The sequence below is a fragment of the Tursiops truncatus genome, chromosome 20, assembly GCF_011762595.2.
Source record: "Tursiops truncatus isolate mTurTru1 chromosome 20, mTurTru1.mat.Y, whole genome shotgun sequence".
Lineage (NCBI taxonomy): Eukaryota > Metazoa > Chordata > Mammalia > Artiodactyla > Delphinidae > Tursiops > Tursiops truncatus.
Genome location: NC_047053.1, coordinates 20193577 through 20336496, shown reverse-complemented (window position 1 = coordinate 20336496; position 142920 = coordinate 20193577). Strand labels below are relative to the sequence as shown.

The 142920-nt window shown below is 49.3% G+C and overlaps 1 protein-coding gene and 1 long non-coding RNA gene across 2 annotated transcripts; one reads left to right on the top strand and one right to left on the bottom strand.

Moving 5' to 3' along the window:
• Nucleotides 1-10420: 10420 nt before the first annotated feature.
• Nucleotides 10421-11354, bottom strand: LOC101328460 (elongation factor 1-delta-like). Its single transcript, XM_019945278.3, is given in 1 exon segment — nucleotides 10421-11354. A coding segment is annotated over 1 exon segment (846 nt). The 5' UTR covers nucleotides 11322-11354; the 3' UTR covers nucleotides 10421-10475.
• A 29689-nt stretch (nucleotides 11355-41043) lies between these two features.
• Nucleotides 41044-136097, top strand: LOC141277392 (uncharacterized). The gene is made up of 3 exons (XR_012328723.1): nucleotides 41044-41117; nucleotides 58346-58463; nucleotides 134260-136097. It is a non-coding gene; the product is annotated as an uncharacterized lncRNA (long non-coding RNA).
• The last annotated feature ends 6823 nt before the right edge of the window (nucleotides 136098-142920 follow it).

The window sequence follows — 142920 nt, the reverse complement described above, 5'->3', positions numbered from 1 at the left end:
TACAGGAAGAAAGGAGGAGCTGATGGGGAAGGGGATAACAGGGTGAGATAGGGATGGCATGAAGGTGGGAGAGAGGGTGGCATGTTCAGGGGGCTGCAAAGCAGTGGACAGAAGGATGAATGCAGGGAGAGCTGTAAGGGCTGCAGATGGGGGAGAGTGGGCACACACCCCACACCCCAGGTCCTGGGCAGGAGTCTCCCTGCTGCAAGCCCACCCCATGCCCAGTACCCGTCCTGAGGGTGCTGGCTGCCTTGGTGAGGGGCAGACATTCAGCTAATACTTCTGTTTTTATCACCACCTCTCCATGAAGCCACCAGCCATCCTGCCAGCTGTGTGCAGAGCCTACCTCTCGGAACGGTGCTGGATCAGTAATAAAGAGCCCTGGACTCTTAGAGGCAGCTCAGGACTGCTGGGAGGGCTTGGAGGTCTCAGGGGGTGGATGGCCATTGCCTGTTAGAGACCCTGGAACTTGGGGAAACCCTTGGAGGGGGCCGATGACCCACCATGGCAGCCCAGAGCCCAGGGCTACTGGGAAGTGGAGGGCATGGCCCCTGGAGAGGGGAGGAGGGAAAGGGCTCACTGACTGACTTATGTCCTGGTTCAGGCAGGTGTTTTCATGTGGCAGTGGCCCTGTGCATACTGGGCACTCTGTGAAGCCCTGTCTTTGATCAGGTTCTATCTCACAGACTCCTGGCACTAGCCCTGAAATTCCAGTGCCTTGAGGTCAGACAGATGTGAGTTCTGACCCCAGGGCTGCCGCACATCTGCTGCTCTCTGACCAAGGGCAAGGGACCTCTCTCTTTGAGGCCTCTGCTGCTTTATTGGTAAAGTGAGGTTTGAGGTCCTAATCTTGCAGGGTTTTTGGATTGAGACTTTGCGCACACGTGTGTGTGTGTGTGTGTGTGTGTGTGTGTGTGTGTGTAAAATGCTCGGCACACAGTACAAGCTCAAATGCTTCCTCTCACTTATTTTCCCTGTTCCAATCTGGCTTTCCCCAAACATTGATCCCAGATATTAAATAGCTCTGGGTTTTCACAGCTGTGCCTTCTGAAATGAGATATCAGGTGGCTCTGGATCCTGTCCTTTCTCCTTTCTCAGGGTAGGGCTGTGGGCCCCCTCCTGGGCCCTGATCCTGACCATCTCAGACTGGTTTCCCCTCCCCGCCACATGGAACACCCAGATATTTGTGCCCCACCCTTAGCACCTTGCCATCGATGTCCCTTCCTACAGTTCTCCTGGCCCTGGGAGGTGGGCCTGGAGGACATGTGAGGTGTGGATTTACAGGTGAGGGCAGTTCATACCTGGAGGAAGAGTGAGGGGAAGTTGTGGAGGGCATTGCTGAGCAGAAGACTCTCAGCGATTTAGGAAGGATTCTGAAGAGATGCTTGTTGCTAGGTGACCAGCAGGGGCTGGGGGAGAGGCAAGGAGGACTGCCTCTCCCCTGTCCCTTTTACTGTTACCTTCTGGGTGAATCCCTGCCGCCTCTCAGGTCCTGTCCTCCTGCCTCCTCTTCTCCTTCTCCCCTGTCTCTCCCTATCTAGTGCCATTAAAAGCAAATGTGTGCAGGGATGGGACAAAGTCCCTGTTAGTTGGCTTGAGGTTTTTCTTTTCTTCCCTTTTATCCAGTATTAATATTTGTAGTATATGCTGTGTGTATATATGTTTGAGTGGGCATATTTGTGCATCTGGGGTGTACATGCACATGTGTATGTGTGACAGACAATAAGAAGGCAGTTTACAGAGGGGTGGCCGTGGCAACTGCTTCCCCATATTGTATTCTCATCATGTACTAGGCACCTGCTACATCCCTGTACCGAACTCATCTCCCTGAATCCTCATAGCCATCCTGGGAAGTAAGCAATTATGACCTCATTTTATAGATAAAAAACAGAGGCTCAGAGATCTTAAGTGGGTTTGTTCCCACCAGAAAGTAGAAGAGCCAGGATTTGAATTCAGATCTCCGTGTGCACTCCAGCACTGAGTGACATTCCATAGCGACAGGGCTCCCCAGCTCAGTGAAGCCATTCCTAGTCTCAGGAGAAAGGCCGGTGCAGGGGCAGTACCCTGGCCCAGGACTTAGCAGGCCTGAGGTCTTCTCTCAAGTTTGTCACTGATGACTCATTGTCCTAACCTGTGAGTGGCCCTGTCGAGTTGGTGCCCATGGCTCTCTCCTTGGAAGTGGTCAGGTCCCCAGCCATGACCTGACTCCTGTAGGTCTGGGGGCTCTGAAGGATCCCCTTAGTCCAAGAGCAGGCCAGCTCTGTGGGATTCCTAGGACAGACCCCTGAACAGAGCCAGACAGAAGCTCGCCCCTCCTGTCCTCCTGGTGGTTCCTGGGCTGAAACAGACAGATGTAGAGTACAGTTGATGCAAGGGGTCTCAGAGCTGGAGCTTGGGATGAGCCCAGCACTGTGCGAGCGGTCTGAGATGCAGCCAGGGAGCTGACTTGTCCACATGACACTGGGGGATCCAGTGGTAACCATCACCAGTCCACAGGCATAGCTTGCTTCTTCCCTGATGAGGCATCAGGGGTTCTGACCCTGGAATCCAGGGCCCTGAAACATGATGAATGTGACTGTTTGGATGAGGGAAACTCAAAATTGGAGGGACCATCAGGAAACCCCTCATCTGGCTTCAGAATTCCCTCTGAAGTGTCAGGCAGGGTTCCCTGCTCTGGTGAAAGATTGGTTGATGGCATCTGGTAACCAATAATCCTGACTCAGCACAGGCCTACTATGTGCCAGGGGCTCTTACACATGCTGCCTTATTTAAGTGTAATTGCAGCCTTGTGGTGGGTATTGTTAATCCCTGCTCTTACAGATGAGGAGTGTGAGGCACAGAGAGCGTTAAGTAATTTACCCAAGAATCATTGGATTAGCTGGCAGAGATGGTTTGGAACCCAGTCGGGCCATCCCTAGAAGAACTTGCTCTTGAATGTGAGTGGAGCACTGAGCATGTCCCCGGCTTTGCATTGAAACCTTCAGAAGCGATACCACATTGAAATCCTTTCAGACACCAAATAAGGCAAGAATTATTCCTCCTCCTTAACAGATGAAGAAACTGTGACTCAGAGGAAGTGGCAGATCTGGGATTGGGACCAGGCCATGCCAGGAAGAAGCAGCTGCGTTAAGGCCCTGTCCTGGCCAGTGGAGTGGGCACAGGCTAGCCACTGCTCACACCAGCTTTTATGGGCTGCTTAGCGGTAGTTCCTGTTGGCGTGGGCAGGTGCTCCCTGCCAATTAGGCAAAAGAGCAGTAAGGATAATTTCTTTATGCAAATAGAGCTTTGAGCTGAAGGCAGTGGAGACGTTTGTCTTAAGGAGATGCTCTGCTTTCTGCTTTGCTGCCCTTGGTCTGAAGATTTCCCCTGGGGCTCCCCCCCCACCACTGGCTCCCTTCTAAAACTTGCTATGCCCCCTTTTCCACTCCAGGCAGCCCTGAGGGTGTGATGCTGTGACCACTCACTCATCTCCCCTACCCTGACCAATCAGGACCAGAGCATTTGGACCTGGGCTTCAGTTGTAGCAGGAGGGATTCTGGTTAGATCCCAGGAAGCACTCAGACAATTAGGGGTTGTGGCATGGTGCATGTAGGACGGGAGCTTTTAAGACCTAGAGTCAGCAGTACGGACAGTGAAAGGGATGGGGGTAAGGGGTGACCCATGACCTCTGACCCTGTGCTGGGGGTCGGGCTCTGACTCAGGGGTTGTATGCTGGACTTGGAACCCCTCTGCCCACATCCCCGCTCTGAACCTGCTCCTAATATCCTTTAAATGGATTCGTCCCAGCTTCAGGGTTTAGGGGTGAGTTTCAAGATCCCAGAGACAATCCCACCGAGAGATTCTGACACCTCCCCGCCCTACCCACTTGCTTACAAAGAGATTTCAGGTTTTCTGAGCAAAGCAACCTCCTTCCCTGGCTGCCTGTGGGGGGCAGCCTTACCCCACGCACCCTCTGCAGAGCCCTGTGGAGCCTAGCTGCTCTAAGGGTGAGGTGAGGGCTCCTGGAGGAAGAGGCAGAAGAGCTGGGCTCCTTCTTCCTGTTCCTGTGGACGGGAGAGGAGGGAAAATCATGGCCTGAGAGTAGCCAGGGTACAGCTGGATATGTGGGTGGGGCACCTGGGGATCCTGGGGGCCAGGCTGGTTCAGGGGGGCAGGTCCTCACCTACATTCCAAAGCTCTCCAGGGCCAGGCTGTGGCCATGCTAGACCCCACTCTGCAGGACCCTAATGGGTGCCCTGGATAGGCAGTTTGGATATGGCGATGGGGAGAGGAGGTGGGAGTCGGGCAAGCTGGTCATGGGCAGGGAGAGATGGGGGCCCTGTGGCAGGGCGTGTAAGGCAGGGTGTGGCCTGTGTCCAGCCTCTGGTCACCTCACTGCCCATCCCCCAGGGTGTTCAGTCCCTGGAACCCAGAAATGCAGGGGGTGGCAGAGACTTTGGGCTCAGGAAGACAAGGCTGGTATGGGCTGGAAGTAACAGGGAAGGGAAATGAAAAGACACTGTTCAAGACACTGTTCAAGTCCCTACCAACCAAGAGACCTTGGGCTTTCTGGCCCTCAGTCTCCTGGTGCGCCGATGGGGCCGAGGATGCCGGCCCCCCACTCCTATCCCCTGCCGCCCGGGCTGCTGAATTAAGTGAGAGGTGAGGAAAGTGCTTGACACATAGCAGGTGCTCCCCCAGGGGCAGCTCCCTCTGGCCATCTTGTTCAGAGAGGCCGACTCCCCGACCTCCTTTTTTCTACCCCTCAAACCACAGCTCTAGAGAGGCAGTGTGGCCTCATGGTTAGAGCAGGGTCTAGTGCCCGACTGTCCTGCTTCACAAACCCGCACAGGCACACACTAGCTAGGGGTCCTCGGATAACTTATTTAACTTCCCTGGGTCTCACTTTTCTCATCTGTAAAATGGGATAATCGTTCCCACTTCAGAGGGTTGCTCTGAGGATAAAATGAGTTAATATGCCTAAGGCACTTAGAATAGGGCCTGCCCCAAGTCAGCCCTCTCTAAGGGTGTGTACCATTTTCACTATTAACTGTTACAGTCCCATACATCTGCATGACCCTCAGGTTCTTGCAAAGCTTTCCCCCAAATGTGCTGCTTGAATTCCCCACAGCAGCCTCTGAGACAGGCCTGCCGGGAGTCCCACCCATTTTATAGGTGAGCACACAGAGGCTCAGAAGATGAAGTGACTTTCTCATGATCCCACACCATCCCCTTCTTTTAGAAGTGACTCTTAAGCTCTTTTTAGTGTGTGTGTGGCCCTGAGTACCCTCCAGCTCACCTGCAGCCTGGGACCCCCGGCCACGCAGGCCTCAAGTCCTGGGACAGTGAGGATGGCTCCTCTTCCTCTGGGTTGCCCAGGGCCATCAATGCCTGTGGGTTTGGTGCAACAGGCAGGCAGGTTCAAGGCTCCTGGTTCAGGATTGGGACCGGGGTTTAGGTGGCTGGAGCCGAGGGAAGGCAGGGCGAGGTGCACCTGTGGGGCCCGGTTAGGGATTTCAGCTGCCTCTGAGGCCTGGGCTTCCCTTGAATTATCATTTGCAGGTGGCTAGGTGCCCGGGGTAAGATTTTCATCTGACAGGTGAGGCTTATCTCCCAGAGCTGGAGAATTGACTCTACAATTGACCAGGATGTTTTACCTTTGATGGTGTCCCCTGGCAGTCTGAGTCCCGGCTCAGGGGGCAGGGGTGGCATTGTTGCTCCCAGCCAAGCCTCTGGTCCTTTTAGTCATGAACTCACATGGAGCCTCAAACCCAAACAACAAGGGGAACACTGTGCAGTGGGGCTGGGGAGCAGGCGACTCCAGAGTCAGACCTGATTTGAGTATCGACTCTGCCACTGAGCAGCTGTGTCTCCCTGGCCAGCTTAATTAACCCCTCTGATCTTCCATTTCCCCATCTGAAAATGGGCCTAATGGTATCCATGTGACATAGTTATTGTGAAGAGTAAATAGGATAATGGGTGTAAAGTGCTTAGCGCAGCACCCAGCACCCTTGTAAGTGCCCAGTTAAATGCTGTCTTTACTCATAGTCTATGAATGTGATGCTCTGAGTGCCTACGCACTGCCTGGCATCAGGAGGATTCTGCCCTTGTCCCTGTTGCTGTGCTAGATCTACAAAGGCTTGAGGACCACACTTCCTGAGGGCTCCCACCCCAGGGAAAGGGCAAACTGCTCTGCCACCCAACCTTTACTGAGCTCCTACTAGGTGCTGGCACTGTGCGTGCCAGTAAGACCCTGCCCTGCTGCCAAGGAACTCAGGTTCCTGGGTCCGTGGTTATGTCACAGGTTGATGGGGATGGTAAAAGGGGGTGCGTTGCAGAGGGCACTGAGTGGGGGAAAATGAACTTCGGGGTGATTGTGGGTGGCTTCACAGACAGGTGAAACCATCCTCATTTGTACTGTGCATTAAAGCACAAGAAAGATTTGGGGGCAGGGTGGGTGGTAGTTTTCCCGAAGACAAAATAGTGTTCACAAAGGCCTGGAGGTAGAGAGTTTAGGCAGCTCCTCCACTTTTCCACGAACACTCAGAACAGCTCCAACTCCAGCAGAGGGACACATTTCAGGCTGGGGGACACAGAGCTGGGCAAGCTGTTCAGAGAAGGCCCCTTCTCTCGAAAGAGGCAGTGGGAGACCAGGTTTGACAAGACTGGCCACAGGATCAGGGAGCTCGGGAGGTGGCCCTTCTGCCTGGCAGAAGGAGGCTTATTTAAACAAAACAAAAATAGGAGGGTGAGGGTAGAGGAGGAAAGCAAGACCAGTCTGTGCTCTCGCTCTCCTGTGCTGGGTCAGAGGGTGAGGGTTAAGGGGGTGTACCTGGTCCCTCACTTCTGGTAGGGGCAGCAGCCCTGGGATGAGGGTGCACGACGCTGAAGAGACACACTCAGCCCACGTGGCAGAGGGGCCCAGGAGCCCAGTGTTGAGAGGAGTAAAGGACCTGCTCTTCGAGCTTGGAGGGCTTCTTAATCAGTTTTACAAGAGGCCTCCATCTCCACATGTCTCTCCTCATCAAGATTCCCTGGGGAGGGAAGAGGAGAGGGGTGCCGCCGTCCAGAGAGTTTCCCCAGATCCTCATGCCTGTGGCGTTTGCCTGGGCCCTGCTTGCCTCTTGTCTTCCCAGAACCGGAGCTGTGGAAGGGGTGGGGTGCCTGCCTGCCAACTGTGGATGCTGGATATCTGTGTAGTGGGGGTGCTGGGTGGCAAGAAGCATGAGGAAGGGTTGCCATACACTTCCTAGTTTTTCCACTTACTAGCTGGGTGGTAAAGCATGTCCTTTAAGCCTCCAAGCCTCATTATTGGTATCTACAAAATGGGGCAGTAATGCTCACCATCTGTAGTCATTCTGACGATGAAATAAGATCTAGAGGAGAAATCTAGCACAGGCCTGGCAGGTCCAGTCTTCAGCTTTGACACACACTGGCCTAGATGATGTCTCAGAGAAGTGTCAGGTGAGGGGTCGGCCTTGGTGAGGTCTGTTAGCAGGTGGGTGGGTTACTAGATGAGGCCATCCATCAACCTTTGGGGATGATCTCATCATGCCTCTGCTTATAAATCCATAAAATGGGGTTAATAATAGTACTTACCTCACAAGGTTATGTGAAGATTAAATGAATTATAAGTAACTGTGTTTGACTCTGTTAATAAATAGTGCTTAATAAATATTAGTCATTATTACTGCTTTTGTTATTCAGTTAGTTAGCTATTGAGGCAAAGTCTCAAGCCCAAGGATTTGGTTGCAGATATCAAAACAGGGGTCTAGAATGGGACTTGGCCTCAAGAGGGAGGCAGAAGACCACAGAAACCAGGGTCTAGGTGAAAGTTGGAACCTCTAGGTCATGCCAAGGCCTGGATAGGTTATCAAGTCTGGGTTGTGTGTGTAGGGGACTGCTCTGTGGCTCGTTGTAACCTGCTCCCACCCCTTCAGAACTCTCCCAACACATTTCCTGCTCGCCTTGGGTTCCATCCAGAAGGGCCAGATTAAGGTGGCGTGCTGGGGACACCTGCATCCCAGGCACCTCCCCACTGGGCTCCCACATGGTCAGGCTCAGAAAGGAGCAAGCCCAGCCCTGCGGGGAGAGGTGATGTCAGAGAAGTGGAACTTCCGTTCACCTACGGCTTCAGTGGCTCGAAGCTCCTCCCTTTCTCAAGAGGGGCTGTGCTGGGAGAGGCCTTGGGGGCTTCCAGCCAGGACTGGGGCGGGAGACAGCAGCCTCCAGGCTGGCTGAGGCTCTCATCTAGCTGGCATGTGTGGTAATGACCCTTCTTACCGCAAGCATCTGTTTGCATCCATTGATGCATGGAAGAATAAGACTTCGTTGGGTCGGGGAGACCCAGACCTTTAACTCTGTCCACAATTGGGGTTATATATTCAGAGTTGTGTCTGTTGGACCAGTGGAAGGGGCAGTAGAAGCCAGGATGCTGGGGGACAGAAGGGTCCCTGAGAGAGAATTCATCACAAAGGGCTGAAGAGGTCTGGTCTTGAGGTCTGGCTGCTGTAGCATGCCTGAGGGCTGGAGGGGTAGGGGTTCTGAGAACAGGTGTGTGGCTGGTCACCAAACCCCTTGGGGGAATTCCCTGGTGGTCCAGTGGTTAGGACTCCTTGCTTTCACTACCAAGGGCCCGGGTTCAATCCCTGGTCGGGGAATTAAGATCCCACAAGCCACGGAGTGTGGCCAAAGGAAAAAAAATGTACATGTTTAAAAAAAGAAAAAACTCTTGGAACCCAGTGACATTGGTAGCCTGAGTGTCCCCGGAGGGAAAAAAAGTTTGTGTGTGTTGACTGAAAGGGTCATTTCATTTAGTCCCTAACCCTTTGGGAACAAAGCAACACTGCTGTGGAACCCCTCCTGCCTGCATCTGAACCTAACGCTGATTGAGCGAAAGTTCTTCCCACCCTGCAGGAGAATGCTGAGTACTTAGCACAGTGCCTGCTTCAAAGTAGGTGCTCCAAAATACTTGGGTAAAGTAATAATAAGATTAAAAAAGAAAAAAAACCCACCTCATTTAGTGGAGGGTTTTGTCATAGCAAATTTGCAGAGCAGTCAAGAGAGTGAAAACGCAGATCTATTCATGGGTGAGCTACTTCCTGGGGCTCTCAGATGCCGGGAGAGAGTTTGCAAAGGATTGAATCCCCCAGTTGGCAGATATTCCAGTCTGATATTGCTAGGAGCTTGGAGCTAGCGATATTTGGGTGTTGTTAGTGCCATTCACACCCACAGGCTGGTGAAGAAAGGGCTCTCTCAGTGTTTTCTGATGAAGGAAGGGTGGTTTGCCAACTGGAGAGATAGATGGAATCTAAGCAGGGGAAATGGAAGTCATTTGGCTGCACTGCTAAAGCATCACACGTTCACTGCTCACGGGGTTATTCACTTTTCCTTTCTCTTTCCTGCTAAGCTTACTGATGCACTGGCCCAAACCTGTTCATGTGGCTCTTGCTGTCTGGTCGCCCAGTGAGGAAGGATCAGCGGGCCTGCCAGCATCCAGACTATGGGAATTGTCTCTGAGGAGACTTGACAGTCCAGATAGGACACAAGGGGTTATTTCCTCTCCTCCTTTCCCATCTCCTGGTTCCCAATGCCCTCATGGTCTTCTCTCTCGCCTTCTCCTCAGCAATATAAGATCAAAGACTGTAAATTATTCATTCACAGTTGAATGGAGCACATTTCAAAGTCAGGGCTGCTGGGCATCTTGGTCTCAGAGTTGCCAAGGGTGAAGGCCCACATGTTTGGGTCCAGCAGCTCTGTCAAGTCCCGGCCCTGACATCTGGAGCCAGCCCTGCCTGATCCCTGCCCTTCCCACCTGTCTGATTTCCTCCCTGACTTTTCCCTGTCCAGAGTTCCCTGCCCCACCTTACCCCAGAGGAAACCCAGTATCAGTGTTACTGCCTCCTGCCGTGCGGGTGTGTCTGTGGCCTCCAGGGCTACTGTTCCCCGGGACTCCCAGGCTGTCCCTTCAGATGGGAGCAGGGAGCCTGCATGTTTGAGAGGAGTGCTAAGATGAGCCAAGCACCGGGCCAGTAGTCGTGCTAACAACCACTACAGCAAACATTTGATGCGTGTGCCACGCGTGTCAGGCACTCCTTTTAGCACTTTTTAATGTAACATCCCTATCTCACCCATAACAACCCTAGGCGGTAGATACTGTTTCTAGCCTGGTGTAACAGACAAGGAGACTGAAGCTCACAGAGGTCAAATGACTTGCCCAAGGTCACACAACCTGCAAGTAGCCAAGCTGAGATATGAATCCAAGCATCTGATACCAAAGTCCAACGATGTACCACTCTGCTAAAGCATATGCTAGTTCATTTATCCTTACACTGACCTCATGTACAGATGGGGAAACTAAGGTCTTAAGAAGATAAGTGACTCATTCTAGGTCATGTAGCTAGTGAGTGGCTGAGCCAAGATTTGTTTTCTTGTTTTTTTGGAATCTCAGTCTTTATTGGCTGCAAGGCTTCACACGCTCAGGCCAATGCCAGGGCTCAGATCTTGTTGAAAGCAGCAGTGTCAACGCTCTGCACATGCTCCTCGAACTTGGTGATCTCCTCTTCCAGCAGGTCCGTGCCCACCTTGTCGTCCTCCACCACACACTGGATCTGCAGCTTGTGGGTGCCGTAGCCCACGGGCCCCAGCTTGGAGGCCCCCCCACCCCAGGTCAGCCCATCCAGCTGGATGGAGCACATGCAGGCCTCCAGCTGGGCCATGTCCGTCTCGTCATCCCAAGGCTTGATGTCCAGGAGAATGGAGGACTTGGCCACCAGGGCAGGCTTCTTGACCTTCTTCTCAGCGTACTGCTGCTGCCTTTCCTCCCGCAGCCAGGCAGCCTCCTGGTCCTCCTCCTCATCGCTGCCGAGCAGGTCAATGTCATCGTCCTCGTCCTCTGTGACGGTGACCGCCTTCCGGGTGGGGCGCTCCACTTGGCGCACGGGAGACACATGCTGGGTCTGCGGAGCTGTGGCCGGGTGGGTGGGCGAGCTTTTCTCTAGTGCACTCAGCCAGGCCTCCAGCTTGCAGACAGCCTGCTACAGATCCTGCATCACCCCTCGCAGGCTCTGGTTCTCCACTTCCAGGCTGGCGATCCGGATGACAAGCTCACTGTGGTCTCCACCGGGCCCACTGGAGGCCGCAGGGCCTGAGCTTCCAGCCAGGGACTTATGGATGTTTTCTCTGGCTCTTGTGACGTCACGGAGGATCACGCTGGCGCCATTCTCCTGGTGTGAGGAGCCAGCCATGGACCCGTTCATCTGCTCATAGAATTTCCTTTCTGCATCATCATATTTGAACTTGTCAAACCAGATCTTCTCGTGCACTAGAAAGTTTGTGGCCATTTTCACACCAGCCAAGGACACAGCGACCAATGAGGAGGGCTCGGCGTACGCAACGGCAGAGGAAAGAGCCTGAGCCAAGATTTGAATCCAAGACATTCTAATTCAGAATCGATGTCCTTTGTACCACCTTCCCTGAGACTGATGGGTGAGCTGACATTCTAGACACCCTTATGAAGGGAGGGATGAAAGAGACCCACTTGCAGACCCAAGGAGACTCAACCTGTGTGCTGGGTGGGGTGGGGGCCCCAGGGAGCCCTGGATGATGATGGATCCAGGGTCTGGAATTTCTTGAGCATGAATGTCAGCATATGTGTCCGTGATATGGATTCAATCTAATGCCACCCTCATTCAGAGATTCAGAAGAACTGACAAAGGAGAGAAACAGAAGCACTTCCTCTCTGAGCTGTTGCTTACCAATGAGCTTTTATCTCCAAGTAGCAGAATAATCATAACCCATAGCTCCTGCGTGTGGCTGATTAGCTTTGCTGCAAGTTTCATTTGATTACAACACGAAAGTCTGTCCCTGACTTTGGTTGCAGCTATATGGCTGCTTGCTTACAACTGAAAAAGAGAGGTAGAGGCACCAGTAGGACCCAGGAGCATCAGATAATGAGGTTGGTGCTTTAAGAGCATGTTCATCAACAAAGACCATTTGTGTGGCCCCATCCAGTGTGCAGAGCCACTCTGTATGTCATCTTAATGGGTCATCACAGCAACCTGGGGCTTTCTTCCCATGGGGTAGTGGCCAATAGTTTCAGCCATTCACAAGGGTGGGGAGGAAGGGGAATAGGATGGAGACAGTGTTTGGTTTATATAAAAACTGCGAATGTGTGGATTGCAGGGTGTGTATTTCATTTTTAAGACAAATTAAAAACCTAATCTTGTCTTGTGCTTGAACCTGAATAGTACTAATCTTATTTATGTTATTTTTGAGTGCTTGCTATGTGCTGGGCACCATGCCATGTGTTTACTCAACAGAGCAACTTTATCCAGTGGGGAAAAATACTAACCTCATTTTACCGGTGAGGAAAGGGAGGCTGGGACAGGTGGAGTGAACTGCCCCGGAGGTACAGCTGGTAAGGGAAGGAGCTAGGATGTGAAGTCAGGGAGTGTGATTCCAGAGCCTGTACCTTTCTTGCTGGGCTGTTCTGCAGGAGAGTGTCTCTCAGGGACCCTGACTTCCCACAAAGAGCCCGGTGGGCAGTGGGAATGCAGGGTCCTCTGGCAGGAGGGTCCTCTGACCCTCTAACCTGCACCTTCCTCATCTCTAAAGGAACGTTTCGTGATCCATCTCACAGGTGATTGTGGGGTAACTCCTTGCTAGCTATGAAGCACTGTTTACCTGTTCGTGGATAGGAGGCAGTGGTGAGCAGGGCAGAGGGAAATCCTTCCAAGAAGAGACAGATTTGGACAAGAGGGTACAGGTGGCCTGAGACCTGTGGCCCAGGTTTGGGACCTTAGCATATGCTTTTCCCTCTGCTGGGAATGCCCTCCCCTCCCCCCTCTTCTCATGACTGGGTTTTTAAAACTTTCAGCTGTCAGCTTAAATGTCCTCTTTTCAGAGAGACGTTCTCCCTTCCCACCCCTGGTAGACTGGCCTGAGTCCCTACCTCGGCCAGCCCTGGGAGCTTTCCCTGACTCCTCCACTTCATCCCAAACCTCCCTACAATATCCAGCCCTACCTGTGTATGAATTATTCAGGGAGAAGCTGAGGACTCATTATGGGGACAAATATTCCAGCAAAAGCCATCTGGCTGGAGAAGAGAGAGAGTGGGGTGGCATTTATTGTCAGGAAGCAATTTCTCATGGTAATTAAATTCTCACACGTGTGTGTGTGTGTGTGTGTGTGTGTGTGTGTGTTTTGTGTGTGTGTGTGTGTGTGTGTGTGTGTGTGTGTGTTGGGGAGATGTGTTTAATCACTGTCCCCCTCCCAGGGTCTAATCTAGCCTGTGTCATACCAAAGTCCTGGGTCTAAATAGCACCACCCTTCCCCTGACTTGGGGGAGGAGGGGTGGTGTCGGTTCATGTTTTTGATTAAAGAAAAAAAAAAAGAATCAGAGCCTCAGTGAGGTTTCATGAGAAATGGTGGGAGCAGCAGGGTTGAGGGGAGCTGATTATGTAGATGTGTTTAAGCTCTCACCCAGGGATGGATGGCTTCCATAATCCCACCGGGGGCTGAGACCCCGGCCGTGTTTGCTGGCTCAGATGCAGCTGGGGCCATTTCTCAAGTTCATGGAGGAAGGGGATGAGCAGGTGCACAGGAGGAGGGGCTGCCTGTCAGGTGAGGGTCCTGAGGGGTGGGGAAGAGTTGTGGAGGAGCCCTTTCTCTTCTGCAGCACGTACTCAGCCTCTGTCCCCACAGGTGTGTCTGCCTCTGGGCGACACTTTGTTGCACAAATGCTAACCCGGCCTCTGCTACAGACGTGCTGTGTAGCCCTGAGCTAGTCCTCTGGTCTTTCTGCTCTTGTGTTTTCAGTCTGTAAAATCGGGTGAAGCTTTGGAGATAGATGGTGGTGATAGTTGTACAGTAATGCAAATGTATGTTATGTATATTTTAACACACACACACAAATTCTAAAAGAAAAATCAGGTGAATCTGTAGTTTCCTTCTGGTCTTAATGTTCTCTGGATTGATGATCCTGGATTCAAAGAAATGTCAAAGGGCTTATCATTATTCCAAGAACAGGCTGTGTGACCTCAGCTAAGTCTGTTTCCCTCTCTGATTCCACTTCCTTTGGTGGTGGCAGAATCGCTTCTCCAGACCTGGCCAGTTGCTTCCCCTCACTCCTTAAGTTTCCTGCCATGTCTCTGAAGTTTGCCCCCTCTCCAGAGCCTGGACACCCCCTGTCTTTGGATCTCCCAGCATCACTCGTCTCAGCCTCTGGTGGCTTTTTGTAGAGGCTGAGGGGGACCTCTGCTTGGCTATTGAATGAGCCATTGAGAATTTCATGGATAATTCAGGAACACAAGTCAAACAGGAGGCTGGAAGCTCTGGATTTATGAAGAAAAATGAGTCAAACTTGGCAATTTATGAGCAGCTCAGAATAGCAGCATGGTGGTGGGTGGGGAAGGCTGGAGGACTGCTCTGAAGGGTTGGGGGCACAGTTGGGGGAGGCAGATGTGCTAGTGGGGCTGGAGAGAGCATAGGGAGCCTGGGCCTTAGCACCCAGACCACTAGCTTTGTGGGAAGTTGTCTGTGCCCTGGACAAATGGACAAGTGTTGTCCAGTGAGGGGGCAGGGACTCCTCAGGCATCAGAGGGAGGGTCCAGGCCACAAATCCTAATTTGGTCTCCCTGTGGCCTGGCCTTGGCTGGGTACCCAAGAGAAGAGAGGTGAAGGCAGAGAGGGGGCACATTCTCCAGCCTTGGGAGGTACACGGCCAGAATGGAGAGGCTTAGCTGGCCTTCAAGGGGGAGAGAGAGGGAGAGAGAGAGAGAGAGAGAGACCCTCACTTGTCCAAGAGGCTTCTTTTTGAGGTTTTTCCAGTCTTCCAGGTGGGGCCCACAGTCTGAAGGTGGTGAGATACTTCACATAAATCCAATCCTAGCAGCCCAGAGGGTCATCCCAAAGGCCACCCCAAGGTCAAAGCCCCTGAAATTTTATGGGTCCCAGTAGAGGTGGGGTGGGGTGGGAATCTGACTGGTTTTGCTCCCATGGCTGACAAGTAATGTCTTGTCCCTGTCACCTCCCCAGCATGGTTCCTCCTGGATAGTTCCACCTTCTATCCAGTTTCCTCCACTTGGGATGGACTCCAAGCATTGCATTCACAGGTACAAGGTCTAATAAAAATGGCTTATGTCTGAGGATCAGGGATGGAGAGAGTAGGGATGAGCCCCAAGTAGACACGGCTTGTCTCGGTGTCATGGAAAAAGTTCACATCACCCGTTAGGGCTCAATTGCGTCATCTGAAAAATGGGAATGGCTTTCCCTTCCATCAACCCCTCTCATATACTTACTCATACAGCTCATAAACTGTGATATGACTGAAATAAAATTATGAATGAATATGTGTTTGTAATCCTCTAAGGTGTTGTATTGAGGTGGTAGATTCTTTTATTAATTTCCCATGGGAATCAACCTCAATCACCTCTCCTTCTTGGGCTTTCGATTCCCCATGTCTGAAATGAAGAGATTAGACCAAGTCAACTCTCAGTCTCTTCCAACTTGAACAACATCTAATCCTATAACTATCTTGGTATCTCAGTTCCTGATCAACACATTCCTAGTTGAGGGTGGGGATTTAGGGTCCAGAGCTTGGAGGAGGCAGGGTTTTGTTCAAACAACCACTTAATAAAATGATTTCTAGGTAGGGGGCCTTACTGCTTTCTCTTAATCTCTTCCAAGGCCCTACTGAAGATATGACTAGATGTGTGCATTCTTCTGACTTAGATGGGTGGGACTGTCCCTTAGAATGTATTAGAAAAATTTCCCCAAAACTCAGGTTATACAATGTGGAACATTCCCATTTTAAGAACCAAAGGACGTGGAATGTCAAGGGGCTTAAAGGCTCCTGAGGTAAGGGTGAAGATGCACCGTTGACTTGGGAATCATTATTTAGGGTCAACAAATAGTTATTGAGCTCATACTGTGTACCAAATGCCGTTCCAGGTGCTTTCATATTCATTTTTCTATTTGGTTCCATAATAATCATGGGAGGAAGGCAGTGTTATTGTCTTTTGGTAGATGAGGAAGCTGAAGCTCAGAGAAGTAGAGGAGCTGTCCAAGGTCACAGAGCTGGGAGTGGTGGAGCTGGGACACAAGTCCAGGTCTATCTGATCTCAGAGTCAGAGCTTCCCCTGGAAAGTGACTTCTTATTCCAGGGTCACTTTTATGTCCATTAAAGCCACAATGTCATCTCACCATTGGTCTGTACTGATTTCTCTTTGATTATGGTGATATTTTCCTGTTTCTTCATATGTCTAGTACTTTTGGATTATATCCTAGACATTGTGAATGATATATTGGAGAGACTTTGGATTCTACTATATTCCTCTAAAGAGTGCTGATTTTTTGTTTTTAATTTGGCTGAACTCACACTTCCAACTTTTATCTCCTCTCTGGTGGGCAGCAGCTGAAATCTCACTTCAGTTCTGGTAATCTTAGCTGGGCTGTTTGGAGTCTTCCCTGTGCATATATGTTGAAGGATCAGCCAGAGATTTGGGTAGAGTTTATATATAGATGTTAGAGCTTAATCTCTGTGGCTCTCTCCTTTCTGGAATTTCTGCCATCACTTTCAGCTGCTGTGTTCATCCACACTTTCTCTCTGATTCTTCAAGCCACTAAGGCTGCAGGTTTCCTAAAAATTGAACTATCCTGTAGGACACTGACTGTGGTCTTCCCTCAGGAGGAATCCTTTAAAAACATGAAATACACCCATTGTCCTTCTTCCAAGTGTCAATTACTCTCTGCTTTCTTCCTGCTTTTTGTTTTACCAGTGTCTTTAGGTAGTTTTAAAATATTTTATCCAGAGTTTATAGGTATTTTAAAAAAAATATTTATTTACTTGGATGCACTGGGTCTTAGTTGCAGCAGGTGGGCTCCTTAGTCGTGGCATGCAAACTCTCAGCTGCAGCACCAGGGAAGTCCTCTGAGTTTATAGTTGTTATGTGTGGGAGGACAGGTCTGACAGGAGCCACTTGACCATCACTGGAAGTTTTGTTCTCCTTTTGAGCACGAGGTTCCTCTTACGGCTCTTACTAGACAGGGTCTGTTCTTAAAGCTGTGCCAGGCCTAGTAGTTTCTAGGAATCTGGTATTTAACTCACAGTAGTAAGTATTTATGTGTTGTCACTGGCTTTTGGAAATGTGCAGCTGTGTTCATGACAGACTTCTGGGTGGCTTTGCATCACGTGCGTGTTCCCTTCAATATCACCTCTCTTGGGAAGGATCACTTCTAGACTGCAAAGGGCATCCAACCTCAGGTCTCCCTTCCAGGTGCCATCATGCAGGGAGGTGGAGGGGCAGGCTTTGTCCTTCTCAGAAGCACCCTTTTGGCAGTCTCCACTGGGAGGACAAGAGGGGTCAGGAGGGAGAAGGAGACAGACTCTCCAACTCACCAATGTCATCCAAGTATGTATCTCTTTAAACTCTGCCTTAGGGAGTTTGTCAGATGGCCACCACCTGTCCAGGCTCCTCCAGACACCTTCTGGAGCTGCAGGTGTGTGCCAAGGGCTGGAGAAAATTGGCTCTTTCCCTAAGTTCCTTTTCTCTTTTGTTGGCGATATCAGAAAGGCCAGAGCATCATGGCAAAATCCATGTTTTTTTAAATTTTTATTTATTTATTTGTTTTTGGCTGTGTTAGGTCTTCGTATCTGTGTGTGGGCTTTCTCTAGTTGCGGCGAGCAGGGGCCACTCACTATCGCGGCCTCTCTTGTTGCGGAGCACAGGCTCCAGACGTGCAGGCTCAGTAGTTGTGGCTCACGGGCCTCGTTGCTCTGCGGCATGTGGGATCTTCCCAGACCAGGGCTCGAGCCCGTGTTCCCTGCATTGGCAGGCAGATTCTCAACCACTGAGCCACCAGGGAAGCCCCCCATGTGTTTTAAAAAATGTTCCTTCTTTGTAGAGGGGTTGTTTTTCTCTCCCTTTTCATCTTAAAAAAATCTTGTGTGTTAGAGAGGTGAAGCCAGAAAGAGAATGTCCCTCTGATGGCTGAGAATTATTGTTTTAAAGGCTTTATTTAAGCCGCTCTTAACAAAACTCAAACATCTGGCTTGTGGTGCCTGAGTGCCAACTTTCAGCTTGAACGGAATGCATGAAGATGGCAGGCACCCAGGATGGAGGGAAGGAGGGCAAAGCCCGCTGTGGCGTTCTTGGCTGTCGTTGTTGTCATGGCCATCATGGCCACTGTCTGTGCTGTGCCTTCTCCCTGGGGCAGGGACAGGGGCAGGGGCAACAAACCACTTTCTCGAGTATGTCTTTATGCTAGAGACATTTTGCTAAGGGGAATGTATCCATGTCCAGCTTTCAGGGCTTAAAATCTAAAAAAGAATAAGGCCTTAAGCCTAAGAGAAGCAGGGCTGGCGGGAAAGGGAAGGAAGGTTGTATTATATTTATCCAACACATGTTCTGTGCCAGGTATTTCATATCCATTGTCACGTTCAGTTCTTGTAACAACTCCATGAGGTAGGTGTTGATGGCCTTTCATTCCAGGTAAGAAAACTGAGGTCATAACTCGCTGAAGTTTACTCCATTGGCAAGTGGCAGAGTCAGGAGTCAATCTCAAGGCTGGTGCCTCTAGAGTCTAGGTTTCTTCCATCATCTCCAAACTTCATCAGGTCCAGCTTTCACATTTTACAAGCAGGGAGACTGAGGCCAGAGCAGGAAAGGGCCTTGGCCAAGGTTCCTTAGGTAAGAGGCAGAGCTGGCACTTGGCCTCTGTGCTTCAGCTGGGTGGTGGAGGATGAGTGTAGAATGGCACAGCCTGAGGGCACCAGGGCTGTAGCCCCTTGGAAACTGCACAGCTCCCGGGACCTGGTGGCCCTTACCCGAAGCGTAGGGGTGGGATGATAAAGAATGCTGGAGTGGTTCCTGCTGATGCACCGCTGATCTGTCTGTCAGCATCTGTTCGCCTGCTCTCTGATCACTGTGTGGGCGGAATCTTCCCATTAGTATTTCACTCCCAGGGTCTCAGAACAGCCAGGCAGTTAGGATGCCCAAGATTGGAATCTCTTGCAGCTGCCTCTAAATGTAGTCAGGAAAGCTTTCTTCTCTATTCTTGAGCCTCAGTGTTTCCAGCTGTAAGATGGAGGCAAGGGACCTGCCTTGGAGGATAGGAGCGATGGAGAAATTCCTAAATGATGTTTTGGAGGCCCTAGAAGTTAAATCAGATGAATATAGGACATCCCTATCATGAGTTGGTCATTTGATCTTTTTCTCCCTACTCTCCTTGCTCTTCCCTTCCCTCCTTTCTTCCTTTTTCCTTTCATGACATTTGTTGAGCATCTGAATGGCCAGGAATAGTGGCAGAAGGAAGGACTGGGAGGTGGGACTGGGCAATGGAATTATGTAGGAAAGGGTGAGTATGTTTGGAGAACTTCTTGAGACTCTCAGGAACTGGGGGAGGCATAGGAAAGAAGGAAAAGAAACTTCAGTAAAGGTAAAGGTGGCCATCAGACCAGAGACAAGCCCCAGGAGAGGCCAGAGGAGGCGAATTTAGGGGGATATCGGGCCTTCACGTATTGAGAACCAGGCTAAGCCTGAAGAGACCCCAGCCAGGGTGGGGAATTCTGTGTCCTTTTCTATCAAAACCACACCTCGGAGTTCTTTTGTCCAAGATTACCCCAAGGAACTCAAGGAACCAGGCAGGGGCTGCTGTAGGTCCTGCTGGCTGGGATCCTCTCTGGAAGTTGCAGGGTCTGTGTCCCGAGTCTGGGGGAGGGGACCTGTTCTGTTGACATTTGGCAGGAGGTCTTTTTGTGGTCTAGATTCTAAGACAGTATGTCCTAGTGCGGCTGCCCATGGGATCCTCCAGTGCTTGGTCCATTCTGCCCTTGGCACTCTGTTCCCACCAGTGAATTGGATGGGGGAGCTGTTTCTCTTTGAGGATTGCAGTGTCTCAGAGACAGGGACTCTGTCATGTTCACCTGGGTATCCCCAGCCCCTAGCCTACCTGTGGCTGATCAAAGTCAAGGCTGAGGCAGTATGGAAGAGCAGAAAGAATAGGGATGTTCAGGTTGATCAAGTCTGAGTTAGCATTCAAGTTCTGCCACCTTTGAGCTGTGTGACCATCAAAGGTCAGATTCCCCTAGTAACATATTCAGTGACCTAAATTTGTGTGTGGGAGGTTTATAGGGGTGTGTGCTCGAGAAGAATACCTATACAGGGGCGAGAGAAGCAGGATGGGGCAGAGGGAGAAGTCGCGTCGTGGTGCGGTTGCAACAGAGGCCTCAGCTGATGCCATGGGGAGTCCTGGGGCTGGAGTGGTCCTTGAGAGTTGTCCAAGATTGAGACAAAGGAGCCAGACCTTTGTACCCCCATTGTCCAGTCATTGCATGTGGGCTCCCAGGGAAGGGGTGGCAGCTTTGACAAGGCAGCTTTCAGCTGAGGGCAAATGCCTGAAGCAGGACTCAGCTGTGAACCTCAGTAGTTAACAGTGCTGGCAGCTGGGGTAGTGAGGGCCTCAGCCCTGGAGGGATAGCATCCATCACAGGGATTTTGAGTAAGCTGCTTAGCTTGACTGAGCCTCAGTTTCCACAATTGTGAAAGGGAGACGATTTATTTGTTCAGCACCTCTTTCAGGTGCTGGGAAACATGGCAGCAAACAAGACAGACAAAGTCCCCACCCTCAGGGAGCTTACATTCTAGGTGGAAAGAGAGATGACTAGAGTTAGAGGGTGCTAAGTTCCGGGGAGAAACCTAAGACAGAAAGGAGACAGACTGCTGAGTTGGGTAGTTCTCTATTTTATATATGGAAGGCAGAGCAGCAACCTGAAGGAAATGAGGGAGGGTGCCATGACACCATCTAGGTCAAGGTTTCTCAACGTCGGCACTGCTGACATTTTGGATGGGATAATTCTTTGTTGTGGGGTTCTGTCCTGTGCATTGTTTGATGTTTAGCAGCATCCCTGGCCTCTACCCACTAGATGCCAGTAGTTCCCTCTCTCCTATTGTAACAGCCAAAAATGTCTCCAGATATTGTCCCCTGGGAAGTGGAATTGTCCCCTGGTTGAGGACTTCTGGTCTAGAGGAAGAGAATCCCAGGCAGAGGGAACAAGAGCAAAGGCCGAGAGGTGAGCGTGCTTGGTACGTCCATGGAACAGCGAGGAGACCGGTGTGGCTGGAACGGAGTGACCTGGGGAGAGTGGGGGCAGAGGGGATGGAGAGATGGCGGGTCATGAAGGACCTTGTAGGTCATTGTCAGGATTTTGGCTTTGACTCTACATGAGAAGGAAGTCCTTGGAGAGTTTTGCACAGAGAAATGATAATGATCTGGCTTATATTTAAAATGAATTCCTCTGACTGCTCCTTCACAGTGGTGATGGAAGATTAAACATGAGGTTTCTGACACACAACAGGGGCTCAATAAATGTGCCTGTCATCCTTAAGAACAGGTGGAGTGCACCCTTGGTTTGCATTTGAGGTCATTGTGCAACTTGGCTACCATCCCATCCTAGGAATATATACTTAGTTTTTGTGACTCAGGCCTAAATGAGGACCCAAGAATTTTAAGAGCTGGAAGGGGCTTTCAGGTGAGCGGAGCCTAAACCACTTATTTGAGAGAAAAATACTGAGCCTAGGGAGGTGAAGTAACCTGAGCAAAGTCTCCCCCTGCATCAGTGGCAGTGCTAGGGTTAATCTCTGTAGGACTACTCTTTGTGAAGGGAAGTCTTTGATGGTGACCTAGTTTGTGCTGCTGCCTTATGTGTGTGGGTTTTTTTTTTTAATTAAAAAGAGAGATAAAATTCAAAGACAAGAAGAAAGTGCCCAAGGCTGGATGGGCTTTTGCACAAATAAAGGATTTGACTGGAAAATTAGTCGTAAAATAATAATCATCAAAAGATGGAAGCTGGGAAGCCAGATTGCCAAGTCAGCACCATAGTAGATCCTTTCTGAAGTAGTGGAGCTACCATGTTGTTTCTGCAGAAGGGGCAGAAGGAATGGTTGCTGTGAGACCCACTTACAGCCGGCTTTGTGTTCTTGGGTTTGAGTGATATTTTTCTAATGGGTGAGTCCCATTCTTAGATGGGAAACGAAGGCAGAGATAACCTTGAATTTGACCCCACTGACTGATGATGTTCATTGTGGTGTAGACAGAGCCTGGATGTAGGGCCCCGGGATCTGGGCTTTATTGGGTCACCACTGTCTGGTTTTGTCACCTTGGTCAAGTTATGAAAAGTTCCGATACTTCCACTTCTTCACTTCTAGACCAGGGTCAGTAGTTCCTCCATTTTCCCAGGGTGATCCAAAGAGAAAAACACTTTATCTCCCAGTTTCTTGGCTCAGTGCTTTGCATTGAATAGGTGCCTGATGTACATTTGTTGAAGGAATGAATATTTATAGAGAAAAATGAGGTGACGTATGGGAAACATTAAAGTAGAGCATGAAGGATTTTGTAAGAATCTCTGAATATTGGTGGGTGAACTCCTGGTCTCTGGTGTGTTGGTGGGTCCTAGATTGAGAGGTTCCTTTTGTCCATCCACCTGCCACAGGCCACACTGTATGGAAACTTTCCAAGTGGGAGAGTTTCTCTTCTATGCCTTGTGAGACTTGCAGAGGGGTAGTTCAGGTATCCGCATCTGGGGCACATTTCATTGCCAGGGCCTGATACTGGGGCCTTTCCTGACTCCCATGGGCAGGGGTAGGAGTAAGCATTCTCCCAGGGCTTGGGGACCTGCCCCAGTTCAGGCAGGACCACAGAAGACACAGTCCCTGCTCAGGGTGACTTCTCAGGCCCTCAAAGGAAGCTTTGAAGTCTGTAGACCTGGGATTGAATCTTGGCTCTGTCAGTTGCTATTATGTGTTCTCGGGCAAGTTGCTAAAAACCTGCCTCAGTTTTTTTCATATGTAAAGTGGGATTATTATAAGCAACAAAATAAAAAATAGATAAATTGAACTTCATAAAAATTAAAAACTTTTGTGGATACTATCAAGAAAGTGAAAAGACAGCCTACAGAATGGGAGAAAATATTTTCAAATCATGTATCTGATAAAGAACTTGTATTTAGAATACATAAAGAACTCTTACAACTCAATAATAAAAAGGCAAGTAACCCAATTAAAAATGTGCAAAGGATCTGAATAGGCATTTCTCCAAAGAAGATGTACAAATGGCCAATAAGTACATGAAAAGATGCTTAACATCATTAACTATTAGGGCAGTGCCAAGCAAAACCACAATGATATACCATGTTATAATGGTAGGATGACCATAATCGAAAAAGACAAGTGTTGGTGAGGATGTGGAGAAATTGGAACCCTCATACACAGATATTGAGAATGCAAAATTGTGCAGCCACTTTGGAAAAACAGTTTGGCAGTTCCTTAAAAAGTTAAACATGAGTTACCATATGATTCTGCAATTCCACTCTTATGTATACACAAGAGAAATGAAAACGTGTCCACACAAAATCTTATACACAGATGTTCATAGCAGCATTATTCTTTCTTTCTTTCTTTATTTGCGGTACGCGGGCCTCTCACTGTTGTGGCTTCTCCTGTTGCGGAGCACAGGTTCCGGACACGCAGGCTCAGTGGCCATGGCTCACGGGCCTAGCCGCTCCGTGGCATGTGGGATCTTCCCACACCGGGGCACGAACCCGCGTCCCCTGCATCGGCAGGCAGACTTTCAACCACTGCACCACCAGGGAAGCCCCACAGCATTATTCTTAATAGCCAAAAGGTGGAAACAAACCAAATGGCCATCAACTGATGACTGGATAAACAAAATGTGGTATGTTTATGCAATGAAGTATTATTCAGCAATAAAATGAATGAAGTACTGATACATGCTGTAGCATGGTGAACCTTGAAAACATCATGCTAGGTTAAAGAAGCTAGTCACAAAAGATCACATATTGTATGCGTCCATTTATATGAAACATCCAGAATAGGCAAATGTATAGAGATAGGAAGTAGATAAGTGGTTGTCTCCAGGGGAATGGAAGGGTGGGTGGAGTGAAAACTAAAAGGTGTGGGGTTTTTTGGGAGAGGTAATGAAAACATTCTAAAATTGGTAGTGGTGACGGTTGCACAACTCTGAGAATACACTAAAAACCATTGAATTGTGTACTTTAACGGGTCAGTCGTAAAGTATGTGAATTGTATCTCAACAAAGCTGTTAACCAAAGAAAAATGGAGTTATTAATAGGTCTACCTCTCAGTTTCCTTGTGAGGGTCAGTGAGATAATGCACAGCATCTGGTATGTAATGAGCTCCCAGAATATGCTAATTATTTTATTATTAACATTATATAGGAGGGAATTCCCTGGCGGTTCAGTGGTTAGGGCTCTGCACTTTCACTGCAGGGGGCACGGGTTCGACCCCTGGTCGGGGAACTAAGATCCCACAAGCCACACGGCTCAGCCAAGAAAAGAAAAATTATATAGGAGATAAGGGACAAAGTAGCTAGCACAGTTCTTGACAAAGAGCTGGTGGCTGCAGTGTTAGCGCCCATCCTGTTCTTTGTACAGGCAAATCTGAGAGGTGCAGAGAGACTCCCACTGAATCCAGGTCTCTGGTCAGCACATGCCTTTAGATCTTTACACCTCCAGTTTGGAGACCTCTCGTGTTAAGCAGCCAGGGGAAAGATTGGTTTGGGCCCCATTACAGGGTTATTAAAACCACAGACCTTTACGTTTCTCTGGAGAAACTCAAAGGGGCATTTGTGGGCTAGGGACCAGTCTGTCAACCTGTCCCTGTTTCACCTCCTCTTGTCCCCGTTCCTCATTCAGTCAGGGACTCAGCAATTTCTTTTCTTTTTCTGGGATTACTCAGTAAGGAGCTGAATTATTGTTTTTATTAATGGGATTCCCTGAGCATTTTCAATTTGAATCCTTCCCTGTAGCCTAAGTCTCCCCCCCCCCCCAATTTCTCTTTGTAATACGGATTAGCTACTTGGAAGGATATTTTACATTATTTTGCTCCCAGGAGGGGTGGAGAAGACAGGGCTGATATGGGGGTTGTGTGGGAGGCTTGTACAAAGGTGCTAGTTTTAGTGATTTTAATTCTATCCCCCACCTCTGGTCCAGGACAGAGCCGTCATTCGCCCTCCTTCTCCTCCAGCCTCACTCCCCTCTGTCCCACACACCCCATGTTGGTGTGGTAAGAGGGAGTTATGGGGCTGAGGGGGAAATGCACCATGTGGATTCCTTTATTTCCCCACTGTAAGGTCTAGTACACACAGGGAGTTTCAGGGTCCCGGTTTCACATGGGACATGTGTGAAGGAGAGGGAGAGAGATTGAGTCTAGTGGATGCTGGTTGTTCTCTGGGGTAGCTTCAGCCACAAATGAGCTGCCTCACCCACAGCCTTACCCCTCCCAGGGGTGGTCTGCATCCAACGACTGCTCACTGTTGGGAGGGAGGTATAAGGGCTCGGCCCCTTCCTCAGAGTGGGACAAATCTGAAGGGCCATCTTAGCTCCATCACTCGCTGTGGGATCTGCTGAGGCCTTTGCTATGACTATATCATAGTTCAATTCCTCCCTCCACCCAATCCTGCTTCCCTCACTCCTGAGATAGACACAAGCAGCCTCTGACATCCAGGAGCTGGCCTTACACTTAACCTAGGCCCGTTAGACATAAACCCTCTTACAGAACACTGGATGAGGCCAGTCAGTGACCATGATCAAAGGAGGCACAAAACAAGACCACTCTGTAATCTCGTCTAAGCAAAGACAAAAGCATGATCACTGTGCAAACCACAAAAATAACAAACATCCTCCTTTACTGACTAATGTGAGTGATGCTGCTTCTTTTCCCAACTACGGCTTTAGCCTCACTTTGGTCTCTCTCCTTCTAGATTAGATTTATTAAGCCATCTGAACATCGAATATAATCACAGATGCGTATGAAGCATAGAAGAACCCTTGTTTCCTAATAGCAGCCAATTCAGAGCAAAATTGAACCATCTCCTAAATCACCTAAAATGAGTCCAAATCCTTTAGGTCCTTTTTAACATCCCCTTACTGAGATGTCCTACAAGTCCTCATGATGTTCCTCACTCCAGCAAGCAGTAACGCCAACTTGCTCACCTGTGGAGGTGTTCCTTGGGGTCTTTGGCTGGAGGCATTGATGCTCTTCCATGGGTGTCGACCCCCAGGAAACTCCTAGGAAACTTTCTGAACATGAACCTCTGTCTACCTAAATCCACCTGAGAAAGTTAGTGCCAGGAGTGGCCCAAGAGGCAGCACCTAAAATGATCTTGGAACTGAAGGGCAGAAAAATCTGAATATCAAGGCCAGTTTGCTTCTCCAAGATCATAACCATGACTGGGAAGGAGTGGGATCCCCAAACTTGCGATGGGAACATCTGGGTCAGTGCACCTGAATATCATCAATCTTCAGATCCCTCTGGTCCTTTGGGCCTGCAGATGGCCTGATCTTCCCTATTAAAGGCCACTCACCTCCTCTGCTCTGCCCTTGCTGGAGGATGATGCAGAGGCCTTGGACAACATACACTGCCCTTAGACTCCAGCCCCACCTCTCCTCTGGTCGTCAGACAATTACTGGGGTAAAGTCAACACATAACTTGGCTGGAGGAAGTGCTGGGTCTACTATAAAAGGGAAGGGACTTTATACCCTAGTTGTTGCAGGACCCAGACAGTGTGTTCCAGCAGGAGTGAGTGAATATGTACAGGATCCCTTACAGTGCAAGAGGGATAGGAGGCACTCATTCTCCCAGCTGCTGGGAGTGTTGGCAGCTGATAGCTCTCAGCTGAGTCCTCCAACAGTTTCCCTCAGCTGGAGAGAGCTACTAAGACCAAGATTACACCTCCTTCCCAACATAGGCTTCATTCAACAACTGACAATGGTCTGGGGAGGATAAAATTCCGGCCCTCTCTCCTCAAAGTGGGATGACTGGAGGGCCATTCCAACTCCAGAGCTGTCTTTGGGAATCAGATGAAGCCTTTGTTGCAACTGCATTGCAATTCGTCTCCTCTGCCCATTTCTTCACCCTCTCCTCAGGGTTGATCCTGGAGGCACTCCCATAAATTTCCGGTGTGTAAATTTCTGTTTTATTTCCCCAGATAACCCAATCTTAGACAATGAGAAAGAGAATGAGAAGAAAGAAGATGTGAAAAGAAGGAATAATGGAGGAAAGGGGATGAACCCTCTGAAGATATGGGTCCCTCTCTGGAACTCCAACTGTGGCTAGATGTTTCAGCCCTCATTTCAGTGCAGAAGGCTCTGCAGGGGGTGAGAATGGCCCATTAAAGTGACATAAAAGGGCAGTTCTCCATTAACAACTAGAAGTGGGGTGGAGCTGTGGAACAAGAACAATGGGAAAACAAGATAGGTTAGTTGGACATGAAAAATAGTACTGTTGAGATAAAACTCAATATAAGGTTTGAAAGGTAAAGTTGAAGAAAATTCTCAGAAAGTAAAAAAAGAAAAGGACAAGAAAAATAAGAGAAAAAAAGAAGAGACCAAGAGGAGCAATCCAGGAGGTCTAACATCTAAGTGATGGGTGCTGCAAAGCAGACAGAGGGCTGAAAATTATCAAGAAATAATGCAAGATAATATCCTAAAGCTGGAAGACCTGAATCTACATATTGAAAGGACCTGTGAATACTAGACCAGTTGGATAGCCATATGAAAAAGAAATGAACATTAATCCTGGTCACATACCATATACAAAAATTAATTCAGGATGGATCATAGACCTAAATGTGAAAGATAAAACAGTATAGTTTCTAGAAAACAAAAAAACCCCAGAAGAATAGCTTCATGTCTTTGGGATGGGCAAAGATTTCTTAAATAGAATACAAAAACCACTAATTATAAAAGAAAAATCACTAAATTTAGGCCCTATTAAAATTAAGAACTTCTCTTCAGTAGAGATGACATTAAGAGAGTGAAAATACAAGCCAAAGACTTGGAGAAGTATTTGTAATACATAAACCCAGCACAGAATGTATATCTAGACTGTATATAGAAATCCCACAAACTCATAAAGAAACTGTAAAAATGAGCAAAAGATTTACAAAATAAGTCAATAAAATAAAATGTCAATAAAGAAGTACAAAATGGTCAATAAACACACTCAAAGATGCGCAATATTACTGTCATCAGGAAATGCTAATTAAAACCACAATAAAATACCACTATACTCCTACTTGAATGGCAAAAATAAAAGGTCTGAAAGTACTGATGAGAATGTGGAGCAACTGGAACTCTCAGACATAGCTGCTGGTAGTTTAAATTTGTACAACCACCTTGAAAAACTGTTTGGCAGCATCTACAAAAGCTAAATTATATGCCTACCCTGTGATCCAACAATTCTACTTCTAAATGTAGACTCAAGGGATGTGAATACTTATTTCCACTAAAAAAACATACACAAGAATGTTACAGAAACATTGTTCATAGTAGCTTAAAACTGGGGACGGTTCCAAAGGTCCATTGCCATTTGTATAAATAAATTGTGGTATACGCAAATGGAATATTATGCAGCAGTGAAAAAGAACCAATAAACTCTACATGGAACAACATGGGTGAATGTCAAAGACATAATGTTAAGCAAAATAAGCTAGGCACAGAAGGATACATACTGTAAAAGTTCATTCATATGAAGCTGGTGAAACTAGTCCATGGTGATAGAGGAGAGAATAGGGGCTACTTTTGGAAAGCTGTCAAGCAGGAGGAGGCATGAATGAATTCATTAGATACTGGAAATGTTTGTATCTTGATATATATTTCTGTAGTTTACAATATATAAGTTACAAAACTACATGTAAATTCCAACTTAAATAAGAAACGGCCCACTGAGTGCCCAACACAATAAATGAAAAAAGTCCACACCAATTTTGCACATCATTGTGAGTCAGAAGAACGACAGGAGAAAGGAATATTCTAAAGATTGCCAAGAGGGAAATCAGGTCACTTACAAAGCAGCAAGAATCAGACTGGCTTCAAACTCTCATCAGCAACATCGGATACTTTATAATTCTGAAAGAAATGATTTTCAATCCAGGATTTCTGTATCCAGCCAACCCATCACGCAAGTTGCAAGGACTCATAAAATTTATCTCCTGTAAATCCTTTTTAAGAAAGCGACTTGAGGATGTATTACAATAAATGAGGGAGTAATCCAGGAAAAGGGGAAAATTGGGAAGACAAGAAGCTGTAGTAGATAGAATTCAGAAGAGCAGGGATGAGTTCCAGGGTAAGAGCTGTGCACAGGCCTGGAGAGCAACAATTCCAGATTGAAGCAAGAGGACCAAAGGTTCCAGCAGGCAGGGGTGGCGGTAATGGTGGTAGTCCCTAATGAAAAGGGGCACTAGATAGAATACGCTTTATTAAGACTTCTAGGACAAAAGAATAAAGAAAGACAACTTGAAACTTATAAGCGCGCACACACACACACACAGAGCTATATCTGAAAGAGAACTGTAATTATAGTACACTACTTGGCTCTGCAATGAGTAGTCTTTACCTATGCACAATAATGTGCCTAGTGATTTTTTAGCAATTTTCATTTCTTAGAATTAATCCAAAAGGCTTATTATGGTTATAGAATAAATGTAAATATTATCAACTTTACCAACATAAAAGTATAAGTATGGATGACAGAAGTTAGGAGGAAGAAGTGGGAGAAGTGAGGTGAAGGGAAGGATAGGAGTATTAATACCCTCTTTTTACAAAGTGCAGATTCTCTTTTTGCAAAGTGCAACCCTAGAGGGTAGAAGATCACAGAGGTAACCAATGGAAGAACTAAAAATAGAGATATGGCAGGAGGGGGTGGAGGTGGTGCAAGAGAGGTAAATCCTTGTCTGTTACAGTAGTAAGTCAACAGATTGTGTCTAAAACTGATGCATGAAGAAATATCAGGAGAAGCATATTATTTAGAAAGATGAAGGTAAATGTAAGAAGAGACGTTTTAAAAAGTTAGACGTGGCTGCCTAGGGGGAACAGATCTGGGAGTAGGAAGTAGTTTAGCAGGATACTGTATTTAACCTTGTGCATATATTATTTTGAATAAAACAGTTTTTTGGCGTTTTTTTTCTTTTTTGTTTTGTGTTGAGGAAGATAGACATGGATCAGATCAAAGAGGAGATTATAAAAGCCTTTCTCTTTTTCTAAGGATCATCATAGTACCAAGGAACCCTGTGACAGACCCCACCTGGGAAAGGACTTGAAGTCATGCTTTGACATCTGGGGACTGGACTCATTCAGTTTTTATAGGGGCAGGGATTTGAGGACATTGAAATGTCACTAATTTTCTTGCCAAGGCTTCTCTGTGATAAACTTCATCCCCCTCTTCTTCTCCCTCAAAAATACAATTTTCAATAAATAGGAAGCTCATAAATAATACGGGGCACCGCAGGTCCTAATGAAACAGTGACAAATGTTATATCTTCATGGGATCAGGAGAAATAACAAAGGGGAGCATGGGGAGGGGCCTGGAGCCCCCTGAGCTTGTGAGATTTTATTAAAAATCCTTTAAGTTTCATGCAACCCATTGAAGCAGTTTTTTTGAAAGATAATTAAACATCATTCAGAGATGTCACTGCATTATTAGGACGCAGAGTCTAAGCTTCTGCAGGTGAAGGGTGGGCTTTGAATCTGGCCAAGAGAAAACGGGCTGGCCTGGGTCCTCATCTTGGTCCCCTGCTGGATAACTGTATGGCCTGGGGGAGTTCCTGTTACCACCTGGGCCTCAGTCTCTTTATCTGTAAAATGGGAGAGTCGGACTGGGTCTGTGTTCCTAATCTGTTTGGGATGGTAGACAGATTTTTCTGCCTCCACAAAATGCACAGCCACACATACAATTTTGTAAATAATTTCAGAGGGCTCATGGCTCCCTGATGCCCATCTGTGATCCTCTAAAGTCATTTCAGCGTGGGTACTCCAGGATTCTATTCTTTTTCTTCTCTATGGGTTACAGCCTAGAGCAACTGGCTATGGTTTTCATCAGACAGTTGTTTTAACAGCGTGAAGCAGAGCTCTTCAAGAAAGTCCTTGCTCTCCATAGGTACCACCTTTCACTAAGCACTGGCTGATGTTACGTGCAAGCTCCCCTGACTTGCAAACATCTGATTTGGGAAGGTCCTATATGATCAGCCAGCTGGCCAGTGCTGTACTCAGTACTGGTTCCCTTCAGATCCTCTTAGAGGAGACCAGCTCCTTGGGACTCCAAATCCCAGAGGTTCTAGCCTGCCTCCTGAAGCCATGATGTGAAGGGGAGCTCTGTGTGGCTCACTCTCAAGGTTCCTAGTTCAACATCTGCAGGTTGCCCCAAACTCTCCCTGTTACACTGCTGCTGGAAGCCAATTTAGCAAATGATTTCCTCTACTTCGCAAGCAAATCTTCCCTCCCCCGCCCAGACTGGGAAGGCCCATGTACCTTGTCTGCTGTCCCTGCCTGGTGTCCAGGTCCACCTATTTTCCTGTGTGTGCCTGGCGGCTCATCAGCCTGACATGCCTCTCCTGGCCCCCCAGTCTATCAATAGCAATTAGAAGAGTAATAACTACCATTTCTCGAGCACCTTCTATGTGCTTGATGCCAAGCGTAGTATCCCCAGAGGAGAAAACTGACACTCAGAGAGGTTAAGGAATGTGGCCAAGGACACACAGCTAGCAATGGCTATGGTAGGCAGACTTATAAGATGGCCTTCAGTGATCTTTACTTCCTGGTATTCACACCCTTGTGTAATCTTCTCCCCTTTAGTGTGGGCTGGAACAAGTGACTTGAGTCTAATAAAGAGAATGTGGCAAAGGTAATAGGATGTCACTTTTATGATTAGGTTACCAAAGTTTGTGACTTCCTTCTTGCTAGCAGACTCCATTTATTGCCCTCTGGCTTGTATGCTTTGGTGAAGCAAGATGCCAGGTGGGAGAAGCCGATGAAGCAAGGAACTTAGGCCCTCATTGCAATAGGCTGCAAGAAACTCAGTCCTACCACGTGAGTGAGCTTGGAAGTGAATTCTTCCCCAATCAAACCATCAGATGAAACTGCAGGCCCTCCTGGACTGACACCTTGATTGTAGCCTTGTGAGAAACCATGGTTTGCAGAGGACCCAGCTAATCTGTACTCAGACTCCTGACTTGCAGAAGACGTGAGACAATGAATAAGCGCTGTTTTAAGCTGCTAAGTTTTAGGGTAATTGTTGCACAGCAATAGATAACTAACATGATGATCAAGCTAGGATTTGAAGCCAGGTCTGTTTGTTAACATTCTGGGTTGATTCTGCTGCACCAGGCTGCCTTTCTCTACCTCTGCCCTCTAGCCCCGGTGTGGAGGAGCTACTGGCAATTTGTGGGCCCTGTAGCACCTCAGCGTCCAGCTCCAGGGCTCACATATGCAGTGGGGGTTGCAGGGGACAGCTACATAGCTCAGCCTGGAGGCTGGTGAGAGAGCATTGGACCAGGAGACAGGCTATCCATTTCTCACCTGAGCTTTAGCCTAATGAGGCTTATGACTCTTCAGGCCTCCATTTCTCTGTGTCAGCAAGGTTGTTGGATGAGAACATCATTAAGGTTCATTCCCACTGGCTCTTCTGAGTTAAAGTTGGATCCTCAGGCTACAGGAGGCCCTTCTAGGCAGGCCCAGCTCCAGGATGAGTGTGACATCGCCTGGAGGGGCTTGAGATTTGGACAGAGGTTGTGGGAAGCTGCCCTGCTTGTTTCTGGGGAGGGCAGTTGTGCTTGAGCCCCTGGTGGGGTCCTGCCTTGGTCCCTGAAATTCCTATCTAACCACCATTTCCTGGAGGTCTTTCAGTGACCTTTGGGTTGGGGGAAGCCCACCAGAGTGGAGGCTTTGTTCCCAGAGCAAAGGGCAGGGGCAGTGGGACTGTGAGTGTGTGTTGAGAAGGGTGCTAACTCACTGGGCTTCAATAGGGAGCATTTATTATGTGCAGGGGGATGTGATAAATGGGGGCCCATCCTCCCTCTGTCTTAGTTCATTTCCCTGGCCCTGGGGTGATTTATGCAGTTGCATTTATTGTCCTGCGAGGCTAAAACAGAAAAGTTATCCAACTTCTTTCTTCCTCTTCTTCCCTTGCCCTTTTCCGTTTCTAGGCAGGGGCAGGGGTGAGAGGAGGTTTTTACCCTCTTCTATAAATTATAGCTGTGGACATGAAAAGATGCTCAACATCACTAATTATTAGAGAAATGTAAATCAAAACTACAACGAGGGGCTTCCCTGGTGGTGCGGTGGTTGAGAGTCCGCCTGCCGATGCAGGGGACGCGGGTTCGTGCCCCGGTCCGGGAAGATCCCACATGCCGCGGAGCGGCTGGGCCCGTGAGCTATGGCCGCTGAGCCTGCACGTCCGGAGCCTGTGATCCGCAACGGGAGAGGCCGCAGCAGTGAGAGGCCTGCGTACCGCAAAAAAAAAAAAAACCAAAAAAAAAAAAACAAACTACAATGAGGTATCATCTCACACCGGTCAGAATGGCCATTATCCAAAAATCTAGAAACAATAAATGCTGGAAAGCATGTGGTGAAAAGGGAACCCTCCTGCACTGTTGGTGGGAAAGTAGATTGATACAACCACTATGGAAAACAGTATGGAGGTTCCTTAAAAAACTAAAAATAGGACTACCATATGACCCAGCAATCCCACTACTGGGCATATACCCTGAGAAAACCATAATTCAAAAAGAGTCATGTACCACAATGTTCACTGCAGCACTATTTACAATAGCCAGGACATGGAAGCAACCTAAATGCCCATTGACAGATGAATGGATAAAGAAGATATGGCACATATATACAATGGAATATTACTCAGCCGTAAAAACAAATGAAATTGAGTTATTTGTAGTGAGGTAGATGGACCTAGAGTCTGTCATACAGAGTGAAGTAAGTCAGAAAGAGAAAAACAAATGCCGTATGCTAACGCATATATATGGAATCTAAAAAAAAATTGGTACTGATGAATCTAGTTGCAGGGCAGGAATAAAGAGGTAGACATAGAAAATGGACTTGAGGACATGGGGTGGGAGGGCGAAGCTGGGATGAAGTGAGAGTGGCATCGACATATATACACTACTGAATGTAAAATAGTTGGCTGGTGGGAAGCAGCAGCATAGCACAGGGAGATCAGCTCGGTGCTTAGCGATGACCTAGAGGGGTGGGATAGGGAGGGTGGGAGGGAGGCTCAAGAAGGAGGGGATATGGGGACACGTGTATGCATATGGCTGATTCGCTTTGTTGTGCAACAGAAACTAACACAGTATTATGAAGCAATTATATTCCAATAAAGATCCATTAAAAACAAAAATTATAGCTGTGGATACTCACACAGTCTTCTCTGCTTTCTTTGAACTGCATAGAGTCCCTGGGGTTCAGAGAGACCTCCTTTAATGCTCCAAGGAGGCAGAAAAGCAGAGGGCTTAAGAATGTAGGCTTGGAGGCAGACCACTGTGTTTGAATCCTGGCTCCACCACTTACTAGCTGTGTGACCTCAGGGAAATTCCTTAACCTCTCTGAACCTCAGTTCTGTAGAATGAGGACAATAGTACCTTATCTCACAGAGTCGTTGTTAGTACTGAATGTGACAGAGTATGTAAAGGGCTCAGCATAGTGCTGGCACATAGTAGGCAGGCAGTAAATGCTAGTGATGATGTCTATTCACAGTCCTGAGATGTCACTAGCCTTAAGTCTGCTGACCTTGAACTCTGATTCTTCAAGGAGCTGTCAGTTGCCTGTCTGTCAAGTTCTGTTACTCTTTTTTTTTTTTTTTTTTTTTTTTTTTTTTAACATCTTTATTGGAGTATAATTGCTTTACAATGGTATGTTAGTTTCAGCTTCACAACAAAATGAATCAGTTATATATATACATATATTCCCATATCTCTTCCCGCTTGCGTCTCCCTCCCTCCCACCCTCCCTATCCCACCCCTCCAGGCGGTCACAAAGCACCGAGCTGATCTCCCTGTGCCATGCGGCTGCTTCCCACTAGCTATCTACCTTACGTTTGGTAGTGTATATATGTCCATGCCTCTTTATCGCTTTGTCACCATTTACACTTCCCCCTCCCCATAGCCTCAAGTCCATTCTCTAGTAAGTCTGTGTCTTTATTCCTGTTTCACCCCTAGGTTTTTCATGACATTTTTTTTTTTTTTAAATTCCATATATATGTGTTAGCATACGGTATTTGTCTCTCTCTTTCTGGCTTACTTCACTCTGTATGACAGACTCTAGGTCTATCCACCTCATTACAAATAGCTCAATTTCGTCTCTTTTTATGGCTGAGTAATATTCCATTGTATATATGTGCCACATCTTCTTTATCCATTCATCCAATGATGGACACTTAGGTTGTTTCCATCTCTGGGCTATTGTAAATAGAGCTGCAATGAACATTTTGGTACATGACTCTTTTTGAATTATGGTTTTCTCAGGGTATATGCCCAGTAGTGGGATTGCTGGGTCATATGGTAGTTCTATTTGTAGCTTTTTAAGGAACCTCCATACTGTTCTCCACAGTGGCTGTATCAATTTACATTCCCACCAACAGTGTAAGAGGGTTCCCTTTTCTCCACACCCTCTCCAGCATTTATTGTTTCTAGATTTTTTGATGATGGCCATTCTGACTGGTGTGAGATGATATCTCATTGTAGTTTTGATTTGCATTTCTCTCATGATTAGTGATGTTGAGCATTCTTTCATGTGTTTGTTGGCACTCTGTATATCTTCTTTGGAGAAATGTCTATTTAGGTCTTCTGCCCATTTTTGGATTGGGTTGTTTGTTTTTTTGTTATTAAGCTGCATGAGCTGCTTATAAATTTTGGAGATCAATCCTTTGTCAGTTGCTTCATTTGCAAATATTTTCTCCCATTCTGAGGGTTGTCTTTTGGTCTTCTTTATGGTTTCCTTTGCTGCGCAAAAGCTTTTAAGTTTCATTAGGTCCCATTTGTTTACTCTTGTTTTTATTTCCATTACTCTAGGAGGTGGGTCAGAAAGAATCTTGCTGTGATTTATGTCATAGAGTGTTCTGCCTATGTTTTCCTCTAAGAGTTTGATAGTTTCTGGCCTTACATTTAGGTCTTTAATCCATTTTGAGCTTATTTTTGTGTATGGTGTTAGGGAGTGATCTAACTTCATACTTTTACATGTAGCTGTCCAGTTTTCCCAGCACCACTTATTGAATAGGCTGTCCTTTCTCCACGGTACATTTCTGCCTCCTTTGTCAAAGATAAGTTGACCATATGTGCGTGGGTTTATCTCTGGGCTTTCTATCCTGTTCCAATGATCTATCTTTCTGTTTTTGTGCCAGTACCATACCGTTTTGATAACTGTAGCTTTGTAGTATAGTCTGAAGTCTGGGAGCCTGATTCCTCCAGTTCCTTCTTTCGTTCTCAAGATTGCTTTGGCTATTCGGGGTCTTTTGTGTTTCCATACAAATTGCAAAATTTTTTGTTCTAGTTCTGTGAAAAATGCCAGTGGTAGTTTGATAGGGATTGCATTGAATCTATAGATTGCTTTCGGTAGTAGAGTCATTTTCACAATGTTGATTCTTCCAATCCAAGAACATGGTATATGTCTCCATCTATTTGTATCATCTTTAATTTCTTTCATCAGTGTCTTATAATTTTCTGCATACAGATCTTTTGTCTCCTTAGGTAGGTTTATTCCTAGATATTTTATTCTTTTTGTTGCAATGGTAAATGGGAGTGTTTTCTTGATTTCACTTTCAGATTTTTCGTCATTAGTATATAGGAATGCCAGAGATTTCTGTGCATTAATTTTGTATCCTGCCACTTTACCAAATTCATTGATTAGCTCTAGTAGTTTTCTGGTAGCATCTTTAGGGTTCTCTATGTATAGGATCATGTCATCTGCAAACAGTGACAGCTTTACTTCTTCTTTTCCGATTTGGATTCCTTTTATTTCCTTTTCTTCTCTGATTGCTGTGGCTAAAACTTCCAAAACTATGTTGAATAAGAGTGGTGAGAGTGGGCAACCTTGTCTTGTTCCTGATCTTAGTGGAAATGCTTTCAGTTTTTCACCATTGAGGATGATGTTTGCTGTGGGCTTGTCATATATGGCCTTTATTATGTTGAGGAAAGTTCCCTCTATGCCTACTTTCTGCAGGGTTTTTATCATAAATGGGTGTTGAATTTTGTCAAAAGCTTTCTCTGCATCTATTGAGATGATCATATGGTTTTTCTCCTTCAGTTTGTTAATATGGTTTATCACATTGATAGATTTGCGTATATTGAAGAATCCTTGCATTCCTGGAATAAACCCCACTTGATCATGGTGTATGATCCTTTTAATGTGCTGTTGGATTCTGTTTGCTAGTATTTTGTTGAGGATTTTTGCATCTATGTTCATCAGTGATATTGGCCTGTAGTTTTCTTTCTTTGTGACATCCTTGTCTGGTTTTGGTATCAAGGTGATGGTGGCCTCGTAGAAGGAGTTTGGGAGTGTTCCTCCCTCTGCTATATTTTGGAAGAGTTTGAGAAGGATAGGTGTTAGCTCTTCTCTAAATGTTTGATAGAATTCGCCTGTGAAGCCATCTGGTCCTGGGCTTTTCTTTGTTGGAAGATTTTTAATCACAGTTTCAATTTCAGTGCTTGTGATTGGTCTGTTCATATTTTCTATTTCTTCCTGATTCAGTCTTGGCAGGTTGTGCATTTCTAAGAATTTGTCCATTTCTTCCAGATTGTCCATTTTATTGGCATAGAGTTGCTTGTAGTAATCTCTCATGATCTCTTTTATTTCTGCAGTGTCAGTTGTTACCTCTCCTTTTTCATTTCTAATTCTATTGATTTGAGTCTTCTCCCTTTTTTTCTTAATGAGTCTGGCTAGTGGTTTATCTATTTTGTTTATCTTCTCAAAGAACCAGCTTTTAGTTTTATTGATCTTTGCTATTGTTTCCTTCATTTCTTTTTCATTTATTTCTGATCTGATTTTTATGATTTCTTTCCTTCTGCTAGCTTTGGGGTTTTTTTGTTCTTCTTTCTCTAATTGCTTGAGGTGCAAGGTTAGGTTGTTTATTCGAGATGTTTCCTGCTTCTTAAGGTGGGCTTGTATTGCTATAAACTTCCCCCTTAGAACTGCTTTTGCTGCATCCCACAGGTTTTGGGTCGTTGTGTCTCCATTGTCATTTGTTTCTAGGTATTTTTTGATTTCCTCTTTGATTTCTTCAGTGATCACTTCATTATTAAGTAGTGTATTGTTTAGCCTCCATGTGTTTGTATTTTTTACAGATCTTTTCCTGTAATTGATATCTAGTCTCATGGCGTTGTGGTCAGAAAAGATACTTGATACAATTTCAATTTTCTTAAATTTACCAAGGCTTGATTTGTGACCCAAGATATGATCTATCCTGGAGAATGTTCCATGAGCACTTGAGAAAAATGTGTATTCTGTTGTTTTTGGATGGAATGTCCTATAAATATCAATTAACTCCATCTCGTTTAATGTATCATTTAAAGCTTGTGTTTCCTTATTTATTTTCATTTTGGATGATCTGTCCATTGGTGAAAGTGGGGTGTTAAAGTCCCCTACTATGAATGTGTTACTGTCGATTTCCCCTTTTATGGTTGTCAGTATTTGCCTTATGTATTGAGGTGCACCTATGTTGGGTGCATAAATATTTACAATTGTTATATCTTCCTCTTGGATCGATCCCTTGATCATTATGTAGTGTCCTTCTTTGTCTCTTCTAATAGTCTTTGTTTTAAAGTCTATTTTGTCTGATATGAGAATTGCTACTCCAGCTTTCTTTTGGTTTCCATTTGCATGAAATACCTTTTTCCATCCCCTTACTTTCAGTCTGTATGTGTCTCTAGGTCTGAAGTGGGTCTCTTGTAGACAGCAAATATATGGGTCTTGTTTTTGTATCCATTCAGCCAATCTGTGTCTTTTGGTGGGAGCATTTAGTCCATTTACATTTAAGGTAATTATTGATATGTGTGTTCCTATTCCCATTTTCTTAATTGTTTTGGGTTCGTTATTGTAGGTCCTTTCCTTCTTTTGTGTTTCTTGCCTAGAGAAGTTCCTTTAGCAGTTGTTGTAGAGCTGGTTTGGTGGTGCTGAACTCTCTCAGCTTTTGCTTGTCTGTAAAGGTTTTAATTTCTCCATCAAATCTGAATGAGATCCTTGCTGGGTAGAGTAATCTTGGTTGCAGGTTTTTCTCCTTCAACACTTTCAATATGTCCTGCCACTCCCTTCTGGCTTGCAGAGTTTCTGCTGAAAGATCAGCTGTTAACCTTATGGGGATTCCCTTGTGTGTTATTTGTTGTTTTTCCCTTGCTGCTTTTAATATGTTTTCTTTGTATTTAATTTTTGACAATTTGATTAATATGTGTCTTGGCGTATTTCTCCTTGGATTTATCCTGTATGGGACTCTCTGTGCTTCCTGGACTTGATTAACGATTTCTTTTCCCATATTAGGGAAGTTTTCAACTATAATCTCTTCAAATATTTTCTCAGTCCCTTTCTTTTTCTCTTCTTCTTCTGGAACCCCTATAATTCGAATGTTGGTGCGTTTAATGTTGTCCCAGAGGTCTCTGAGGCTGTCCTCAGTTCTTTTCATTCTTTTTTCTTTATTCTGCTCTGCAGTAGTTATTTCCACTATTTTATCTTCCAGGTCACTTATCCGTTCTTCTGCCTCAGTTATTCTGCTATTGATCCCATCTAGAGTACTTTTAATTTCATTTATTGTGTTGTTCATCATTGCTTGCTTCATCTTTAGTTCTTCTAGGTCCTTGTTAACTGATTCTTGCAATTTGTCCATTCTATTGTCCATTCTATCTCCAAGATTTCGGATCAACCTTACTATCATTATTCTGAATTCTTTTTCAGGTAGACTGCCTATTTCCTCTTCATTTGTTAGGTCTGGTGGGTTTTTATCTTGCTCCTTCATCTGCTGTGTGTTTTTCTGTCTTTTCATTTTGCTTATCTTACTGTGTTTGGGGTCTCCTTTTTTGCAGGCTGAAGGTTCGTAGTTCCTGTTGTTTTTGGTGTCTGTCCCCAGTGGCTAAGGTTGGTTCAGTGGGTTGTGTCGGCTTCCTGGTGGAGGGTACTAGTGCCTGTGTTCTGGTGGATGAGGCTGGATCTTGTCTTTCTGGTGGGCAGGTCCACGTCTGGTGGTGTGTTTTGGGGTGTCTGTAGACTTACTATGATTTTGGGCAGCCTCTCTGCTAATGGGTGGGGTTGTGTTCCTGTCTTGCTAGTTGTTTGGCATAGGATGTCCAGCACTGTAGCTTGCTGGTCGTTGAGTGAAGCTGGGTGCTGGCGTTGAGATGGAGATCTCTCGGAGATTTTTGCTGTTTGATATTATGTGCAGCTGGGAGGCCTCTTGTGGACCAGTGTCCTGAAGTTGGCTCTCCCACCTCAGAGGCACAGCACTGAGTCCTGGCTGCAGCACCAAGAGCCTTTCATCCACAGGGCTCCTTAATTTGGGATGATTCGTTGTCTATTCAGGTATTCCACAGATGCAGGGTATATCAAGTTGATTGTGGAGCTTTAATCCGCTGCTTCTGAGGCTGCTGGGAGAGATTTCCCTTTCTCTTCTTTGTTCTGACAGTTCCCAGGGGCTCAGCTTTGGATTTGGACCCGCCTGTGCGTGTAGGTCGCCGGAGGGCGTCTGTTATTTGCTCAGACAGGACGAGGTTAAAGGAGCCGCTGATTCGGAGGCTCTGGCTCACCCAGGCCGGGGGGTAGGGAGGGTCACGGAGTGCGGGGCGGGCCTGCAGCGGCAGAGGCCGGCGTGACGCTGCAGCCTGAGGCGCGCCGTGCGCTCTCCCGGGGAGCCGTCCCTGGATCCCGGGACCCTGGCAGTGGCGGGCTGCACAGGCTCCCCGGAAGGGCGTGTGGCCAGTGACCCGTGTTCGCACACAGGCCTCCTGGCGGCGGCAGCAGCGGCCTTAGCGTCCCATGTCCGTCTCTGGGCTCTGCACTCTTAGCCGCGGCTCGCGCCCGTCCCTGGAGCTCTCTCAAGCAGCGTTCTTAATCCCCTCTCCTCGTGCACCAGGAAACAAAGAGGGACGTAAAAGTCTCTTGCCTCTTCGGCAGGTCCAGACCCCTCCCCGGACTCTCTCCCGGCCAGCCGCGGCGCACCAACGCCCTGCAGGCTGTGTTCACGCCGCCAACCTCAGTCCTCTCCCGGCGCTCCGACAAAAGCCGGAGCCTCAGCTCCCAGTCCCGCCCGCCCCGGCGGGCGAGCAGACAAGCCTCTCGGCTGGTGAGTGCCGGTCGGCCCGATCCTCTGCGCTGGAATCTGTCCGCTTTGCCCTCCGCACCCCTGTTGCTGTGCTCTCCTCCGCGGCTCCCAAGCTCCCCCACTCCGCCTCCCGAAGTCTCCACCCGCGAAGGGGCTTCCTAGTGTGTGGACACTTTTCCTCCTTCACAGCTCTCTCCCGCTGGTGCAGGACCCGTCCCTATCCTTTTGTCTCTGTTTAGTTTTTTCTTTTGCCCTAACCAGGTACGTGGGGGGTTCCTTGCCTTTTGGGAGGTCTGAGGTCTTCTGCCAGCGTTCAGTAGGTGTTTTGTAGGAGTTGCTCCACGCGTAGATGTATTTCTGGTGTATCTGTGGAGAGGAAGGTGATCTCCGCGTCTTACTCTTCTGCCATCTTCCCGGAAGTCTCTCTGTTACTCTTTTGAAGGTGGTACTTTGGTTCTAATTTAACCTTGTTTTCCTTCTGCTTCTTGAATGGGTCCTTCAGTCTTGTCTTGGAGGCAGCAGAGGTGGGAGGCTGAGGAGGAGGGGGAGAGAGAAGAGAGTATGATGCTGGAACCCAGAGGCAGGAGGCCTGGCTTCTGAAGCCCATCTTTGCATATCTCTTTATAATTCACCAATAGTTTTCACTTTCTTCACCTCCTTTTTTCCCCCATCTATAGAATGGAGGTTATCAACATGTGTGAAGTTTTATTTTCACTTTACAGAAGAGAAAAAGTATGACTTAGAGAGGTAAAGTTGGTTGCTCAGAGTGACACAGCTAGAAAGAAGTAGAGCTGAATTCTAATCCTGATGTGTAGGCCCCTATTTAGGGCCTTTACCATTTTCCCAGGGCTGCTGGTGACCCTGGGTGAGTTCTCCTCTCTGGCCCTCAGTTCTCTTGCCTGGAAATGAGGTGCTGACCCTAGACCATCCCTGAAGCCCCTTCAAGCCTGGGTTTCTTGTCCCCAGGTGGAGCCCAGGTCTTTCTGGTCCTCAGATGGGAGGAGGAAACCTCTCAAAGTCTCTGGCTCAGTTGTTGATGGAAGACTTCTGCCTCAGCTTCACTGTGCCTTTGGAGTCTTGGGCCCTGGAAGCTGAGTGTCGTACTTAATTATTCAGAAACCCGTATATCCTCTGTAAGCAAGAAATCTACTTCGACAGGCAAGAAATGCCACAAATTGTTTCTTGCTCTTTGCTTCAATTCTGGAGTGGGAAGCAGGGGTTGGGAGTCGTCTCTGGCTGCCCGAGGTAAGTTCATGTTCACTTTTGGGTATGAACACTCCTATCTTATCCAGCTGTGTTAGGGCCAGGGTGGCCTATGGGTCAGGGGCAGGGGAGGCAGTCCCATGACCCAGGTCCCCATTCTCCCCATAGATCTGCTGAGGAGCTTTTGGAGATCAGTTATCCTCTTCGAGCTTCAGCTTTCTCATCTGAAAAATGGGTTCACATACACTCTGCCCTGTAAGGACAGTGAGGTTGTGAAGATCACGCAGGACCTGAGAGAATTCCTGAATTCGAGGAGTTAAAGAATGTTAGTGATGGGATTCATCTGGTCCCTCTTCTGACCTGGGGCTTGGCAGGGTGGGAGGGAGGAAAGCTGCAGGAGAATGGACAGAGATGCTCTTGTTTCAGAAGTTTTCAGAGAAGCAGGATGCTCAGCCACCCCTCCTATCATTCCTGAGATTTCTTCTTGCATGGGCTCTTGGGGAGATTCTACATCATCTTAGCATGGGGTCTTTGGGTCAAGATGGTAGGCAGTTGCTTTTGACTCACCAGGCCAGACAGAAAGTGAGGAGAAAACCAAGTGCTTACTATGTGTTGGTCACTGGGCTGTGGACTTTCCTGAGTTCTTTATTCTCTTTCAGCCACTTTGTGTGGCACGGATTATTTTGCCCATTTTACAGATGAAAAGACTGAGGCTTAGCAAAATTGTCACTTGCATTAGGTCACATAGTGGCAAATAGCAGAGCAAGGATTTGATCTGAGGTACATGTGTCCCCTAGCTCCCTTTCCTGTCAAATTGTGGAGCATTGTCAGGAAAGTCGGCTTTCCAGGTGGAAAATAACTTGAATGGCATCCCAGAGCCCTGGCTCTCTGCACTGATGCAGCTCAGTCAGAGTCAGCTGTTGGTCCTTGGTCAGTCATCCTTGTCTTGGTTCCTTGTCTCTATGGTTGGACATGGGCCAGGTCATTGGTCTTGGAGTCGGAACTCTAAGAGGAGGGAAGAGCGCCCCTGGTGGTGGTAGTGTGTGGGCACCATGCAGCCTCTCACCATCATGGATACCTCTACTATACCCCTGCCTCTCCTTTCACCAGGCCAGTGGACTCCTGGCCACATGAGGCTGCTGGTCCAAAGAATTTCTCAAGCTGGGGTCATGGCACCACTCACTAACCAATTATTAATTCAGTCACTTAGGCATACGTTTGACCAGCAGGTAGTAAGCCTAAGTCAGGCTCTAGGCTCAGCTCTGGGCTGTGTGTGTGTGTTTGTACATGCATACACTAAGATGTGCCAGAGACTCAGTCTCCCAGGGAGGCAGCCTTGCTCTAGGGGCTGGGGTAGCAGCCTGAACTGGACAGAGCAAGGAAGGCATGATTAGTTCTTCAGTAGGAGTGGTGCAGAGGGGTTATCAGAGAAGCCAGCCCTCCCCTCACTGCAAAGCCTGCCTGGGGGGGATTTATTTAAAATGCAGTAGGTCTACCTACTGTAGACCACGCCCTGCCTTAGGCACTGAGTGAGGATTCAAAGATAATTCAGACCCTGTGGTCTCTACATTTGGGTGGTCAGGCCCCCTCCCGCTGAGACATCAGCAAGGTATCCTTCCTGTTGGAGGAGATACTTTCCAACCCATCCTTTGCTATGTGGACTAAGGTGGAATGTGCTTACTGTCTGGGGCTGGGGGATATTTCAGATGGGGCAAGACCAAGACAGGGAGAGCAGTTAGGTGACTACTGTGTTTGTCCAGGCAAGCAGTGACAGGGGTCCAGAGAGGCAGGTGCTGCCGGTGCTCTGCCCGTGCCCCTGGCACTCAGCATTTCAATGTACGGGGATCCAATGGCTGTCAACTCCAGCTTGCAACCTGGGACTCTGCCCCAGGGCTTTCTCTGGCTCCTGGAACTGCTCAGCCATCTCAGCAGGGCCAGAGAACACTCTCTACTAATCACTCAGAGTGAACTCACTCACTGGGCGGGATTACCCTGAGGTGTGCTCTACATTGTCTCCAGACACCCGTCCCCACCCCTAGTTGTCCTCTGTGGTAACCTGCTCATAACACATTCTGTATTGGCTTCCTTCCTCCCCTGTTTCCCAGCCCCACACTCCTACTGATGCTCCTAAATAAACATCTTGCCCTCAAATCCTTGTCCCAAGATCTGCTTCAGCGGAGCCTGACCTAAGACACATGGCCATGGAGACAGTGGGACTTGTAGTCAGACAGATCACAATGTGACCTTGGGCAAGATGCTCAGCCCTCTGAGCATCAGTGCCCCCCCCGAGAGCTGGGGGTGGTGATAATGCCATGAGGGGTTTTGAGAATTCAATGATCGAGTGCTCCTGACCCACGGAAGATGCAGAATAAATGGGAGCTATTATGATTGTTATCTAATTGTGAAAAATTGGAAAACAATCTAGATGTCCAGTTATTAGCACAGTGTCAGTTGGGCTGGAAAGGGGGTGGTGGAAGGTGAGGTGGGTGGGAAGCTCTTGAGACAAGTCAGGTCCAGATGTGAGAGTGGAGGAGGAGGAGAGCTGCCTGGGCTGTTGGTTTCACATTGGTTTCAGGCCCCACAGGTCTCTGGGGGGAGTTTGGCTCCAGGAGGGATGTTCCTGATTTTTCAGAAGTGGTGATGAGGCTGGTGGGGGACCTGTGGTGCCGCACTGGCTGATAGTCCCTGAGGAATTTCCCTTTACGTCGTGAGCATCCCTAGTTTCAGAGTTCTGGTTCCCTGAGTCCACCTGCCACGGACCTGAACCCCAACACCCAGTCATGGAGCCTCATCTGATTGTCTTTCAACCCACCCGCTTTTGTGCCCAACCTTCACTGGGAAGTATTTATTACATATCAGTGTGATAAATGAAAAGTCATATTTTACTGTGAATTATCCCCAGCCCATGCGAAGCACAGATCTATAGCCTGGAGAATTATTAAGTGCTTACTACAGGAATGCTATAAAATCCTCATCATTTTCCCCACCAGCCTCTCCCACGAGGGAATGGGGAGAAAAGGGGACTGAGGAGAGAAGGGGCAGCTGCTTCAGTGGTGGGGAGGGGGATAGGGAAGCATGCCTGGGCGGACCAGTTGGATTGCTCTGCTCAGAGAAGCCACCCTGGGGTGGGATCCTGGGGTTCCTGGCTTCCTGTGTTTGGCTGTGACCTTGGGTAAGGTTCTGGGAGGCCTCAGTTTCTCTATCTATAGACAGCAGCCATGGGCAGCAATGGTTTTGGAAGCTGTAAGCCACAAGCTATATCTGATAATGGCTGATAACATAAAGTTTAGTACTGTAATGAAATAAAGCCTACGACAAAGTGAATCTGACTCACATTTCACGGAGCTGCTGAATTAATTGTACGGTGTCGAGAGCCCATACAGTTTAGTTTTTTCTCTGATTGGGAGCCCCCATTATCAACCAGGATTGCAGCAGGAAACAGATGGCACCCTCTCATTAGGATAATTCCAGGAAGGTATTAATAAAGGCACAATTTACAAAGGTGTGGGCAGGGTGTAGGGAAGCCACAAGGGATAGAGCAGTGCCTCAGGGCTAGGAACAGCTATTCCCTGGCTATACCCCTCCCTTGGGCTGCGAGAACGGGGAGAACGGAGCAGAAATCAGAAGCGAGAGGTAGCCGGGTGTGTGGTGCAGGTTGCTCCAGGGGGAGCTGTGACCTTCTGTCTGGAGGTCCTCAGGCCCAAGGTGGCCTTGCAGGGAGGCAGTGTGGGAAACAAATACTTGTCCCCTCTCCTATGTCCTGCCAGGGCTCCCACTGGCCAGACCCAACCAGGAGGCAGAGAGAGTCAGGCGGTGATGGGGTCCATGCTGGGATGAGGGCAGGGTGAGGATGGAGAGTGGATCTGAGCGGGGAGCGGAAGGGACCCAGCCAGCCCTCCATCGCAGCCAGCTGCTGCTTGAATATTTCTTTCAGGACAGGGAGCTCACGGCCTCCCTGAGGTCCGGCTGTTGGGCTGCCCTAATTACTGGGGAGTTCTTCCTTCCAGCAAACTCAAGTTGGCCTCCCTATCAGTCCTCCCCATTTAACAATGAATGCCAATAGTTACTTGGCTTTGTGTGAGAGGTAAATGGTAAACAGTGTGACTACACTAGTATCAGTTTGCTTTGCATGACCTACCACATTTTTACAGCATTTTATCTTTGCTGATTCTCCTGTATCTATAACCAACAATGATGCTGATGCTTCCACTAATTCTATGCACTACCAAAGGCTCTTGGAGGTCTGTGCTGTCACCTCAGTGCACTGGCTGAAAGACTAATAATTAGAATGAGGCTGATGTTTCAATTTGCAAAGTTCCCTGTGACCTTGTGTGAACTCCTGCTTCCCTTTATACCAGGCATGTTTTCTCCTTCTGGCCCTGAACCTGAATAGCACTTGCACAAGGTAGACCAGACATCCATCTCGACTGAAGCAGGGAAGGGGGACCATGCATGCAGACAGATCGTCCCTCAGACCGTGTGAGGTCCTTGAGATTTGTGAGGACAAGGGAGGGGCAGGGTGTGTGCCTTCACAGTTTCTTTTTCCTGGCACCTTCTTCCGGGCCACTGCTGCCTAAAACCCCACTTTCACTGACTCAGAGGATCTCAGGAATGAGAGGGACCTCAGAGGTCTGGCTGTTTTTCTGATGCAAAACCCTTGAGAGCAGGCCAGGAAGGTGGCCCAGTTTCTATTTGAATACCTCCAGGCACAGGAAGCTCACTATCTTACAAGTTAGCCTAAGGATGTTTTAGAAGCTCTGATTATTATGCAATCAAGGAGAGTCCTGGCTGTTTTTAGGGTTTTACTGCTAATGACAGGGGAAATAGAAGAGGGCAAAGAGAGTAACAAACACTTGACCCAGGCCGGTTACTACTGTGGCTTCTGCTCAGTCTTTCTTATCTTTTTCTCGGAGAAGGGCCAGGAAGGCCAGTTCACCTTCCACTCCCTCCTCAGCCTGGAGCTCAGGCTTCCCATCAGATCAAGAGCTCCACGGGGCTCCCCTCCCGAGAGCTCTGCACTTGGTGGTGACCTGGATTAACCCTCCAGGCTGCTTCTCCCGTCACCCTGGCCCCTGCTCCGTGCCAGGCCCACTTCTCTCTCTGAGGCCTGGCTTCCTCTCAAACCTCCCTAGCTTAGTCCTCCAAATTCGCATCTCTTCTGGGACCCCCAGCTGCTCCACCCCCTCTGCTCTGTGCTCCATCAGAAAGCCATGGGCTTCCAGACCAGACCCTTCACTTCTGGGGGCTGGAAAGACCTCTGGGCTCTGAGGAGACTGGGGGGCAGAAGATGCAGGAGGCTGGGCCCCATGAGCTAGTCTTTTTAATAAGTCCTTTGTCCTGTCAAGGAAGCATGGTCTTCCTCCCCATCCCACCCCACCCCCATCCTGGTGGAGCCCTGCCACCCTCCATCCTCTGCCACCACTGCACCCAGGTTGCTGGCCCATCTCTTCTTCTGCCCACACCACCCTGCCAAAATCCTTGATGTGTTTACTGCATTTAAAAAAAAAAAAAAAAAGAAACTTTAAAAATTACACAGATAATACCTGTTATTGTAGAAGAATTAGAAAATATAGGTAAGTGTAAAGAAGATAAAAGTCATCCACAATCTACTGCCCAGAGATAACCACTGTTGAAATTTTGGGTGCATATCCTTCCAGACTTATATAAAGATATTTTTCTCCTTCCAAGAATGGCATCATACCATACATGTTATTTTGCAACCTGCCTTTTCACTTGAAACATTTTCCCACGGCAATAAATATCCTCCCCAGCACTGTGGTTTATGTCTGCACAGTGTTCCGAGTGTGCGTGGCTCACCACTGGGGTTTTAATCCTTAGGGTGCTGGGGAGACTGCCCTCCCCTCCTCCATGTGTGGAGTGCACCCTCCTCCCTGGTCTGTTGAAAACTGCCCTGCTGCCCTCTGGCTTTCCCTCTTGCCCCATTTCTAGGAGCTCAGACAGGACTTGGTTTGGGAAGTGTTCTTATTCTCCCCACCTCCTCCCTCCCCATTTGCCACTCATCCTTCTTGCATTCATCCTCTATCAGTGCTGCTGTGCAGAGGTTGGCCTGGGTTCTGCTGCTCTCCTGGGACCGTGGTTGGTGTTTTGGCAGAGACTGGGGGCCAAGTGCTATTGGAATTTTCAGCTAATAGAATTTCTTACTCCCCCTTCCCTAAATGTTTGCCAGTCCAAATTGCCCCCATCTTTCAAAGGCTCAGGTCAGAAGCCACCTCCTCCAGGAAACCTTCCCTCTCCTGAATACCCACAGTATTTTGTCTTTACTCTTATCCTGGCTCTGCTACTTACTAGCTATGTGACCTTGGGCAAATTAGTGAACCTCTCTGTCCCTCAGTTTCTTCATCTGTGAAACGGGGTTAATACTAGCATCTATCTCATAGGGTTTTGCCTGGTAAGCAGTAGGTGCTCCATCACTGTTAGCTGTTAGTATTATTATAAATCTTAGCTTCTCTCCTAGACTGCAGTCTCCCTGAGAGCAGAGCCTGTGTCTTTCTCAGTCATCTCTTGGTCTCACCTGTTCTTTCCATCCCCAGGACCTAATTCAGGGCCTGGAACCTACTTAGCATGAATCATTTGTTGCATACATGAGTTCAAACCCAAATCCTGATTTTCAGACAAGGAAACTGAGGCTCGTAGAGGGGTCATGGCTTACCAGGGTCACAGAGCAAGTTGGTGGGGAAGCCAGGGGTCCTTTCTTTTGGGCCACTGCCCTTCCCACTGAATCTTCTCTGCCTGGCTGGCCTCCGCACTGACAGATCCTATCTTCTTTTAATAGCGGTTAGCTGTGTACGGAGCTATTTAAGAATATTCTTTCTGAAGGTTCTGGTGGCTGGAGAGCTCCTTCTAAGAGCCTGACTCTGTGGTCCCAGGAGGCTAGGCACCCCTCCCACCCCAGCATCCCCCCATTTCCATGATCCCCTCCCCTGAGTCCTCTGCAGGTATGGGAATGGGATGGAGCCCTTGCCCCTTACCCCGGCTCCAGCTCCAGGCCCTCCCCTCCGTCTCTGCACCTGTCTCCTGGCGGCTGAGGGCTATCATTAGGGGACACAATTAGACTGCACACTTCACTACACACAGTGGTCATGAGCCAGGCAGCTGGGGGCCGGGAGCCCAGCCGGGCTGTGGGCACATCATGGCATGGCAGAGCTGGGGTGGCAGGGAGAAACTGTGCTGCCTAGCCCAGGGGTGACTGAACTTCCTGGAGGAGGCTTGAGGTGTCCCATTGCTGGCCTTCCAGGTGTCCAGCTCAGAGCTGAGGGGACCAAGGGGTGGCTGGGCTCTGAGAGCCTCCTGGGAGCAGGGCAGGTGGTGTGTAGTGGGAGAGGGGCAGTGACCTGTCACAGCACCTTGGGCAGTGACTGCTCATCTAGTTCCTTGAAGGAGAGCCCTAGCCAGCCTGTATCCTGCGTCTCTGAGCCTGATGCCAGAGATCCCTGTCAGTGGAGTAATCCCATGGAAAGAACGTGTGCTTTGGAGTTTGTGTCTTGGTCCTGTCATTTCCTTGCTGTGTTATCTTGGGTAGGTTATTTGACCTCTCTGTACCCCAGTTTTCTCATCTGTACAATGGGGGTAACAATAGTATGACTTCATAGGTCTGTGGGGATTAAATGCAGTTATTCGTGTACCTAGCAAAACCTCAGCAAACCTTGCTTTTCTCTCATATCCTTTTTGCTTTTTGGTACTTCCCTTCCTTCTCAACAGAGTAAGAGCCCTTAGGGCCCAAAGGAAATCATAACTGCCAAGTTCTCAGGGCCCTGTCTACAACCTGCCTTGCCACCCTCTCCCCTGAGCCAGACCATGGTCCGAGAGTTCAAGCCCCTTTGCTTCTACTCTCTGCTGGCACTTCCCCCAGGGGCCGGGCTGCTGTCTTCCTGTTCATTCTCCCACGAAATTAAAGATTCCTCCCTAAGGCAAATGCCCAGTTTGGGGAGTGTTGGCTGGCATTGGGGGGCCATGGGAAGACCAGACTAGCATGCTGAGGTGGAGAAAAGGCTCCGAGATGAGTCTTCCTAGCCAGCCCCTCTCTGTGGTGTAGATCCCCAACCAAGACACACAGATGTGGTCAGCACTCAGGTGGCCAAACCCCTCCCTTTATAGGTGGAGGTAGTGGAGGCTGGAGGATGCAGTGACTTGCCCAGGGTTGAATAGCACAGTGGTGGCTGAGCTGTGACCTGGAACTAGTTTTCCCGACTCCCAGTCTGGAGCCCCTGCTGCTTCTTCATCCAGCATCCTCTGTGTGTCTCCTGTTGATCTCAAAACCCTGGGAGGATTGGGAAGTGGGGTCTCAGCCTTAACCTTGACCCCTTGCTTTGGGGGACTTGACTTCCAGGGCTGCGCTTAGGGTGTGGCTGGTGAGGCTGTGTACTGAAGTGGACTTGGGTTGCATGAGGCCCACCAGATTCAAGGCTGATGGCTTTTCAAAGGTGGTGGGGGATTTCTTGGGAGTTCTTAAATCCCTCATCTCCTGGAGACTGTCAGGGGTGTAGGGAGGGGCGGGTGTTTAGGCAGGAGGGTGCTCAGTGGTTCCTAAGTCCTGTGAAGCCCGGCTGATACTGCAGAGTTTCATCTTCCGTGTCTCATTCCAGTTCAGAAAACATGAAGATGGCCCCCACCTCCTTTGCCCCTGCCCAAGCTGGGGAAGCAGAGGTTCCCAGGGGAGAGACTTAGCCAGATTCGGCACCTCCCTGACTGCGTCAGGGGCTGGGAGGGGCATGTTCTATTTCACCACCTCCATCCTGGGAGCCACTGGCCTTAACCTTTGCTATGTAGCAGCCCTAGTGCAGGGATCACCCTCTAAGGAGACTTAGCAAGAAATAGAACGTTTAGCTCTGATGAACTTGTGCGTTGCGGAAGCTTTGTGTTTCAGAGTTCAGTGCTGTTTTAATTTTGAATCACATATGGTGGGTAAGGGTAGGGCACCAGTATCACAATCCATTCAGTGCTTGGTGCTTCCAAAGCTCTCACTCTGACTCTGAACAGATCCATTTGAGGATCACTTGACAGCTATGGATCCTCTTTCCAGAAAATTACAAGTATGTACAAACATTTGGCAGGTACTTTCAGACTTCACAATGTCCCCTTGTTTAGAACCTTTGAGTTAGAAGGTATTGCTTCCCCTGCTTTCTAAAACAGGGTGATTGACCTGCCAAAGGGATAGAGTTGGGGAAGCATGCTTTCTGTCCTTAGGAGTGCCTGGATTGATGGGGGAGACATGTCCTGTCCTGGGGGAGATCCTTGTCTGATGGGGGAGACAATTAGCACTCTCTACGAGTTCCTGGGCTGTTCATTGGATGAAGAGAAGTAAATGATTATGAAATGACCTAAACACATTGGGGGCTGAGAAAGGGCCCAAGTTGTAGGGCTGGGCAAGAGATGAGCATAATCTGGGCAGACTTCCTGGAGAAGGGATCGAGGCTGATTCAAAGAGAGATAAGAGGTAGGGAAGTCAAAGGGAGGTGGTGGGATGGGTGTGTGTCAGTATGCATGGCCAGGTGTTGGTGCAAAACTGAACCTAGCCGAGTTGCCAAAAAGGGCAAGATGCACCAACACATCTGCACTGATTTACAGGGTTCACCTTTAGGAACATCTGCTCGTTTTCTCCCCTGACAAAGGAAAAGAGTTTCAAACATAAATCCTGGAATGGCTTGGGTGGATTTTTTCCACCCCCCTCTTCCTGATTGCAGGGCCTGAGAGTGTAGAAAATGCATTGTTCTGTGTTTATCACAGCCAAGCAGAGCTTGGGGTGGCAGGCCTGACAGCTTGGTCATGTGGAGGTGACATACAGAGGTTTGGGAGAGGGCCTCGGAGAGGAAACTTGGCATTCGTCCTAAAAACACAAAGTCACACTCTTTATTTCTTATATCTTTATTTGCTGCACGGGGATAGCTTGCTTGCAGCTTGCTCCGCTGTGGGGACATGAAGCATGGCCACGGGGAGAGAGGGAGGCTGAGGGCTGGCTCACCTGGTCATCCCCAAGAAGAAGAAGCCAATGGCCCGCCTCTTGGGTTAGGCCTTGATGGCGGAGCAGGCCGGTGACCCCTGCTGTCCTGTTTTTTTCCAGGACTGTTCTGTTGCTTTAAGATTCTTCTGACAGTGGAATTCTGTGCTGCTGTGGAATCATGATCAATGCTAGGGTCTTTGATTTAGGATTGGGACAATCCAGAATTATTTCCTAACTCAAGAACTTTGAGATTAAAAAAAAAAATGAATCACAAGTTCTGTAGGATTCCTTCACCCTGTAGAGATGAGAAAGGATCCATTTCTTTCCCACATTCTGGAGTCCCCTCCAGGAGGAGGGAAAGGGAAACCTCTTGGGGTGCAATCTGTGGCTGGGAAGGGGGAAAACCCAATTGTACTTAATTCTTCTTCGATATCCTCTTGAGAGAGGGAACCCCAGAGTAAAACCCACACCCAAACATTTTCTTCTCAATTTTGAAATTCATCGCATGATTCTTCCATCAAGGAACCCATTATTTTCTTTGTAACTCACCAAGTGAAAATCGAGAATGTCTGGTCTCTCACTCTCGATCCTGGTCCCCATGGTTGGGACTGCTGATAGATTTCTTGTGCATTAAACTTGGTTTCAAGTTCCCCACTTGAGGAGTTATGGGGAGCATGGTGAGGGGGCCTAGGGAGGATCACTCATCTCATCGCTGAGCCAGCCTCATTGTTAGAAAGTCCACTCCCTCTTGCTATAGTACACCTCTATTCTTAACAGTACTATGAAGCAGTTACCTCCTAAATCCTTTATTTAAAAAGCCCATCATTTGAATACTTTTTGGAAAGTAACTATATGAGGTGAGAGACCAGGTTATGCTATAGTAACAATAGCCTGCAAATCTTTTTTTTTTTTTTTTTTTTTTTTTTACGGCACGCGGGCCTCTCACTGCTGTGGCCTCTCCCGTTGCGAAGCACAGGCTGCGGACGCGCAGGCTCAGCGGCTATGGCTCACGGGCCCAGCCGCTACGCGGCATGTGGGATCTTCCCGGACCGGGGCACGAACCCGTGTCCCCTGCATCGGCAGGCGGACTCTCAACCACTGCGCCACCAGGGAAGCCCTAGCCTGCAAATCTTAATGGCGTAACACAACTAAGATTTACTTCTAACCTCTGCAAAGTCCACTGGGAGTGTCCTCCAAGGGCCAGTTTGGCAATCTGTGCTGTTCCCATCTCAGCTCAATTCCTCCATCTCCCCACAAAGCCTTTTGGCCACAAGTGAGAAGAGACTGTGGGGCAACCACGTACCAGCTCTTCTTTGCTTTGCCCCTTTGTTACTTCTGCCCACGGTCCTTTGGCCAGAACTTGGCCTAGTAACTGCATGAAAGTTGGGAAGTATGGGGCTCCAGATGGAATGTTCCGTGAGCACCACTGTCTCTGCCAATCTCCTTTCATACTTCCTCACGCTCAGGCAGCCTGTGGTGCCCCCAGGGGACTGGGCAGAACTGCCAGCCACTCTAAAGAGAAACTACTATGGAACAATCAAAGTACAGTAGTGTGGGCTCTAGAGAGCATCTAGATCTACCTGCTCCTCTTCCTCATTTTATAGATGATTAAAGTACAGCCCAGAGATGTTCAGGGCCCGAGTCAAGGTTGCACAGCAAGTTATCAATAGCAGCAGGGCTGGCCCCAGTCAGGGTCCCCAGGGCCACCTCGTTCAGCACTCCTATCCCTACACCCTCTCATAGCCTTGTCCCAAGGGGCAGCTTGGGAGGGCAGGTGGAGGCCTGAGAGCTCACTGGGGCTGTGCAGCTCGGGGTTCTAGGGCCCAGTCCTGGCCAGCCTCCGTTGTCTGACTCCATTCATCCTCAGTATGATGGCCAATTAGTTAGCGTGCGCCATTATGCGGCCTTAACAACTACTTTAGATGCAGCCAACACGGGCGTCATGTGGCAGCTGCGATGGACGACAGCAGCAGTTGTAATTAGCAGAGAAATCGGGGAAGGACAAATGTGAGGCTTTTATAGTCAAGCAGACCTCAGAATTGAAATAACTCTGCTAATTGTGCTTCGTGTCCTTATTAACATGACTTCAGTTAGTAAATAATGAGCCCCTCTCGGCGAGTTTCTCTCCCCATCGTCTTTGGTGGCTGAGAATAAGAATGAAAAGAGCGAACCCTCATTTATTGACCAATGACTGTGTGCCAGGCACGATTCTGACTGCTTTATGTGTGTCAACTCATTTGATTCTCAAGAAACTGAGGCACCGAATGGCAGGGTTTCTTGCCCAAGGTCCTGCAGCAGTAATGGAACAAGTGGTCAATTCTCTTAACCCCTGTGTTCTGAGAACCAAGCTGGGTCTTCCTGTAAGGCGGGGGTTTTGCTCCTGGCATCCTGGAGATCCCAGGGGAATGTGGAGAGAATTCTGGGGCTCTGTGAACTTGGATGCGAAAAAGTAACATCTTTATTTTCCCTAATCTTTAACTGCAATTGAGTATTTCCCTTTATTAAGAATGTAGGCAACGAACCACAGTAGAATTAGCAGTACTGGGGATTTGTCATCAATAGAAATCATAGGCATTTTCATATCATATCACCATTGTTCTAATATCTTGAAAAACAATTTTTGCTCAGCACTACTTCCTGCCACTAGGTCTTATCACTTAATGCATTGATAAAGAGCCTCATATATTATTAGAAGCACACATTTATTTTTAAAAATCTTTTGAAAATAACAACTATTTTGCTATAATTGATTTCCTTTGCAATTCTATATACTTTGTTTTATGCTTTTAAAGGTGGGATCCCATGGGCTTCACCAGACTGCCAGAGGCAGGCAACCACAGTGCAAAGAAGGCCACGGACTCCTCTGAGAGGGTCTCTCTGAGCCTCACTCACTTGCTCCAGAAACCATTTCTCTGAAGTGAGCGAGTGAGACCCTGGTGGACGCTCTTCCCACTGTGTATGGAGCTACTGGCAATTCCTTGAATGTGCCAATGCTTTCTCTTCCATACCTTTGTTGCCCCTGCCTGATCTGTGGCAACCCTACCCCACCCCATCACCTGGCTTCTTGGGTTTATTCAAGATACTGGAGAGCAGTACCTCCACCCCCATCCGGGGAGGCCTCCCTAGTCTTCCAGGCCAGCTTAGGTGGCCTCCCTTACTTCCCCAGAGTAAGTAAGGGTAGTATTTATCGCATTAGATTGGCTTAAAAAAATTAACTATGATGGAGCACTTTGGAGAGGCAGGCTTTTGGCACACAGGGTGCTGGCTAGAGGCTTGGCTCTGGGAGCTATGGGCACCTGCACAGCTTTCTCCTCTGGATGAAGATGTGGCTCTATTAGTGCTGGGTTAGCTTTAAAAAGAATCTATAGAGTGTTTGTGAATGCCCTGAAATGAGTCCAAAGATGGTCATGGCCAAGGGTCTGGATGGTGCCCTAGCCCCCTGGGCATGAATGGGCAGTGATGTTGCTGGAATCCGAGGGCCCTACCTACCTACCTTGAGGTCCCTGGGGACCTCAAGGGCCAAGGTCATACAGAGTGCTGAGGCAACTGCTTCTACTCTGGGCAGCAGTTCATGTTCCTCATCATGTGGGTGTTGACCTCTTCCTGCCAACCCATAGCCTGGGGAGACGCTGCAAACACCCCCTGCTCCAGTGGCTGCAGGCTCTCCCCTGAACACCTTGCGTGGAAGAACGCATTTAATCCTCCTAAGTCCCCTAGAGGCAGCACTGTTATCTTGATTGTGCATATGAGGAAACTGAGGCACAGAGAGGTTCAGTGCCTCATCCAAGATCACACAGTGGTGGAGACGGGAGTAAGATCCTGGCGCTCTGATTCCACCGCCAGAGCTCTGAACACCAGACCTGTCGCCTCATATGTGAGACACATGGTCCAGAAGGCCTTGTGTAATTCAGAAAGCTGCATAATTTAAGGCAAATCCTGACAGAGGTTGGTAGGTGTTCCTGTTTATCCGCTAAAGTGGCATTGCTGTGTGGTGAGCATGCAAGCGTAGTTTACAGTTCACTGCCAACTTCAACATTCTTCATGCTTAAGAAAAATGTTTGAGATACACATTATTTCAGATTTTGCATATTAAGTGAGATTTTCTTAATCTCTTTATATCATAGTGTCAAATTCACATAATGCAAAATCTCATCGAACACAGGGACACCGTGCTGCCAAGGGACTTCGGTTCTAATCTGTTGAGGGAGGCTGGGCTGTGAGCTGCTCCTGGGAAGGCGTGTCCATATTCGTGCATGTCCCCATGCCTAGCACAGTGCCTGGCACCCAGCAGGCACTCAGCAGAGGGCTGCTGGATGAACACAGTCTAAGTTAAAGCAATGCAGTTCTGTTTGTTATGATTTCTATTTTTGGAGAGGAGCTGCCTTTAAGGTTATACTTCTTAATAGTTTCGTTCACCCTGGATTTACCACCTTCTTCTTTTTCTCCCTTAAAAAAGGGAAATAGGGAATTCCCTGGTGGTCCAGTGGGTAGGACTCCTCACTTTCATTGCTGAGGGCGTGTGTTCGATCCCTCATTGGGGAACGAAGATCCCACAGGCCGTGCAGTGAGGCCAAAAATTAAAAAAATAATAAATAAATAAATAAATAAGGGGAAGAGACGTCAGTAACTGATAATGAAAAGGGGCAGGGATGGGAAAAAACTAAAGGATGTGCAATAGGGCAGGTGCGCCATCCTAAAGAACGGGCTTATATGTTCAGGGCATGGGCGTGGCTTATGTATCAGCCAGGGTATCTGCAGCAATGGAAACCAATTCCGGGCAGCTAACAAAAAGGGGATTTTATTTAAGTTTCATGGGACCTCCCTGGATCCTAAGGAGGTGGACAGGCTAATCTTGGGGACAGCAGGAACGCAGTAGCTCCCATGGAGTGGGAAGAGGACAGAGAGTTGCCCACTGCAGGCCAGCTGGGTCAGGATGCTCCACCAGAGGGGACCCTCCACCCTTGCCCCCAATACACACAGTTGGGGGCTTCCTAACAGGGAGGTTGGGCTAAAGGGAAGGGGATATGGGTGCTGGTGTACAAAGGAGACATGTGTCCACCACTTGCATCACCAAATAATCATTCTGGAGGGAACCATGAAGGTCATCTGATCTCTCCTGTGTCATAGATGAGGGAATTGAGGTCTTGGCCTCACTTCCAGGTAGTGACAGAATCAGGACCAGACCCTCCTCTCCTGGGTGCTCTCCCCAGAGAGGGGGCAGAAATGTTTTAACACTATAAAGGGCCTTCAAAGCACCATCAGTCTTTATCATGATGGGTCAAAGGCCCTCCTGCCAATATGCCTTGATGGGTCCTCCCTCCGTCTCACCCCAGTTCTCTCTTAATCTAGAGAATGTAGTATCTGGGATAGCTCTGGAAGTGCAGGGACAGACTCCTGGTCAACACTTGGGGGCTGATGGATGGCACTGTCACACCTGACTGGGGGTTGGGATGTGGGACTGGGGATGCAGCCACAGTGGCCCCTAGCCAAGGCCACCCCTGCCATGTTTCCCAGTGAGCAAGAATTAAGATAGGAGGAAAGCCCCGAAGGAAAAATATATGAAGAGGAGGCATCTCAGAAATGTATAAACCCTGCGTTGGTGTGGGAGTGGCTTTCGGAGACATTTTTATGTCCCTTTGTAGGGCTACCTGCTGTGGATATATGAATCCAAGATAACTTTTACCTCCAGAAGGATACAGCCGCTGCCTGCTGTTGCCAGTTCATTGGGCTTTATCCTGGGTGGGGATGGGGGAAGGGAAGGGAACCATCTACCACGTGTCAGACCTCTCACTTAAGTAATCTCCTTTAATCTAGTATTTGTGCCAATCCTATGAGTCAGCTATGATGACCCCATATTATAGGTGAGGAAGCCAAGGCTTGGGCAAGTTAGGTGACCTGTGCAAGCCCCCAGCTGAGAAAAAGTGGGGCTCAGGGCTGGCCCAGTGACCCCAATTTACCTGGGCCTCAAGCAGGTATGTGTATTAGTCACGGTTCTCCAGAGAAAGAGAACCAGTTGGGTGGAGATATATTTATTATGTATAGTAAGTGAATAAATAAATAATATGTTTGTTTGTTTATCTTTTTTGAGGAATTGGCTTATATAATTATGGAGGCTGAGGTCTGCAGATGGCAAGATGGGGACAGGAGAGCTACTGGTGCAGCTGAAGTCGGAGTCCAAAAGCCTGAGAGCCAGGAGAACTGATGATGTAAGTTCCAGTCTGGGAGCTGCCAGGCTTGAGACCTAAAAAGAGCTGATGTTTTTGAGTCTGAAGGCTGGGAAAAACCAATGTCCCAGCTCAAGTGGTCAGGCAGGAGGAGTTCCCTCTTACTTAGTCTTTTTGTTCTATTCAAGACTTCAACTGATTGGATGAGACCCACCCACATTAGGGAGGGCAATCTGCTTTACTCAGTCTACCAATTCAAATGTTAATCTCATCCAGAAACACCCTCACAGACACACCCAGAGTAATGTTGGATCAAAGGTCTGGGAGCACCATGGCCCAGTCAAGTTGACCCGCAAAATTAACCATCACGGTGTGGCTCCAGGGAAAGTTAGAGGAGGAGGTCTTGGATCCCATTTCATTCCCTCTCTGCAGAGAACTTATTTTGGGGGAGTGAGTCAGTGAGAGAGAAGGGGGCTCAACCCTTCTCTCTGCCCTTTCGGAGGAGGACACTTACCCATTCCCAGAAGACAGATAGACCAACCCCACAGGTGGAAGCCAAATAAACCCCAATGGACATTAGTTCCCATTAGGCTCCTGCCTGGGGCTGAGTCCTTATAGTCAGAAATATGAGCCAAGGCTCCTGGAGAGGAAGGAGTCAGCTGGGGACCCATCATTTCTTACCGTGGGACTGCACCAAGCCTGCAGCCCTTGTCTCCATCACCCTGGCAGTGTTGTCATAGGCCCAGTGCTTGGACTGGGAGCTGAGCCTGACTGGTTTCTGGGAAAGAGACTGCGGGCCTCCTACAGGCATTCTCTCCTCTTTCTCAATAAGAACCCAACACATGGCCACCCAGAACAAAGACTGCATTTCCCAGATTCCCTTGCAATGAGGTGTAGCCATGTTAGCAAGTTCTGGACAAGGGAATGGAAGCAGAAATTGTATGTGCAATTTCCAGGATGTGTCCTTAAAGGGATGGGTCTTTAAGGACCTCTCTTCCCCTGTATTTCCTTTCTTGTGGGCCGCAGTGCAGATGTAGCACTGGGGCAGCCATGCTAGGCCCTGAGGTGGACTTAGGAGAGAGGCTGTGGAGCAACAAGGTAGATGGAACTTGAGTTCCTGACACTGAGAGCACCACAGCAACCCTGGACTCCTACCTGGAAAGTTTTAGCTAAACCCAATCCTGTTTTTGTAGGCCCTCCTTTGCTGTGTGACTGGGGCAGTGGCTCAGCCTCTCTGGGCCTCTGCTGGTTGTTGATATTGATAGCTGCCCATGCAGGGGGTCAAGGGTGAGCAGGCAAAGATTTCAGCTCCAAGGAGACAGAGCGCAGGAAGGCCTGAGGCCTCGGTCCTTGTACCAAGGAGAGTTCAGCATTAGCTGTTTGGGAAGAAGACGGTGTAGTAATAGGAGAGGCAGTTTGGGAAGGGTCAACTCTTGGCTTTGCTACTTGCCAGTCAGGTGACCTTGGGCAAGCTGTTTCCTCTGAACCTCAATGTTCTTGTCTGTAAAATGAGGACAATGGTACCTCCTTCACAGCTTGTTCAAGGATCAGAGACAATGTTTGTAAAGGGCCTGTGTGAGGAGGTGAGCGGTAGCTGGAATTTTTATCATTGGCTTGAGGGTCCAGGGACCTAGATTTTTGTGTGTGCCTTTGTGATCGTGGGCAAGTCTTGTTAACTTTCCAGACTTCAGTGGACTCAGATGTAAAATGGGGGGAGGTTCTTTCCGGTCCTGATATTCAATCCAGTCCTCCTTGCCCTCATTTTACAGATCATAAAACCAAGGCTTAAGTGGCAGAGACAGCTTGCTGTATACCCCCTCCACGGTGTGGGGAAGCAGCTGTCCCCACGGGATAGCACTTCCCAGTATGCTTCTCACAGATAGAATGTGACCCGAAGGGGTGTGCGCCACTTCTGGGCCCAGGCGGTTAAGGCATCCATCCTTTCTCTCCCACCTGCCAGCCACCCACTCTGGCCAGGGGGACCTTGGAAGCTGCCTGTTGAGGATGGCACAGCCTCCCTCAGCCTGGCCCAGTCAGTGACGGTGGGGGGCTTGGTCGGTGCACCCTCCTCTCCCCACTCCCAGTGCTGCTTTGGACTTTACATGAGCAAGAGGAACACTTCTCTGAGATTTCAGGCTTTACCTGTTGTGGTAGCTAGTGTTATCTTTTTTTAATTTTGGCTGTGCCACTCATCACGTGGGATCCTAGTTTCCCGACCAAGGATCGAATCCGTGCCCTCTGTAGTAGAAGCGTGGAGCCTTAACCACTGGGCCTCCAGGGAAGTCCCCAGTTAGTGTTATCTTAACGAACACACCCAAGAGGTAGAGTGACTTGCCCAGCAACTACGCCTCCTCCTTGATTCTTGGTGGCATCCTGTGTGACAGTCTAGTCTTTTCGATTAGTTTGCCAATTCCATGAGAGCCAGGACAATGGCTCACACTCCTGCAGGCTTGTGACACCCAGCACCAGTTGCCTCTCATCCACTCCACGTGGATGACCTGCAGGGACCAGGCACCTGCTAATAAAGACGTGTTGATTTGAACTGAGCGTTGATTTGAACTGGGCGCCTTGCCTGTATCCTACCATGCCGAGAACTGACCTCACAGATCAGCCCTCCCAATCTCTAGAGTCCCCGGGTGTGAGCACCCCAAAACAATAGGCAAGGGAGCAGTAGATCTAAACTCTTGAAAGAGGGAAGGCTGAATAGGGCAGGAGCCAAGGCCAGGCAAGTCTGGGAAAGGCATATGTGAAACAGGGGCGATGATACTTTGTTGAGTTGAGGATGGAGATATGCACTGAGACTAGAGCACTGATCAGAGTACAGCTCTGCCCCCAACTTGTGTGTGACCTCACAGAAGTCCAAGGTCGCTGGAGTGTTGGTGACAGGAGCAGAGACTGCAACCCAGGCTCCTCACTCCAGCCATGGATGGGCTCTTTCCGGACGGCTCCTCTCTCTCTCTTCCCTTGAAGCCTGGACATCTCTGATTAGGATGCTAACGGAGGAGGGGGCTGAGGAAGTGAGGGAGCTGCAGAGCAGGAGAAATACTGGGGACTGGGGAGCCAGTGGCTAATTAAAGCCTCCATGTCAAAGAGGAATGCCAAGTAGGTAATTTCCATGCCATTTGAATAATGGGAAAACAGTTACCATTTCTCAAGTTTGCTTGTTGAAAAGAGAGAGGGGGGAAAAGAAAGGAGGGGGAGAAGATCTTGGCTGGAGGGGCCTCTACATGCTGCTGGGGGAAGATGGGGGTGGCACGGAGAGCACAGTTGCTCCAGGGAGAGGAAGGGAGGCAGGGAACAGCGGAGGACAATTTTCTGCCTTTCTCTCAGAAGGTCCTGTGAAGTTCCTTGAACTAGGAAGCTAGGGGAGAGGGCAGCCAGGCAGAGTGGTGGTGATGTCTTAGCAGAGTTAAGGGAAGCCCTCCTTATGGGTGCATTGCACTTCACAGTTTACATCCTTTGTCCCACTGGATCACCACGACAGGCTGTGAAGTAAGCAGGGAAGGGAAGATGATGATTATTCCTATTTTAGAGGTGAATAACTGAGCCCCAGAGAGTGGGAGTGAAGTGCTCAAGGACACGTTTGTTTATTTATTCATTCGTTAATTCAACAAAACACTTTATTGGAGAAAGACAACGTGCCAAGCCCAGTGCCATGTGATAAAGGCCTGTGGATAAGGAAGGCACAGCCTTGCTCTCAGAGAGAGAGAGAGAGAGAGATGGAGAGGTGAACTGTATATCACGAGGTGCTGTGAGTACCAGGGGCAGTTGCCTGAGACAGTTGGGTGCTTCCCAGAGGGGCAGCCATTACAGTGAGGTTTCAGGCAGGAGTTTCTCAGGTGACTAAAGGGAGGAGCCTATGCCTGCCTGAGGGAACAGCATATGCAAAGGTGTGGAGTCCCAGGAGGGCTCTTCTTGTCCAGGGAATAGAGAGAGGCCCAATGTGAGAGGATGGTAGGGATCGTGGGGTGGGGCAGGGGTGGGAGTTGTGGCTGGAGGGCTTGGTGGGAGGGGGATGAGACCACGGGCCAGGCCCCAGATTGTGGAGGGCCTGCACACCTCATTAGGACATGAGGACTTGATCTTCAGGCCATGGGACTCCAGGGACCCTAGGGACCTTCAGACCATGGCTGAGGAGGTACTAGTAGGACACAGATGGTCACAACTACTGCTGTCTCTTTGCTGGAAACCAGCCCTAATAACCCAGCCTCCCAGCCCAGGCCCCTGAGCTCCTTCAAGTCCTGGGACCTCATGAATAGAAAGCCAAGCTGTGGGGTGAAGGGTCCCTGCTGTTCTGGCCTGTTCCTTATTGTATCAGTTACATATCAATGCATAACAATTACCCCAAAACTCAGTGGCTTAAAAAGCAAACAAACATTGGGACTTCCCTGGCGGTCCAGTGGTTAAGATTCCATGCTTCCACTGCAGGGGCATGGGTTCGATCCCTGGTCGGGGAACTAAGATCCCATACAGGTGCGGCCAAAAAAAAAAGAAAAAATTTTTTTTTTATTATGTCTCACAGTTTCTCTGGGTTAGGTGTTTGGGAACAGCTTAGCTGAGAGCTTCTGGCCCCAAGTTTGTTAGAGTTAAGATGCTGGCCCAGGGCTGCAGCCATCTGAGGGCTTGACTGGAGCTGGAGAGTCTGCCCCCAGATGCCCCATTCCAAGACGGCTCATTCACATGCCTGGCCAGTTCATGCTGGTGTGGTTGGGAGGCCTCCGTTGCTCACCACGTGGACTTCTTAGAGAAGCAGGCTGCTTGAGCATCCTCACAACGTGGTGGCTAGCTGGAAGTGGCAATGTCTTCAGTGACCTATCCTCGAAGTCACACCAGGTCATTTTGTCATATCTGCTTCGTCACACAGCGTGGGAGGGGACTACATGAGGTGAGGATCTCAGGAGGCGAGGATCACTGGGGTCCATCTTGGAGGCCACACACCATACCATCCTCCAGGGAGGAGCCAGCAGCAGTCCTGTAGCAGGGCTAAGAAAGCAGGGCTTCCCTAGAGAAGGAGGGGAGGGCCTTCCTACGTTGTTAGGACAGGGCAGGTCTCAACCGGCTCTGCCTCCAACTTGCTCTGTGACCCTGAGCAGTCTCCCAGTTTCCCCGGGCCTCTGATTGCCATCTCTGTGATGTGGGAAGAGCTTGCTCTACTTTGCAGGGCTGGGAAAGCACAGAGGATCCAATTTCTGAAGGATAGATGAGAATTGCCGATCGTGGTGTCTTCCCTCTTCTCATCCTAATCCCGTTTCTTCACACAGTCAGATAATCAGTTTTCCCAGTAGTCTTTGCAGCAATCAGTTTGTATACCTACCCAAATAAGCACCATTTTTTCTTTAAGCTAACTCTCAGCTCTAAATCTCCGACGGGCTTCCGTGCAGTTAAAGCAGTGTGGGGCTTCCCTTTCCTTCCCACACGACCACATGGCTCCCTGGATTGTTTGGAGCAGAGGTAGGGCCCTGTGTCAGCTCTGCTCACCTCTCTCACATTACCCTGAGCTCTGGGTGGCCAACACTCAGAGCTCAGGACAGGCCAGCTCTCCTCTCCTCTCCTTCTCAGCTTCCCTTTGCGATGGGTGAGGGCTTGGTGGGGAGCAGGTGAGGATGTCAGAGCCAGAAGGGACGTTGGGGACATTTTACAGATAAAACTCAGAGAGGGCCAATGAGAGCCCAAGATCACACAGCAAGTAGGCAGCAACACTGGGCCAAGAACCAGGTCTCTCAACTCTCATGCAGGGCTCTTTCTGGTCTCACTGCTGGACATGCCCAGGAGGTACTCTGACTGGTTATTCCAGGTGGGCCCTGGGCCACTACGGCTTTGGCACCCCCATCTCTGGGAGAGGCAGGGCAGGTGCCAGGGTGGCATGGAGTGAGAGTGCTATCAGAGTGGACCAGCCGGACCCATGCTTCATTGGCACTGTGGAGGTGGTATTTACAAGAGAAGAATACGCAGTGGACCAAACCTTCAAAGACTCATGTTCCATGGAGGAACAGAGCAGGAAGTGATCAGAAAGCTAGTGGAGAACAACCCTAGATTCCATGTACCTGAGGGCCTGAGAGGACCTCAAAGGTTGGCTGAAATCTGAGGGTTTCCTATGAAGGGGAGAGGTGAGCTCCCACCCTGCAGAACTCAGAAATGCTCCAAGCCAGCAAGGGACCACGAGGCATGGAGCTTCTCAGGGGTCCGCTAGCCGCTTCTCCCACCCTGCTGCTGTCATCCCCTGTGCTCACAGCAAAGTGGAAGGCCCCAGTTCTCCCTGGCCCGGGCCACCAGCCTGCCCTGTGGCCTCCAGCCAATGCTTCCTGAGGTCCTGCAGGGTGGCCTCACTGAGTCTTCCTCTTGTCCTTTTATTTCCCACACTGCCAGTACAAATCCACTTCTGGTCAGTTGACTCAGTAATTTCTGAGTCTTCATTTTTGGTCATTGTTCTCTCCTAAATTTGTCTTCCACTGTGAGCTCAAAAATGCAAACTCATTTTGATCTTGGCTTGAGTAAACCTTAATCCCAATGAAAAAAAAAATCTGCTAGTGCTAGGAAAATATTCCAGGTGCCCAAGAGTAAATCACTTCTGAATTATTTAAAGACTAAATTTCTTTCTCCACAGACTAGAAACTCCCCAAGGGCAGGGCTGTGTCTGTGTCACCAGATGGCAGGATGAGGGCAGGAAGTCACATGTGTCAAGGGCCTGTTTGTGCCAGGCATTGCACCTTTGTGTGTAGTTGAATGTTCCTGGTGTGGTGGAATTTCTGTCTCCATTTCATAGCCAAGGAGCCTGAAGACCAGAGAGGGGAGGCACTTGCCTAAGGTCACACAGCCAGTGTGAGAGATGGGTTTGGAAGCTGGCCTTGGGCGATGCCAGAGTCTAGGTGCGTTTCCTATACCGCATAGAAGGCGGGGTCCTGCTCCCTACCCCCAAGCTCTGCAACTGTCGGTCTTGCCAAGATCCTCAAGGAGCTGGTGAGAAGTAGGGCCCCCAAGGCAGCCAGATTTGCCACCTTCAGGTGGCTGGGTTAAAGAGAAACACTGATGCTAACTGGGGAGCAGGAGCCCTGACATCTTTATTTCCTGTCTTGGCTGCTTGGCCCGACAAAAGGGCTTTGTTTTGGTTGGCTCAATGACAGCATCTTGTCACGCCCTTCCGGCCTCCTTCAGCCTGCCTCCTTTTCAGGGCCTGTATGAAATAGGGGTCCCCCTATTCCCTGTCACCATTTCATGCAGAGCCACAGACAAGAGACCAGCCACCAACTAGATGATCTTGAGCAAGTTGCTTAACCTCTCTGGGTCTCAATTTCTCCACCTGAAAAATGGGGATGAAAGTTAGATCAGATGGTTGCTAAGTTTTTGTGATGACTTCTTTCCATCTTAAAAATTGGTATTTGGGAAGTTAAGGTCAGGGTCACTTCTGGACTCAGGCTGCAGAGATGGGGGATATCTCCAAGCAGAGGCATCTTTATCCAGTCATAGTATTCTTAGACAGAGATGCCATTTGCATATAATTTGCACTTTCCTTTAATGTCAAAATTCTCTGACATACCAACTCTGACTTCTCCCTCCCTCTCCCACTTCCTCTCACCACCTGCTTTCTATCCCCCCACCGTGCACCCCATGTCAGCCCTGGCCCTGTCTTGCCGGGTTGCCTTGCTCCAGAAGGATGACTGAGTTGGCTGAGAGCACTGTGCTGGGCCTCAGCTGCAGCCCCTGCCTGCTTTACAGTATTACTCAGTATTACTCAGCCTGGTAGCATCCATGTTAAGCTTGGAGGCTGAGCAAGATGCTGCAAATTCCAGAGTGAAGTGGCAGAGTCGGCATTCAACCCCAATCTACCTGACTCTGGGACGAGCTCTCCTCACTGCCCTAGGCTGTTTGCCTGACTGGGGATGTGTGACAGGGCAAGAGGAATGGCCTGGCTAGCGATGATGATAATGGTGATGAAGATGATATTAAGACTGCTACTCAAAGTGTGGTCCACGGACCAGGAGCTTGAACATCACTGGGAGCTTGTTAGAAATCAGGCCACACTGTAGCCCTACTGAATCAGGATCTGCATTTGATCAGGATCCCCAGGAGACTGAGCACACTAGAGGCAGAGAAGCACTGCTCTAGAACTCTGCCTGCCACATTGGCTTCCAGGTTCCAGAGCTACTGAGTGCTTTCTGGAAGTGGAACCACGTGATACCAGAGCCAGAAGAGCCCTCAGATGTCTCTAAGGCTGGGCATTTTGTGAACCATGCACTTTGGAGCACTGGGGTTCCCAGTGGTGTCTTTGTGGCTTCTCTGGTGCAGGCAGGACTCCAGCTTCCTTGCTTGCTTAAACACCTCCCCTTGGATTCGGTGTATAAGCTTTTCATGGAACACAATTTCAGTGGAGTAGGGTGGGATTTTTAGGGTGTACTGAGTAAAAAAAATTTTTTTAAGCATGCTTTATTCCATTCTTTTGTTTTTCAAGTGAGGAAACTGATACTTAGAGAGATACAGGGACCTGCCCCAAATCACACAGAATCTGGGACCAGAATCCAGCTCTATCAGTTAGAATTGTTTTCAGCTGCAAGTAGCAGCAAGGTTGACTGACAGAGGCTTATGCAAGGAAAGAGTTTGTTTCTTGCAACAAGGAGCTGAAGCATAGACTGCTGAGGACTATACCATGGCCCAGGCTCTCCCTGTTTTCCACTTTCCCCCCCTCGGACAGCCCTTTACAGCACTGCCCCCAGCCTGGGGCTTTTATTTTCATGGCATAAGATGGTTGTACTGCTCCACATCTTACATCCATGTTCCCAGGGGGGAGAAGAGGGAAGGATGAATGGGCAGAGGGCATTCTTCTAGTTAATTTTGTCTTTTTATTCAGGGAAAGATGCCCTCCCCTGAGCCTCTGTCTATTTGTTTTAGGCCAGAACCAGGTTACATGGCCACCCCTAGCTGGAAGATAGCCAGGAGAAGGGAGTGGGGAATGGGTTTGGGTTAAAACATCGAATGGTGAAAGTCTGCCTATCTAGGAATCCTATCCTGGTATCCTGAGATTCTTCAGGGTCCCAGAATTGCAGCTTTTGGGGCGGGGTGGGATATGTTTGAATCAGAGAGGCACCTGATCAAACCTTGGAGCTTGACTCTCCTACCATCCTAATGGTCTTTATGGGGACCATTTGGTGTAGGGACAGGAGCTTTGCTAAACAAAGACCTACATACCCGGGGGCTTGGGGACAGAGGAACTGGATTACAGCAAAACCCACAAGGGCTAATTCTAATTCTCTATCTTCACTGCTCACAGCCCCGAATGAAAACATGTGTAAGAAACCCTCAGGGTTAATTTTGCTGAAAAAAAATTCCAATAGGGCTTCCCTGGTGGCGCAGTGGTTGAGAATCTGCCTGCTAATGCAGGGGACACAGGTTCGAGCCCTGGTCTGGGAGGATCCCACGTGCCGCGGAGCAACTAGGCCTGTGAGCCACAACTACTGAGCCTGCGTGTCTGGAGCCTGCGCTCCGCAACGAGAGGCCACGACAGTGAGAGGCCCACACACCGCGATGAAGAGTGGCCCCCGCTCGCCACAACTAGAGAAAGTCCTTGCACAGAAACAAAGACCCAACACAGCAAAAATAAATAAATTAAAAAAAAAAATTCCAATAAAACTCCATTAGATTTTTGGGTTAAATTAAGGTAATGGATGCTTAAAAGCCATGCTAATTAGGCTTTGTTATTAACAGGAATGGCAGGTGGATGGGATCTGGCCTGGAGCTGACATTGTTTTGGGGCCACCTGTGGGAGATGGATTTTTCAGTGGTCTGGATGTATCACACCATCTGGCCTTAGCAACCCAGCTCCCACTCACGCCTTGGAATGTCTTTAGTCATTTAAGTTCCTTTGCCTGGGACTGGAATATTCTCTTCACCAAGATGACAAACAACAAACTTCATTTTCTGTTGGTTTTTATTTTCTTTACATTTCCAAATTTTTATCCTAATGTTTCTGCTGGGAACATGGCTCTGATAGGTCACTCCCTTGCTCATAAACTTTTGATAGCTCCCTATGGCCTATCAGATAAGTCCAGAAACCCTGACTTGGCATTCAAAGCCTTTTGGGATTTGTCCCTAATTCACCTTTCCAGGTACCACATTCCTCTCTCTGTATACTGAGGGCTGGCGCCTCCCTGAACTGGGCCTTCCCAATTCCCCTTGACCTGGGGAACCCCCAGACCCCAACATCTCATCCTTCCAACACTTGTGTTATTCTTTCCATCTTATAGATGAGGAAACTGATCCTCAGGCTCTCAGACCCCTGACCACTCAGACGCCCTTACACCTGGCATGCTCTGGGCGTCAGAAAATTCCTGTCTCCCACTTTTCTCCCTTTTTATCAACCTAGGCCAGGTAGGACATCTTCAGCGTGGCTACTTGTCCTGTACCAGGGCTTGGGACTTGGGAATTCCAAATGCCACATGGCATTTGGGAAGCATCTCTGTTTGAGAAAGGGGAAATGTACAAAGCCAGGATGAACAAGAGAAGGGAAGACCCGGTGCCCTGCTTTTTCCATCATCCTAGGCTGTCTGGGCCCGGCCACGTGCTGGACACTGGAGCGGCTTTGCATGCCTTAGGAAGACATTGACTCCTGACCCCAGGCTCATCTACCTGTTTACAGGGGAGAAAACCTAGACTACTTGGCTCCAGGCAGTCTGGACATGGGTGCCTGCTGTTGAAAGGAGTTAGCTGTGAAACGGCTGCTTAGCATATGGGGCCTTGGGGCCCGTGGAAAGTTGCAGGTCAGAGGTGGGCTGGGGGAAGCCACAGCCCTGCAGGAAGCTCACCTGAGTGCAACCATCCATGTTCCCAGGGGCACAGGGTCACTTTCCAACTGTCTTATTCTTGCATCATCGTTCATGTCTGCTCCAGACAAGCAAGGATGTACACTTCTTCTCCAGGGGCACCGGCCTTTCCAGATCTGGACTAGGACAGGACAGAAGTCATTTAAACCTCTTCTTTTTCTGTATTTTGGGCTCTGTCACATATATGTCTAACCCATAGGGTTGGCCATTCCCCCTTGGGGCTGAGTTAGATTTTCCCTTTGGGGTCACCACCTGCCAGGCCCCCAGGTTTGGGGTGAATTCCATGGCATCTACATTGCCCGACTGACCTAAGACAGGAGGGAACATGCCTCCCCTCTTTTACACAATGAAGATTTACCCAAGGCTGGGCCTGCCAGCAACATTGCCTGAAATGCAAACCTGCACTGGCCATCAGGAGGTGGCCCTGCTCCAGTGCAGTGTCATCAATGATGGGAGGAAATAGACCCAGGCCTTCCCTCACTGGCTTCATGTACAGTCTCCCCACCCCTGCTCCCTGTAACTCTTCTTTCTTAACGAAGGCCACGTGGCCTTGTGGAATTTGCCTCTGAGCCTTTGTGTGTGACAGGTGGCACCCAGATGGGACCCACCTTGCCTGACATCCTTCTCCCCAAACTTTCTTTAAATGGCTGGGTAACCTCTCTGCCTCACCAATCCTGCCCAGATGACAGGAAGGAAGTTCTGGCAAAGGTGCATGAACCCAGTTGCCCAGAGTCTAAAAGAAGAGATTGTGTCTGGGTTGGAGCGGAAGGTGGGGAGAGAGAGAGAGAGAGAGAGAGAGAGTGAGACAAAGAGAGAGACAGACAATGTGTGCTGGGAATCTGGAAGCAGGAAAATGAAGTGCCAGCCTGGGCAGGGATGGAGGGGAGGGAGAGACTTGGAGAAGCAGGACATGCCCTGCCCAGGCTGGCCCTGGCCATCTGTACTGCACTACAGTGCTGGCATTTAGCCCAGGTGGGCAGAGTTCTGAGCACCTCTCAGAAAGTGTGACCTGTTGGTTCAGCCCACTGCCTGGGACCACTCAGGCCTCCACTCCTTGGTGCATAGCTCATGGCTTGTGAGGTCATCTAATCGGAAGACTAGAGAATAAGAATGAAGGAGGCAGCACCGCAGGGGGTTGCCAGGAAACCTTGGCCTTTCTGGGCTGGGATGTGGAAGAGAGGACCAAAGGCCAAAGAGTCCCCGGAGGGCTGTGCCTACACTATGAGTTAATTAGAGGCCAGGAAGCTGGGGAGATGAACCCTTCCCCTGGCTCTTCCTGGCCCCCTGCACCAGAAGAGGCAACAGGGCTTTGGAAAGAGAGATGAGGAAGAGGGACTGTGTCTACTGCCCAGACCTCAGGGGTTAAAGACTTTCACGTGACCAGCGGAATAAGAATTCTAAAGTTTCCGTCCATTGCCTTCCCAACAGCCACCCCTCTCCCCCACTTCTTTTTTGGTATCAGACCTAAGATACTAGCACCCATGTTTTTTCAGGGGAGGCTGGGACCCTCCCTGCCCTAGGAGTGAATCCTAAGCGATTAATCTAAGCCAAATGATAGTTCCATTTCCTTTGTTGGTTATTGTTCATGCACAGGCATGTTGTGCAATTCTGGACAGTGACAACTAAGGGGAAGGTTCTTGGTGGAGCAGGGGTGCCTTCTGGGAAAGGCCTTCTGAGATCTGAAAAACTGACTTGCCAGAAGAAGCAGCTACCCACCATCTTTGGTTTTTGTTGGGTGAGGATGTGATGCCTGGAGCTTTGGCAGCCATATTGAGATCACAAGGGAAGTAGTTAAGTTGCTGAGGAAAGGAGAACAGAAAATGAGAAAGAACCTGGGTCCTGGATGGTATCCCAAGGACCCAGGTGAATTAACCAAACTTGGAATTGCCTTACCTCTGGCTTTCCTGTTATAAGAAATAATGAATTCCTTATCTTCTTTTTTCAAAACCACTCATAATTGACTTTTCTATTGATTGTTGCTGAAAGCAGCCAACCTTATCAAATTTCGGAAGTCAGGATGAAATAATTCTAATTGTCTGCTGAGTCTCTCCTCGGGGGCAATTAAAGGTTCTCTGAACTCACTGGAAGCCTATTTTATCTAGAACTGCCCCTTTTCCCTCTGGATAAAAGTTGTTGAAGAGTCTGGGTTTGGAGGCCAGAAGACCTGGGTTCAAATCCCACACTTTTATGCAGGCACTTTATGACTTTATGTTAATTATTTAAACCAGGGATTGGCAAACTTTTTTTGCAAAGGGCCAGAGAGTAATTATTTCAGGCTTGGTGGGCCACATGGTCACTGTCGCAACTATTCAGCTCTATTGTTTTAGTTCGAAAGCAAGCCGTGGATAACATACAAGTAAATGAGCATGGCTGTGTTCCAGTAAAACTTTATTTACCAAAACAAGTGGCAGGCCGGATTTGGCCCACAGGCCATAGTAAATCAACCCTGGATTAGACTCTCAGAGTCTCAGCTTCCTCATGAGAAAATGAGGCTAATAACTCTTCTTTCAACATGGGGCAAATCTAAGCATCAAATGAGTTGACTCAAAACTGTCACTACATAAAGTATAATTTACATGTGGGTCCCCTTTCCTAGGAGAACCAAAGGTCCTGGCAGTCAGCAGTGGAGAAGTGCTTGACTCTACCACCTACTAGAGTTGTGTGGCTTAGGGAAAGTTACCTAACCTCTCTGAGCATCACTTTTCTCCTCTCAAAGTGGGGTTGCTAAGACCTACTTCACACAGGGTAGCAAGGATGAAGTGGATACTGTATGTGAGGTGCTGTACAGACCGAGTACACAGTGAGTGGAAGTGAGTGTCATGAAGGAGCAAAGCCTCCTTTCTCTGGCCTGTCTCACCCCACCTGTGTCTTGACATTGGGTAGATCTTGGTTTCCTCCTTCACCTCCCATGGGCCCTGGAGCCCCAGGGAGACTGCAAACCTCCCCCCTGCCGTGCACTCTCTCTCCCTCCACTCCCCCACCCCCATCCCACCACACCCTCTTCTCCATTTAACAGAATGAGTAATTAACAATGTTAATTCTATTCTCATTTGCTAATGAAGGCAGTCTAATTGCACCATAATTGGCAGCCGGCAGCAGCAGAAAAACACAAAATAAGCCCTGCGTGTATAATTTGGTTTAACTTCTTTATAATTACCTTGCAGGCTGGGCCCGCTGGTTGGGGGTGGAGTGGGAGGTTGAGGAATTAAGGGGGAGGGAGCCAAGACCTGAGGGTGGGAGAAGGGGTGAAGGAGCACTTACCTGTCCCACTCCTGATTCTCCCCAGACCTCTGAGATGAACTTCCTCCCCGTCACTTCCCATTTCCCACTTTGGGCTGTCCTGGTAGACCTGTTCTACAGGCTGACTTGCTGATCCTTAGTAGTCCATCCTCCAAAAGCACCTCTGTGAGTCTGAAGTCCAGCCTGTCTTTCCATCCTCAACTCACAGCCTTGACCTTATATTCCAGCGAATCAGAGCCGTCCTGCCTTTGCACAGGCTGGTCCTCCATTTGGAATGCTACCCCTACCCTACTACACCTCTCTGGAGAAAACCCACCCCTTTAAGGCCCTGGGAGGGAAACCTTCCCTGACCCCCCAGAGGCTGACTTGCACTCCTTTTCCATGTCACCTGGTACAAACCTGCATTATACCACACATCCCATTATTTTACCTGTGCCTGTTTACTGTTTACATGCTTTCTTTGTCACTAGATTGTGTCTTTGTTTAAATACACTCAGTGCCTGGCCCAGAATAAAATGCTTGATTCTATTTTTGTAGAATGCTTAAATGAGAGATAGGTGACCTTGAAGAAGGTTCTGGAAGCATGTGGCTAGGAGTGTTAGGGGACCTAGGTTCTGGTCCTGGTCTCTAGTTAACTTGCTGTGTACAACCTGAGGCACTTCTCTGTACAGTGAGAGGCTCACACTCCATAATCTCTTGTTTTCTGTTTTCAAAGTCTAGGACTTTTTGAATTTTCATGGTTGAAATTCTTTCTCCCTTCCAAAATGAATGAATGAATGAATGAATGAATGAATAAATAAATAAATAAAAGGCAGCCAACATTATAATATCAGTTCTGGGCCACCTTTTTCACTAGAGGTGAAGTTCCCACCTAAGCTTCTTGTGCAGTCTTCTCCCTCTCCACCAGGTAACCTCACACCGATGTTGATGATTCTGAATAAATAAGTAAAATCTTCTCTGAACCCTAATATAATGTCTCCCACATCTATCCAAGTAAGCAATGCCTTAATAGCTTCCCCTGCCCAGTTTTGGAGAGAAATGAATATTTGTTCTGCTTATGCATACAACCATCTCCATAGCAACCAGCTGTACTTTAGGGTGAGCCACAAACCGCTTTGGGTTAAGGGGTGGTAGGTGAAGGAAATTAGCATCTTAGGGTCTAAAGAAAGCACTTTAGAAGCAGCATCCTTCTTCCAAGCCTGGAGTTTCCACACGCTGCTCTCAGGGTATCCATCATGTGGTCCCTTGGCTTCACTTTTCCTCTGGAGACATCCCTTGTGGAGCCCTCCATCCTTCTCCTTTCACACGCACTGGCATAGCTGCAATCCTGCGGTTTCTTTATCACCACTTCAAAACCTCCTTTGCTTCTCTCCTGTCTGCATATCATGTTTCCTGGATCCTGCACCTTCATTTTTTCTTGGTTTATGGTTTTATTTCGGTGGTGCATGGGAGATAAAATTTCTGAGACTGCTTAGGAGAAATTTAATGCCATGCAGCTTCCCGATCTTTTTGTATGTGACCAGATTTTTTCTTTCCTCTCTGGTGGCTTTAATATCTTTTCTTCATCCTCAGTGTTCTGAAATTTCCCCATGAAGCACCTTGGTATCGGGGACCCATTAATCTGGAAACTTATATCTTTCAGTGCTGAAACATTTGCTTATATTAATTCTGTGATAATTGCCTTACTTCCAATTTCTTTCTCTTTCTGGATCACCTGTTAATTAGATGTTGGATTTCCTGGACTAATTGTCATTTTTTATCATTTTCACCTGTTTTTTAAAAATTTTATTTATTTATTTGACTGCACCTGGCCTTAGTTGTGGCACGTGGGATCTTTATTGCCTTGTGTGGGATCTTTAGCTGCGGCATGTGGGATCTAGTTCCCTGACCTGGGATCGAACCCAGGCCCCGTGCATTGGGAGCACGGAGTCTTAACCGCTGGACCACCAGGGAAGTTCCTCACCAGTTTTTTATTCTTATTCTTTTTGTTCTGCTTTCTAGGAGATTTCCTCAATGTTATTCACCATCCCCCCAGTGGAATTTTCTCTTTCTCTTTTTAATTCCAAGAATTCTTTTTATTTTTTAAAGAATTCTTTTTAAAAAAAAATTTAATAGGAGCCTGTTTCTTTTTCACAGATGCAGTATTTTCTCTTATTTCTCCAAGGATAATTGTAGGGTTTTGAGATATCCTGCTCCTTCCTAAATTGCTTCTGTTTCACCTGAGCCCCTTTCCCCCAGATTTTTTTGTTGTTGTTTTGGGGTCCTCATCTTTTTTATTGGATGCCCTGGCTGCCTGGAAGTTTCACGTGCATGGGCCTGGTGTGTGGCAAAACCGTGGAGGGTGTCTGGGGGACACCTAGCTCTCAGTCTGTTCTTGGGCTGTACTGTTCCATCAGAGAGGAATCCTCTGAGCTCCAGTCTGGGTGGTAGAAGCTGGGCTGCCAAAGTTCAGGAAATTGAGTGGGAGTAGGAGGTGTGTAGACCTTTACTTAATACCTCTGTTTTCCATCAGCATCTTGCCCGTGGTGAGGCCTTGTGTTCTGGAATTTGTAGCTGTCCAGATCCACTGCTCTTCTCTCTTGTGCTGGGGAGTGAGGGTTATATCTGGAGGTTCTGACTATTTCATATGCAGCATTCAGTCAATGCTTCCATTTTTAGCCTGACTTTGAGCCCCACTTTCAGAAACAGCTGGTATCCCCAGTACTGGAGACTTTCTGGGCCTCTGCACTAGGGGGCAGCCAGGTCCTGCTCACTCAGGTTTCAGCCTTCTCTGGCCTGGGGAGTCAGTCGCTACTCACCCATCGGCTCCTCAGCATTGCAAATTTTGTTGCCTTCTCTCCTTTTCTCTTGTCTTGTTTAAGTCGTAACAAAAGCCCTTAGTCATTTCAGAGCTGTGTTGGGAGGAAGGGAGGTGAAGGGTGACTTCATCGTGTATGCACAGCATTTCAGAGTTTACACAGCCCATCCACATCCGTCCTCTCATTTTATCTCCACAAGAGCCCAGTGGACTAGGCAGCGAAGGAGGTTTTTTCCGTCACGTTTAACCAGAACCCCAAACATAATTCCTTAAGCAACGTTTAAACAGAAGTGAACAAGTGTTGGAAACAGAGGTGAGAGGTGCTTTCACGGCCATCGCCCCTGCTTCCTCATGCTCCCCACGTGGAATTTAATGAGAAGTGAAATGCCATTGGCAACATGGGCCCAGCGGGAAGAGGAATTTGGAATCAGGGCTGCTAGAAACAGCTTGGGTCCAACGCACCTGCAGTAAAATTGCTTTGATGTAGTAACTGATGATGTGAAAATTAAAAGTTGAAAATCAAAGGCAAAGCCTGATGGTGGTGGGAGGCACTAAAGGAGGCCTCTGGGACTTCTCCCCTCTCTCCTCAACTCCTGTTTTTCTTTTCAGGCCTATCGTTTCTGCTCGTTGCCATGAATGTCTGTGTGTGTGTGTGTGTGTGTGTGTGTGTGTGTGTGTGTGTGCATGCGCATACATGTATGTATTTGGATGCATCTGTGTATGTGCATGCATGCATCCAGGCATGTGAGCACACATCTGTGTGCATATGTGTAGTTTGTATCCATCTGTGTCTGTGTGTGTGCATGCATTTGTAGGTGTGTTGGACAAGAGTGACAGTTTGTGAATTGCAACTTGGTACAGTGGAAAAGCAAAGCATGTAGAACTGGATTCAAGGACACCCATACTCATTGCATCTTAGGCAACTCTCTTGCTTTCTCTGTGTCTCTGCTTTCTTATCTGTAAAATGAGTTCATGATGTCAAAGCTGGATACCACATTTGAGGAAGGGGTGGTGAGAGTTCTTGGAGCGCTATATGGGGAAATACTTTGTAAAGTGTCAAGGATCATGCAAATGTCAGTCATTCATTTACTCACTCATTCATTCATTCACTCATTCACCTGAGACACACTTACTGAGCATTTCCTAACAGGTCCACTGTTCTGAGGAATACACTTCCTCTTGAGGGAAACAAAGACACAGGCGCCTAGATACCCTGTGCAGAGAGCCTAGAAGGGCACTGAGCAAGGCACAGTCCCCAGCAAGAGGAGGAGGAGGCCCCTTAGAGTTCAAGGCGGGAAGTGGAGGGCATGAGCAATTGATGTTGAGCAGACAAATTGAGGCAGGAAGCCTGCGTTAAACCCCCTTACGGCAGAAGGACAGAGTGTGAGGTGGATGTGAGAAAGTGTGACCTATCTGGTGATTTGCTGGGAAGTCAGTCTCAAGGTGCTGGGCACCATGATGCTCCGGTCCACTGCTGGCCCTCCCACTGGGGACAGTTGGGCAAACTCTGGGGAAGTGTTCACTCCAGTATTCATTCATGTATTCACTCTTGAATTTAACCAGCATTTGTTAAGCTCCCACTCCGCTAATCTAGTTGTAGACTCTGGGGATGCAGCAGCAGGCCCACCTGGTGGAGCCCAAAGCCATGTGCAGGGTCCCCGTTAGCAGTCTAACCCCTAGGCACACCCTCCAGACTCAGGCTGACTGTGAAGGTTCTCCCAGAACAATGTCACTGCAGAATTTTATGCTGTTTTTTCCCCTTCCAGAGGAAGCTCTGCCAATGACTTTTACGATGCTGAATAAAAAGGCTTTTTTTTCCCCTTTAGATATTTTTATTTCACCTTTAAAGGATGTACAGTAAGGGTGAGAACATCGTAATGCAAACTCTGCAGTAAATAACTCTTGGATCCCTTTCTCATGCCAGCAGAAGGACAAAAGGACAAGGCAAGCTGGAGACTGGCCTCCTCGCCTTCCTCATCTTCACGGCTAAACTACAAGCAGGTGGGGACAGTCTGTCTCCACTGCTCTGGATGGGGGTGGCAGTCCCTCCCTGTGGCCTCTGGGGCCCGTGTGTGCCCCTCTCCTTGGCCTAAGCGTCCTTCGTCACCTACTGTGTGTGCCACGCTGTGCTAAGCACTTCACACTGGCTTAGCACAGTGAGAGGGATGAGTGGTCAGGACTCTGGATCTGGTCTGCTTGACTGTGTCTCCTCTCTCCTCTACCTGCTAGCTGCATGTGAGACCTTGGCCAAGTAACCTGACCCCTCTGTGCCTCAGTCTCCTCATTTGCATAATGGGGTCACAACAGTGCCTACCCACTAGAGTTGTTGGGATGAATGAATAAATTCATGCAGGGAAAGCACATAGAAGAGTGTCTGAGATATAGAAAAATGTTAATAAAATTTAGCTATTATTATTATTATTTCATCTTTTCATCACCTGAGCTGGCCCTGGGCTGTGCCTGTTTTCTCACTCAGATGAAGGGTATCCAGCCTCTTGTTTGAGCCTTTGAGGAAGGGCAAGTTGAGTGGCCTGCCTGAGGTCACCCAGTGGGAGAGCAGGGGTCAGGGACGCTGAGGGCAAAGACCCCTTCTATAAAAAGCAGCCCCCAGGAGGCTTGTGCAGTGCCTGAAAGTTCTCCTACTCCTGAGGAGTCACTCTGAGGTTTTCCTCTTGCAGCTGGAAGGCAGGTCAGGAGGGTGGCTTCCCCAAAGCCAGTGTTGCCCCAGCACGGAGCCAGGGTCTGCACTCAGCTATCTCCACTGACTCTGGTCCCGGTCTTCGTCTTCTTTGTGGGGAAGCTGTTGACCATGGACCCATCTCTTTGGGGGCCTTAGACTTAGGAGGTTGCCCCTTGTCCCCTGACCCAGAGGGGAGGGGTCCCTGGGCGTAACTAGTGGAGATTCAAACCCTTGACTCTAAGCTGGGCTGTCCCACGTGTCGTTGGTGGCAGAAGTGGGGAGGTGGCCGGGGCTGTGAGGTCCATGATGACGCATGCCTGTGGGCTCTGCTGGACTGAGAGGCGCCAAACACAACCGTTTTTTTTTTTGTGGAGCACAGGCTCCGGACGCGCAGGCTCAGCGGCCATGGCTCACGGGCCCAGCCGCTCCGCGGCATGTGGGATCTTCCCAGACCGGGGCATGAACCTGGGTCCCCTGCAACAGCAGGCGGACTCTCAACCACTGCGCCACCAGGGAAGCCCCACAACCGTTTTTAATGAAGCTGTCAGCTGGGCCACGGGGGCACAGGGAGAAGACTGGGCAGAAAATCATCAATTTAAATAGATAATGAGTCAAAGCCTTGGGTGGGGTGAAGGCCTGGGGATCAGCAGGGCAGCATTGGAGGAAGCCAGAGGGGAGACCACGGCACAGACAGGCTCAGCTCCAGTGACCCAAACCCCACCCTACCCCGCTGCAGTGGCTTCCCTGTGGCACTCAGGCCAGTGCAGCAAACTGTCCTCAGCATCGGCTCTATGCCAGGAACTGAGCTAGTGCTGGGAATAGAGACAGGAGTAAGATGCCTCCCTGCCCTCAAGTAGCTCAGTCTGAAGGTAGAGGCAGACATATAAGTGGTCAATTACACCATCATGTGGAATTGGCTGAGAGAAAAGCAGATAAGTTCCAATTCTGGAACTTGATGGCCTGAGTTTCCATCTTGACTCAACTCCCTCCTAGCTTTAGGACCTTGTGTAATTTACTTACCCTCTCATTGCCTCAGTTTTCCCATCTGTAAAATGGGGTGGACCATAACAGAGTTGTGACTATTATTGCTGTATAACAAACTCCCCAAACTCAGTGTCATGAAACAACCACCATCGTATTATGTGTCGACAGGTTCCGTGGTCAGGAATTTGGACAGGGCACAGTGGGGACGGCCTGTCTCTGCTCCACAATCTGGTGCCTCGGCTGGAAGACTTGAATGTCTAGGGGTGACGAAAGTGGGTGGGGCTGGAATCATCTGTCACTCACATGTGACTCCAAGGCTCAGCTTGGACAATACGAGCAGAGCCACTAGCGGCCTGTGCATGAGGCTTGGACTTCTCAGGGCCTGGTGGGTTTGGAGAGGGAGCATCTTGAGAGAGGAAATGTCTGGAAAGCAAGAGACCAAGGTGGAAGCTGCATGGTCTTTTATAACCTACCTGGGAAGGCACATCACATCACTGCTGCTGCATTCTGTTAGTTGAGGCAGTCACAACCTACCTAGGTTTAAGGTGAGGGGACAGTTTTAAAACTGTCACTCTACTCATAGCATTGGATAATTAAATTAAATGAGACATGTAGTGGGTCTAGGACAATGCCTGTAAGCACCAAATCAACGTTAAGTATTATTATAATTAGTGCTGCTGTGGGGAGGAGGTGGTAAGGAAAGGCTTCAGGGTGAAGGGTGATATCTGAGCAGGATTTTGAAGGATGAATAGGGGTTTGCTATGTACCACCTAGGGGACACAATTCAGGTAGAGGAAACAGCTTAGGCAAAGTCAAAGAAGGCTTGAAACCATGACGTGTTCAGGGGAACCATGCGTAATTTGGTGCTTTTGTAGCATTGAGGGCAAGGAAGAGCATGACTGAAGTTACGTTGGAAGAGTGGCAGGGTGACAGGATCCAAAGCAGCATCTTGTGGGCCCAACTGAGAAGTCCAGATTTTGTCCTGAGGGTATCAGGGAGCCATGGAGGGTTTCAAGCAGGGGAGTGACATGGCCAGTTTTGTCAGAAAGATCATCCTGGCAGCATTGTGGAGGATGGGTTGGAGGGATAAAAGTGGAGGCTGGGACCAATGAGAAGGCCACTACAGAAAAAGATGAAGGGGGCCTGACCTAAGGGGTGTCTCAGTGAGGATGAAGTGGGGGAGTTGGATGCAGAGCCATTTAAGCTGTAACATCAACTCAGTTAGGGATAACTAGATGTGGAAGGAGAGGGAGTGGTCCAGGAGAGGCTCAGACCTGAGGCAGGAATGTCAGGCTGAATGTGGGTGATAGTTGTAAACATCGATCTTGATCCTGAGAATGGCCAGGGATGCATGGCCAGCACTCAGTACTAGGGCCAGGCCTGGTCCTGCTGCCTCACTGGAGGATGACTTCAACTCACCTCTGAATCCTTCCAAACTGACTTGGGCCGTACTGCTTGGTCTCTGATTGGCTGTGGGGATGAGGGAGAGAGAGGATTTGAGGGTACCCCCACTTGAGATCAAGGGCCATATCTTTTCCCTCATGTGCCCAAAGTTTGTCTCTCTCCCCAGAGCCTTTCCCTGGGCTGAGGACCAAGTGTTGGTGATCTTGGCTGGGAGTGGCTTAGGGCCACAGAATGGCAGAATTCTAGAATACTGCAATGGGAGAGCCCTGAGAAGCCCTAAGTCTGGCCCTAGACATGACTGGGTTTGAGCCCTGGCTCTGCTTCTTCCTGGATGTGTGGATGAGGCCCTGTGCAAGGTAGAGGCTATACCCTCACCTTTCCCACAGGATTGCTGACCCCTCACAGTACCGGGACCACAGATGGGAACAAGTGAGGAATGAATAGTGCTGAGAAATCTATCTATCTATCTATCTATCTATTTATCTATCTATCTATCTACCTGTCTATCTCCTGTTATAAGGAATTGGCTCCCACAGTTACAGAGGCTGAGAAATCCAAGATCTGCCGGTGGCAAACTGGAGACCCAGAAGAGTTGACGGTGTGAGTTCCAGACCAGTGTTCCAGCTCAACAGTCAGGCAGAGAGAGAGAGCGAGAGCAAATTCTCCCTTACCTTTTTGTTCTATTCAGGCCTCCAACAGATTGCATGAGGCCCTACAACATTGGGAAGGGCAGTCTATCAATTTAATTCTTAATCTCTTCCAGAAACACCCTCAGAGACACACCCAGAATGATGTTTAACTAAATATCTGGGCACCACGTGGCTTAGTCAAGCTGACACAGAAAATTAACCATCACAAAAGAGATTGCTAAGGGCCACCCAGCAAATTAGTGGCAGACCCAGAGCAGGGTCTGTCCTGGGCAGAGGTGTCTGCCAGTATCTCTAAACCATGGCACGAGGATAGAAGTGGCCTCCTCCCCAGAGAGGGTGCTGCCTCTGCAGCCAGTGGCCCTGGGTTCTAGTTCTGGCTCTGCCACTTTCTAGCTGAGTGACCCTGGGCATTCACTTCCTGGGGCCCTTGTTTCCTTCCTTGTGCAGAGAAAGTGTTTTGTGAATCTGTGATTTGTTGAGTGACCGTACTGCATGTAACAGCAGGATGAGGGGACCTGGGGCAGGAGACTGATACTTAGTAGAGTACAGCATATGGGTCAAGAGGTGGGTGCTGGAGCCAGCATCTCAGAGCCACCAACTCTGTGACCTTGCAGGAGTTACTTGCCCTCCCTGCACCTCTGTTTCCTCATCAGCAAATGGGGATCCAACGAGCTAATGCATTCTCATGGCATGGAGCTCATGCAAACCCTCCAAGAATATTAGTCATTAGTATTTGTTGAGAGCCTACCATATGCCATGCATTTTATTTACATAAAATTCTCAGCTCATCAAATCATCCCAACAGCCCCAAGAGGTGGTGTGTCAGAAGCAAGACTACAGGCTCCCAAGACCCTGTTTCCTTTCCCTCCTGGACACACAGCCTGCCCTGCAGTGGGGCCAGGTAACCTCAATCTGCCCAGTGGAGTGTGAGCGATGTAATGCATGATGCCTCTTCCAGGCTGGCCCCTCAAACTCCCTTTGTGAGGCTCCATGTATTCTCTTTTTCCTCTTCTGCTGGTTAGCTGGTGTGAGGGTGTCGGGGTGGGGGCGGCGTGTAAAGCAGTGGCTCTCAGGCGGAGTAATTTTGTTCCCCCTCTCCCTGGGGACATTTGGCAATATTCAGAGACATTTTTGGTTGTCACAACCCCTGCAACAAAGAATTAGCCATCCCAAAGGTCAATGGTGCTAAGATTGAGAAACCCTGGTCTCGAGAGTCCTGAGGCCCTGGGATACTCTGAAAAGAAGAGCCTGGGTTCCTGAATGGCTGTATGGAGCACAGCTCTCCTTGCCCCCAAGGAATTAGACTGGAAGTAAATATATCTTTAAACCACCTGAGATTTGGGGGATTATTTTTTAGAACAGTTGGCTTGCCTTGCTATTGTTATGCCCAGTTCATTGATGAGGCAACTGAAACACAAGGTCACAGAACCTGTAAGCGACAAAGTGTGGGTTTGAGCCCAGGTTTGCCTGGCTGTGATACCTGTGTTTGCTTCAGAATCAGTGCGGCCTCTTTTCAGCTCCTGACTCTAAGGAGAAACCTCGTCGTCATTTCTGTCCCCTCTGTCTGCATCCCCTAGGGGATTTTAGGTGGAGGCAGCTGCAGAATAAATCACCAAGTTGCTGCCAGGGCTCTCCTGCTCTGAGGCCTCCTGCTGTTGGGTGAAGCATGCTCCCCAGGACAAGCTGGCTGTGTCCCTCCTGGTCTCATCCCCAGGGAGCCCATGTTGGTGATCTGTGACAGCAGCCCCCCTTTAAAAAGGGCTGGTGCACACCCACTGCATGTACCCACTGTCCTCTGCAAAGAGCCCCTCCCATTACACTCTGCTCTCCTAAGCCAGCCCCCGCCTGCTCCAGGTTTGAATTTCCGGGCAGGTATCTGGAGGCGTCTGGGCTCCCTGTTAATTTCCTGGCTTGGCTTCCTGAAAGGGAGAGGGCTCAGACGTGGCTGCCTGGAGCGATGAGGAGATAGCAGTGTCAGCTCTGGCGTCCTGCCTGTCTGCAGGGGCACCAGTGCCCATCAGCCCGCTGGAGGAACCCTGTCCTTGTGGTGCCACCATGCAGAGGAAGTTGAGGGTGAGGGCTGCAGGTGGGCTGCAGAGCCTCATCTGGGAAAAGCCCGTGTTCAAGCCTCCAAGAACTGTGTGTGTGTGTCTGAATGTGCCTGGTGGTGTCTTTACCTATGCCTCTGACCCCAAGAGTTGTAGGAGCCGCTAACAGGTTATCTGGCACAGAGGATTTTTCTGTGTCCTTGCACGTTAGCATCCTTCCGACACATTTCAGGGAGGGAGCCCCTCCTTTATTGATGTAACTTACAACAATGAACTCAAGCCTGTACCAGTGCTCTGATGGGTAGGAGGTCCTTCCTTCAGTCCGTTCCACGTCTCTCTTGTTGCAGGTTGGGTCCATGGTCTCGATTTTGTGGAAATAGATCACATCTTTTTGCCTTCCTGATGTAAGCCCTTCAAGTACCTGAAAATAGAAACTGAGTGCTTCTCTGAAAATACTTCCCAGATTCTCTTTTGCAGACCAAGCAAACCCACCTCCCCTAACCTTTTTTTCCACCAATAAGGATGACCGCTGGGGAAATGTACGGTAGGAAAAAACGTGTCTTCAAGGTTCCTCTCCTTATCTGAGTTTCTTCTCTCCTCCTCTAAAAGTCCTCATTGGTATAGGAAAAGCACAGGCTTTAGGATATGCTTTCCTACTCATGTGTGGTCATTTATGAGCTGGGCAACCCCAGCCAGGTGACTTAACTGCTCTGAGCAAGGCTCAGATCCTGCATTTTGCACCAAGCAGGTTATAGAGTAGATGCGCAGTAAGTGTTTATTTCTTCCGCCTGCCTTTTTACTTTCCTTCTCTCCCACCAACTCTGGGAATCAGGTGCTCCTGCTCTCACCCACCTCTCTCCTACTTTCTCTCTGGCTCTTGGCTGCTGCAGCCAAACCTGATCTGCTGGGTGCCAGGTGGGCAATGGCCAAGAGTGTGGGGGAGATTAACTATATCCCGGGGAGGGATGCCAGGCACCAGCTGCAGGGCAGGTGGACATGGGAGAAGGCTTTCCCTGTTGCCTCTGCTCCAGAGCCCACTCTCCACCCCCAGGTCATTGAGTCACTCTCTTGGCACCTCTGCTATGGGTTTCTGTCAGTCGCAACACCTCCTCTGTTAAAGCCCTGACCACAGCCCTGCTGTCATCAGAATGTGGTATGGTGTGGGGTCACTTGATTCCCCTACAGCAGAATGCTCCAGGAGTCTTAGACTATTGTGGCCATTTTCCAGATGGGAAAACAGACTCAGAGAGGGGCCATGATCTGTCCAAGGCCTCCACCAAAGTCAGGTGAGACCCAGGTGTCCTGATTCTGGTCCAGTGCTGTCTCCACTGTGTTACTTAAAAGCGGAGGCTGGGGCTTCCCTGGTGGCGCAGTGGTTGAGAGTCCGCCTGCTGATGCAAGGGACACGGGTTCGTGCCCCGGTCCAGGAAGATCCCACATGCTGCAGAGCGGCTAGGCCCGTGAGCCATCGCCGCTGAGCCTGCACGTCCGGAGCCTGTGCTCCGCAACAGGAGAGGCCACAACAGTGAGAGGCCCGCGTACTGCAAAAAAAAAAAAAGTGCAGGCTGATTGTGACACTTACTCCTTTGGAGGCAGGAGATGCAAAGGTCCCTGAATACAGTGAGGGCACAGGGGCGCTGTCTAAAGAGTTGCCTCTCTCTTTTCAGGATAAGGGAGATGGCCCAGGCTTCCCTGAGCAAAGGAGCCCTCAGGAGGATGGCAGCTCATTTTCCTGAGGCTGGGCCCCCATTAAGTTCTTACACCTGCAAGCAGCCTTTCAGATTGGCCACTGCCACTGCTGTCCGTGTGTCACATAAATCCTCACAGAGACAAGAAGCAATTAGGGAGGAGAGAGAGAGAGAGGGAACGAGCAGAGATTCAGAGGGAGACGGAAAGAGAAAGTGAGAGAAAGAGAGGGAGAGATGGTAGGATACAGGGAGAAACACATTCAGATACAGAGACAGACAACAGGACAGATGGAGAAACAACAGAGTCTGAAGAGAAGACAGAGAAGGAAACATGGAAAGCGAGTGTGAGACAGAGGGACACGGAGAGATGAACAGGGTGAGGCAGAGAAGGAGGGAAATAGAGATACTCAAAGTGACAGATGGAGAAGAGGGAGAGCATGGATGGACAGAGACACACACACCACACACGCACGCACACACCACATACACTCACGCACAGGGAGGCTGGGTTAGAAAAAGAAATTGAATTGAGTTAAAAAAAAGAAAAAGAGACACAAAGATAGACATGAGGCAAACCAGGGGGGCCAGACAGATGAGTTTTCTTTCTGCAAAATGTAGAAGTTTTGTTTTTGGCCGCACTGCCCCGCTTGTGGGATCTTAGTTCCCCAACCAGGGATTGAACCCAGGCTCTCAGCAGTGAAAGCACTGAGTCCTAACCACTGGACCACCAGGGAATTCCCAAAATGTAGAGTTTTAAACTGGTTTGGGAGTGAAAGGGAAGATGTGGTGTTTATTCTGTGAATCATGAAATAATCGGCTTGGGTGGAGGAGAGTTTAAGGACCAGAAAAAATTGTGTGGAAGTTTACATTTTCCACACACTCTTGAGCTGTGCAAAACCCCTGTGAGGCAGGACACGCAGGGACCATTGTCACTCACATTTTCAAGGTAGAAAAGCAGAGGGTCAGTGATTCCCCAGGCCTCCAGTCACCGAGATGGGCCTCACTGAAGAGCTTGCTCGCTGCCCTGGTGATCTCAGCAGTGTCTGGGGAAGGCTCACCCTAGGAGCCAGGAGGGCGTTCAGAAGCTCTTCTGGATCCCGGCCCGGGGTGGAGGTGGAGGGCACTGGAATCATGGTGAATTCACAGCTCATGCCAGCCCTTCACAGCAGGGGTGTCCATGGCTGGAAACTTGCCTCTTTCCTTTTGTGAGTCTGAACTCTCACTGTGGGTAGTTTTGAGCGTGGAGTGCTCAGAATGAACCGTGTGCTTCACATCTACCTACAATCCCAGCTACGATTCGACACCCGCTTTTGTCTGAGATGAGATGTCCAGTGCCTCAGGGACTTTGAGGAGTGGAAACTTCCCTCCCCCACTCCCTCCCCACCTCTTTCTTATTCATTTTTCAAATATTCAGTATGCACCAGGCAACTCTTGTAGGTATTAAGGAATATGGCAATGAACAAAACCAATAATAGTAATAATAGTAAAACAACCCCTGTCCTCAAGGAATTTATATTTTAGAGGGGTTGACAAAAACAAAATAAATTTAAAAGATAGCATTATTAATGATGGTACATGCTATGGAGGAAGACATAAAGCATGAGGGGAGATTGGGGGTGCTGGTGGTATAATTCATGGATGTTGGCTGGAGGGCCTTACCCGGCAGGGGACATCTGAGTAAAGATCTGAAAGAGTGGGGGGAGTGTGAATATCTGTGCATGTGCAAAGGCCCTGAGGCAGGAGCAGGCCTGGCAGGGGTGAGGAAGAGCAAGCAGGCCAGTGTGGCTGGAGCAGAAAGGATGCAGGGGAGAGTGGTAGGCGATGAGGGCAGAGAGACAGGGAGGAGCAGAGCACGCAGGGCCTTGCAGACCATTGTTGCGACTTTAGCTTTTGTCCCAAGTGAGATGGAGCCATTGGAGGGTTTAGAGCGGAGCAGTGCCCGGACCTGACTTCAGTTTTCACAGGATGCTCTGATGGCTGGGTCGAGCCTTGTATGCAGAGGGCAGGAGCCAACGCAGGGAGACAGTTTTCGGCATTAGTGAGGTTTCTCGAGGTGCCAGATGAAAAGGCACAGTTCCTGCTCTCAGAGCATGTTGTACTTAGCAGAAGGTGTGGGGGTCACGGGGACAGGTGACCTCCACCTCTACGCTGCGTGAGGGCCTCCCCCTCCTCCCCACATCTGAGGAGCCCCAGGGCCCTTGATTCCTCTGAAGTATCTTGGCTCCTTCCATTCCTCTCTCTTTTTTTTTTTGTGGTACGCGGGCCTCTCACTGCTGTGGCCTCTCCCGTTGCGGAGCACAGGCTCCGGACATGCAGGCTCAGCGGCCATGGCTCATGGGCCTAGCCGCTCTGCGGCATGTGGGATCTTCCCGGACCGGGGCACGAACCCACGTCCCCTGCATCGGCAGACGGGCTCACAACCACTGCGCCACCAGGGAAGCCCTCATTCCTCTCTTTAGAGGAGGCTCTCTTTAGTCCCTGAATGAGTGAGTCGAGCTTTTTTCTACTTTGGAGCCTTGTACAGGCTGTCCCTCCACCCAGAACACTCCTCTCTAATCCTCTTTTGTAGGCAAACCCAACTCAGCTTTCAGGTCTCAGATACCAAGTTACTTTCTCGGGGGGCCTCCCCTGATCCCTGATCACATGCCTTATTTATATAGCATTCATGATTTTTCCTTCAGTGCTCATCCTGGGGCAGAGACAGGAAAGGGAGAAGGAGGGAGAGATGCCCACGGAGGGAGAAGTGAGATGGGAGGCATCCGGTGTTGGAAGGGTCAGGGATGGGCTGCTTCTGCAGGATGGGGAAGACTGGGGCCAAGGACAGATGGACCTGCCAAGGGCACGTGTGCATTGAGCTGTGGGCAGGGCCTGGACTCTGTCCTCCTGACTTGAGACAGTAAGATGTCCTTGATGATACCTTTTGTTCCCTTCTTATCTTTCTCCTCTGCATTCACAAGCAGGACAGGGGAGAAAGCCAGGGAGATGGGGTCCTGAGAAAGTGAGATGTTCCCAAGCACACAGTGGGGCCTGGACTTGGGCAGAAACACCAGCACCCATCTCCCAGCTGGACCGTCTCCCGTCGAGCCCTTTCTCACACGCAGGGGCCTGGCACCAAGGACCCCTCTTTTCCCTCCTTGCTCACACCCTTCCCAGCAGCTGGAGAAAAGGAGGGACTTGCCCAGCCTGGGGTCTGTCCCCTGTTGCCTCTCCGCTGCCGTGGCAAGGGGATTGGGCTGTTCCCTTCCCTCGTTTCCCTCTGCTCTCACTCTTCCATCGGGGGCGCACAGCTCCCAGCTCTCCTGGGGGCCTGGCAGACCTGTCACATCCAGAGAGATGAGGCTGAGTGTTGCTGGGGCCTGGTGGTGCCATCGCTGGTGGAGACAGCAGGTGATGGTGGCCATGAGTGATGTCGAAGCACTCGGGGATGAACCCCGCCTCCTGGGGAACTGGGGAATCTCACCTTCAAAACCGTCTTGGAAATGGAATGTGACCGTGGTGCCATCGCTTAAGACAAATAAGACCTCAGGCCAAATGAAATCAGGGAGCAGGCTTGAAAGAAGTCAAACTCCCTTTTCTTCTTTTTTAGTCTCCTGCTTTCAAGTGTCCAGGGCACTCTGAGTTTTGAAGGCATCTGCTTGCTCTCACTTAATCCTAGAAAGTGAGGGTGTCTTGGAGACCAGGGCAGGGAGACCAATGGTTGTAGGTAATGAGGAAGGTCAATGGTGGTGAAAGACAATTTTTCCTGGCTTGGTCTCAGGCACTTTGGTTTTGCTTTCACTTTGCTGGGAGAAGATCTGGTGTAACGTTCTCCTTATTATTTATGTTTCTTCATTATCTAGCCACTTGAGATAGTTCCAGTCGGTGCTGGCTTCTTGCAGCAAGCATGAGAGTGGAACAGCAGAAAGGACACAGGCTAGGAGCTGGGAGATTGGACTTTGCCGTGAAAAGCTATGTGATCTTATGTCCTCACTTGTCCTCTCTGGTCCTTATGTTTGTAGGGCTAGGTTTGACCAGAGGACCTCAGGCCCCTGGGTGGACGTGGCAGGTCAGTGTGGCAGAAGGATGTAGCCAGACTCTGGAAGGTAACTCTGGATTCTGTGGGAGGTGAGGCCTCTGGCTGCTACCAGGCCCTGTGTGTCTGCTGTCTTCTCACTCTGGTGAATTCCAGGCTGGCCTCCCCTCGCCTGGCTCATCTCCCCCCGCCCCTGGGCATCCTCAGTGAGGCCTTGGTCCTCATCTGTTTCTCACTCCCTGATGGGAATTCCCTCCAATGCAGCGGTGGCCTCCACGAATCTCAGCTCCTCCAGAGCTGGGAAATACTTCATTTAGCAGACATGAGGCTGCTGATACATGCCTCTGTCTTACTGACTCCCCGGCCAGGGATAAGTGTGGGAACAGATGGAAGTGCCAGATTTGAAGAAGGATGCTTCTCTCCTAGACCTGGATATCCCTTAGTGGTGGTGGTGGTGGGCGGGGGTGGGGGTGGTGGTGGTGGGGATGGGCTCCCTTGGGGGAAACAGGCTGAGAGGGATGCAGTCTGTGTTTATTCATCCTGGGCTGGTGGTAGGAATGAGCACCAGGGGTTGGAAAATAGGGCGCCAGTATTGGCTTAGTTTCCTCCTCACTCTGAGCATCTCTCTCTCTCTGGGCCTCAGTCTATCTGTAAAATGAGGGGGTTGGATGACGTCGATATTCTCAAATAACTGTTCATGGGCAGCTGCATCAGAGTCACCCGGCTGCTTGTTAAAAGTGAGGAGGACCAGTGCTCTCTGTAGGCTTTTAGCATCAAAACTTCTGAGTAAGGGCCTGGGAATCGGTATTTTAATGAATTCCACCAGGTGATTCTGTTGCATGTGAAGTCTGACCATGGCTGGAGCAGATGAGCCCAGGGCCCTCTGGCTGGAGTGTATCCCAGCTCGTCTCCCTCATGCCCTGGCATGTGACTGAGTGTTCGGTGCCATGTGCAAATGTTATGTCGTGTGAAGTCCTGTAGGAGGATCTAGGGAGGTTTCTCTCTGTCTTTCTCTCTTTTTTTTTGTCTGCGCCATGAGGCATGCGGGATCTTAGTTCCTTGACCAGGGATGGAACAAACCTGTGCCCCCTGCATTGGAAGTGCGGAGTCCTAACTACTGGACTGCCAGGGAAGTCCCTCTCTCTCTCTTTTTAAAAAAATAATGGCACGGCTCTTTTTTAATCAGAAAAATAAGCCCCACATTTTGGGGAGGGAGACCTTAGGGGAGAACCAGATGCCTCACCTAGAGATTCCTTAGAAGGCAACAGTCACACCTTCGGGTGATGCTGAGGGAGAGGGATAGGCCTTGTTCTGTGTGACGCTGGAGGCAGACCCAGGACTACAGGTGAGTGTTGGAGGAAGGAATTACTTTCCTACAGGAAGAGCTCTGCAGGCGCCTTCGGTGGTGGTGTGCACCCCATCAGTCAGGGAGTGTGGGCTGATGATGTGTACTCTCCTGGGGAAAATGTTCTAGAAGAGCCTCAAGCAGTTGGTGGATTTGAAGACATTTATGAAGGCCCCTTTCAGGTCAGAGCTGCTAGGATTCCATAAAAGTCAGGCAGCTTTGCCTGCCTAAGATTTAAAGCAATGTGTGCACATGTGCATTCACACACATACAAAGAGCCATTCGTGTGTGCAAACCCCCAGATACCTGTGTACGCGTACACATGAGTACACGTTTGCCTGTGTGACACACAGGCCTCTTCCCATGGGCAGTGAGTGCACACTGGCACAGAACACGAACACGTGCATAAACACTACGGACAGGCTGAGGTTCACACACTGCATACGTCTGGCTCAGCCTCTTCCCTCTGGCTGTTTGTTCCCCTCCCCACCAGAGCCTGGGGCCTCCCTGTGCAGCTTCCACGCTGGTCTCCAGAGTCAGAGCCTTGTTTAATTTCCATTAGCTCTCTTATTTCTGGCACCAAATTAAAAGTGTGACCAAAAGTCAATTATTCTAATTCAATTTGGCCCTAATGCGGAGCACGTGGTGATGGGAGGCCCTGGCAGAGGTGGGCCAGGTGTGGGCAGGAGGAGGCGACCTCAGGCTTTAATACATCTTAATGACTCTTTCAGGAAAATACCCCGAAGCCTTTTCTCTCTGCCTGTTTCCTGGCCACTCCGGGCCCAGCCTCCGGATTTCCCAGAAATCTCAGGGTGCTTTTGGGAGCTTGGCTTTGGGAAATATTTGAGGAGATAGCAGGCCAGAGCAGAGGTGGAAAGGGGTGTGTGTGTGTGAATGCTGAAGGAGAACACAGTCCAGACTCTCATGTCAAGAAGCCTCTGGAGGGCTTCCCTGGTGGCGCAGTGGTCGAGAGTCTGCCTGCCAATACAGGGAACATGGGGTCGAGCCCTGGTCTGGGAAGATCCCACATGCTGCGGAGCAACTAGGCCCGTCAGCCACAACTACTGAGCCTGCACGTCTGAAGCCTGTGCTCTGCAACAAGAGAGGCCGCGATAGTGAGACGCCCGCGCACCGCGATGAAGAGTGGCCCCCGCTTGCCGCAACTAGAGAAAGCCCTCGCACAGAAATGAAGACGCAACGCAGCCAAAAATAAATTAAAAAAAAAAAAAAAAAAAAAAGAAGCCTTTGGAGGGCCAAGCCAGAGCTTCTGTCTCGAAGTTACGCTACTGAGGTTCCCTCTGAGCCTTCCTCCTTGGACAAAGCAGACAGAGATGAAGATTACTGCCTTTGCTGGATGCTTGGGAACAGCCAACCCTCCTTTCCTCCAGCGCAAATTGCTTTCCAGATAAGTCTCCTGCTTCTGCCTGCACTCCCCGCTCAGTCTTGTCTGTTCATTCTCCACCCTCTCCCGCTCAGGAATGTAGCTTTCCCTAGTAACCAGATCTCCCCCAAACACGGAATCCCGTCCCCACATTTGGTCATGGGGCCCTTGTTGGTTGCTGGGGCTTGGATGAGCAGGGGGGGAGTCTGAAGGAGAATTAGAACTTTTGCCCTGAGGGCTTTCTGTCTTGCTCAGGAATCAAGCCTGGGCCTTTGGGAGATCCTGGACTGATGGAGGAAGTAGCATCTTAGTGGGGAATGATAGATCAACAGTCACAGACACCAAGGTCTTAAGACTGCTTCAGAGTATGAAGCTGATGCCAAGCCGCTAGCTGAAGTTCAAGTAGCTTCCGTAGGATTCTTGCCTGTTTGCACACCCCCCAGGGATTGGAGCTCACTACCTCCTAAGGTCTCTCTCTGACCACATCTTCCTGCATGTTGAGCCAGGATCTGGATCCCTGTAACTTTCCTCCCATTGGTCCTACAGCTGCTCTCTGGGGTCATACAGGACAACCCTGCCCTCTGACAGTCATAAAGTATTTGAGGATAATGTATAATGTCCTCCGCTGGACCTCTTCTTCTCCAGGGCAGCAGTTCCTCAGCTGTCCCTCCCATGGTGGGGTTGCGAGTCCACCTGTGGTAGTCAGAATGGGCTAAGTGCTGTGATCCACCATGTCCAAATGTCAGTGGCTTCCCTCACATGACAGGAGTTGACTTCTGTCTCATGTAACTAACTGTTCAGTGCAGGCATTCGGCAGGTGGCCTTCAGTGCAGTAATTCTGCATCCCTGTTTCCTTGCTTCTTGGGCTCTGCCCTCCTGTAGGACCTTCAAGTTCTCTCCATTTAGCCAGTGAGTGGGTCATGTCTGGAAGTGATGCAGATCACTCTTGTCCACACTCTATTGGCCAGAACTCAGTCACATGACTGCCCCTAACCACAAGAGAGGCTGGGAAATATAGTCTGGTTGTGCGTCCAAGAGGAGATGGGAAATGGTTTGGTGAACTAGCTGGTCCATACCATACCATCCTTAGCTCACCCTCTACAAACATACTTCAGCTTGCCCATGCCCCTCTTAAGTGTGACACTCAGACATTAAAAAAGAAAAGGGGGGGCTTCCCTGGTGGCGCAGTGGTTGAGAGTCTGCCTGCCGATGCAGGGGACAAGGGTTCATGCCCTGGTCCAGGACGATCCCACATGCCGTGGAGTGGCTAGGCCCGTGAGCCATGGCCTCTGGGCCTGCATGTCTGGAGCCTATGCTCCGGAGCAGGAGAGGCCACGGTAGTGAGAGGCCCGCATACTGTAAAAAAAAAAAAGAAAAGGAAAGAAAAAAAAAATGGTGTAGGTGTAGCCTGACCAGGTAGCAAATGAGCGGTCACCATTTCATGAGCATCTAGTATGTTCTAAATGGTGATGCGCTAGAACCAGCTCAAACTGGCTCCTGAAAGCCAGTTCAGCACATCTCTTCCCAACTCTGTTCTCAGTGATGCCACATTGGTAGTTGGAAATGGTCCATGATGGGATTGTTGAAATCAAGGAAATGGGCACATGTTATTCAGTTGGCCAAAAAGTTCGTTCGGGTTTTTCTGTAAGATATTAGTGAAGGCTCCCCCTTCCCCCAGCCAGCACCCAACATTCTGGCTTTACCTGTCATACTGCAGGAGCCTCGCCAAATCCCTATAGGTAGACTTTGTTATTTCTATTTTACAGTTTACGAAACTGAGGTCATGGGACTGGCCCCAAGTGCCATAGCTCGTACACAACAAAGCTGGGATTCTGACTCAGCTCTGCTTCAAAGCCTATGCAGAGAGGGGCAGACACTGACCACCCTGTTCTGGGTACATCCATTTCTTCCTACTTTCTTCAGGTGGTTGTTTTGATCAGAAGAGATGGCCCCAATCTTAGCTGCTGGCCTTAGCCATGCCTCCTCCTTTGTATTGGCCACTCCTCACACAGGGACCAGGTCTCAGTCTTTGTTCAGGAAAGCACCTGGCACACAGTGGAGGTTACATAAACTGGATCTAGTAAGCCCTGTCCTGGGGGAGCCTCCAGTCTGTGAGAGAGAATAGACCTTTCCTTGACACAGTCCCCAGTCTGATGAGGGAGGGAAAGCCCTGTCTCGGGGAGGTGCCCCAATCTGGAAAGGGATGAAAGGTCTCCACTCACAGAAGCCCCGATCTGAAGACAAGAGGAGTCTTGGCCTCTGTCCTTTGGAAGCTCACGGTCATGTGGTTAACTTCTTCCCCATATGGAGTTCCTAATCTGATGGGGAAGGACTTAGATCCAATGCCCTCATCACTGTGTACTGGCGCTATGGGAAGTTTGGCTGGGAGTCTGGGGAGAGAAAGTTGTTAATTTGTAGGGGATGCTGACGGTATGCTCCTCCCCAGCAGCCAAGAGCTACTTGAGTCTGTATGTCCCAGCACAATATCTTCTCCTCCAAGAGCCCAAGCACCTGGGGGCAAGTCAGAGGAAGTAAATGTTCCACAAAAGAGATGCCCGATGTTTTCCCTCTGTCCCCTGGAGACTGAGCCTTCATTCTTCCGGCTCATGAGTGCATGTCCTGGATGCAGGGCCAGGGAGGGTTGTGGGCATAGAGGGTAGGGATGCCAGGCAAGAGGGGTTCTAGGCCTCCAGATGCTGCCCACTGGCATCCCTGTGCTCCTGCATAGCAGGTGCTGGAGTGTAATTGCTAGGAGCACTGATCTGTAACATGCATTCAGAGGAAAAGCAAGGAAATTGAGTTTTGTTCTTGATCCAATTAGGGAAAATACCAGAGATGGCAGGTTAGTGTGTCTGGTACTCACTGGCTCCTCCAGCCATTTAACTACGCATTCTGGTTCAGCTGTATCACTCGAGTGAAGCAATAGGCACGAGGGGGTGACCCAGGAGCCTGTGGGGCTAATGGATGAATCAGGATGGAGGGTGAGTGGTGCCTGTAAGGGAATCTCTGGGATGAATGAGAGGTGGCCTGACTTTGTCCTTCACTAGGTGACTCTACCCTGGCCTGCTCACTGGGCAGCAGGTTTCTAGGTCCCAACCAACAGGATGGAATTTGGCAGAGTTTTTCTAAGCCCTAGACGGTTGGGCTGGATTTATATTTTCTGGTAATCCTTTCTCCTCTTATGCTTCCTCTTCTCTCTCTTCCTTCCTTTTTTTTCTCTTCTCCATTCTCTAGGAGTTATAAAGATGGTGAGGAGTGGAGAGGGAGCAAATACCAGCAAAGGATTTAGCATAAGTTAAGTCAAAGAGAGGGAGAAAGCAAGGGAATGGACCATCCTTGCTGGAGGAGGGTGGAGGGTGAGACTGGACCAATTGTGAAGGACCTGGGATGTCAGGGGCTGTGTCTTGTCCACTGTTGCATCTCCACTACCTAGCACAGTGCCCAGCACAGAGTAGGTGTTCAATAAATACATGCTGAGTAAATGAATGACATTGGCCTGCAGTCAATGTGGAGCCTGAACTTCAGCCAACTGAAGGTGGTTGAGGGGCAGAGAGTAGCATGATCCTGACATTTATCAAGTGCCCTTGGGGGAAGAATTGAGGTTTGGGGTCCTTACCCTGGAGGAGCTCACTGTCCAGCTGGAGAGCTAATCCACTCATGCATGAAGGATTGTAAGGCAACTTATTTGAGAAATAGCACAGACTTGCTAAGGGGCTCCATAGTAAGGAGCACAGAGTTGTGGGATTAATTAGAAGAAGATTCTTGGAGAAAGTTGGGTTCTGATTTGAATTGATGGAGGGGATCTTGGAGGGCATTCTTGGTAAGAAGAATAGCCAGAGCAAAGGCAGGGGGAATAGGGGTTTGTTGGGAGGGGGAAGAAAAGAGACTGACCCATTGTATTTAATAAGATCCTAGAACTTGAAAGAGCCTTCAGTTTTTTTCAGGTCAGCAAACTGAGGCTCAGAAAGGGTAAATAGGAAACCCAAGTTCACACAGCAGATGCTAAGAGGACCAGAACCTTCTGTCTCCCAGTCCAGTGCTCTTTCCTCTACACCCTACCACCAGCTCCCCTTTTGGGACAGAGCATAGAGTACAAATTTAACGAACCTAGTCACAGTGTGTCAAGGAAGGAGAAAGATCCCCCAAACTTTGGTGCCCTTTCTGGCATTTGCATCATTCGAAATGTCTTGCATTTTAGTTTCCTTTTGGAGACACTAGAAAGATCCTAGGCATGCTGGGGGATGATGAGGATGGGGTTTGTGTGTGTGTACGTGTGTGTGTACGTGTGTGTGTGTGTGTGTGTGTGTGGTGGACCGATGACTTGGTTGGGATCAGAATTCTGACTCAGTTTGCCATAACCCTGGGCACCTGTCTGCTTGGCTTTGACCTTGACCATGGAGGAAGGTAGTGAGCCCAGAGCAGGCTCACTTGCTCCCACTCTGGGATTTGGGGACTTGGCTGGAGCGCTTTCTTTTTTTTTTTTTTAATTACATTTCATGTTTTCTTTTTTAATAGATCTTTATTGGAGTATAATTGCTTCACAATACTGTGTTAGTTTCTGTTGTACAACAAAGTGAATCAGCCATATGCATACGTCTATCCCCATATCCCCTCCCTCTTGAGCCCTCCCACCCTCCCTATCCCCGCCTCTAGGTCGTTGCAAAGCACTGAGCTGATCTCCCTGTGCTATGCTGCTGCTTCCCACTAGCTAGCTATTTTACATTTGGTAGTGTATATATGTCCATGCAACTCTCACTTCGCCCCAGCTTCCCCCTCCCCCTCCCCTGTGTCCTCAAGTCCATTCTCTATGTCTATGTCTTTATTCCTGTCCTGCCACTAGGTTCATCAGTACCTTTTTTTTTTTTTAGATTCCATGTATATGCGTTAGCATACGGTATTTGTTTTTCTTTTTCTGACGTACTTCACTCTGTATGACAGACTCTAGGTCCATCCACTTCACTACAAATAACTCAATTTAGTTTCCTTTTATGGCTGAGTAATATTCCATTGTATATATGTGCCACATCTTCTTTATCTATTCATCTGTCGATGGACACTTAGGTTGCTTCCATGTCCTGGCTATTGTAAATAGTGCTGCAGTGAACATTGGGGTGCATGTGTCTTTTTGAATTATTGTTTTCTCAGGGTATATGCCCAGTAGTGGGCTTGCTGGGTATATTTGGAGCTCTTTATTTGACCTGTTAATCTTTTCTTCTTTCATGGTAAAAGTCCTCCCTATAATGATGGCTTTGGGGAAAGTTTTGCTTTTCCTTCAACTGACTCCCTGCTGGCCCAGACTTTGCAGTGTGCACATAGAGTTTCTCAGGGCTGATTCTGGCTTTGTTTCTGGGACCTCTGCTGTTTAAAAAGAAAAAGAACAAAGCTGTTCTTTTACTTCCAGGGAGTGAGTACAGTTTGCTAGTACCTCCAGAAAGATAGTGTTATGCAGAGTGGTAAGGAATAGACTACGGGGGCACTGCTAATTTCCCCTGATAGTGTAAGAAAAGTATCAGCGTCAGATCCTGCCACCAACTGTCTGTGTGACCCCCTTCTCTGAGCCTCAGTTTCATCTCTGGGAATGTGAGAGAATTAGACTAGATTTTCTCTGAAGTGCATTGAGTTTTAGCCATCTAGAATTCCATGTGTATGTCTCAATTTCTGCCTTGGTCAGAGATATTTATTGAAAACTCCTTTTGTACAAACACCCGCCTCTCCCTCCTCCCCACCACTATACATGGAATGACTTAAAGCACAGTTGCAATGAAATGTACCTCATTATACATCTCATTACATGAGCAGTGAGAGGGGATGTTAGCATTAGCATCTTGGTTAAGGCCATGGGCTCTGGAGGCAGACCTCTCTGATTGGAATCCTGGCTCTCCCACTTATTAACTGTGTAACTTTGGGTTAGTTGCATAATCTGCAGACCTCAGTTTCCTCATCTGTATAAATGGGGATGCTAATGATACTCATTGTACTGAGTGGCAAGTACATGAGGTTATCTAAGTAAGATGCTTAGCGCCAGTCTTGACACATAGGAGGCACTCATTACATGTTAGCAATTTTTGTAATTATGATGACTGCTTTGCTGTATATCTCAGCGCTCTCCTGCCTAAATTTCTTTATTTCCACCCCCTCTGTTGCCCATAACTACAGTCCAGACCACATAACATGGCTCACAGAGTTCCCTCTGACATGGGTCCTGACTGCATTTTGAGTTCCCAATCCCTCCTTCTTCCAAAAACCATGAAAACTTTACACTCCAGGAATACTCAACTGCTAACAATTCTCTGAAATTATGACACCGATTCATTCTCAGATGTCTTTGTATAGCAGATATCTTTGCCAGGAATGTCTGTCCTCATCTTGTTGTCACAGTCTGGTCCAGATGCCCCCTCATCTGTGACAATTTCTCTAACCCTTCACGCAGGGACAACCACTTTCTTTGGGGGAAATCGTGCACCCAGAACATACTGACATTGGATGGATTCTCTGGAATTGAGAGCATGTGCTTTATTAATCTACCGTCTTTACTGTGAGCCACTTGAGAATGGAGACTTCAGTTTTATTTCTATCCCCAGTGCCTAACAAAGTGCCCGAGTTAACTCTGGTTCCAACCAAGCCATCTCTCCACCGTACATAGAGCATAGACTCAATGATATTCTCTGAGCTGCATGTGAAATACTGAGAATGGATGTTGGGTATGTCAAGAACAAGGAACAAGTTGAATGGTGTTGCGAGTGGGGATGCAGGAATAATCTGAGAAGATTTACCAAAAGGGTGAATCTTGAGCTGGTTTTGGAAGCTGCTTCAAGGTCTCCTTCGTGAGAGCAGGTGCCCTTGAGGGCCTGGTACCAGGTATCTCAGTCCCCACTTAGGAACAAAGGAACAGAGTATCTGCTCACCTCGTCGTCATTCCCAGTCTAGGTCCCACCACCACCCCTTTGCTCAAGCCTATAACCTGGGCGTCACCTAGATTGCTCCTTCCCTCTTACGCCACATATGCCCCCATAAACACCAAGCCATAGATTTAACCTCCAAAATATCTCCAATTCATCCACTTCTTTCCATTTCTACTGCCACTACCCCAGTCCAAGCTATCATTACCCTTTGCATGGATTATTGCAATAACTTTCTAACTGATGTGTTTGTGTTCACTCCATAGCCTTGTATCAGTTAGAATTAAGTTGGAGTGTGAGTAACAGAGACTCAAAATTACATGGAAAAGTCTGTAGGTGAGCAGTTCAGGTGGTTTGCATGGTGGCTCTGCTCCATGGCATTGTCAGGCACTGAAGCTCCTTTTTATTTCAGTGCTCTGCCATTTTTACCTTGTCACCTGGTGGACCAAGATGGCTGCTCCAGCTCCAGCTATTACATCTGCAGTCCAGCCATCAGGGAGGAGGACACTCCATTTAAGGACACTTCCTAGACAGTGCACCCACCATTTCCACTCACATCGCATTGGCCAAAACTGAGTCACATGGCCATACCTAGATGCAAGAAAGACTTGGGCTGGAGTCATGTGCCTGTTGACAAATCAGAGGCACTGAGGAAGAAGGTGAGTGGTGGTATTGGGGAACAATTTGTGGCTTTTACTACAAAGCTCTACAACAAGTTCATCATCATTTCACTCCCCTGCTTAAAATCCTACAATGGTGTTCAGATTCTCTCAGGGTAAAATTCAAAATCTTAACACAACCTATGAGAGTTCCTGAACCAGAGATTACCTCTTTTGTCTCAAGTCCTTTTCCCTCAAATCCTTGGTACTCTAACCATCTTCTCTCTCACCTTTGGGCTTTTGCACATGCTATTCCTGCTGTCAGAAACACTTTGTAGCAGATGCTTAAAATTTTTTTTAGTCTCATGTCATACCCCTTCAGCCCAGCTGATTTCAGTGTAGCTGTCATGGACTCTTCCACGCATTCCTTAAAAAAAAAAAAGTATTTATTTATTTATATTTTTTATTTTTGGCTGCGTTGGGTCTTTGTTGCTGCACGCGGGCTTTCTCTAGTTGCAGTGAGCAGGGGCTACTCTTCGTTGCAGTGCACGGGCTTCTCACTGCAGTGGCTTCTCGTGTTGCGGAGCACAGGCTCTGGGCGTGTGGGCTTCAGTAGTTGTGACGTGTGGGCTCAGTAGTTGTGGCACGCGGGCTCTAGAGCACAGGCTCAATGGTGCACAGGCTTAGTTGCTCCACCGCATGTGAGATTTTCCCGGACCAGGGATCGAACCCGTGTCCCCTGCATTGGCAGGTGAATTCTTTTTTTTTTTTTTTTTTTTTTTTGCAGTACGCGGGCCTCTCACTGAAGTGGCCTCTCCCATTGCGGATCACAGGCTCCGGACGCGCAGGCTCAGCGGCCATGGCTCACGGGCCCAGCCGCTCCGCGGCATGTGGGATCTTCCCGGACCGGTGCACGAACCCGTGTCCCCTGCATCGGCAGGTGGACTCTCAACCACTGCACCACCAGGGAAGCCAGGCAGGTGAATTCTTAACCACTACGTTACCAGGGAAGCCCCCCATGCATTCCTTTATTGCCCCACCTCAAACACGGGCTGCATTGCCTTCCTGTTTTCTGACACTGGCCTCTCTCTAAAGCCATGGAAATCACTGAGCTTGTGCACACAGTCTGGAAGGGTGGGGTAGGGTAGTTTTTATCCTTGGGGGCACCAGTGTGGGCTAGGAGTCAGTGAACTGATGTCCCCATCCTTCGCGCCTAGAGAAACAACTCTAAAGCATATTGCACATGGTTCTTTGGGGGCCCCAGCAGGACTGAGCTCCAGTTGCCTACATTGAAACTAGCTCAACCAAGTACCTTTGTTGTTTTTTCACTTTTCTTCTTGTCTCATTGTCCCTACCTCCTTACTCTGGTTTCTTGGGATCATCTCTCAAATAAGCTACCTGTATAAGACCTTGTCTCAGGGTCTGCCTTTAGGGGAACCCTAAACATTACAGTGGATACTACAATTGGCCCTAGAGCATACATCCTTTGCGTGGGATTCTGGAACATCCCTTACCGTTGCAGGTGGCTAGTGGGGGGTGTAATAACCTCTGATGTACTGAAGTATCTCAATTACTGAGACTCTCACTCAGTGGATTGGGTGAGGTTCAGTTAGAGGGCAGATGATGCCAGAACCCCAGCCCGGGAGTTGATGGTAAGGGAGCAGAAGTGCAAAGGAGACTGAATGTGCAATCTCCACAGGTCTCCTAGGCTCAAGTCAGGTCTGATAGAGAAGGAATGGGAGCCTGAGAATGAGATGGGGCTATTCGGTGATGCACCTGAGGACAGTGAACTCCCAGCTTCCCCTGAACTCTCTTGGCTGACAGCAGCAGTTCCCTCCCCCTTGTTAGAGTAGATCAGTGTCTTCTTGCCTGAAGATGATGCAGAAACCTCTCCTGAGATGATAGCTTTGTAAGATGATGCCTGTCCCACCTCAAGATCTACTCCCTTTCCACCCAAATCATTAACTGGAGTCAGATCTTAGCCTAGCTCAAGGGAAGACACATATTTCCCGTTACAGGAGGAAATACTTACTCACTGAAAGAGTTGCAGGAGGACCTGGCTGATATATGATAGTAGAAACTAGGAAATCTGTATGGAAGTGGAATCTGGGGGCTAAGACTTGGTGTGGGGTGGAATATAGGCTGGAAACTGATTTATTGACACGGGGATGCCCTCCCATGACTCAGGATTTAATGTTCTGGCAGGGACTTCTGGAGCCAGTTCTAATATGCTGCTGGAATGGCCCCCCTCGGCAGAGCACTGAGGGGGTCAGAAGGCTCATAGAAGTGGGTGTATTTCCATGGATTTACTACATGAAACCAGGAAACCCACCACCTAAATCTATGTGCCCTGGGAGGGCCAATAGGATACTCAGCATTAAGTCGATCAGGAATGCACGAGTGAGGGGGCCTCTCTAGCACCACTGAGCAGGTGGCTGTCCTCTGTAGGCCAGAGCTGACAGTAGGGGGTACAGCCATGGAACTGAGTTCCCTTGCATTGATGGGGGATGAGAAGGTTCTGGACTAGCTGAGGTCTGCAGGTGGACATAATTATCATAGTGAGAAGCAAGACCAGAGTGGCCACTAGGGTGCCTTGGCACCCAGGGAACTGTGGTGATGGACAACACACTGCGTTGTTCCTAGGGACTAGATAGATGGGTGGCCAACTAGAGGATTCCATGAATTGTATGATCAAGAGAAATAAAAATACTGATGATTGATATCAGTCACTGCAGTAGAAAACCATGATTCCTCACCCACCTTCCAGATCTGAGCTAGTTCTTAGACCCAGAGCCCATAACTGATGGAAAGACTGGGTCCTCTTGAGGAAGAACCTGTAAAGCTACCCCGAGTACATACAGTACAGTAAGTATTTCCTTAATGCTTTCCCAAAGGGACCCATAACCATTCACCAAAGAAAGAGATCCCTTTTGAGGGCTACTGAATACAGGGTCTGAACTATCATTGATGCTAGGAGACCTGTGATGCCTTCACAATTCCCCAGTTAGACTGGGGGTATGTGAAGGCCAGATGATAAATGGAGTCCTGCCTCTGTTCACTTTACAGTATCTCGAATAGGTTCATAGACTCTTCTTGCAGTCATTTCTCTAACCCTTGTGTGCATTACTGGGATGGATATACTTAGACATTAGCAGAACACTCACATTGGTGCCCTCACTATGGATAAAAGTTTTTATGGTAAGAGAGCCAGATGGAACCTCCTTAACTTTCCCCCTTTGTAACCAAGATAGAAAGTCAAAAACTATCCAGATGGAATTGCAGAGATTAGTGCAACCCTCAAAGAGCTAAAAGATGCAGGATGGTGGTCTCTGTCATATACCTGTTCAGTTCACCCATTTGGCCTCCTCATTGGATTTGATTTGTTGTTCCTGTTTGCAGTACCTCTGTTAGTATTGCTATTTGTGGGATTAAAGTGTGCCTGATTTATAAGCTTGGGATCCCACAAAAACATCATTTCTGACCAAGAGACTCATTTCATGGTGAAGGGTCAACATGGTCATGAGACATGTAATTAAATTCACTGGCCTACTCTGTAACATACTGTCTGGAAGCAGCTAGTCTGATTGAATACTGAAATAGCCTAATGAAGGTTTAGGGAAGGTGCCAGTTTGTGAAAGACACTTTGTGGGGTTGTGGTAGTGCCCTCCAGGATATGGTATATGTACTGAATCAATGGCTAATGTATGGTGCTGTGTTCCCCAAAGCTAGGATACACGTTTCTGGGAAACAAGGGGTGGAAATAGGATTGGGTCCACTCATCACCATTTCTAGTAGTGTTCGTGGAGAATGTGTGCTTTCTGTTGTTACAACTCTAGGCTTTGGTGCAGTAAAAGTTCTGGTTCCTGTGGGGAACATATCTTACCAGGAGACACTGCAGGGTTCCACTGTGAGTGACACTGAGTGTGCCTGGTCATTCTGGGATCTTCATGTCAGTGGAATAGCAAGCAAAGAAAGTGGGGGTGTATCTGACCATGATTTTCATAAGGAGCTGGGGTTACTGCTCTCTAATGAGGGCAAGGAGGACTCAGTCTGGAGCTCAGGGATTCACTGGGACAGACATGATATTTCCATGCCTGATAAGTGAGTGGGCAATTGCAGCAACCATAGTCTGAGGAAGGCAAGGTGACCAAGGGCTTACCCGCCTCAAGCAGAAAGCAACCCAGGTCAGCTGAAGTAGTGACTGAAGGTGAAGGAAATGTAGTATAAGTGGTAAAGGATATAACTTATGACTATCAATTGTAGCCTTGGGTCCTGTTGTAGCAGCTGGTATTGTACCTTGACCCACTAACTTTCTTGCCTGAAGGATTTTATTTATTTTTATTTTTTATTTTAGAGATTAAGGCCAGCTACATCTTGAAAATTCAGTGACAAAGTGCACATATTTTGGGTCAGGAGCAGATCTGAGCAGTATAAGGGGTGGATTGTAACAGATACTTTCTGTGCCCTATGCCCCATTCCCTCAGGTGACCTGATTTCAGTGCAACTCTGGTAGAAAAATCTGATCCTGTTGCCACCATCTTATCTCAAGCATTAAATGTAGTATCTCTCTGCTTTTCTGACTCAGGGCTTTCTCTGAATCCAGAGAAGGCTGCTCAGCCCACACACGTGCAGCATGGGAAGTGCAGGAAAACGAATACCTCCGGGGGCTACCCTCAAACAACAGGGACAGGAGTCAGGTAAATGCCCCACCCTCCTTCCTTCAAGAGGATAATTCTGAGGTTCATTCTGCATGGTTATTCAGAGAGCCCTGAGTTTTCTGTAGAAGTAACTAGGTCAATAATCTGCTCTTTATTGGTTTTCTCTCCTTCCCTGTCTCACTCCCCCTACTTCCTTGCTCTGGTTTCCTGAGATTATCTCCCAAGTGAAATACCTGCCCTCAGGACCTTGTTTCAGGCTCTGTTTTGAGAGGAACCCAAATTAAGACATTGATTTTCTCTTTTGAGCTTGTATAATTCTTATTCAGATTTTCACCTGTATCACTTCCTCCCAAATTCTTCCCCAACCACAAGGTCTGGGTAAGGGACCCCTCTTACAACGGCTACACTTCCAACACCGAATAGAGTGCCTGGTCTATAAAAAGGCTCTTAGTAAATATTTGTTGAACAAATGGCTCCCCCAGTGGACTCTTCCCAGCGGGAGAGGAGTCACAGAAGACAATCGTGAGTCTTGCCACCCTCCGACGCGATGCTGCAATCTCCAAATATGCCCGTGCCGTCTCCCTCTGTGAGACAGAAGTCCATTATCTGCTCGTATTAGACTCTAATACACCTCAGCGAGGGGCCTCAGTAACTAGGCTGGATAAGTGCTGCACAGAACACCGTGTCCCCCCGTCCCCCTCATCCTCCTCCTTTGCTCCCCTCCCCACAGCCAGCCACATTAAGTGAGTAAGTAATGAGAAGGGCTAGAAATTGAATTTTATACAAAAGTAATCTGCGGCTTAGAGAATAAGCGGGGAGGAAAGGGGAGGGATTTGATGAGATGGGGGGGGGGATTTTAAGGCCTGTCAGGGGCAATGAAGGAACATGGGAGCTGACAAGGAGAGTCAGGTAGGAGAGTCATTCAATTAGGTAGGCTGAGATGGTGGCGTTCTTTTGTCCCCCTTCTTTCTGTTCTTTCTCTTTTCTCCACCCTTTTCGTTTCATCTGTGGGTGTTTTGTCTTTATGTTTATGGGGTGAAGGGGAAGAGGACTAAGACAGAGACAGCAGCAGAGGGGTGAGCAGAAGACACTCAGACCACAGAATAAATTACTTTGCCTGCGATTCAGAGAATATTGGCATCTGAAAGGAACAAGGATGGGAGACGTGAGGCTGGAGGAGGTACAGGGGTGGATGAGGACATGAAGTGCTAGCATGGCCACGACCTACCTCATCCCATTCTGACCTCCTTGATGGCCTCCCTGGTAGTCATGGGCCAGTTGTGACGGGTGAGCCACACTGTTGCATGAGTCAAAGTAGGGAGCAAGCAATGCTGGATACTTGTTACAGGGAGGAGAGCATGCTGGTCATGGGTCTGATGATGTGTGAACCCCTCACTAGGTGTGTCTATGAGTGATCACGTTGCATCCCAACAGCAACTTTATAAGGTTCCCATTTTCAAGATGAGTAAAGCGAGGCCCATAGAGATTAGAGATTAGGTGAATTCCCTGGGACTCACAGCTGGTTGGATAATCAATCTACTCACAGAAGACTGAGGGCTGCCTGGATGGATATAAGACAGGAATTGTGCCAAAGCCTGTGCTGACCAGTGTCTATGCTTGTGATTAGAGGATGTAAATTTAGGGATGTGATTGCAGGCAGGGCAGGCATTGCTCACAGTCAGCCAATCTTCCTCACATGCCTATACACACCTCAGCTGCCTCCCCACAGCCCCCATACTTTTGTGCCTCCTCACAAGCCCCCTAGGCCCCCTCCCTGGGCTTCAAGCCTCTCACTCACACACCCACATGCCCCTACTCACCACCATTTGCAAACAGCTAAGTGGAGCTCAGCTTGAGCTTGATGCTTGGTGATGATGAGTTTCCCAGCAGGGGAAGGGTTTGCTTTGCAGAGACAAATACCAAAGCAGCAACATTAAATCTTCCTGCTCATCCACACTCAGAGTTGCAAGGAGGCCCAGACAGCAGTCTTTGGGAAAGCAGCAATGGGGTAAAGTCAGAGCAAACAGAAACTCTAGGGGGTTAAATGGAGCAACAGAGATGCCCAAGCAGGGCTGATGAGATAATGGAGGTGGGTATGTGCATGGCCATTAACAGGCAGATGAAATGACAGACCACAGAGGGAAGAGAAGGCTGGACTGGGAAGCAGAGGGGCTGGGTTCTAGTCCCGGGTCTGCCCCAATCACGGGGTGATTTTACGCCTTAGAATCTTCATTCAACTTTTTTTTTATTGGGGGTGCGGAGGACTGGATTACTTTTAACTCCAGCTAAACTGGAGTTTAACTAGCCAACAAAGTCATGAGCTACTGTAGGAAAGGGACTATATTCTAGCGCAGTTCCTGCAGACAAAAGGGGCTCAGTGATTTATTCATTCAACAACTGCATAACCAGCCCTTATACTAGGGGTGGATATGCAGCGGTGAGCAAAACTCATCTGAACCCTGTCTCCTAGGGCCCCTATTCTAGTGGGGAAGGAGACATTAGTTAGTAATCACACAAATGTCTAAGTCATTACAACCACAGTTGGTGCTATGAAGGAAAGGGGTGAGGTGTTACGAGATGGCATTCTATGGAGATTTCATTTGCACTGTAAGTTCGGGTTAGTCCTTCCTGAGAAAGTGATGTTGAAGCTGAGATCTGAAGAGTGAGGATGAGTTAACCCTACAAAAAGTAGGAGGATAGGGCTTCCCTGGTGGCGCAGTGGTTGAGAGTCCGCCTGCCGATGCAGGGGACACGGGTTCGTACCCCGGTCCAGGAAGATCCCACATGCCGCGGCGCGGCTGGGCCCGTGAGCCATGGCCGCTGAGCCTGCGCGTCCGGAGCCTGTGCTCTGCAGCGGAAGAGGCCACAGCAGAGAGGCCTGCGTACCGCAAAAAAAAAAAAGTATGAGGATAAAACTTCCAGGGGATGGCACAAGAAACACCCTGAGATGGGAAAAAGCTTGTCTAGTTTGAGGAATAGACACAAGGCCCATGTGCCTGGGAACACAAGGAATGAGGGATCATTACTGAGGAGGAGGAGGCTGGGGAGGTAGGTGGCGCTGGGAATGGCTGGGCCTGGTTGGCAGCAGTGAGGATCAAGGGCGATGGGTGGAACTGTCCTTGGTGCTGATTGGGGAAGGGTGCAAGGGAACTAGCGAGACCTGGGGTATGGTGAGAGGGAAGCTTTTGGATGGTGGTGGCTTCAGAGTAGGTGGGCAGTGGGCCTCTCTCCCTACAACCTCCAAAATTACTCTTCCCCTAACCTTTCTGCAATGTGGCCCTTCAGTGTCCCAACACATCATTATTCTGATTTTATAAACTTAACCTCCTTCACCATCATCTGAGGGAACTAGGGGCAAGAAGGATATTCCCTGCTGTATGAAGGCAGAAAAATGAAGAACTTGGTGATTTTTCTCATACAGAAAGAGAGGGGCTTGGAACCCATTAACCAATCATCTCCTTCCATCTATTTATTTATTCATGTGCAGAATCCAGGATCACAGGACATAGGGGGGCTCTGATTAGATTATGAGAGAGAACTCTAAAGGCCCACAGGAAGGTAGCAGAAATGAGTGAAGTGAGTCAGGTAGAAGAAAACTGAGGGATAGACTAGGGAGAGGTGAGGTCTGGGGCAAACTGGAGAGTGCACATCCTGTCCAAAGGAATAGTGGTAATGTAGCACCACATGGTTGTTGCCATGGAGGGAAGTGGGGCCAGTGTTGTCTCATCTCCTAATTTTTAAAGAGACACTGGAAATGTAGATTTTTAGATGAAATTCTCTGTTGTATAAGTATTGCCAAATAATTGAATTTACCCCCCCTCCAGTCTTGTGAGCCATAAAAAACACATCTGTGGGGTCAGTGGGCCTCCAGTTTGCAACCTCTCCCCTCATCTGATAGATGCGTAACTAGGTCTAGAGAAAGGATGCAGGTTGCCCAAGATGTCAGGAGAAGCATATTACCAGGGACTAGAATGTACATCCTCTAACTTGGAGCGTCCACAATGTGCTAGGCCCGGTGATACAAAGATGTGTTCAGGAGGCATGGTCCCAGCCCTGGGCAAGCTCATGGTCTCAGGAGAAACAGGCCCATCCCCTCCAGGACACAGTGTGATAGCTGTTAGTGGTTGGCACGAAAAAAAGCACAGAAGAGGCACCCCAGAGCTTTCTGGCACAAAAATACCTATGGGGTGGAGCTATTCAAAGAGCTTTACAGTTTCCTGTGGCCCTAACAGGCAAAAGGCTTTCTGGTGTTCAGGGCCCCAGCCTCTGAGGGGAGTCTCTGAGCGGGCAGGGGGTCCTGAGACTGAGGATGACCACCACTCATTACTGGAGCCTGGGATGCAGGAGTACAGGCAGGGGCTTCTCAGTTGTGCCTGGCAGAGGCATGGCTGCACCCACAATTTACAGCCCACTCTCTGCTGCCTAATTGCACCATCAGCGTTTGGTTTTGCAGGGCTAGGGTAGGGATGGATGGGATGCAGTTATGGGCCTAATGGCTGCAGTAAAGTGTGGTATTTACAGTGTTAAATAGCCAGGCCCCCACCCAGGCTTGGGGGCCACCCTCCAGGCTAGGAGTTCAGTGCATCTAGGCTGGGTTTTGAGGGTGGATTTAGAAGGGACTCCCCATGAACCCTCTCTCGCCTGCATCTCCTCTCCAATCTGGGAAGCAGACCCTTGTGTTGGAAGCATGGGTCAGGAGCTGGTCCTTTCTTCCTCCTCTCCCTGTGTCTCTGAGCCAACTGGAATCTCCCAAAGGACAGGGGCTGTGCCCTTACAAACAGACTAGGGCTCCCAAGGCAAGGGCTTGTCTCCCCACAAGACTGGGAGACTCCCACTGGGTAAGGCTTTATACCTGTCACTGTAGCGGGGGGCACCCCCAGGATAAAGCTCTATCTCCCTCATCAGACTTGGGCCTCCTCCTCCATCAGACTGTGATTTCTCTGCGTATATGTTCTGTCTTCCCACCAGAGCCCCTGGGCGTGAGGACTCCATTCTTTGGTTCTTTACCTCTTTAAGCCTCAGCTTCCTCATCTATAAAATGGACTCTCAACACTCTTCTGTAGGTCTTTTTTTGGGGGGGAGGGGATTCAACCTTGCTCTTCAAAGCATGGTCTGCACACCAGCAGCATTGGCATCACCTGGGAGCTTGTTAGAAATGCAGAATCTCAGGCCCCAACTCAGACCTAAAAAACCAGGATGTGATTTTAACAAAATCCCAGGTGACTGGTTATGCACACTAAAGTTTGAGAGGTGCTGATTTACAAAGCACCTAAGATAATCAGAGGGCCTCAATGCATTTTGTTTCTTCCGCACCCTTATTTTGGTTTTTAGTGTCAGTGTAGAAGTGCTGTAGCCTGCGTGAGGGAGTGGAGATGGGGGCAAATCCCAGGGGCTAGTACTCAGTAGGCACTCAATAAATGCTTGTCAACAAGCATCCAAGAAGGGGTCATTGCATCTGAGCTCTTTTGCATCCATCCTGTTCACTGGACTTTGGCCTCTGCCACGTCTCTGTTTCTCTCCAGACTTTTCCCCTCATGCTAGCCACAGAGAGGAAGGGTTAAAATCTAGAAGCCAGCAAAACTTCCATGTCACACTGGATGGTGCCTGCTCAGGCCACATCACTTGGGGATCTGGCAGAGGAAGGGTAGTGGACAGGCATCCTGCTTCCTCCAGAAAAGGGACTCCAAGCCCCTGAACACAGCCTCAATCCACTTTCGGGAGACTCTTAGGCCATGTACCCATCTCCATCCTGTGCGGAATTGCTAGGCAGCCCGGGGTAAGTGATTCTCCTTCTCTGGGGAAAGGGGGACTGGCCCCTCTAAAATATGTGGGCTCAGAGGGTGTGCCTTCCAACCTCACACTCCGTTTAAGAGCCCCGTCTGCCAGGCCACCAACGAGGGAAGGCCAGTCTCTGCCTGAGCATTGTCAGTGCTGAGTTCTGTCCCTCACAGGCCGAAGTACAGCCTCCCTGTATTTCAATTCAATTTGACTCAGCAGCCACTATCAGGGCACAGGGCTAGGCTCTGAGAAGACAAGATATTGCCCCTACTTTCAGGCAGTATTCGGGGGAGATGGGGCAAGTTAGATCCCTCTAACACAGGGCAGAATGTGATTACCAATTTGATAGAGAGCTCAATGGTCTGGGGACACAACAAGGAGACCATTATTGTGGGTGTGAAATAAATCAGGGAAGCTGCATGGAAAGGGGGTATTTGAACTGGGCTTTGAAGTCTGGGTAAGATTTCAGTGGATATACTGACTGTCCTATATTGACTCAAGATGTTTCTTGAGTCTGCCAGTCCTCACCATGCTCACTGCCCCACCTTGGTTCCAGCCTCAGCCCGTCTCACATGGACTAGTCCAGTGGCCCCTTAACACTTGCCATCACTCCGTCTCTTGTCTCACCCCCAGTAGCCATCCTTTGCTCAGCTGCCAGGGCAAGTGTTTGGTCACAGTCAGCAGTGGCCCTGCTGCATACCCCTCGGCATGGTGAGACACTGAGGTTCCGTGTCTCACCACCACTCCGCCCCTCACAATCGAGCAATCACACACTGCTCCGAGTTCCCCGCATGTACGTGTTCATTATGGCTGAGCCACTGTACAGACTACTTCCTTTGCTTAAAACAACCTTCCCCTAGCCTACTTATGCACCTGCTAAACTTCTCTTTATCTTCCGGGACCCAACCCTATGCTGCAGGTGCCCTTTGTAGGTCTCTCTCTACCATCACACCCACCACACTACATTTTAATTACTTTTTGGTGAGACAGTCTTCCTCTGTTACACCAGGCAGGGGCTTGTTAATCTCATCCTAGTCAGTGTTTTATTAGTAGTGCCAACAGTAGACACTTAGTGCATGTTGAATGACCAGATGATGAAGTTACTAAGTGGCATTCCAGGCAGTGAACACAGCCTGGGCATAGGCGTGGAGGAGGGAAAACAAGTGATCCCTGTGCTGGAATGGGAAGTGACCTAGGAGCTGGGGTGCAGTGGAGGCTGCAGCCCTCTGGGTCCTTATCCTACATTCCGGGAAGGGAACTCCAAGCTCTGGGTCCTGGAATGGGAGGGGTGGGAGAGACTAGGAGTCTGCCCAGCATCTGCCAGCCGGCTCAGATTTTGCCTTCCTCATTGAGATTCCTCCTCAGAGACAAGGGGGGTGGAGGAATGACTTAGGGGCGGCAGCCCTCAGATGAATCCTTATCCAGCATAGGGCACTCGCTGGCCGCCCGTATATCAGGGGCTGTGTCGTCTTGTTGCTCACTGGAAAAGGAAGTGGGGGAGATAATTGTGTCTCCTCAGGAAGAAATATGGGCACAGGCAGCAGCATCTTTCTTTCAGCTTTGGGAGAAGAGATGTCTACTCAGCATCCTTCTCCAGAGTGGGGTGGGGTAAAGAAGAGTGTTTAACCCTTTTCCCTTAAATGCTTTCTGCAAAATCAATTCCCAGAGGTGAATAATGCCTAAGGAATTTGAAATCCTTCAAAGAGGTTGGTTGGGACTAAGAGGACAGGAGGGGGAAACATAGAGGTTCAAGGGGGCAGTTGGCAACTTGGGAACAAGTATCAATTTAGAGAGTGAGTGACCATGGTGTCCATGTTAGTCTTTCATGTCTATCCCAGTAACTTTCTAGACTCTCCTATTTCACAGCCCAGGGTACCTCCAGGCACCTCCTTCCTGTTTTGCCCGTGGGGAAGCTGCGCCCTGGTCCAGGGTCCACCTGCTGAGGCTGGCTCAGCAGGTACAGGAGGGCCTCTTGCTCTGGACCAGGCAGCCATCCCTCTCTATCACTCGATTAACTTGATTTCCAAATGAGCTTAATCATGCTATCCTCCTTCATGGCCCCAATCTTCAATTTCCACTAATTAATGATTGCAAATTGCTAAGTAACGAACCGCTTGATGGTGCTGCTATTATTAATGGCTGGGAGTGGACCTAGATTGGAGTTTGAGGGAGAAGGGGCATTAGCCTTGTGTTGAGGGAATGTATGCTGGGGACAGGACCGGCCACCTATGGGGAGGGCAGAGTGAGGGCATGATGACCCCTGGGTTCTAGCTGCCCATCACCAGCTTGGGTAGTAGGAAGGCTCGAGGCTAAATGACACACCCCCAGTGGTGGCCCTGGGATCCTGCGTGCCAGGGTTGGGGACTGAGGGAGGTTGTGGTCAAAGCTATCTCTAGAAATGGCATATTGGAAGATTGCATAGGGCCTGGCCAGCTGGAGCGGTGGAGTGATCCAGCGAGACAACTGGTGAGGGCTGGGAGAAGAAGTCTGGGCCACCAGCACATGCTGTGAACAGACTCCAGGTACTCAGAGCTGGCCCAGCCATCCACTAAACACCCACGAAGCAGCTGGGCTCCAAGGCAGCCTGCGTTAACCGGAACATGACTCTAGGGCCGCTGGAGGATGAGGGAATGGAATAGTTTATTCTGCCTGGGAGAAGCTTGCAAGCCTCATGGAGAAAACACTATCTGAGTAGGAACTCTGAGGCTGGGAAAGACCTAACTGGTCGTGAGTGAGGGAAGCACATTTCAGGAGGAGCTTCAGCAGAGAAAACACGAGCATGTTGTGACAGCAGTGAGTGGTCCACCATAGCTGGGGTGGGTGTAAGTGTTTGCATGCACTCAGGAGCATGAGCTTGTTGCAAGCTTGGAGCCTGGAGTGGTGGTTAAGAGTGTAGGCTCATGTCAGGCTCATATAGGTTTGAGTCCTGGCTCTGCCACTTATGGACTGTGCTCTGGTCATATTGCTTAACTTCTCTGAGCCTCATCTTCCTCATCTGTAAAATCAGTACTCACCTTACAATAAAAATTGCTCTGAGTAGCAAAGGAATTAATACATATAAAGTACTTAGAATAGGGGTTTCCCTGGTGGCGCAGTGGTTGAGAATCTGCCTGCTAATGCAGGGGACACGGGTTTGAGCCCTGGTCTGGGAGGATCCCACATGCTGTGGAGCAACTAGGCCCGTGAGCCACAACTACTGAGCCTGCGTGTCTGGAGCTTGTACTCCGCAACAAAAGAGGCCGCGATAGTGAGAGACCCGTGCACCGCGATGAAGAGTGGCCCCTGCTAGCCACAACTAGAGAAAACCCTCGCACAGAAACGAAGACCTAACACAGCAAAAATAAACTCCTACCCCCAACGTCTTTAAAAAAAAAAAAAGTACTTAGAATAGTGCCTGTCATAGAGAAGGTAGTCTATGGATGTTAGCCATTAGTATTACAAGTGTTCTGTGGCACCATTGAAAGATTTTCTGAGGGGGGAAGACATGGTCAGAGGAACTGGGGACAGTTCCAGAAGGGCAACCAGAAATGGGGTATTTTGGATTTTCCTAATGATTGGGAGCTACTCCTGGTGTTTACTAGGAAGGGGCTGGGGTGATATATATCTTTTAATATGCAGGGCATCCCAATTCATGAAGAACCACTTTCCCCCACTATGCCAGTGGTGCCTCTATGGGAAATGCAGCTTGGATGGCTAGCTCTGGCTCTGGGTGCAGTTGGCTTGGAGAGGATAGAGGTCAACTTCAGCCCTCTGTGCATGTGCGATATGCTGGGCTGGCTGTCTAGCAACACAAACTTGCCCATGTCGCTTCTCCTTCCTACCAACCTCCCCTCCCCTCCCCTTCCTCCCCTTCTTTTTTTCTTTTCCCAATACTGTCAAATTCTGGGCATAAAATGGTGCACAAGTCACCATCTCATGGAGCTTAGAGTCTAGAGGGAGAGCTAGACAAAAGGGCTGTGATGGGGAAGTGCTGGGTGGGAAAATGTAAAAGAGCATCTATTGATGAGCTCTAGTAGTTTTCTGGTAGCATCTTTAGGATTTTCTATGTATAGTATCATGTCATCTGCAAATGGTGGTAGTTTAACTTCTTTTCCAATTTGGATTCCTTTTATTTCTTTTTCTTCTTTGATTGCCATAGCTAGGACTTCCAAAACTATGTTGAATAAAAGTGGCGAGAGTGGACATCCTTGTCTTGATCCTGATCTTAGAGGAAATGCTTTTTAGCTTTTCACCATTGAGTATGATGTTAGCTGTAGGTTTGTCGTATATGGCCTTTATTATGTTGAGGTGTGTTCCCTCTATGCCCACTTTCTGGAGAGTTTTTATCATAAATGGGTGTTGAATTTTGTAACAAATGGAACCTAATTAAACTCAAAAGCTTTTGCACAGCAAAGGAAACCATAAACAAAATGAAAAGACAACCCACAGAATGGGAGAAAATATTTGCAAATGATGTGACCGATAAGGGATTAATCTCTAAAATTTACAAACAGCTCATGTGGCTTAATACCATCAAAACAACCCAATCAAAAAATGGGCAGAAGACCTAAATAGACATTCCTCCAAAGAAGACATACAGATGGCCAAGAGGCACATGAAAAGATGCTCAACATCACTAATTATTAGAGAAATGCAAATCAAAACTACAATGAGGTATCACCTCACACTGGTTAGAATGGGCATCATCAGAAAATCTACAAACAGTAAATGCTGCAGAGGGTGTGGAGAAAAGGGAACCCTCCTGAACTGTTGGTGGGAACATAAATTGGTACAGCCACTATGGAGAACAGTATGGAGGTTCCTTAAGAAACTAAAAATAGAGCTACCATATGACCCAGCAATCCCACTACTGGGCATATACCCTGAGAAAACCATAATTCAAAAAGACACATGCACCCCAATGTTCATTGCAGCACTATTTACAATAGCCAGGTCATGGAAGCAACCTAAATGCCCATCGACAGATGAAGGGATAAAGAAGATGTGATACATATATGCAATGGAATATTACGCAGCCATAAAAAGGAACAAAATTGGGTCATTTGTAGAGACGTGGGTGGACCTAGAGACTGTCATACAGAGTGAAGTAACTCAGAAGGAGAAAAACAGATATTGTATATTAACATGTATTTGTGGAATCTAGAAAAATGGTACAGACGAACCAGTTTGTAAGGCAGAAGCAGAGACATAGATGTAGAGAACAAACGTATGGACACCAAGGGGGGAAGTGGGGGTGGGATTAATTGGGAGATTGGGATTAACATATATACACTAATATGTATAAAGTAGATAACTAATGAGAACCTGCTGAATAGCACAGGGAACTCCACTTCGCTGTCCAGTAGAAACTAACACAACAGTGTAAAACAACTATACCCCAATTTTAAAAAAAGGGCATCTAACCCAGGTCTGTGCTCTGTGTTCAGACATTTGGATTGCAAGGAACAGAGACATTCACTTGAATTTCTTCAACAAATGGAACTTATTGTAAAGCTACAATAGCAGTATTGACAGGAATCCTGTGTGATATACAGGATTCAGGCGTCACAGTAATTGGATCTGGGAAAGAATTCAGGGACCAAGAATCTGGTTTTCTTGTTTCCCTAGCAGCATCAAGTGTTGCTTAGCTCCCCTACTAAGCATATGAATGTGGCTCAGCTGTGCCCCATGTGGAGGCTTCTCTCTGGGTCTGTCTGCTTCTGCTCTCAAAAGCTTCCTTCTCCTTTTCTCAACATCGGAATGCCTCACAGTTTCTACTTACTTGTAACTTTAAGTTACCCCTGCTCTCTGGCAGCCTCATGGCCTGACAAACTTTGTGTATTTTCCAACTCACATTCTGCAGAGAGTACCTGACTAGCCCAGTTCAGCCCTTTTAGGGGAGGGTGTTCCCAGTCTGAGGAGCCCACATTTGGTTTTCCAATGTGCTGTGACCTGGTCACATGGCATATGCCTGACTTTGCACGGTGGGCTTCATTGCCTTGTCCAAGATATGGGGCCTGTTTTAGACCCATACCCTTCTTCCTAAACAGTCAGCCCCGAAGTAGCCTAGCAGGATCCTACAACCACACACTTGGTGCTAAGTGCCTTCCTCACTTTCCAAGAATGATGCCGAGCTGGGTTGTGACCATGAAGAGGCAAGTCCAGACAGCCGTGTAAAGAGCCCCCCTCCGAAAGCTTTTATTCCCCTACAATGTGTCCAATTCCTGCTGTTCCTGATGCTGAAACTGTGGATTGTTCTTCTGGCCATATTTAGCTATGATTCAACTGGGATGAAGGCCTGAAGAAGTGGGATATGTCTAGTTTTCCAAGGACCCTGCTTATCCCTGGTGGGGCTCTTTCCTTCCCTGGAATGTGGTATGGTGGAAAATACAGCCTTTGGGATCAAGAAGCATCTCCATCCTTTACCAGTGTGACCTTGCGCAAGTCAGATAGCCTTCTCAAGTCTCAGTTTCTCCATCTGTAAAAGGGAGTATTGACCTCATAGGTTACTCCTTAGGGACTGGCTCACAGAGTTGTCCTCTAACTACTGTTCCCTCCTCTGCTTAAGGCCAAGGGGCCTCATCAGTTTGACACGGAGGCAATGGTGGTACAGGTGGTAGTGTAACCAAAAGCTCTTGGATGCTAGGATCCTCCCAGGCTCACAGCCATGAATTTTGAAATGATTAAGGAGGGAGAAGGAGTTGAGGGGCTAGGAAGAGTGTGCATTTATCTCCCCCTCACTGCCCTCCTTATATTTTCCTCCTGTTCTTTTGTGTTCCTCACTCAACACAACCAAGTGACCGTCACCCACTCCCCCAATTCCGCTGCAAATGTGGTGCCTCTGCTCGGCTTTGCAGGCTGCATATCTCTGATTACACCAGCTCCCTCTATACGGAAGGATTTTCATAATTCCTCCTGGGCCTGGAACCAGCTACACTTCTTATTTCCCCCAAATGCACTCCTATGGGGCTTAATATTCACTGTCTCCTACCCAGTTTCTCTGTCTCACTGTCTTCATTTCTCAGGTGTTTTTCTCTGCTTCTCTCAGCTTTGGATCTGTTTCTATTAGGACTCATGGCCAAGATGCCTCCATGGAGCCAATTCTCACTTCTGCTAAAGTCTCCAGGAGATGGGTAGACAGTGAAGAACTTTCTGACATCTCATGTCTCCAAAGCAGTTTGTTAACCATCCTTCTAAAAGGGAGGCAGGTGCTGATCAGGTCTCCAGGGTTGCTGGGTGTGGCATGGAAGCAGAGCTAAGTGGGATTTAGGACTCTGCTTGGTGGATTTGAATGCAGTATTGTTCTACCATAGTTAATTCTCCTCCATTGCAGTTGGGTAACTTAAAAATCTCTACAAAAAATTATGACACCAAACAACACTCAGGGAAAAACCCCACCCCAATTGAACAATAAGCCACTTTCATCTCTCCTCATCTCCTCCAGCCTCTGTTAATGCACACACTTGTTTTGCCTGGTTGTAACCAACATGCGAAGACGTTTTCTGCTTTTTCCACTTAATGGTATTTAATATGAATGTTTCTTTTGTGTACACTTAGTCTACAGAGCTGTCATTTTTAATAACCATAGCACATTAATATGACCACTGTTTGCTTACTGCTATTGTTGGGCATTTGGGTGATGGCCAAATTTCCAATCTTGCGAACAGCGTTGCCATGAACATCTTTGTTAAACTCCCTGTTTTTCTTCCCCTTTAGGTTATTTCCCAAAGGTTGATTCCCACAAGGAGAAGTACCAGGTCAGAGGACACGAACATACTGCAGATTGCTTTTCCCAAGAACAGACTCGAGTTATAGCACTGCCACCAGCATGCGCAGGGATGGGACCATGCAATGGGGACAAGGACTTCTGTTTCTTGGGACTAGGGTCAGCCCCCAACTTGCTGTGTGACCTTGGGCAAGTCAGTTCCTCTCTCTGGACCTAGGTGTTCTTGTCTGTAAAATGAAGGAGTTGGGCAGGATGATCTGTGTTGGTGGACACACCAGGCCCCTTGACTGTGGGCTGGTTTGATTGGCGGACATCGGGGTCTCAGACTCATTGGGATTGGGATCCTTTCCTCAGCAGTGAAGACAATGAGGGGATGACTTCCTGTTTGTATTTTAGATGGATTGTGTTGTGAGTATGTGTGGGGGTAGGATTCCATGCAGTGGTTGCCTGGTGCAACCAGCTGTTTAGCTGTACTAGCTGTTTACACTTGGCATCCAGGGTTGACATCCATGCCATGCTGCTCATTACCTGTTTTGAATTTCATCCCTGGGCACAGAGGAAATGTTTGAGAGTCATCCAAACTTGATACTTGTTGGCTTTGTGGAATTTGAGCAGATGACATGATATCTTGGAACCTCAGTTTCTTCATCTGTAAAATGGGAATAAAAATACCCACTGTATAACATTGTTCCAGAGAGTTAAATGAGGTGATACATGTAACATAGTATGACAGTGACTGGCCTGCTGGAGCACTCAATATGAGTAATATTTTCCAAGGACCCTGTGCCCTCCCTAGTCTGGTGTGATGCTTCTCATGCTGGATGTCCACAAGGCAAGTTATTGCTGCTTCCTCTTCTCTAGTCAGGATAAATTGGGCAGGGTCCTAAAAAGTGCCTTATCTTCCTCGGTGGGTAGCCCAGCCCTGGCCTTCTCTGGATCTGTTTACCATGGGCCCCGGGCAGGGCTGACCATGCTCACCCTCCTGCCAACCTCCCTCCTCTCTGTACTCACTGACCCCTCGCAGATCCTCTGGGCTCCAGGGGCACTTGGTAGAGCCAGAGACTGACAGGGCAGCCAGTATGAAGGCAGCCTGTGCTGGATTCTCTCCCGTCTCCAACTTCAATTCCAGGCTTTGATCTGTGTTCCATCCATACCTCCTCAGAGGTCCCAGAGCCTTTCCTGAAACGTCTAGCTTTCACAATTGGGATCCGCTGGAACTCTCTCCAGCCTCCCGGAGAGCCCAGAGCCCAGCCTCAGAGCCAAGCCCCTGCCACTGTGACTTGCCCCTCCCTCCTGCCTTGGCCACGAGCCCACAGCCAGGCTCTGCTTGGTCTAGCTGCTTGGGCTTTCCCCTCCATTCATCAAGGTCTGTGGATTTTCCCAGAATGCTTGCCTGCCAGCACCTCTCTCCCTTTCTGCCCCTGCCATGGGATTGTCTGCCTGGGGAGAGAAACTGATGGAAGAGCCTCCTGGGGGTAGCCCACCCACTAGGAGAAGAAGCCAGGTCCCCAGGCCAAGAAGCTTTCAGGCCAGCAGGTTTGACAAGGGAGGTGGCCTCACTCTGGACAGTAAACCATGGAAGGAGTTGGGGGAGGTGAGTGGCGGGGAGCAGGGGGACTTCTGGGTCTAGGGCCTGCAGAGGACTTTACCCATCTCTTGGTGAGTTGTCAGCAGCATGGGCAGTCCCCTCCTATGCTGTTCTGTTGCCCAGACAGGAGGAGGTTTCCTACCACACACCAGGAACTATGCTAAGTCCACGGATGGATACCAAGGGGGCCACCAGAGGCATTGTACCTGCCCCTCCTTCAGGGATGGGCTGTGAGGCGTGGTCTTAAGGCTAACGTCCCCAGGGGGGCTCAATGCAGAACCCACTCCCCACCTGCCAGTCTCCCTAGTGAGATGGGCCGACCCCCTGGTGGTTAGCAGCCCCAGGAGAGAACAGCAGAGGTTTTCCTCACTTTCCCCTGGAGTCTAAGCCTTCCCGGCCTCTTTGCACACACTTCCTCCTTCATGAGCGGAGAGAATTTAGGGGAAAAATTTACCCCAGTCTCGCCCTGTCCTTTCCACCCTCCTTGTTAGATTATGGCAGGCAGGAGCACTGTGGAAGGCGCCCAAGCTACCAAGCTGTTAAATCCTTGTGTCCTTTGTGGTTTCATTTCTTCCATCTGTAACACGGGGACAGGAAGGCACCTGGGTTCTTGGCTCTCCCAGGGAAAATGCGCCCTTGCTCCTGCAATCTGGATGCCTGTTACTGCAGTTCATTTGCGGGGAGGAGAGGGACTAGGGCCTCTTCGCCTAGAGACCTGAGTTTTTCCAACAGTGAGCCCAAGGCAATAGACTCCCATTCCTAAAAAGTGTCTTCCCAAGTGATGGAAACAATGCAATTAGCAGCCTCTTTGTTCAGGGTGTTAACACGTTTCTTCTGAACACACCTTCTTCCAGGTACAGCCCATCATCTCTGGGGTGCTAGCAGGGGGAAGGCAATTAGATCCTCATTACTGTGCAATTAATTATGGCTTGAAAACTGCTTGAGGAGGCTGGGAGGAATTCCTTGACAGCACCAGCCCCAGGAAGATGCCTGGTTTAGGAGTAGGGCTGAGCTAAGCCTAGTCTGGGGGACTGGAGAAATGGCCGTGGAGCCCAGTTTAGGGTATTGCAGAAAGGCAGATCTGGGCAACTCCCCGCCTCCGCTCAAGAACTTTCACTGGCTCCCTAGTCTCTATCAAGTCAAGACTAAACTACCTACTTGAACATTCAAGGCCATCTATTATCTGGCCTAACCCATCTTTCCAGAGTTATCTTCTATCACAGCTACACACAGTCCATCTTCTGAGCAAACCCAGGACTCATGTGACTTGGACGCACTTTCCATGTCTTTGCTCACGCTCTTTCCCCACCTGGGATGGCTTCCGCCTTCCATCTCTGCCTGCTGGAAATCTCTCCTTCTTTTAGCTTGAATGGCATGATCATCACTGCAAATACCTGCTCCTCCCTGGAGCCTTTCCTGAGGGCGAGAGGGGTCTTAGAAAGAGTAAGGGCTTTGGACTCAGAAAAACTTGGACTCAACCAGTTAACCTCATAGAGCTTCAGTCACTCCGCTCCCCACCCCCAGTGCAAGGAGAACACCAAAGCCTGCCTCACAGACAATGTGTGCCAGGCATCCAGCTGGGATGGGTCTCCTTGGCACCCCCTCAAGCCGTGGCCAGCAGCCAGCCTTTGCCTCTGGGGTAATGACGGCACCTCACATAGGCCCTGCTGTTTTCAAACTAGTTTCCATCTTTGGTCCCCTGTGTCCTTCACCTCAGCCCTCAGAGGTGGGCAGATGCACCCTGGACACAACTTCAGAGGCAGTTGTGGTGGTTCATGTGTGGTTCTCTGTGAGGGCAGTACTGCCCCCTAGGGGGCATTTTGGCCCACTGACCTGCTGTGAGGGTGCCCTGGCATCTAGTGAACAGGACTGAAGATGCTTTGTGTCCTGCCAGATGTAGGTGAAACATCCGAGTATATTTGCTGAGGCTAGAACTTAACTGTGTGTTACTTATGTTTCCACTATTTGGGATCATGTTTTTATAGATTTATAAATGTTATATGTGTGTGTGTGTGTATGTGAAAATAGACATTTTCTAGGAATGTAACCACCAAGTAAATGGAAGGAAGATTGGACTTTGTTTTGATGAGCATTTTACTAAGAACTGTTTGCCAGTTGGAAAACCATTCTGTGAACGGCTACATGGCTCATGGTGTCACAGTCCTGAAAAGAGCCCACTGACCTGCGAGCATTTGTGGTTTTGTGTATGAAAATCATGAATGTGCTCAGGTGCAAGAGTTAGACTCCTTTATGTGTCTTCATGGGTGGTCACGCTCAAGCATTCACACACTGCGATACATATTATTTCATTGTAACGTCCCCCCCCCCCGTTTATATTACAATTAGGGCATTTAAAGTTACCTACAGAAGTAGGTTATATTCTCTGAATTTCATTTCATTTCAAGAGGGCATTCCAAAATGTTTGTTACAAAGAGGGATGATGATAAACCTGAGACTAGCCCAGCTGGAAGAATTCCTGGTTGGGCCCATCCCTGCGTGGTCAGGGCCGGGGCCAGGTGGCAGTTCTGGGGCTGCTGGAGGGCCAGGTTGTTGCTTCAGATCTCCACCTCCCCACCCCTGCACCTCTACTGCTACGTGTGTGTGTGTGTGTGTGTGTGTGTGTGTGTGTGTGTGTACATGTGGACCTTCTGGAGTGTGTGCTCCAAGGGGAGCCGGGTTGCCTGTGCTCCTGATGGCAGGAACGTGTCTGTGCTTGGCCCCTTGAAGACACACGCCTGCCCCTGTGGCACGCCTGCTTCCAGGGTTGTCAGCCGCTTCCACTCACAGCTGCAATCTTTCAAGCAAGAGGGAAGCATTTGCTCAGCTTCAGGGGGAGCCTGCCTCACAGCCTTCCTGGTCGCGGCCTGAGAAGTGACAGCCGTTCCAGCTAAGGGGAGGCCTCCCGCCCCGCCTGCCCCTGCCAGCCGCCCTTCCCCAGGCCACCTGGCCCAGTTCCCCATTCCTGTCACACCCCTCCACTCCCCACCTCCGCTCAGGATCAGCCCTTTAGCCAGAAAAAGGATCATCAGGGCTCCTGGCTTCAGCTGAGTGTAACCAGGAGGAACCCCACCTCTACCACATCGGGCCCTCGGGTACCTCCTTTCCCCTCGAGGGGCCTTCGTTTCCCCATCTGCACAATCCAGGTGCTCCTAGGCTACAGTACTTTGTTCAGTCTCAAGTCTTCCTCCCATGTCCTTCTCCCCTCTCTTGGGCTCTCAGGCCGGGCTCCCTGGAGTGTATGGAGTGAATTAGCTACAGAGTTGATAAAGGGCTTCCAGAGGCATATTGCTTCTTCCCCCACCCCAGGCCGGCTCCTACCCTGCCAATCCATCTTCAGGGCTGGGTTGGTGTTTGCAGCGGAAGGTGCCTCCTAACTTAGGAAGTTAATGTCCCAGAATGGCAGTGCCCGCCTTCTGGGAGTGCAGGGCCCTCGTTATCCCACAGCTTATTAACTGGTGGCTCTCAGGTGATGGCTTTGGGGGATGAGGGTGGGGCTGGCAGCCTCACTGCTTATCAGTTTTCAATCTCTGAATAGTGAGGAGTCTGTTTTGGGGGTTAGGAGAGCAGGGCACCGGGGTGGGGCTGGGAAGTGCTGGGAATATTAGTACGTGTTGGGGTGGGGTGGGGGGGTGTATGTGTGTATGTTTAGGGACGGGCTATGGGATGAGGGATTTACACAACTACTTGTGGATGATGAACTTGAGCTCCTTCTCAGGCCTGGGCCTGGACCGGGTCAGGGCCCTGTCTTGTGGCCCATCATTTGGGGTTGGACCAGCGCAGGCAAGAGTCACTGAGGGACTCCTTTTCCTATGCCCGGGGCTCCTGGGCCTGGGTCTGTCTGGAAGCAGGACCTTCCAGACTATAACCTGGAGACCTTGTCCTAATCAGCGGATCTCTCCACCCAGCCCCTTCCTCTGGAGAGGAAGCATGGGGAGTCCTGCTCTGTTTCTGTGGGCTGTGGGGCCTGGGGCTGGTGGTCTGGGGTGATGCAGTGGTTTGAGGTGATTGAGACAACGGCCGGATCACCTGAGTCAGGTGCTATAGGCTGCGTGGAGCTGCTGCCCTGATCCTCTTCACAGATGATCTCCGTGTATTTCAATCTGAAATAGCCTCTCACCCCTCAGAGGCAGCAGGAGAGAATTCCAGAGGAAGGCCCTTGATGCTTTCTGAAGCCTAAAGGCTGGGGGATCCATTCATCTAACTCTTGGGCCCATATTGAAGGGCACATGCTTCTACTAAAAAATTATTTGTGGGGCTTCCTTGGTGGTGCAGTGGTTGAGAGTCCGCCTGCCTATGCAGGGGACACGGGTTTGTGCCCCGGTCCGGGAAGATCCCACATGCCGCGGAGTGGCTGGGCCCATGAGCCATGGCCGCTGAGCCCGTGTGGCCGGAGCCTGTGCTCCGCAACGGGAGAGGCCACAACAGTGAGAGCCCTGCGTACCGCAAAAAAAAAAAAAAAAAAAAATTATTTGTGGTTGCAATTTCAATTTAACTGGGCATCCTGTGTTTTTATTTCCTAAACCTGGCAAACCTGGAAGGCCACCTGGTCCATTGAAAATGGGCAAACTAGGGTGATGTGCTTTGCCCTTGGGTGTGACAGGGTGTGCTCCTGAGTGCTCTCATCTGTAACTGGGTACCCTGGTGACAAGGTGGGAGGGTGAGGAAGACCATGAATTTTAAGGCTTGGGTCTGACAGCCTCCTAGCCTCCTCTTCTGCTCCTTGTGTATCCCATGAGCTCTGAGAAGGTCTGGGCTGAAGAGGTCTTTATGGGTCACATAGGTTTTCAAGCCCCATCTGATCCCCATTCCTGGAAGGATTGATTCCCCAAGCTGGGCTCAGGCATCTGAGTGGTTGACAAGTGGTGAGGTGACTCCAAGCCTCAGCTGGGACAGGGAAAGGCAGATCTAGCCCGCTGTCTCCATTGAGCCGAGGAGGGCAGGGAGGCAAGGCCACACTGTGAACTATGACTTCCAAGCTGGACCTACAGGACCTTGGTCCTGCTGCCTCACCCCCAGGGTGAGCCACGGGGAGAGGTGCTGTGAGGAACTGAATACGAGAGGGCCTGGTTGTTTTAACAGGACTTCTTTATGCCATCCTAGGTCCTACTGCTGGCATTAGGGCCAGATGGAGTCATTCGTGGTGTGCAAAGATGAGGTGTCTGTGTCTGTGAGGCCAGGGCTGTGCAAAAGCTCAAGCCCTTCATCTCACCATGCCTCACCTCTCCCCAGACTGGATTCGCTGCTCTTGCGAGCCCCTTCCTCACCACCTTGCATGACTAGTTCCCACCACAGGTCTTGTCTATACCATTGCCCCCCTTTGTTCTGCCAGGCCCTTTTTCATTTTTAAATCCTGGACATAGCATGTCAGAGCTCAACCGTGCATCCCAGTGCCCAGTGCATTGCATGCAGTAGGTGCTCAATAAGCAGCTGCTGAATGGATGGCTGGATGGATGAAAGGACACTGGAGTTAGAGTCAGGAGACCTGGATTCTGGCTTCAGCTTGACCACTAACTGGTTGTGTGGCTTAGGACAAATCACTTAACCTCTCTGGGCCTCCGTTTTCTACTCCCTAAAGCTATTCACACAGATGAAAAGAGATAACGAAGATGATTTATTCCCTTATTAATGTGGTCTCTTTGGCCCTAAATCCTCAGGATGTTTTCTTCCTTTCACCTAACTGCATGTAACCACAGGAGAACTTGTGGCCACATCTTGTGTGTGCCTTGTCTTCCACAAAGGGCAGGGTCCAGAGATTCTGCCACCCATCCACAATGACCACCTGTCCACTGAAGTTCCCAATCTGTACCTCCAGACCTGCCTTCTCTCCTAAGCTATTCTAAGGCCTGTCCATCCATTACCAGAAATTCAATATGACAGAATCCAAACTCTGCATCCTCTTCTCCAAACCCACTCTGTGTTCCTTCTTCTCAATGAATGACCCCATCATCCACCCAGTTGCCCCGTCAGAAACCCAGGGGTCAAATTGTCCACTCAGTTTCCACCACCCACAGTTACCAAGTCCTGTTGACTTCACTTCCTCATCTTTTTTCCACCTGTGCCGTGGCCTCTGCTCCATCACACAGACCTTGGCCACAGCCTCCTGTCTGTAGTATTAACTCCTTCAGCCTCATTCTGAAAGGTACATCTGATTCCATCCCTTCCTCATTTAGAATCCTTCAGTGTCTCCCTATGTTTCTCAGGGTCAAGTCCAAACCCTCGCACTGTGGCTTATGTACAGCCCGGTGTGTTCTGCCCCCTGCCTACCTCTCCAGCCTCAGCTTTCAACGTCTTCACCCACTTCAGACTCCTGACTCCACTGTTCTGAATGAACTGCCTACAGTCTCAGGAATTTGCAGTCCACTTTCCCACCTCTGGACCTTTGCACGTGCTGCTCCCTGCCTCTTTACTTGGCTAACCTCAATTCAAACTTCAGGTCTCTGATTTCTGGAAGATTTCCCTGACTTCCTGAAGCTCCCACCCTCAAGACTTGAATAGGTGCTCCTTCTGTACGAGTCTACAACACCATACTCGTACCATGATCTTATCATGTCTCCTGTTACTGACACTCACCACAGTGTGTTGTCACATCCTGTGTGTCTTTCCCAGCAAATTGTGGGTTCCTTGAAGAGACTGTGCCTGATTCATCTACGTGCCCTCAGTATCTGTGCCAGACACAGGATAGGAAGAGGCAGTAGAGCACAGGGGATTTAAGAATCCAGACTTTGGCTGAGCCCCATCCAATACACGTCTGCACGTGGCCACTGAATGCTTACAATGTTGAGCGTCTACACTGAGAAGTGCTGTGAGTCTAAAATTCACACTGGGGGCTTCCCTGGCACTCCAGTGGTTACGACTCTGCACTTCTAATGCCCTAGTTGGGGAACTAAGATCCCACCTGCTGCTCGGCCAAAAAAACAAACAAAAACAAAACAAAACAAAACCAAAAAAACCCACATAAAATTCACACTGGATTTCAAAAGCTTCGCATGAAAACAAGAGTGTTAAGTATCTCATTAATACTTTTTTATATTGATTATATGTTGAAATAATAGTATTTTGGATATATTGGGTTGAGTAAAATATCTTATTAAAATTAATTTCACCTATTTATTTTTACTCTTTAGAATGGGGTTCTTAGAAAATGTAAAACTACACACACGGCTCACGTTATACTTCCTCTGGACAGCACTGCCCTGAGCTAGACCCCTAGGTTCAAATCCAGGCTCCATTACTCACTAGCCATATATAGCCTTGGGCAAGAAGTTTAGATGTTCTGTGCCTCAGTTTTCACAGCTGTAAAATGAGGATAGTATTAGAATCCTCTGCATAGGGTTGTTATAAATATTAAATGAGTTAACTGGTGCTTTGCAGATAGGAAGTCCAATATAAATATTAACCATCGTTCTGATTACTCAATTAATTACTCAATTAATATTTGTTGAATAAAGCATTGAATTTCTGAATCCTAACCTCCTTACCTCCACCCTATCCCTGCAGCTCCGGCTTATCTGTCATTCAACATTTATTCAGCAAATATTTATTGAGAAACTGCAATGAGTCAGGCACTGTGATCGACACTGCAGGCAAGGAGGAACATTTAATCGATCAATTAATTGATTCAGTGAATCTTTGTGAAGCATATCTTTTGTGCCAGCTGCTGGCTGGGCTCTGGGATACACAGAGGCTAAATGCTGCCCTCCAGGGCTCTTGGGCACATGATCTTAGCAAGGTCATGGCTGCACTGTGGGCTGTGTGCTGGGACAGTGGATGCACAGGGTGATGGAGATGACGGGGATGAGCATCAGGAAATGCTTCCTGGAGGGGATGACTGATGCCTGGGCGGCATCCGTCCAGGCAGAGGGAGGCCATGCCTGGGAGAGGAGAGACATTTCCTCCATCATCCATCAGATGCTGAGCAGAGAGAAGCAGGGTCACAAAACTTAGCCTGAGACGTGCAGCCACATCAGTATCAGTTGAGGCGACTGTTTGTTCCTAAGTGGACAAGCCAGCTGGTTGATTGAATTTTTCACTCATCATTAGGATGCGGAACAGAATCTAGAAAACACAGCTCTCCAGCCAGAAGCCTCGGCACCCCTGGGTTTGAGTTTGGGCCCCCAGATGGCAACACCCATCCAGCCCCCCTAAACACTAGAGCCAGACTCCTCTGCCGTTTAGTGCACAGCTGGTAAGTTAAAAGCAGTTTAGCGATAATTCCATCTCCACACTGAAGACTTCCAGAGACTGTTAATGAATTTAAATGCTGGGGATTTTCTCTGATGCCTCATTGCATATGCTTGTTACATTAAGATGCTAATAAGGGATCTGTTGGACAGAGGTGCTAGAGCTGGACCAGGGACCAGGCCCAGTGGCCTGGGTGGGGTTGCAGGCTGGTCATTTCTTATTAGTGCTTAATCAGTGAACTCTCCAAACAGGTTAACTGGCCTTGGCTTCCGTGGGGACTGAGACTCAGCCGGCGCTGGGTCAGCTGGCTCACAGAGGCCTCTTCAAACAAGAAGGCTAATGGGCGCAGGTCTTATTATGCAAACAGGGAAGTCTCTGTAGGGCTTGAAGGCCTGAGGCCCCACAGAGAGGCTGTGCCTTCCTCAGGGACTGAGGGGAATGCTCAGAACACAAGTTGAATGGAAGCATTGATTGTCATCTGTTCCATCACTTGGGATGGAGGATGGAGGGGGGAGATGGAAGATGGAAGGAGTGGGTGGAGGGAGACAGAGGAGGGGTGAGAGAGATGTTTACCCTGGCACTGAGTGGCAGAGGTGCTTCGAGGCTGGGGGATGGCCAGGCTGACCCTTGGCGCTGCCCTTGGGGACGGTCTCTCCCCCATTTCACAGAAGCCAAAAGGGAAAGAAAGAGAGAGGCAAAAGACCCAGGAGGACTTAGACTTGCAGCGAGGTTAAGGATGCCGACTTTTGGTGCCAGACAGCTTGTCTCGGATCCCAGCCTGTCTCTACCACTCACGAGCTGTGTGACCTCGGGCCATAAGTGACTGAAGGACTCTGTGCCTCAGTTTTCCCATTTGTAAAATGTGGCTAGTAATAACACCTGCTTTATTTCAGTTTTATTTGTCACTTATACCTCACTAAAGCAGAAGAAAGTGTAAGAAGGAAAGGGTGAAATGAGTTAATGTATGTTCAGTGTCCAGAGTGCTGAAAGCACTTACTCAGTATCTTAGAATTATTCCTCTTAGCAGCCAACATGGCTGAAGTCCTCCCTGACCCATTTTCAGGTTCTGCTTCTAGAGAAGAGATTGAGACCAGGGATGCAGAGAAGCAGGGGCCCTGCCTGGAGGTGCTGCAAGGCTCCTCCCTCCCTGCCCGCTCCCCCGGAAGCCACTTCCTTCGGCTTCCTGCAAATCCACTGGCAATTTTGTAAATTTGTTTAAGGATTAAATTAATAAGCTGCTCTTTCTTGGCTTCCACAGCTGTACAGACTGGGGCTCCTGTGCCCTGGGAAACGCCTTCTGAGGCAGCGTCTGGAGGAAGTAAAGCCACTTCCGAGCTTACCTCCTCCTCAGGGGCACCCCCAGGATTGACCTCTGTCCCTCCTTCTGCATATACACTGCTCTCCCAGCACTGACGTGTGCAATTGTGACAGAGGGCAGGGGACCCTCTCACCGTGTGAGCCTTTTAAAAAAAATTTTATTGGAGTATAGTTGATTTACAATGTTGTGTTAGTTTCAGGTTTACAGCAAAGTGAGTCAGATATACATCTGTCCACTCTTTTTTAGATTCTTTTCCCATATAGGCCATTACAGAGTATTGAGTAGAGTTCCCTGTGCTATACAGTAGGTCCTTATTAGTTATCTATTTATATATAGTAGTGTGCATATGTCAATCCCTATCTTCCAATTTATCCCTCCCTCCCCCGCTTATCCCCTGGTAACCTTAAGTTTGTTTTCTATCAATACATTGTGTGAGCCTTTGTGAGTCCATATCTGCGTGTTTGTCTTCCTCCCTCAGACTGGGTTCTTGACCTCAGAACTCTGCCTCTCCCATCAGCCTGGGAGATCCTCCAGGGTAGGGTCTTTGTCTCCTCCATCAGATGGCACTTCTTGGATGGGAGCCTCCCACGCCCCCCAACAGGTAGCTTTGGGGCCCAGAACCCCTGCCCACCTGTCAAGTTCTTCTGAATCGGGAGGAAGATGAGGGGGCAGAGGAAGGAGGGCTGGCAGGGCTCCTAAACCACCTTGTTCTAGAAATTCTAGATGGGAAGGATCTTGGTGGTTGGATGTGAGTGTGTTCTATCCACGCCACCCTTTCTCCACTTTTAGGGCTGACCGCTCCCAGGTGGAACATAGGGTGACTTTGCTGGGTGGAATGGGGTGGAGGAGGGCTCCCCAGGATGGACAGATGCCTCCCACAACCTCAAGCTGGCCCCTGTGTACCACCTCCAGCCCCCAGTATGGGGGGGTGTGCTTCAGGGGTAGAGGCTTTCATGGTCTCGATGGCTCATCTCCCTGGTACCACCAGGGCCTGGGCTGCCTCATGGTCCTCAGTCTCCCCTCTCCCTTGCCCAGCACCAGGCCTCTCCCAACCCGGCTGGGGGACCTCCCTGGTAGCTGAGCTCTGTGAGCTCGGGCTGGAGTGGAAGGCGCCAGTGGTCGGGGATGGAGAAGGAGACCCTCCTCCTCTCTGCCCCCAGCCCCGGGCTGAGGCCATGGCTGTGGGCTCCCCTAGGACCGTTCCATCTCTGCTGTCTCTGCCTTCCGCTCCTTCTGCCTCTTGCTACCACATGAGCCTCGTGTAGAGTAACTGGAGCTGGAGAAACGCCTGCATCCATCCAGCTGCCGCTGTGCTCCAAGACTTTGATTAAGGGTCAGCGGGTTAGCTGGTTGCCATTCAGCATGCAGGCGAGGCTGGGCATCACCTGATCCCTCTCCTCCCCTAGGCAGTGGCTCTGCTGGGAGAACAGCAATGAAATGAGGGTGTCTGGAGGCTCAGGGAAGAGAGAAAGTGGGGCCCAGAGCCTGTCCATTAGATACCAAGTCTCCCCTGCCCTGACTCTGTTCCTGTACACCAGGGGCACCCCAGCTAGTGCACCCCAGCCACTCCCAGAGATCCTCAAGCTTCAGGAGACTCACAGGAACCAGCTCTGACCTTTCTGCAGAAGTTCTGATGGTGAGCATCCAGGCTGTGCTTACATGCTTCCAGGGATGGGGAGCTCACTTCCTATCCACACAGCCCATTCGTTCCAGAGTGGGACATTTCTGTCTATTAAAAGTTCTTTCAGGCTTCCCTGGTGGCGCAGTGGTTGGGGGTCCGCCTGCCGATGCAGGGGACATGGGTTCGTGCCCCGGTCCAGGAGGATCCCGCGTGCCACAGAGCGGCTGGGCCCGTGGGCCGTGGCCGCTGGGCCTGCGTGTCCGGAGCCTGTGCTCTGCGACGGGAGAGGCTGCGGCAGTGAGAGGCCCGCGTACCACACACACACAAAAAAAAGTTCTTTCTTGTATCAAACTGGAATCTATCTTTCGATAACATCTCCTCCCTGGCCTGTTTCTGGCCTTTGGAGACATGCAGACTAAGGCAATCTCTTTTCTGTGAGTGGCCTTCAAGAATTTTAAGGCAGAAGTGTTTCCTTCCTTCTGGACAGCATCCTCTCTTTGCTGTCTAGACACCTCACCTTGCCTGTTGCTCTCCTCTAGATGCTCCTGTTGGCTTTGGAGTCAAAAGCCCTTGGTCCCTGCTCTGCCACGTAGCAACGTGGTGCTCTTGGGCATAGCATTTCATGTCTCTGAGACTCAGCTTTCGGATCTATAAAATGGGGACAAATTGAGTGAGAACGGGTGTGAAGTGTCTAGCACAGTGCCTGCCACAGAGCAGGTCTGCAAGGCTCCATGGTCCCGTCCTCTCCCTTATCCAGGAAGTCTCCTTCTCCCCATCCCCAGCCTCCCTTGGAAGGCCCATCGTACCCCTATCCTGCCTCTGTCCAGCCAGGCTTCCCCCATCTCTCCTCTCCCATCTACAGGCAAAGGAGGCAACCCTGTGCTGCGGTCGAAAAATGGCCCTGGTGGTAAGAGTTTTCCCTGACATTGAACTCCCTCCTGCCACTGCAGCAGGGTGTCGTTTCCTCTGGCCGAGGCCTCCTGGAGAGAGTTCTCCGAGGATTTCTGGCTGCCTCCACCTCCCCACCTTCAGCTCCTTTTCCCCCTAAGGAGTCCCCGGCCACCCCCCTGGCTCAGCAGGCACAGGGCACACGGCTGGGGCACTATTTCAAGACTTTGTGTTTCCGGGGGAGGTTCTAATTACCTCTGGAGACATGTCTGAATTACAGACCCCCACGGGTGCATGACACACACTATTTATGTTCTGCCTTCAGTAATTGTATCTTTGGTGAACTATGCAGTCTTGTGGAAAAATACAAGTCTGGCAGTGGAACGAGAGATGCTGAGAAGGTCTCGGCTGCCTCCCAGCCTGTGTCCACGAGCTACACGCCCAAGTCCTCACCAGAGGCCTGCGGAGTGCTTTGGCTTGGTTTCCAAGGTGCTTCTCACGTGGCTTCCATCTTCCACTGTCAATGTGGGACCCCCCCCCCCACAAAAGCAGACCCCAAGTGGAAGATTGCTTAATGGTCACAAACCCCTGCCGTCCTTGCACGCACACTGTTCACTGCAACTCCCATTCATAGAGGAGTCTGTTTCTCCAAACCTGGGTGGCCTGTGATTGCCTTGACCTACAGGATGCAGTGCAAAGGGTGTTTGTGATCTGAGGCCTAGGCCTTAAGAGGAGCAGCTTTCTCCTTTGCCATCATGGGGTATTGTCCTGAGGTGTCATGCATGGAAGCCAGTCTAGCTACTGCAGGATGGGAAGCCCTGAGTGGGAGAACAGAGTCTCCTGGCCATGGGCCAGCACCACCAGCCTGTCTGATACGTGGGTGAGGCCAGCTTTGACCTTCCAGCTGGATGTAGCTGAGAGACTTGGCCATACCGCAGAGGATCCACTCAGCCACCCACAGAATCGGGAGAAATGAGAAATCGTTGCTGTTTCCAGCCATTTTGGGGTAGTTTGTAATGTAGCAATAGTACCTGAAACAGAGTCTGGCGCAAGTGCTCTATTTGGGAGGCGATCGCAGGAAGCTCTGAGGAGTGGGGAGGTGAGACGGGGGAGGGGAAGCCAGGCAGGTGTGTTCATGCAGCGTGGCTGGGGCTCAGCCTCACAAAGGGACCCTCTGAGACACTGTGCCCAGTGTCCCTCAGATCGGTCCCACAGAGCAGGGAGGAAGGTGGGGGGTTTATCCCCATCTGTGGTGGGTGGCCTCCAGGCTATTAACTCCCTGGCATTTTGAGCCTGCCCTGCACAAGGGCTGGCACCCCCTGGGGTCAGAGACCTCCCACAGGCTGTGGCTTAGGAAGCAGCTGGCATGTCCATCTGGAGGTGACCTCTGGGGTTGGCTGAGGGGATGTGGGCATGACCCCAGCTACTTGAGCAATCAGTATTTACTGAGCACCCATCATGTACCCAGCTCCTTCTAGGCTCTGGGAACACACTGACGGACAGGACAAGTTCATCTGCCCTCTGGTGGCTCATAGTCTGGAGAAAGAGACAAACAAATGAGAACAAATTCTCCATGGGGACAGTGCTGTCCCTTAGGGAGAGCTTTGGGAATAAGTGAAGGTGTTTTGATGGTCACAATTACTATAGAGGATGCTGCTGGCATTGAGTGGGAAGTGCCGGTGATTCCTAAAGTCTTACAAACCACATGGGAGAGTCTTGCATAACAAAGAATTACCCCGCATCCTGCCTGACTTTCAAATATCCTGGTTGACATTTAAATAGGTGAAAACCTGTTTATAATTATTTGAGCCTGGAACCTAACTCTGTTTTGTATATAAACATAAAGCATTTGTGTCCTGAATTTCCAGGAATACAACTACCGCGTAAATTGAAGGAAGACTGTATTTTGTTCTGTTGGAAACATTACCCAGAGTTATTCATCATTTTTGGAAAATCACATTTCCGATGACAATGCTCTTTGTGGTATTTGAGTCCCACCCATAACCCCTGAATGTCAGGCTGCATTTGAGGCTGCGGCCCTCGCGTTGATCCAGCATGTGGGTGCAAGGTTCTGACTTTTTCGTTATGTCTTCTCGTGTACTTGAACCTGAGCATTTACATATTGAAATACATTTTTTATTAGAAATGATCTTTACTTTACTTTTGTATTATAGTTAAGACATTATGTTGATTTATTTTCAAACGATGTGTCTAGGAAGGTTATACGGTCTATGAATTTCATTTCAGGATTGTAAAGAAGCCATTGCAAGCTATTTGTTTTAAAAGCAGGGGATATAGGGCCTAGAACTAAAGGAGCATTTCAAGCCGATAGCACTGCAAATATGGGGATTTGGGAAACAGAAGGAGGAGAGTCTTTCAATGGGGAGTGGGCCCCTGGGGAGGTCAAGGATCAGGGAAGACTTCACAGGGGAGGTGACACGTCAGCAGGTCTCAAAGGATGAATTCACAGAGCTCCCCTACACAGTTCTGAAGGGTGGACGGGCAGAAACTCAGTGAGCTCTCAGTACATGTCGGTTGCATGGATGAATATTTAAGTTGTTTCACAAATGAACAAATTGCAAATTGAAGCTTGGAGAGGTTAAATGACTCCCCAGGATCCTAAGCTCTGAAGTCAACTGAGCTTATCACATATTCACCTAGCAAACATTTTGGACCACCTACTACATATCGAGGGCATATAAGCCCTGCCAGTTGACATCTATTTACTGAACATCTACAGGGTGTCAATATTGGGGCTATAAGAGAGAATAAGACAAACCTTCTCACTGTGCAGAAAATCAGCATGGAAACCGGGATTTCTCAGCCTCGGCTCTACTGACATTGTGGGCTAGATAATTCTTTGTTGAGGGGAAGCTGCCCTGTGCATTTTAGGATGTTTAGCAGGGAATGGGGAAGAGAGTCTCCTCTGTTATCATCATTGTCATTGTCATTGCCATTGTCATCATCATCAGCATCACTTCTGATTACATGGCACTTCCACATGCCAAGCACTGCTCTTTACACGTGTTGACACATTTACTCCTCTCAACCTATAAGGTAGGTGTGATTATTTCCTCCATTTTACAGATGGGGAAACTGAGACACAGAGGAAGCCGCACGAGCAAAGTTCTCGAGCTCGTCATGTTTTAGGGGCCAAATGATGGTCAGCGTCACTGGAGCAGAGTTAACACGGGGGAGCGTGGTGGGGAATGCGTTGGGGGCCAGGGGGCAGAGCATGCAGGGTCTCGGAGGCCGTGGGTGCCCTGGAGACTGCACCCCTTCTCCTCTGTGGCTGGGAGGGTGGGCAGCTGAGCTCTCTCAGCTGAGTCCTTTGCTAGGAATTGTGGTCAGCTGAAGAGAGCTGTCTGGTCCCCTCAGGGTAATGCCCTGTGCCCGGGGGAAGACAGCCCATAGCCATGACAGGTCAATGCTGGGTGTAAGGCTTGACCTCCCTTCCTGGGACGCCTCGGAAGGACTATCCTACCCCAGCGCTCCCAAGGGATCGGCTGAGGCCTCTGTTACAACTGTATGGCAGCTCACCTTTTCCCTTCCTTCCCCAACAGGTCCCGATCCTGAGAGCACACCCCAACCAACTTCCTGCACGCTGCTCTCCACCTCAGAGGCTGTCCAGGGAACCTGATCTGCAACATCATGGTCAGGTACTGGTTTATTTATTCTAGTTGCAACAGAAAGCCATTGGGGCATTTAAATGCGGGCAGAGTGTGACCTGAATTACACTCTAGAAAGTTTGCTCTGGCCGCTGTGTCAAAGAGCAGGGGTGGCAGTGAGAAGGCCAGCGGGGGACAGATGTAATAGTGCAGGTGAGAGGTGAGTGTGGGGCTGGAGCAGTGGAGATGGTGATAAATGGTCAGTTCCTGGATATGTTTATTTAGGAGGCGGAGCCAATAGGACTCTCTGTCGGGTGTGATGGAAAGAAGAATCAGGGATAACTCTGGGTATCTGAGCCTGGTGGATGGTGGTGCTACTTGCTGAGATATGGAAGCCTTTATAGGGAAAAGGAGTGGATTTGTGGGGGGATCAAAGGTGCTTCTTGGACCGGCTGAGTTTGAGATGCCTCAGATATTCAAGGGGAGATGTTGAATAGGCAGTTGGGGAAGTGAGTCTGCAGATCAAAGGAAGGGTCACAGCTGGAGATACAAGGGGAAGGCCGTCAGCACATAGATGGCGTGTGCAGTGTGAGGAGACCAGACCCCCCGAAGAGAGAAGGTTCATACACAGCATAAGGGGGCTGGGGCACCCCACGATTTAGGGTCCAGGCGGAGGAGAAACCTGGAAAGGTGATTCAGGAGAAGTGGCCCTGAAGGAGGAAGAAAGGTAAGTGAGGTGTTGTCAAGGAAGCAAGAGGAGCAATCATTTCAAAAGGAGGGAGTGGTCACCTCGATGAAGACTTCTGAGAGATGAAACAAGGCGAGGACAGAGACGTGACCATCGATTTCTTTTAGGTGTAGGGGATTGGTGACCTTAACTGTAGCTGTGGTCAGTGGACAGGTGGTGACGAAATCTGCTTGGCAGTAATGAAGGAACGGGGACGAGGAGGTGGAGAGTGGACATGTACAACTCTTTGGAGGAGTTTTTCTATGAAGACAAGTGAGGGAAACAGGGCAACAGCAGGAGGGGATGCGGGGACCATGGAGGCATTTTTAAGATGCACTGTATTAAGGCATGTTTGTGTGGTGATGGAATGTTCCAACAGAGCGAGAAATGACGATGGTGCAGGAGAGAAAGGGGACCACAATAAGGGCAAAGTCCTAGAGTTGGCAAGAGTGGGTAAAGATAACTCACAGCGGGAGGTTGGAGGTAGATGGAGACTCTCCTTGTGTAATTATGGGAGGGAGGACAGACTACGTGGGTTGAGATGCAGGTAAGAAAGGAGGAATTGGTAGGAGGAATTCAAGGCAGATCTTTATTCCTGATTCTATTTTTTTCCTATGAAATATGAAACAAGATCATCAGGCGAGAGTAAAAGAATGAGAGACGCATTAGAGATTCAAGGAGAGAAGGTGGGAAATGGTGTTCTCAGAGATTAGGGAAGTGAATTTTCCAGGGAACTATAGTAGGATTCCCGGGCAGTTTTGAGAGCCCATCAGTATGAAGGAGGTCCAGTCATGATGAGTGCCTGATTGTCCGCGGTGGCTGTCAGCTGTTCGGTGCTAGCACAAAGTGGATGGATCGCTGGGTTTAACCAGAGTCAGGGTCTTGCCAGGTAATGTGACAAAAGCAAAGAAGGACGAGGGTGTTGGGGGCACTTGTGGCGGGATGGCTGGAGTGCTGACCCGTGGCATCCAGGCTGGTTAAGGGAGGCTTCATCCAGGGTGATGGATTTGAGAAAATGGAAGCGGTCTCTATGAGCGGTCTCCAGGGTGATGGATTTGAGAAAATGGAAGCGGTCTCTAGGATGGGGGCATCAGAGTGGGTGAGATGGAAGGAGAGGGGTGACGGGCAGAGTATTTTCAGAGATGTTTATAATCAAGATTTCAAGGGAGGTGCAGATATGATAATATAAGGTTTAGAGAATGAGCATATGATGGGAAGGTGGAAGGAGATCAAAAGAACTGAGAGGCCAGTGCATTGCCTCGACCCTCTTCATGGATGCTGGCTAATGACAGGTGTTTGATGGAGAAGGTGGTGAGGCGAGTGCTCAGCTCCTCAGTGAGTGAGGGCTGTGAATGATTGCAGCTAGCGGGGAGGCAGGCGGTAGGTATCTGATGCCGTGCCCTTCAAAGATGGTAAAGCAAGAAGCCAGGGAAATTTCTGGGAAGTGAAACTTAGGAGCAATGAGTGTGAAAGAAAATAGATGCCACTTGAAAGGACTGTAGGAGAACCTGTGTTCTCAGAGGGGAGCCAGTCCTCGAGCAAGAAGGAGAAGGGAAACTTCAGAGAAAGCCGGGGATTGGGTGTATTTGCTAATGACCAGTGGATCCAGAGGGCTGGGAGTCTGGGAAGGGGTGGGAGATAGGGTCCGACTAGGGGGTGTGCAGGACAATGTTGGGATAAGCCCTAGGACCAAGGTGGGGGATGCCAGAGACCTGGATCCAACTGGGGACAGACTGCCTCAGCAGGGGGATGATGTGTGGGGTGGGGAAGGGAGGGGGATGAAACCCATCATGGCATTGGTCCTGGAGGCCCAGGTAGCTCTTCTGTCCTGTAATAGGGGATTTGGGCTTCTGGGGGATGGGCAGAGGCCTCCCTGGGGGCAGCCTGTTAGGCCGATTTAGGGCAGCTTGCAGGAGGGGTCCTTGGAGAGCAGTGGCAGCTAGAAGCCACATTTCTTTTTCTCTTCTCCCTCTACCTGAAACTGGGTTTTCTTCAAGAATACTGATAACCCTGCAGCCCTTTGGAGGGGAGGTGACCTTTTCTTTCTCTCACAGGTTACCTATGGACCTGGGATGGGATCCTGGGGTGGGGTCTGTCTCCTCCTTGCTTGAGGGCTTCAGGTTCCCCACCAGAAAGGGCTGACCTCCAAAGCGCTCAGCAGTGAAAGCTGGTCTTCCCAGGTAGTGGCCGGCGTGTCCAGCGCTGAGTCATGGGAGAGGAAGCAGATCCCTGCCCGCGAGGAAGGGCTCCAGGGCTTGGAAGGGAGGTTGTTCAGGTGCAGGGCCGCAAGTGACCTGAGCGAGCAGAGGAGGCTCGTTGGAGAGCTGAGGGCCTGGAGTCTAGCGAGGAGAGGGCAACGGCTGGCAGAGCATTGGGCTCTCAGGGGTCAGGATGGGTAGGAGGAAGGGCCAGAAACTCTGACCCCATATTGGCCACATGGTTCCCTCATTGATCTGCAGGTGGCGAGAGTCACGAGAGCTGAAATGAGCAGCACCTGGTCAGACTGTGTTCTAGAAAGTTCACCTCAGCAGCATGGGTGGGTGAGGGAAGGGGAGCGGCACCCACCTGGAGAGAGGGCACCAGTTCAAAGACTGAATCCAGAGCTGCGAGTGAAGCTTTTGGCTCCTGCCCAGTGGGCTTCCATGCTCCATGCAGGTGGGGGCCGGGGAAGGAGCCCTTTTCCTTGCTGAGCGGCTTCCACATGCCTCTTGGCTCCCTACCTGCCTTCTCCTAGGGTTCCTTCCCAGCCTGGAGTCTCACTCCCAGCTGCCCCTGCTACCCAGGAAGGGTTTGGGAGCCGGGGTTGGCTGTTGCTGTCCTCCTCAACACTCTTGGAATCCTGGGGCTCCATCTCTGGTTTTGAGGTGGAAAAGAAGTGGGGGGATTGCTTGGGAACAGGTCTCTGGGGCCCTGGAATCCAGAGTCAGTCTTGCCAGGGGGACCTTCTGTCTAGGATTCAACCCCTCCCAATGTCCCTTAATCCCCAGGGCTGGAGCCAATTTGACTGACTATTTCTCTCCGGCATAGCCAGAGGCCTCTGGGTGCAGACGGCTTTGCTTGGATCTGACAGGCATGGGGTGATTGCCCCCCAGGGTTACACCTCTCAGATGGTCAGTTCCTCCCTGACCTCAAGCTCTCCCCACTTTCATGGCTGGAGGGTGAAAGCCTGACTCATAGTGGGGCATGACTTGTGCCAGGTGACACAGTTTCTCCCTGCTGACCCCGGAATTAGGGAAGGCTCTATCCTCCAACCCACTTTCTGCTCAGCTTCGGAGGGCCAGGTGAGCGTAGGGGATGCACAGTTCCCTGGCCTGGGTTTTAATCTCAGTTCTGCTGCTACCCTTGTCGACATCGCCCTCATCTCCCCCGGGCAGGAATCATGTCACCAGTGTCCATTCCTGGGTACCTCACTGCAGCACCAGAAGGCGTCCTTTATTTGTGCCCATTTCACAAATGAGGAGACTGAGGCTCAGACAGGTGAACTGACTTTTCCGAGGCCATATAAGTGAAAGAGGTGTGTTTGAAAACAGACTCTCCTGGCTCCAAATCCAGTGTTCTTTCTGCTGCCTGGGGCCTTGGTCCTCCCATCTGGTCAATGGAGGAGTCTGGACTGTTAATCTAGAAATGTCCTCCCTGGTCTAGGTTTTAGGGTATCTCGGGGGAGTGACATGTTCGGGAGCAGAGCTTGTTATGGGGGAAGGGAGTGGAGGGCATGAAAGGGGCAGGAGAAACTTTCCAGCTGGGTCCCCCATTCTCACATTCAACTCTTGACATTTTTTTTCAAATGAGTTTATTTCTCCTGTCTCAGAGCTACCCTGACAGGTTCAAAAGAAACTGTTCATCCCGTAACTTTAAACTTGGTCCTATTACCAGACCACACTATCTGCAGCATATTATGAATTAATTAAAAATAAACCTGTAATTATCTTGTTAATAGAGCAATTATATTACATTGTAATTTTTGTGTTAAAGCTTTAAATTGTTAAATGTTAAATTGTAATATATACCATACTTTTTGTAAGCCGAAATCAGCAAAGTCTCATTGTTTGAACACACTGGGAACCTGAAACAATGAAGTGGCCTCTGAGGGGCCCCACGGTCACAGGACCTTTCCTGGAGCCTGGTCAGAACATTGGGCAGAGAAGGAGGCAGGCTCTGTATTTATTTCCCAGCTTTCTCTTCAACTATTTTTTTCCTTGTAAAGAGCTGCCCTTCAGCCAAGCCTGGAAGTCCACAGGCTGTCAAAAAAACCCTGCAAAATCAAAGCAGAAGGAAATTAGAAAATAGGACAGAAGCCCTGACTTCTGTAGTGGGCCTCGGGCAGGGGTCAGAGGTCAGGGTGGTGGGGACTTGTGGTCAGTCAGTGGGACACCTGCGCTTGTAGGGCAGGGGCGTCGGTGTGTGAGAGTGTGTGGGGGGGGCACCCAGATGGGAACGGGCTGGAGATGGGGAGGAGGTGGTCAGATGGGACGACTACCATGTATTCAGGCAGTCAGCACCCAGAAAAGTCCCAGGAGCTTCCCGGAGGAAGTGACATTCTTTCACCAAGCTGATCCGGAATTTAGCACAGAGATGTTAAAGCCCCTCCTTTATTCTCCTCTCCTCAGCTGCAGGGCACCCATCTCCCATCTCATCTCCCTCTGGAGGGTGTTCTACTCCAGGAAGAACTGAGTTAGCACTGCTCTCACCCTCTCCCAACTCCTATCCCACGAGAAACACATAACCTCGTGAAAAAATAAGCTTCATTTGAAGGCCAGAACCCTAGGCTGGCAGAGCTGGAAGGGACCTAAGCTACCACCTTGCCACAGTGCCCCGCCCCCACTTTATAGATGAGGAAACTGAAGCTCAGAGTAGATCAGTGACTCTGCTATGTCCCCAGTGCTCCATTTTCTCAGTATCTTTGGGGAGTTGGTAGGGTGAGTACAGGATGGGTGGGGTGGAGGGCAGGAAGCTGGGGGCATTCACATTTGCTTGGAGTTCTGGGTCTCCAGTAGCAAAGCTTGTGGAGAACTGGCTCTTGTACCGTACCGACACCCAAAAATCTGTTTCCTGTGTTCCACCGTGCTGCAGGCCAGCTCTTGGGAAAATTGAATCAGTGCAGTGAGACTGGAAGTGACCTCAGGGAGCATCTTCATCCCACTCATCACCACCCCTACCTTTATTTTCAGAGGAGGAAGCTGGGACCAGAGAGGGGCAGTGACTTGCCCAAGATCACACAGCAGGCCCCAGGAACCCTAGTCTGCACTCAATGTGACTTCTGTCTGTCTCCATCAGCACTGTCCCAGGCTCTTCTGCCCAGCTGCCCCCACCCCGTCTCTGCCTCCCTGTCCACACACCTGCTTGGCCTACCATCCACCTACACCAACTCCTCTCCTGTCTTTTGAACAAAAAGTGGCTCTCAAGGCCATGCAAGCCCCAGGGACAATGATAAGATCCACTACATGACATCTGACAGTTTGGGGGTGACCCTGTAGCCATATTCTCAACTAGCTTTTTATAACCATGGTGTATGGCAAGTACTGTCATTGTCTCCATTTAACAAACCGGAGAACCTAGGGGCAGCAGTAACCCTCAGAGCAGTTTTGGAACTAGAGGAAGTGTAGGGCCCTGGCTCTGGAGTTGAACGACCTGGGTTTGAGTCCAGGCTCTGCCGTGTCCTGGCCGTGCGTGACCCTGGGCCAGTCATTCACCTCCCTGGAGACTTACCTGTACAGGGGCGATAGTAACCATTGTTACCATGGGGTTAAATGAGTTGATTCATTTCTAGTGTGTAGGAGGACCTGGCAAAGAGAAAACCTCAATAATATTAACACTCATCAATATGATTATCGTGAGGACTTTTTTGCCTGCCCTCCTGCCTGGGTGGCATTTTCTATTCCTGGCAGGGGGATTAATTTGCATCGGTTCTCCCCTCTCAGCCCCGTTTAGCGCAAATGTGAGATGGGCAGTGGGAAGTGACCGGGCACCTTCTTGTGCTTCATGTTGGACCAGCCTTACTGTGTGAACTGGGGAAAGTCACGTTCTCTGAGTCTCAATTTCTTCATCTGTGATCTGGGGAGAAACCTCACAGTGCTGCTGTAGAGTAGACATCAAATGAGAATGAGTATACAACATTAGTCACCATTAATAATATTTACGGCGTGATTATTGACTGGCAGGTGAGTGAAGTGTCTGAAAGGGAAGGAGTGGTCCCAACAGGAAGGCTGCCTGGAGGCCTCCTAGCTCCCAGGCTCCACACGGGCTCAGACACCATTGGCCCCTGGGCCAGGCCCACACTGAGGAAGCGCTGGGACCCCGTGGACCCTGGCTAGGCTGAGGTCGCAGTCCCAGCAGTGGCTGTCATCCCTGACCCAAACTGGCAGGGCTGGTGGGGAACCAAGTACAGAGGAGCCTTAAATCACAGCAGCGCTAACTGGGTTTTAAGTAACATTTGCTTCTAAGTACTCCTGTTTTTTCAGGAGGAGGGATGCCGGTGGTACATGGCAAGCAGTTCATCATGTTTCAACCCTCACCGCCCTCCCTTCCCTCCTCCTCCTCCATCTAAGGTTCTGCAGCTGTGGAAACCCTGGCTCAGCCCAGGGCTGTGTTCAGGCTTGGGACTGAGCTGATGGAGGTGGGAAAAGGGTCAGGAAGTTTCCTCTGGGAGCACTGGAAGCTGTTTTGCCTCCCTTTCTCCCTCCCCTGTTTCCTTTACTCATTTATTCATTTGTTCATTCATTCACTGGATCATTCACTCGCTTGTCCATCCATCCTCCCATCGTCACTTCCACATTCGTCAAACACCTACTAGACGTCAGGCTGAGATCTGGCTCCTGGGACAGCATCTATCCATCAAGTGCGCTTGCTGTCCATTCAAGGTCCTGGTGACCCGCACCTGCATTGCAGCTCTTAGAGGCAGGCAGTTCAGGCTCAAGCCGGGTCTGCTTCCTAAGTCTGAGCTCTTTCTTCCACACCTGCTCTTCTCTGACTGTTCTGCCTCCGCAACGTCATTGGGGTCATCTGCTGTCCCCCTCCCCCTACCCTCCCCTGGCCTACTTCAGGCCTCACTGCCTTTCCAGATGACCTCCTCCTAACTGGTCTCTCCCTCCTCATCTGTCCTCCATATTAATGTTCCAGTCCAGTGGTGTCACTGTCCTTCTCAAAAGGCCCCAGTTGCTCCCTATTGGCTGAACGAAGCCCAGACTTTTCATCCTGGCGTGGAAGACTTGTTGCCTCTAACTCACTTCTTGTCTTTTCCCACTTACGCATACTACGGAAATTAGTCCATTTCCTCCTATCCAGCTGCACTACTGGACTTGCCATCGCGAAGTTTGTTTACTTACGCATCTCCCTCTGCTTTGTTTACTTACGCATCTCCCTCTGCTTGATGACCACGCCGTGTCCACAGGTACAGATCTTACCTGTATTAAAGAACATGTTTAAGTCCTGCTTGCCCCATAACTCTTTCCCAGTCCCGTGCCTCCCCCAGCTGGAATCACCTCCCCCTCCTCTGGGCCACAGAGCACTTCACCAGAGTTTCCATTAGGACCCTCACACTTTGCAGCATGGAATTTATGGACACGTCTTGAAGTTCCTTGAGGTAAGCAGCACGACTTGGCCATCTCTGCATCCCTACAGCCCTTGCACAAAGCTATGCATATGACAGGTCCTTCATTATCTCCCAGTGCTCTTAGTCTTCCCCTGCCCAGAGGTGATCCTCTTCCAGAAAGGCGGCATCAGAGGCTGGAAAGGTCCCTGGACTTGGAGGCGATGCTGCGCCGTGGCTAGTGGTACCGGCTCTGGGCAGACAGACCTAGGCTAACTCCACTGACTACCTTGGTGACCTTGGGTAATTTACTTCTTCAGTTTCCCCATCTATATGAGGGCAGATATTGTGATGTCACTGGGTT